The following is a 144,179-nucleotide window of genomic DNA, read 5'->3' on the forward strand; positions in this document are numbered from 1 at the left end:
TCTCCTATGATTTGCACTTGGTCTTTATCATTTGTGAGCATCGAGTCATTCTTCTACATTCTTCATTCGTCTCGCTCTCAAAATTGGTCTTGTCGACAACACTCTCTAGTCATGATTTTGATCGATCTTATCCTATCGCATCAATGTGCGTGCTCAATCCTAATTAGGGTTTTGTCCTCTTATCAATCTTGTCGTTTTGTCATCAATCCTTATCATTTTCAATCTTGTCATTTTGCGATCGATTTGTCATCCGTCATCGTCATGTTCGATCTTGTCATTTTGCGATCGATTTGTCATCGATCGTGGTCATTTTCAACCTTGTCATCTTGCAATCTATTTTGTCATCGATCCTTGTCCTCTTGTCAATTTTGTCATTTTGCGATCGATTTGTCATCGGTCGTTGTTTGTCTCAATTATGTCAATTTGGATCAATTAGTCATTGTTCCTCGTCAATTGGCGCATTTATCAATCAAATCATTTATCACATTGATCATTTATTAATTCAAAATCATGATCGATATCAATTATCTTCAATCAAGACCTAATTGTCATTCTCGCATTGCTAATTCATCTTCTAGGGTTTCATGATTTAATCATTTAACCTTGTGTGTCATTTCTTCCTCTAGGATTAATAAATTATTTATTTATCCTAAGTCTTCTCATCGCAATTAAATGTTTATTTAATTGGCTAATTATTCCTCTTTTTGTGAATTAATTAATAAATGACAAATTATTAATTAAATTACCTAATTCTTAATTCCTAATTTTCCTCTTTTTCTAATTTTCTAATTTCTAATTCATCTAATTTCTATTCCCTCCTATTTCATCTCCTAATTCCATGGGAATGACATTTCAATTTGTCATAATTTGTCATAATTGACAATCAATCAATTTTTGACATAGAAGTTTGTCATAATTTGTCATAAATTATCAGTCAACAAATTTTGCATAGAAAGTGCATAATTTGTCATAATTTGTCATAATTGACATAATTGATTTGCAATTTCCATTTGAATTGAATCATGCTAATCTTTTCTTTTCTCCAATTTTTCTATAAATTGGATGAATTTCTTCAATCTTGGCTAATGAGAATGAGAATAATCAGATCATTGAATTTCTAATCACTTTGTCAAATCACACTTCGAGTACTCTTGCACCAATATCTTATTTACTTGCTTTCATATCATGATCATGCACTAGTAGGTGAGATCCACAACAAAGCTATTTGAAGAAGAAAGAAGAACAATGGAGCTGCATGAAGGAAGCATTTAGATCTACATCTAGTTTGCATAATCTTTAGTTTTAAATGTTTCATTTTTATGTCTCTATTGAGTATGTTAGGATTGATCATGGCAATTTGCTTTTGTGATTGAGCTAATGATTAATGTTTATATTGCTTTGATGATTTCTGATTTCCTAGCTACATTAATTGGTGAACTTGACGTGAACACTAACCATCTAACCCCTTAACTGTGTTTTTGAGTGTTTTTGAGTTGATTTGCAGGCCAAAAAACCCAAAAACAGGGTAGTGCAGGGTTTTCTGGGACATTCTTCGCCTGTGTAAGACAACTTGCACCTATGTTAAGCATTCTGCGCTTATGTTAAAGACATTCTGTGCTTGTGTCATGACTTCTGCGCCTGTGTCATAACTTCTACGCCTATGTAAAGTCCAGAAATAGAGGTAAAAATGCAGTGTTTTACTTGAAAATTTGTTTTGTTTTTGCATTCTGTTTTCTGTTTTTTGGTTTTTGGTACTAATTATCTGTGCAGCATCTTGGCATACGCATGGCAAAGACAACAAATGAAACTACTAACATGTTTTATGCAGAATCGATAGTCAAAGAATAAACACCTCAAACTTATAACTTGGGTTTTGCAGGTTGCCTTCGAGAAACAACTAAACTTGGTGTTTGCAATTAATTTTTAGGGACCTAGTGATTTCTAAATAGGTTGGAATGAACATGTTTTTGCTTTGATTGTTGAGTGTGACATTGGAGTAGGAGAGTATGCTCTCATCCTTCTTAGGGTGATCAGAAATCCAGATCTTCGATACCATGCTCATGTCTTTGATTGTGTGTCACCTTTAGAGGGCCTGCCTTCCCGACCATTTGCTTTTGCAAGCAAGTGATAATCGTGAGAAGGGAATGACCCAAAGTGAGTACGGCTAGAATACCTTGGCATTCTAACTCACTATAAACAAATACCTGATGAGCGAAAGCTTTGAAGGAAGGGTTACATGGGAATTGCAGTTACTTGGGAAGTGATGACCCTTGAACTCTTTCTCATATCAACATCTAAGTAGGGCCTCATGGGTCTAAATCGTGCTTGCGTGAATACATTTTTTTGGTATCTTGGTGGGCTTAATGTCTCAATCACGCTTGCGTGACATCAAGGAGTAACACTTAACAAAAATCCTTACTAAACACCTTGTTTTTAGAGGCCAAAAACCCTTCTAGTTGCTTGAGAAGGACAAGTTCGGATACTTGGAAGAGATACTAAGTTCGCCATGGGGAGATTTCCATGGGGACTAATGCTTGGCTGCCCTGAGAAGTGAGTGTCGTGGAGGGGAGCTCGTGGGGTCAAGCATCTATGTATTCTCCTTGAATCCCATAACAAGTCTACCTCTCAAGTACCTAATGTCCTTGCCTACCATAAGAAATGTGGAAATGAGCATGATTGTCTTGAGTCTATGTTAAAATATCTTGTCTTCTTTACTTGTCAAAAGTTGAATTGCATCTCATTTCAAAAACAAGGCAAATTGATTCAAAACAAGGATAAACATAAGAACATTTCATCCAACAAGGTTCAAAACATCTTCAAACATGGTTGTCAAACATTGTTCAAAGTCTTGTCTCAACATTCATGCCACTTACATTTAGGTTCATCCTAGGTTGCATTTTGCAAAGTTCATTGTCAAGTACCAAGGTTAGGTTTCACCTAAGTCATACTCCTTTGCATATCAATAAGGGTCATCCATTTGCATGTGTCCTCTTGCATTAGAGTAATACCATTGTCATACTTTGCATACCCTAAGTCTCTTCATTAAGTTTAGGTTATTATCATATCATATTAAGGTCATTGTCCCTTTGCATATAGTCTCAAAAACTAGGTTTTGTCATACTTGAGTAATCCAAATCTTTGATAAACCCTAAGTCATTGTTAGGAAGTCTAGACCTTATCAAACCTTTTGTCCTTTTGTCATCAATGTCATTTTGTCAAACCTATCTTAGTATCCAAGCATATAGGGGAGACATTGTCATCTTGTCCTTTTGTCACTTGGCCCTTTTGTCCTTCGAGGTCTAGACATCATTCTAATTTCCTAAGGGTCCCTCTTTTAGAGTTGCATTCATAAGTTTGTCAAAATCTTCAAAAACAATCAAAAAACATAGATTGCATTTTCATCTATTTAAGTTAGCATTTAGTTGCATATCATATATTGTCCTTGAAAAATTCCAAAAATATTGCATTTGCATAAGTGACATGCCTGTTGAGACAAGATCAAAATCTAAAAAGATGGGCGAACCAACGTATCAACCCATGGACAACATAGCAAATTCGCAGTTTCAAACTAGTCAAACAGTGCAAATCAAAGGTTCATCAAATGCATCTTTACCACCATATGGAATGGTTCAACTTGGACCACCTCCATTATATGAACCAGTGTTTGTACCTATGAAACTAGGACATGGGAGTGTTCCACCAACTCTGAGAGGAAGTGCACCTTTCAATTTGAATCAACCACACCTGCAACATGACATTCAAACTCAAACATTGTATGAAGAACAAACCCTCTCACAAGGATTTGGTTCAGATCAAGGCATTCACCAAGAAACGAATCCAAATATCCAACCAGATTCTTCATCCGATTCCGATGCTTCTGATGATGTTGACATGTTCCTTCAAGATCCAAAGATAACAAAAAAGATGGATAAGTTCTTGAACAAGGTCTTTAAGATGTTTCCACAAAAGTATCTTAACATGATGAGTAATGTGACCTCTTCAAGTGACCAAATCAATGTGCAAAAACAACAAAGCGGTGAGTTGTTAAGTTTCTCTCCGCATCCAAATGAAGAAAATGCACAACAAGCAACTTAGCCTACATTGATGAGTAAACGTGCTTCAAAGGCATTGACAGTGACTATTCCTCAAAAGTCACCATTTGAGACAATAAATAATCCATTATTCAACACAACACCTGTGCAACAAGATCAAATGAAGACCGCGCAAATATTGACAACTATCCCTCAACAAGAAGTGGTTCCTTACATGCATAAAATTGGATCGAAATCTAAGATGCAAGAAAGCTTCACGACTAGAATGCCTGATATCACCAATGTCCAAAACAATTCCACGCTGCAACAAATTTCCTATGTCCCGTTAAGTTCAATATATTTGCCAAACACTATTGCAACAAATCCTTCGATAATGGCGACACAAAGAGCTACGGATAGTGGTTTGCACCAACAACAATTGTTGCAACAATTGAGTAATACACAAAAGGTACAATCGAATGTGCAAACAAGCAATGTGCAACAACAACAATTTCGCATTCGACAACAAATTGTAGCACCTTCGGCACCATTACAAGTTAATGCAAACTTGCAACCATCACAATGGATTGGACAAACAACACAGCAAGTTAATGCAAGTGCTATACCCCATCTTAAGGAGAAGCAACGAAAACCACCTAAACAAAGTTTTTTACAAATGATGGGATACACACCGCGACAACAATTGGCACAAAGTCAACAAATTCCAATTCGTCAGCATCAACAACATGTGCCTCAATATGTGCCAAGGCAAACAAGCTATCCTACTTCACAACCGCAATTGGCGCCTGTGCAATATCAACAACATACTCAATTGCAATATCAACCTAGGCTACAAGAAGCACAACAACAAGGTCGATATCAAGGCATAGCACAACCACAACAACAAGAGATGTACCAAGAACATTATATGCCAGAGACACCAAAAATGGCCATTTCAGAGTATCAACAACCGATCGGAAATACGATGTATTGACAAAGAGTACCCACTGGGATTAATGATGGACCTCCAAAATCTGATACAATTGCGCAACAACTTGAGAAGTTGCAACGAAAAGTTGATGTGTTAGAAACTAAAGGAACAAAGAAGTTGTATACAGATCAAGATTTATGTCCTAATCCATTTGACAAGAGTGTATACATGCCTCCATTCCCTAAGCATTTTGAGGCACCTAATTTTGAGAAATATAAAGGGAATGGCAATCCAAAAGATCACATTCGAGCATTTTTCGTGGCATGTACTGAAGTAAGCTATGAAGAGACGTATTTAATGCGATTATTTGCATGAAGTCTTACGGGACAAGCCATGGATTGGTATTCACATCTGCCAGGAAATATAAAGACTTGGTCGGAATTGGCTCAAAAGTTTTTATCTCATTTCGCGTTCAACATCGACAGTGATGTGACCATGTCAGATTTATGCAACACCAAGCAAAAGAAAGGTGAACCATTGGTGACTTTCTTGCAATGATGGTGAAGCTTGTATAGTTGTTCTTCCCTAGATATACCTGAAGAACAACAAGTGAATCTGTTTATCCAAAATTTGGTCCCAGAAATGATGTATGAGCTAAAATTGAAAAGTACCAGTACTATTGAGAAACTCATTAAGAAAGGAATGAGCATTGAAACGGCTCTTGTAGCTAAAGGAATTATCAAGCTCAATAAAGACAGTGACAACACAAATTATTCAGGGGACAGAAACAGATTTTGGTATAAAAATAAGAATGTCACTAATGATGGTGTTGTTGATGCAAGAGCGGTAAATGCAAATCAACCCCCATTCACAATCAAGAAATTGAGTGTTCCTCGTATGTCAACTATGGAACAAAATCAAGCGCCAATGAGCAATGTTACTCAACAACAGCATACTCAACAATATAATCAACAACAAGGCCAACAACAAAACCAACAACGCAAACCCTTCCGATCGCGGGATGGGCCTCCTCGATAATTTACGCCATTGGGAGAGCCTATTGAATCAGTAATGAAACAATTGATACAAGCAAAATTTATTAAGCTACCAGATATCAAGGCAGAACCAGTGGTAAAACCACATTGGTGGAATGATAATGCGTACTGTGAATACCATCGGTCCAAAGGACATAAAACCGCGTCATGTTTTCAATTGAAACATATGATTCAATATTTATTAGAGAAAGGAGTAATTGAGGTAGATCCACCCCATGTGACCTCTAACACTGATCATACTATTTTCAAAAATCCTTTGCTTGATCATGACAAGGGTAAAGCGTCTTCTTCCAACTCTGCCCAAATAGCAAATTATGCGAATACTAGTTATAACAATGTTATCAATTGTTTCAGAGCATCAAATGAGTATGTTTCCACCCTAAGAATAAAGGGACAAGATCCCTCTTGCGCAGTCACCACTCGTCGATCTAAAATAATCCTGAAAGGAGCTCCTGCAGCTCCTTCCAAACCAACTCCCGCAAGCCAGTATAATCTCTTGGATCATCTAGGAAAGACACCTGCACAAATATCAATCCTTGAGTTATTAAAAATGTCCCCCATGCATCGTGCAGTCCTGGATAAAGCTTTAATTGAGTCCACTATCCTGACAGATATTGATGTTGACCAATTTCAAGCCCAGATTGGACTTCTAGCTGTTTCCCAAAATGTCGCATTTTCTGACAATGATATTTCACCTGATAAGCTCCCTCATAACAATCCTTTACACCTTGAAGTCTTTGTCCATAATTGCAAAATCCGATGAGTCTTGATAGATGGCGGAGCAGGTCTTAATATTTGTACCTTGAGAGTGGTCATTGGCCTTGGATATACAGAAAATGACATTGATGCTTCCAAAAGAATAACAATCAAAGCATATGATGATGTTGAGTGCCCATCCAAAGGGATAATTACATTGCCTATTAGAGTCGGTCTAGTGACAGAAAACACTTTCCTGCAGGTCCTAGACCTTGATCTCCCTTATAATATGATCCTTGGTCGTCCATGGATCCATGCAATGAAAGCAGTTCCATCCACCTATCATCAATGTTTAAAATATCCTTACAATGGAACTGAGATAACAATTCTAGGAGATCCTAATCCATTTCAATTTTGTGCTACTCTAAAGGATACCCCTCAGCAGCAAGTCCCAGTCAATAGAGAGGCCAATTCACATAGTTATGTGGATCCTAATGAATTGTTAGATGCTATCAAAGGGAAATTGAAGATACAAGACCAAGGATGTGGAGAATATTCAATGGATCAAACATTCCTCATCAGGAATTTACCAATATCTCCAAAATCATATGGCGAACCACATTTATTGCAAAAGGAGCCTAAGGTCATTATTCAATATCAGCCTCCCACTACATTTACAAGATGGGGTGAACTTGACAAAGAAACTGTAGATGATGATGTCATAGATTGGCTTTATAAAGATCCAACTGAGACCCCATCTGTCAGGTTGCCAGTGGAATGATACGGCAAAGGATTTACTATGCTGCAAAAGAAACGATGTGATGGCTGCAGTGGCTTAGGCCTGAACAACAATGGAAGGTTAGAACCTGTTATACCCAAGAGACGACCTCCAACTTTAGGGTTAGGTTTTGTACCATTGCGAATTGGATCTACATCTACCAAAGTGCCCACGTGTAGAAAAGGGCATGATTCTGACAATGAAATAACACCTGAGGATACCCAACCCGAAACTGATTCCAATGAATGGGAGTGGAGTTCCTTTTCTTCTAGCTCCTATGCCCTGGACAATATCTTCATTGACCCTGATAATTTGCCTATGGAAGACAAACATGAAATAACTCCTCTTCCTAAAACATGTCCTCATGCTTGGATAGAGTCATTCTGGGATCCAAGCTCCGAATCAGATACAAGCAGTTCAGATAGTGACACCACAGATGTTCACATCCTCACCATATCAGCCCTCTCTCTCCTAAAAACCGATGATGACATGCCCCTCATCTATCCCCAGCTTATCCAACATGACCAACAAGAACCACTCACATTGGACTGTTTTCAAAATGACGAAGCAATTGCAGAATTCCTTGGACTATGGGAAGGCATACCACAAGGTGATCATAAGGCAGGATTTGCTATTGACCTGGATTCCACGACATATTTTGGGGAGTCAACTCCCTCTTCCAGTCATCAAAATGAAAAAAGAAAAGAAAAAGTAAAAAATCAAAAGAATAGATCTCTGAGTGAAAACCATAAGGCACTCTCTGATCATACAAAAGTAAAAACAAAAGATGTACCTGCGGGTGAAAACCTCTCTGAGGTACCCAAAGGTGGAAGAGTGGACATACCCCTCTCAAGTCAGGACAAATCAACATTGCTTGTGGAAATGACTAAGGAAATCAATTTAGGTACACCTGACAACCCTAAGGTCATTCATTTTGCTGCTTCTCTATCAAAACAGGAAAAGATAGATTTTGTCAATTTCTTTCTTGAGAAGAAGATCAGCTTTGCATGGTCCTATGCAGATATGCCTGGCCTCGATCCAGAATTAGTCCTTCATCATTTGCCATTGAAAGCCGATGCCAAGCCTGTCAAACAGAAACTTCGAAAGATGCATCCCCAGGTGGCTCTTTTGGTCAAGGTGGAACTAAAAAAATTACTGGATGTGGGCTTCATCAGACCCATTGATTATGCAAACTGGATTTCAAATTTAGTACCAGTTAGCAAAGTAACTGGGGGCATCAGAATCTGCACAGATTTTAGAGATCTCAATAAAGCATGCCCTTAAGATGATTTTCCATTGCCAAACATAGACATCATAGTGGACATGACTGCTGGATATGAGATGCTCTCATTGATGGATGGTTTCTCCGGCTATAACCAAATTCGCATTGCTCCTAAAGATCAGCATAAGATAGCATTCACCTGTGCTTGGGGTACCTACTGTTGGAATGTGATGCCCTTTGGTCTTAAAAATGCAAGCGCAACATATCAAAGAGCGATGACGACAATTTTCCATGATTTCATGCATACTTTGATGGAGGACTATGTTGATGACTTGTTATGCTAATAGGAATTTGGTCAAACAGTTTGCAGCCAACTCCTTATTTCACCGTTTAATGTTTAAACCCCTTATGGCTTCGGAAATGAAATGCTTGTTTGTTTTTATGTCTTTGCATAGATTTGAAATCACATAACATGAACAAGAAGGAAACTACAATAATATGCAAACTGAAGATTGAACTACTGCTGATAAGATGTTATTTTCAGAATCAATAAAATCAAATACATGGCAGATTATCAACTCACTAATTATTCCAGCATTATTGACATAATACTCCAGCAATCATTTTCAATCTTGCTACTACAGTGACATGAATAGTACCCACGTGAATAGTAACCATGTGAATAGTACCCACGTGAATAGTAACTACGTGAATAGTACCTATGTGAATAGTGTTGGGGCAATATTAATTTGTCTTCAATAGGTCCAATATCTTCATAAAATCATCTCCTCAAAATGGCATAAGCATCGGACAAGTAGGGAAGAAGATATGAACAAAACATTAAATCTGCCTATAGCTGGAAATGCACCCAATCTGCCTGATAATGAAGTTGATAGAAATGGATTCCAAAGGCCAAACCCCAAGGGAATGACGTCTAGAATGTCACAAGAGAGGATAGACGTCCTCTAATGCCAAGAACGGATCTGCAACTCACACATACCAATTCTTCTCATATTCAACCTGCTGAATGAAGCCACAAAAGCTTCCTTTTATTCTTTCTCCAAGGGATGAGCCAACTCACTTGAGCAATGTGGGATAAAAGATGTGCAATATAAAACATATTAAAATATTCACTTATGCCTCCCTTGGGTGCCCCTTTGATTTGCACACATCCCCATAAAATAAATATTAAAGTAACACTTTAATATTTTACAATTAAATTAAATGTTACTTTAATAACACTTCAGGCATTAAAATATATTAGCAATTGGACTCTGAATACTGTGAGTGATAGCTCATCGGAAAGCTCTCACCGAGGAGTATCGAATCCCATCACCAAAACTAGCCTCCGTTGTGTCTTGCTAACTTACTAAAAATAGTAAGTATGCCTGAAACCAAGTAAATCAACTCCGTTTTGGCCCAAACTGGAAATGACTAGGCCAAAACACTCTAGGATCCCCTTAAACCCTTCGTTAGCCCTCGGGACCATGTAGAGATAGGCTAACGCACATACACTTGGTCAACTGCTAAAGTGGGGACATTACAGTCTGCCCCCCTTGAAATTGCTTGTCCTCAAGCAATCTCAGTCCAACTTGTTGTATCACCTGCTCATTCTCCCATGTAGCATCTTCCTCCGACAGGTCTCTCCATCTGACCAAATACTCCTTCACTATCCTATTTCTGAGTTTCCTCTCTTTGGTGTCCAGAATAGCCTCAAGTATTAACACAAGCTTCCCCTCCTCATCCAAAGGGGGTAAATCTGCAGAAGGTACTACACTCTGACCAATAGCTTTCTTAAGCCTAGACACATGAAATACATTGTGTACCCAACTGCCCTCTGGAAGCTCAAGCTCATAGGCAACTTTGCCCACTCTGCGAATCACCCTGTAGGGACCATAAAATCTAGGCTTCAGCTTCTCTGCTCTACTCCTCTTGAGCGATGACTACCTATATGGCTGTAGCCTCAAATACACCATGTCCCCCACCTCGAAACAACGCTCTACCCTATGTTGGTCAGCATACAACTTCTGCTGATTTTGAGCCTGCTGTATATTCTCCTTGAGTGCTCTCAGGATATCCTGACTATCCTGCAACAGATCCTTGGCTTTGGGCACTCTGCTGTCCCCCAAAGCCAAATCCATGAAGATTGGTGTTTCATACCCATACAATGCCATAAATGGATTCATCCTGATGGTCATGTGATATGTGGTATTGTAACAATACTCCCCCATGTGTAACCACCTGACCCAAGCTCTCTGCTGCACAGTCACATAGTTCCGTAAATAACCTTCAACCCATTTATTTACTATCTATGTCTACCCATCTGTCTGAGGATGGTAGCTCGTACTAGGTGTAAGATCTGCACCGCACAACTTGAACAACTCCTGCCAAAAGGCGCTCATGAACTTGCTATCCCTGTCACTAACAATAAATCTCGGTAGCCCATGCAACCTAAAAATCTCTTTGAAGAACAAATCTGCCACCTGAGCTGTTGTGTAAGAAGAGGGAATAGCAAAGAAGTGCGCAAACTTCATCAATTTGTCTACCACCACATAAATGCAATCTCTTCCCTGCACTCGAGGTAAACTAGTGATGAAGTCCATAGAAATGCTTTCCCATTTCTTGTTCGGAATGGGCAAGGGCTGTAGTAAACCTGCAGGAAACGTGTGCTCTCCCTTGTTCTGCTGACAAACTGCACACTCCCTGACATACCTCTGAACATCATCCTTGAGCCCCCTCCATGAGAACCGCTCTCGGATCTGCCTGTAGGTCTTGAAGACCCCTGGATGCCCAGCTGTAGGCACATCATGAAATACCCTCAGTATCACCTCTTTCAACTATGATGACGGAATCAAATAAACCCTGTCCTGAAATCTGATCAATTCATCTATCACCTCATAGCGATCATCCTGTATAGTACCTGAAATCAAACCAGAAGCCCAAGTATCTCCAACATACTCTGCTATAATCTTATCCCTCCAATCTCCTGTAATCTCTGCAAGAGCACAAATGTGAGGTCTTTTGGATAAGGCATCAGCTACTACATTCTTCTTCCCTTTGACAAACTCAATGTCAAAGTCATAAGCCTGCAATTTAGTGACCCACTTCTGCTACCTGTCATTCAAGTCTCGCTGGCTCATGAAATACTTTATGATGTTGTGATCCGTCTTGATCACAAACTTCCCTCCAACCAAGTAGGATTGGAATTTGGCCAAGGCATGCATGATGGCCAACATCTCACGATCATAAATAGAATAGCTCCTCTCCACACCTCGGAGCTTCCTACTCTCAAAAGCGATGGGGTGCTTCTCCTACATCAATATTGATCCAATCCCATCACCTGATGCATCACAATGAAGCTCAAAAGGCTTCGTGAAGTCTGGTAGAGCTAGGACTGGACATGAAGACATCACCTGCTTGAAATGCTCAAAACACCTCTATGTTGCCCTTGTCCACATGAAGACCCCCTTCTTAGTAAGATTTGTCAAAGGAGCAACTGTCTGAGAAAACCCCTTAACAAACCTCCTATAAAAACCACATAAGCCAAAGAACCCCTTAAGCCGAGTAAGGTTCGTAGGCGTGGGCCAATCAACAATAACTCTAATCTTTTCAGGATCCATCTGAACTCCCTTTACACTGATAATATGACCAAGGTATCGTCAAAGAAAATCAAAACAAATCTCCTCAAATGCCCCCTGAACACCTGGTTCATGCAACTTTGAAAAGTAGCAGGAGCATTGGTTAGCCCAAATGGCATAACCAAAAACTCGAAATGACCATAGTGACACCGAAAAGTTGTCTTCTCAATGTCCTCTGCCCTTATACTGATCTAATGATACCCTGATCTCAAATCTATCTTTATGAAGAAGCATGCCCCATGTAGCTCATCTATCAGCTCATCTATCCTCAGAATGGGGTACCTGTTCTTAATGGTTTTCTTGTCCAAGGCCCTGTAGTCAATGCACATGTGCATTGTTCCATCCTTCTTCTTAACCAAAACAACTGCTAAAGCAAAAGGGCTTTTGCTTGGCCTAATGTGCCCCATCTCCAGCAACTCCTTGATGGATTTCTCTATCTCATCCTTGTGTTTTTTTTGGATGATGATAGGGCATGATCATAATGGGCTTAGCCCCCTCTTCTAACTCAATGATGTGCTCTATTCCCTTATCTGGAGGAATGCCATGTGGAATATTTCCAAATACCTTGGCATGTCTATCAAGGATGTCCTGCATATCAGGCAGATGACTCTTAACCTGTGGCTTTGGTGATGCTGGCATAATCAAGCACTCCGCTGCCCACTCAACATCATCATGTCTGAACAACCTCTCCATCCTCCTCAAAGAAACTACTCTACAACTGCCATCTGATAATCCTCTGAGTACCATGGTCCTGCCCTCATGCTGGAACCTCATCTCTACTCTCTCCATGTTGAGAGTAAACTCTCTCAACGATGCCATCCAAGTCATCCCTAAGATAACGTCATAATCACCCATGTCCACAACATAGAACTCATCTTGAAGCTCATAACCATCTCCCAGTCTGATGCGAATATTTGTAATCTTCTATGTGCATAGTAACTTGTGACCACTAGCTACCATGACTCAGAATCCTGAATGTTCTTTAGTTTGCCACCCTCTCCTAGCCACTAATTGTGAATCTATGAAATTATGTGTGGCCCCAGTGTCCAGCAAAGCAACCACCTTTTGTCCCTGTATGGTGCCACACACCTTAAAAGTAATTGCCTTTTGAGCACCTGTCAATCTAGCTAGGGACTTCTCATTCCCTGAACCCTCCTCAGTGGCACTGCTCTCACCATCAGACTCTGACTGCTGCTCCTCATCCTTTGACTGTGACTCCTCAGTAGAGAAGTACTCCATCTGGTTGGCCTTAGCCTTCAGAAGACACTTGTGAGATAAATCCCATGGTTCCCTACACTGAAAACATAGTTTTTTCCGCCTCAACTCATTTAGTGTCTCATTGTCTAACCTCTTTGGTTCTTTTTTCTAAGGCTGAGAATCCCTATGTATAGGTTTATTATCCTTATCCTTCTTGAAGTGTGGATCCTTAGGAGTGAACTTACTCCTAGAAGCAGAAGGTGCAAGATCTCTCGCCTTCCGAATGGCATCCTGCAATGTGAGGGGATCATGTCCCTTCACCCAACCATGAAGAGGCTCTAATAATCCATCCACAAATAGTACAATCAACCTCCTCTCCGAAATGTCTGTAACCAATACTGAGAGTCTCTAGAAATCTGAGATGTAACTGTCGATAGGATCCCACTGTCTCAACTGAGCTAACTCCTTGAAATGGAGTTCTGGATCCTTCGTATCAAACCTGTCAATCAACCTCTCAGTGAACTTTGCGTATGTGTCTATCTGATTATGGCCCAATGTGATCATACCATGGTGCCACCACTCGTGTGCACTCCCATCCAAGTGCAATGCAACATACTTAATCGCATCCTCCTCAAGCATGGGATTAAGTTGAAAATAAGTATCTAATTTTTGGACCCATGTCCATGCTGAAGCCTTCCCTGTACCATCATAGTATGGAATAGACAACTTTCCCAACTTCTTCCTTATCTCATAATTTTGTTGTCGGTTTCCTCTCATGGGCATATTCTTGAGTCTAACATCCATATATTCCCTGAATGTCATCTCAGCCTGTAACTCAGGGCTAGAGTCCCTCCAATCATCCATAATCATATCTTGAATCTTTTGATGTGTAGGACCGACATTATTCTGGTCATTCTGTCTCGGAGGAAACTGTGGCATGAGTGGTCTCGTAGTAGAAGAACCTACTCTAACATATGTCATGGTTCCCCTGTTAACCATTGCGTCTCCATTACCTCCATTACCCTGTCCACCTCCCTGATTAGCATTATTACCCTGATTGGTATTATTACCTTGGTTGCCATTATTGCCTTGATCTGCTCTCGTCAAATGTTGTGTAAATGCTATAGCCATCTGCTGCAATGTAGCCTGGAGCTCCCTTTGACCCCTAGCAAGATCACTGAGCATCTCCCTAGTGCTAGGTTCTCCCCTTTCCCCATCTCTGTCACCCATGGCTGGTGCTGAAAAAAGGTCACCCTCTTCTTCAATCTCTGGTGAATTTTGTAGGTTTGTGTTTGACCTGTTTCTCCTCAAGTAATACTGATGTGTTGGATGCATAAAACCCTCACAGGATGGCAGGAAAAACAAGCTCTGATACCACTATAATGGACACCCTAGAATGCCCAAAAACTAAACCAGCCGCTAATAGGAATTTGGTCAAACAGTTTGCAGCCAACTCCTTATTTCACCATTTAATGTTTAAACCCCTTATGGCTTCGGAAATGAAATGCTTGTTTGTTTTTAAGTCTTTGCATAGATTTGAAATCACATAACATGAACAAGAAGGAAACTACAATAATATGCAAACTGAAGATTAAACTACTACTGATAAGATGTTATTTTCATAATCAATAAAATCAAATACATGGCAGATTATCAACTCACTAATTATTCCAGCATTATTGACATAATACTCCAGCAATCATTTTCAATCTTGCTGCTACAGTGACATGAATAGTACCCACGTGAATAGTAACCATGTGAATAGTACCTACGTGAATAGTGACCACGTGAATAGTACCTGCATGAATAGTGTTGCGGCAATATTAATTTGTCTTCAATAGGTCTAATATCTTCATAAAATCATATCCTCAAAATGGCATAAGCATCGGACAAGTAGGGAAGAAGATATGAACAAAACATTAAATCTGCCTATAGCTGGAAATGCACCCAATCTGCCTGATAATGAAGCTGATAGCAATGGATTCCAAAGGCCAAACCCCAAGGGAATGACGTCTAGAATGTCACAAGAGAGGATAGACGTCCTCTAATGCCAAGAACAGATCTGCAACTCACACATACCAATTCTTCTCATATTCAACCTGCTGAATGAAGCCACAAAAGCTTCCTTTTATTCTTTCTCCAAGGGACAACCCAACTCACTTGAGCAATGTGGGATAAAAGATGTGCAATATAAAACATATTAAAATATTCACTTATGTCTCCCTTGGGTGCCCCTTTGATTTGCACACATCCCCATAAAATAAATATTAAAGTAACACTTTAATATTTTACAATTAAATTAAATGTTACTTTAATAACACTTTAGGCATTAAAATATATTAGCAATCGGACTCCGAATAGTGCGAGTGATAGCTCGTCGAAAAGCTCTCGCCGAGGAGTATCAAATCCCATCACCAAAACTAGCCTCTGTTGTGTCTTGCTAACTTACTAAAAATAGTAAGTATGCTTGAAACCAAGTAAATCAACTCTGTTTTGGCCCAAAGTAGAAATGACTAGGCCAAAACACTCTAGGATCCCCTTAAACCCTTCATTAGCCCTCGGGACCATGTAGAGATAGGCTAATGCACATACACTTGGTAAACTGCTAAAGTGGGGACATTACATAATCTTAGCTTTCCATTTCAATTTAAGCTCTTAATCTTATTCACTCTAACCTACCACTTAATCTTCTCCCTTCATCTCTAACTACCCTTCAATCTTATTGGTTCTCTTCTAATTATGTGATCATGGCCATTCATCTTTTAATCTCTTAATCTAAGCTCTTGATTCTCTTGAATATTTATATATAAGAGGTTTCTTCCCTTTCAGTATGCATCCACAATCATTGGCATACTTAAATAATGCCAAAATCTCCATAGATCTTACATCACCACTTCATTGCATCATAGCCTTACATCAACAAACAACCACATTCCGTTCTTTCATGTGACCTCTTGTGCTAGTGCTAAATATCTAAGAGCAAACAACCATAAATCACAAGATCTTGTAAGATAGGATAACAAAGGAGTCAAGCCTATTGTGTGTGTGAAGGCATAGCTTTGTTTATTTCACCTTATTTGCATGCATGATAGGGTACTTCATTGGTGTTGTTGGATAGGTTTTTGGAGGTCTAGACTAGTGGCTAGGTTGTTTAGGGTCTACACATAGTTTCAATTTCTAGCATACACACTTTCAAACCTACACTAGTCCTATTTAACTCAATGTTACTTCTTTCTTCCTTTACTATTAGACCACAAAAATTATCTAATTTTATTTTAAATTTCATTTATTTGGTAACTTTTAAACAAACACATAAAGAGTAGTATAAACAATGTGAGAATATAAATTTTTGACATACTTGAATTCTTCCTACCAAAGATAGGTACTGCTTATTTCAATTGCATACCTTTTTATCAATTTTATCTTAAATCTAGTTTCACATGTCCTTTAAACATGGATTTATAGCACAAGGAATACCCAAGTATCTAACTTGATTGTTAGGACCTCCCTTTTGAAATTTATATTTATAAAACCACCCAGGGGGATGTTATCCCAAATAAGCATTATGAATTTCATCTTAGTTAGTTTTTCCTGAGAGACAACACATAAAAGATTTAATTTTTACATTAGATTATAAAAATTATCTTCTTCAAGCTTAAAGACTAATGCAATGTCATCTGCAAATTAAATGTTTAGGAGTTCCTCATTGTTAGGGAGGGATAGTCCTTCTATGTTGTGGTTCATAGTTGAATCTATTAGGAGATATAGTATAGTGTCTAAGGCAATCACAAGTAGATCAAGGGCAAGAAGACACCTTACCTTATATATCTCCTTAGAGAGAATTATTCAGATAGTGATTAGTTTGCATCCACTTGTGCATGTTCAACATCTTTCATTAAAGTGTTAACCATCTAATAGAAACCATATAGGAACCCAAAGGCTTCAAGAATCATCTTAAGAAAATATCATTCAACTCTATCATATTCCTTTTCAAAGTCAAGCAAGAGCATACTAATATTTTGATTAGAGCATCTCGTCCATTCCATAGCCTCCCAACTAGTTAGGAGGTTCTCCAAAATGTACCTTCCTTTAATGAACCCTATTTGACTGTTATAAATAAAAGAAGGAAGGATATCAAATAATCTTAAGGATAACATCTTTGCAAGTATTTTATATAATAAATTGACTAGAGAAATAGGTCTTCAATTTTTTATTAGACACTTATCTCCTTCTTTAGGTAGTAATTTGACTATAACTTTGTTGATGTTACTAACTAATGAGCCTCTACAAATAGCTTCCTTGTAGACCTATAGAAAATCGTTACTCACCTACTCAATATTCTTCTCATATAATTTTATAGGTAGGCCATTAGCCCTTGAAGATTCATCATTGCTTAGTATATGAATGACCTTAATAACTTCCTCTTTAGAAATCTCTCTACCCAAAATTTTTGCACTCTCGTTAGAGATTATTTCAAATGTTAAGCCTTGGTCAAAGTTTTTAGCATTATGACCTTGCATGTTTTCCCCTTCAAAAGTCAAAAGATCTTTATAAAAGCAGTATAATTGATTTTTTACATCTCCAAGGTCGCTTATGAGATTGTTCTTAGTTCTTGCATTTCCAACCTTTTCTTTCACACCTTTCTCTTTAATATATCTAAAGAAGAATTTCAAGCCTTTATCCCCATTTATTAACCAATTCATATTTTCTTTTACCCTTAAGCCTTGTGTCTTAGTAGCTTATAGGTTCCTCAAAGAGTTTCAAAAAAAGATTAATTACTCATTCAATTCTCTATTTTTAGGATCATTTTGAAATAGGTTCCTCAAAGAGTTTTAAACAAAGATTAATTACTCATTCAATTCTCTATTTTTAGGATCACTTTGTACTTCAAAATTTAGCTTGAGAAGTTTCTCTTGAAGATTGTTTTTAGTCTCCTATCGTTCATGGTTTTATTCTTACCCTATAGTCTTGTAGATAATCGTCAAACTCTTAACATTATCATTCTATTTGTCAATAGCTGAATTATCTTTTAACAATCATAGATATTAATCTAAGAGTAAAAATAGCTTCATTGCAGTCCTCATCTTTTAACAAGTTAGTGTTTAGAAGGAATCTTCCCTCTTTCCTACAATCCTTAAGATTCTAATTAGCTATCAAGATTTCAACCTTGGCATGATGATGATTAGTTAGAGAGCAATGATAAACTCTTACCCTACTACCATCAGTTTTGTCAAAACTGAAAAAGGTCCTTGTTAGCATATAATCTAGCTAATTTGTAGTATATTCTTTTATTCTTTTTTTGGGAATTACACCAAGCAAACCAAATATTTTTATTTTCTCTTTTCAATCCTTCAAGAGGATCAAATAGGTTATATTTATTCCTCATTTAGTACCAAAATTATTGTTCATTTTCTTTCCATTTCATATCTAAACCCTAGTTTTATCCTCACTTTTTTCAATCATATTAAAATCTCCCCCCACAATCCAAGGAATATCTTGAATATTACACATTTATTTCCAAAGTTTAATTCTATTCCCATACTCATCGGGAGCATAGATTAAGCATAGACCAAATTTTTTATTCTCATTTTTAGTAATAATCTATATTTACCTATTGCATAGAGAGGCTCCAAAGGTAGTCACAAATTGAGACCATTTAGTAGAAAGCAAGATGATTGAGCCCCTCCTTGCCATTTCCATGCTTAGTTTAGTATTGGGTAGATTCTTTCCATATTAATTTGAGATTAGTTTTAAAATTGGCAACCTTTACCTCTTGTAATAGACAACACTTTGTGTTTGTCAAGATTTAGGTGTCTCCTCATAAACTATTTCCTATCAAGGGATTCAATTATCCTAAACATTCTAGTAGGTGTAGTTGAAGATCATCAACATTTATCATTTGTGTGTCATCTTTAGTATTCCTTAATATATATGAAAAACAAAATATATAACTAAATTTTTTAAAAAAAATTGAAACTAATTGAAATAAACATGCAGTATGTTGGTTGAAAATTTTGTAAACTTGTGAAATTTACAAAATGGTGATTTCAGACACAGTATGTGAGATTAAATCTCTCTTATTTATAAGGTAAGGCTCCCCCTTTTCGTATCACTCTAACAATCAAAACTCTAATTATTAATCCTATTCTAAGCTTGGGTGTTACACCATCTCGTTCTATTTTTTTATATTTAGATGTTTATCCTTTTCTCTCATTTCAGAAAGGATATTACAATTTAGAGCAATAATAATTTAAACAACTACCAAGTTTCCTCAAAAATAACCTAGGACCATATTATGAAATTTACCAATAAAGAAGCAAAGTTTCTACAAAAGCACAAAGTCTTTTGTTGCTTCCTAGGATGGGAAAATAGCAATGAAGTCCAAAGTCTTCAGTACACTATTATCCTATCAACCTTTTTATGAATAACTTTTGTAACACACTATGAACTCTTTCCAAGATAGCAAAATAAAGCTCAAAATATTTATATTTTTATTGACATACAAATTCATAAACTTTCAGTAAAGTAACAAGATAAAGCTCAAAGTCTTCAAATCATAATTCACCTACAAATTTTACTTTGCAAAATCTGAATTGTAACACAAAGTTTACAAAATTGAATTTACACTACTTTCCAACAATACTTCTACACACTGTTTTTAATCAATCAAATTAGGTTCTATAACAAGAATGACATAAGAACACTCTCAACAAGAAACACAATGAATTCAACTCAAAGTTTGAATGCCAAAGATGCTTTCCCTTTTTGATTGGATTTGCAAAAATTAGAAATGAACTCAAAGTTTCAATTTGCTTTTCACTTCGACAGAGTCTAGTTGCATAAAGTCCAAAAAGATGCATTTACAAAGAGAAACGTCATTTTTACAAAGGAGGGACCGAGAGAAAAACTAGGAACTAACTAAGACTTATTCAAAAGTAAAGTCCTAATTGACTCCGACTTGTACTTTTGTTACATGTAATTACATATTCCTAAGTTACATGTAAGATGTCAAAACAAAACTACAATGTACATATCTAAGAATATCAAAATGATCTAAGTGTTTGGGGACACATTTTATTCTTTCTTCAAGAATTCATCGAACTTTTGAAGAGCACTTTGAATCATCAAGTCCTTGAGTATGTTTAAAAATGGTACAGATTTGGATGATTGCATCTTCAATGCTTGTGTACCCTTTCTTATGTTTCTTCAAAATTGTTCTCAAGTCATCTAGAATAGCTTGAAAGTCTATGAGCTTGTCAATGGAATCCATGGTAAATTCCTTTTCCTCAGTTTTAGGCTGAACTCTTGAGTAATATTATCAACTGGAAGTAACTTATTATCGTCATTAAACAACTTACATGGAAACTCTGAGATCTTGTTTGAGATCTTGAGGCCTTTGTCTACACACTCTTTCTGTGTGTTTTACAAACCTTTGATTAGATTTTATAGGGTGTCCATTTTATACTCCAAGGCCTCGTGTTGTTCAGTGCACATTTTCGTTGTAGGAATAACACCACCTTCTACCAAGATTTCCGATTCAAAGTATCCAAGTTTTAACCATGAATCATAGTCTTTCTCCAAAACTTGAAGCTCTTGTGAAAAGGTTTCCAATGTTTGGTCCAATTCTAATTTCATGTTGTCTAGATTGTCAATCATCTTGTTGGAACAACACAAAATATGAGTACCCTGAGAAAGCATCCTATCAATCCATTTGTCAACAACTCTTCCTCATGCACCTATGTGCTCCACCTTCTTCATTGATTCATTGTTAACTACTGCCTCAACAAGTGTTACCACCTCAGATGATTTAGTGATCTTGATCAATACTTCAATTAACTTTTTTGCACGATGCTTGTAATGATCTTTGGTTTCTCTAAAATGGTCATACCTTTATACCAAAATGTCTAGAGAAGACTGCTTATCATCTTTTGCACCATCGTGACTTTACCTACCAATATCAATTCTCTTCACTATATAATCTTCTGGTGTAACTTCATCTCTGGTTTTATCAAGAGGATGCTTTGCCACTTCTACATATTACATCTTATTCTGGTCTACTCTAATCTGGGACAAAGTTTTGGCTCTCTTGATCATTTTAGGTTTGTGGCAAGTAATTGACTAAAATCAAAGTCATCTGGAGAAACAACTTGTTTCTTCCTCTTTGTTGTAGTAGAATTCAACCATGGAGGTAGACCTGAAGAAAGCATCTATTGAGATGTATCTTGATGCTAGACAACAATGCTAATAATAGTCGGAGCACTAATTTGTACTGCATGAGGAGTAATATTGTTTTGTGTAGAATCATTTGTAATCCTATCCAAATCAAAGATGTCTTTTTGCATGGCTGTTGAAACATCTAATAGACTTGAGAAGGACAACTAAGTATCAAAAACATTCTCGATACTATCATGAGGAGTTTCTCGGATAGACTCACTTGGAGCAGAAGAAGGAATTGTTTGTACATAAACATTGGACAAACTAGGAGCAACAAAAACCATAAGAGTTGAGAGGGAACTCGTAACTATTACCAAGGAAGGTGCAACAATAGTGGCATCAGGAGTTGACTCCATGGGAAGATCTTTTGGTGTAGTATCCTCTTCTATTGTGAGTTTCTCTTCCTCTTGTTGACTTGGTTCATATTCGAGCAAAACTTCTAGTTCATCCACAATAATAGGTTCCTCATACTCTTTTACCTTCTCATTTCCTTTTTTTGAGATTGGTTTGAAACCTTAGGCAAAGAGGACTCACCTATACCTTTACCCTTATCCTTCCCAACAATGAACTTGATTGTGGGAGTCTTCTTGGTAGCCTTAGGTTCTTCTTTGTTTTTGGTCCTTGGCTCAGAGGTCTTCCCAAATGGACCTTGAGGATCTTCCTTCTCTTAACCAGTCTCGAAAGGTTTCAGTTTGATCTCTTTCTTTGCAACCAAATGTTTGTGTTTTCAAGAATAGGTTGAAATCTTTCTTTGATCGACTCTGACTCCTTCTTGGACCATTGGATTGATGGGAGTGGTCAAACAAAAAAATGACTAATTACATAAGAAGGATCTAGAACATCACCTTCTTCTTGCATGTCATCAAGAATGTCAGCTAAGTTGAGAGATCTCAACTAATCAAGGGTAAGCTGGCTATAGTCAAGCTTCCTGATATTTTCTTCTATTTTGCATTCAACCCAAATATCTTCTACCCCGTGAACATGACAATAGGATCTTTTCAACCTATCTTTCATTCCTTTGTAGTCAAAGTCCTCCCTACATTTGAATTTCTTCATGGTAACCCATTGCATTTCAATTTCCATGTTCTTGGCCTTGAAAGAAGTGTTTATGGTATACTTGTCAATAGAGAGTGGAAACTTGAAACCTGCCTCGTGGGCATTCGATTGTTGCACATGGACATATATGATTTGCCTGCATAGTTCCATGAGGACAATCTTATTGCTAGGGTATCGAGAGAGCATATATGGCTAGTGATCATCATAACACCTGTCTTAGATGTATGTGAAAGTGGGAAACTATATGTACACACAACCATACTTGTTGACTACTTTATACACCTCATTTGAGAATCTTTTCTTCAACAAATATTTATTGAACATGCACATGTAAACTGCAAAGAAGGCATCAATGACCCTCCTGAAGTGATGCTTACTTTCCTTCATGGTGAGCCAAGAAAAATATTTATACACAAGTACTTGTTTGCAATCACCGTTTGTAGTTAGGCTCGAAAAATGTCTCATTGAAGCATCTGCATAGACTAAATAAGATGTCATGTAGAGCTTCAAAGTTGTACAAACCTTGGAAAACTGATCACAAATGGTGTCACTAATCTCCTTCCCCCCCGTAGATCTTAGGTTTACTTTTCAATATGGTTTGTATGTACTTGAACATCCATTCTTGAAAGATGTTGGAATTTGGTAAACTTTTGACTCTACTAAGAAGTGTGATAAGATCATCGATTTCTTGCTTAAAGTTGCTCCTATGCAATGATTTAGGCCACCTAATGTAAGTCGCTATGGGCTCTTTTAATCATCATGTATTAATTACTCTCTTACATTCTTCTGTGTTCTTTTTATAACGTTCAATAGCTTTGTCCATCTTTAAGTTTGCATAAGATTCAATATCTGAACACATGAAGATTTTGTCAAAGAATTCCTCTGTAAGCTGAATGGCCACATTTCCATCTAAATCTCACACATTTGTTTGTGGCATCAAAATGAGTTGCTGCTACAAGCACGAACTTAAGATTTTGTGTGGACACAGGAAATGTTGCAACTTTATGGATATTGCTTTTGATGTCTCTCTTCATTTTTGGAGTAGGAGATTCTACTTCAATTCTTTCTAAGAAGTTTGTCATATTGAGATGACCTACTTCAGTATCCTTAATTTCAAACACATTTGAAGCGACCGAGCTTTCTGGATTTGCCTTCAAAGACTTATCATATTTGTACTTCATCCCTTTCTTGCTTGGGGATGGCTTGGTCATGATGAAATGAAAGATACAAAGGAATGTTGTATATGACCTAAGAGTTAGAGAAAATCTCTAATGTGTGTATTAGGAGAGAAAAACTCTCCTTTTACATTGTGTGTGCAAACAAAATAAAACCACAACTTAGATGTAGTTTGGGTTTCAAACCCCAAACTACATATTTGAGTAGTTCACTTGAATTTTAGTTCAGGATTTGAAACCTGAACTACAAGCATAAGTAACAGAAAATGCTTTAAGAAAACATGTAGTCCGGATTTCAAGGCCCAAACTACAAGTATCACATTAGAACAACATATAATAAGTCATAATTCAGACCTTGAAACTTGAACTACAAATTAAACCTTAAACCTTGTAATTTAAGTTTTGACAAAACATATAAAACAAGTTGTAGTTTGGGTTTGATAACACGAAGTACAAGATGTTGTGCTTGTTTTAATGGAAGAGTAAACCAAATACGGCTTGATCCATGAGACCCGAACTACAGGTAGGTCGGGCCTCACAGCCCGAGCTATGGTTTAAAGTCGAAGCAATCAACATCATTGACTTGTAAAGCATTGGAATGTAACAGCGATGCGGGGTTCAAGAGTTTCGCTCCGCTCCACACCATTATATGGTGTTGGACAAGGCAGAACCCTCGACCACCACTATACAATGTGGTGTCCCAAGCAATGAGAAAAGGTAAGACAGGGTTTAATACCCACAAGCTACCAAAACAAGATCTAGAACCAAAATAGAAACGAAAAGTACCTATTACAAGGGCTCTCGACTTGATTTACTCTGAAGACGTAGGCTTGAAAAACTCCAATGAAAAATGAAACAATCAAAGGGAAAAATGCAATCGATTTTATAAAAATCAAAACTGCAATTCAATAAATGCCATACGTGTAGCAATTAAACACATGTATGTCGGGTTACGAAACCGATATGGATGTGTATATCAGGTTTTGTAACCTGATATACATGTGCATAAGTTGAAAAACCTTAACATGTGTAATGTCAGTTGTAAAACCCGATTCAACATAAATATATCATATACAAAGCTAACAACAAATGTAGTTTCGAGTTTGAAAATCTATTCTACATGTATGCTTATACAAAACTTTTTAAAGACACTTGTAGTGTTGGGTCTTAAACCTGAAACTACAAGTGTATTAGAAATTTTAAGATAAGAATAAAACAAAGATTTCAAAATTTAAATAAACAACACAAAAATGACTATGAAGATGCTCAAATTGAGGATAACACAGTAGAGGATTATTGCTATTGTGAGGTTGGAAGACAACCTCACTTGCCATGGCAAATCATTCCAATTTTCTTAGATTTTGAATGTATTGAAAAAACACAACGAAACAAAAAAATGTATTACTATGGCTACTTCCCAATCTCCCCATTGGCAAATCCAAAGTGCTCCATCACTCATTCCTTGTTGCACATTGGTTTTTAAACATGCAACCACATATTGGGGTTTCAAATAATTTAAAAGATACCCTAACAAATGCCATACTAATCCAACATAAGCATAAAATCGTTGTCGACAGGTTGAAGATGCGAAGTTAGCGTGCACTAAATACACATTTGGTGAGCATGTAGTGGTGTGGTAGTGAACAACCAAGTGGAGAACATGCATCCATTGTCGAACCATGCCACACAAATCATGTGATAGATTGTGTTTTTGAGAAATGCATGGTAGAGTAAAAAGAGTGAAAATAACAAGTGAAAGGAGTTTGATGGGCTGTTGACACCTAACAACAATGTGGACAATTAGATGATTTGACTTCCACATCATCTGATGATGTGAACAACTATTCAACATAACCACCACCATCGGCCCCTCTCCCCTATTGCCAAAAAAAAAAAAGAAAAAAAGGTGCATGTATAGCAAATATAAAGTGAAAATGTCACATAAAAGGGTATCATAGGTATTTATCTACCAAGTATATATATAACTTTGAGCTGGCCGTTTCATTTATGTAGATTCCACACATTCTACTGGCCGCCTTATCTTTTGATGACACACAAAAGACTAGCGTAGCTCGTATGAAGTGAAGTCGCTGCCTTTTTGAAGAGTGAGAGAGCAAGAGTTTGGAGTGGCGTGAGGATTGCGAGTTACAGCTGCCTGTTTCATGGGATTTTGGACCCCTATTCTCTCTAATTATTAACAGTAAGAAGTTATCAGCATATTAAAGGTGCGCCTGGACAAAGAGGACTATTTTTTGGAAGTATTTTTTAATAGCAGTGTTATAGGTTTCAGAACAGCAATATTTATAAAACTTCAGATTTTTTAATTATATTGCAAGCATTGTAAACTATGTGTTATTGATGGCATGAGTTTTTGCTGATGTTTATATTATTTCGGGAACATCTATATATTACTTTCAGCCGTATATTTCTTTGTCATAATGCAATTCTTAAATTTGTTACAAACTGTTTGATGAAATGTCCCTGCATTGACCATGAATGCCAACGGTTCGCTCAACTGCTCAATAAACTAGAGATATTGGTTAAACACCGAGATTTAGAAATATTGAAGGATTTGCTTTGATTGCCAACTGTTTGACAAGTCTACAAGAGTAAAAATGAGAAAATTGAGCGATATTTAAATTTTTTTGGTTTTAGTGACGTTACATTGGGCAGGCATCAAGCCATGTTAATGGGAACTGGAATTTCTGAAGGGGTTTAAATTATGCTTGCTTGCATTGGATTATGTTTCTATTCAGGCATGGATGAAGAACATCAGATGGCCATGTAGACTTGATAAACATTGTCAGCCGTAAGGTGACAGAATTGCAGAAAGCCATGTGTGACTGAGATAATTGGAAGATCCTGAGCTTATAACTAGTTGAAGGCTAATTACATTATTCAATTTTTATAATTTTATGAAGCAAAGGCTCTCTACTCAAGAAATAAACACTTCCTGGTTGTGGTTAGATTAGGGCGAATAGAGCTTATCTAAAGTGTGACATCGTTTGCAACATTTTTGTTGTATGGGAAGGAAGAGAGTTTGCTAGGTGTGCTGGATGTAATTATCTTTTGATCAAGATTAACTTCTCAAAGGATATGAGCGTATTGTTTGGTTATCTACTTTTTCCATGCTCAATACTCTATGCCTTTAAGTTTTGCCCATATTTTTTAAGAGTAGAGGAAATTTTGTTTGCTATTACTTAAGTTTCTTTTGTTGAAGGAAGTCAAGTTTGAAGATTTGAGACTCTTCGGGTCTATTTGACAGAGATGCCAGTTGTAATGTGCTTAGTATCGTATGCCTGCAATTCTTTGGCTATTTGTATATTGTAAAGTTATACCTAAAATAAATTTAATGGTCACATACATCCTGGGGAAGGCTCATGCCACCTTGTGAAGAGCTAATTAGATTAATCTTTCCTCATTTTTAGTGAGAATGAGAAATATTTAAACAATATTTTAGACTCTTAGAGTGCAGCAGATTTTTAAAGATGCTTTAGGGTCTTACAGTGTAATGTCCCCTTCTGGGGTATGTCTAATTTTGCCAAAAAGAATGACAAATCCAAAAATACAACTTATTTACAAGAGTATTCTTTCACTAAATTACACAATGGCAATTGAATTTAGGAGAATAATCAATTAATGATTAAACAAAATGATAATGAAGATTTTTATTTGTAAACATACACACTATAGCTTCAACCATATTAGAAACTTGAGGGGAAAACACCATAGCATGCTGGGAGACTATCCACCCCAATTAAGCCGAAGAATGTTGAACAAGTAACCAACTCAATCCGATGCCTTGGCTCACAAGTAACCAACTCAATAGGTGCCCACAAGTAACCAACTCAATGGGTGTCCACCTAATGGGTAGTTCATATTCCCACATTCCTTGTGTTTCCCTTTGCTGTTTCTAATAAGATTGGTTTTTTAAATCAATACACAATTATTTATGAAATAAGTAATTCAAGCAATTCATCTAGCCATATTAGATTCCACATATGACATACCAAATAGCTTAGAAATATGAATATGTAGGTTATGTCTTACTGTTGTAACTGTTGTATATACTCATATATATATATATGAGAATTCCTGATCTTATTCCGCTTATTTTATGATTATCAACTACTTATTTTCTTTTATTCCCATTTTGCAGATCATAATTGTCTTCTATATATATTAAACCAGTTTTTCTTCCCTTATCATTCTATTTCTTATTTCAGATCAGATGCTTATTCCATTTCCATTCAATTGATCATTCCTGGATCTCTTTCCAATTGATTTGTCCTTACTCTTATATCTTCAAGGGGGAGAAGTCACACCTTTTCATTAAGCATATTTCCTTTGCAAGGGATACAATCCTTCGTAACTAATCGCTGCCCTGCTTTACTATTTAATTATCATTTTCTTCCCTTTTTGGAAATGCTGCCTAATCACACTCCTTAAATAATCTCAAGTAGACCGGGTCGGCCTCCCTTTTAAATAACCCTCAGTTGGCCAATTCAAACTAAATGGTGGTGATGCAAATATCTCAATCAGGTTGGCCCCCTTCAAATATTCACTGCTGTTTTATATTCTGGTTGGCCCTTCAAATATTACTATTATTTTATATATTCTGGTCGGCTGTTGAAATATCCTCTGTAATTGTATATTCTGGTCAGCCCTATTTATTTTAATTGCCTGGGTTTGACTGCTATAAAGGCCGTGATCATATACATGGGCAGGGATATGACATACAGTCAGGATTTCTACCCTTTAGTGGCAAAGCTCAATGAATGTACCTAAATGGTTTACTAATCAATTCAACCAGGTCAAAATTTAAACTTCAAGTTCCCTGGAATTCATATGCCTGAGTTGGCCTAGTGGTGGAGAACTTGTGCTCTTGAAAGAGAGGTCACAAGTTCAAATCCCACAAGGGGGTAAGGTATGTACGCCTCGTTTGTAGTGCAGTTAGGTACCTCCCGCAAGGAGTACGAGGTACTCTCATAGGGCTCTAACCCATCTGTAAACCCATACATAGATGGCTGGCATTGTGGACTATAAAAGACCCTTTCCTTTTTCCTTTCCTTTCACCTTCACTGTATCATCATCTGACCTCTGGCAGTGAGTTGTACAAAGAATATGAAAGGATACATAGATGGCTGGCATTGTGGACTATAAAAGACCCTTTCCTTTTTCCTTTCCTTTCACCTTCACTGTATCATCATCTGACCTCTGGCAGTGAGTTGTACGAAGAATATGAAAGGAAACTTATTGGGTCACTAAGCTGATGTTATTGGCAGCTAGATTTCATATCTGCTCAGAGGTGCTTGTGGCTACCCATTTGCTCTATTTTTCCTGTGGGCTTTTACAGCTTCTGATTAAGTGATATTTTTGACCTTTGATAAAAATCAGAAATGTTTTCATGTAGTCTACTTGGATATCTGTTGTACCTGAAGGACAAAGCCAGGCTTTGCACTATTGATGTCTAGATCTAGCAGCAAACACTTTGCGTTAATAATTTATTAGGGTAATTGTCATGAGCCGTACCTAATCCGCTCTATATTGTTGACCTGATTTGTTTAAATTTAATATTATCGACCTTATCTATTTAACAATATCAATCTGATTTGTTTACTGTTCATCAATCTGGTTTATTAATGATTAATAGCATAGTATCGGTCTGATGACTAATAGCATAATATCAATCTTATTTATTAATGATTAATAGCATAGTATTGGTCTGATAATTAATAGCATAATATCGATCTGATTTATTAACGATTAATGGCATAATATCGACCTGATGTATTACATGTTTAATTAGTACACATTTTAATTAATGTCTGTTAAGGAACGGTTTAACCCAAAAGACACATGCATTGGACAAGACCAGTCCTTTAGAAGAGATATGTTTCTTCCTCCCAGCTCTTCATCCGACTCAAATAGGGTTGGGCTCCTAAAGGCTAGGGGATCGAACAGTCCTTGAAGAAGGGAGCATAAAAGGAAAGATCGAATCTGCAATTATCATTAAGACAAGGCGATACTCTGGTATGAGGTTTCTGTGTGTATATCTGATAATACTTTCTGCATACTACTTTTAATAGCAGATTTCTGTTAGGATTATTCAATATAGTATACTGCATGTTATCTCCATTCTGTTCATTTCCGATTCATACTATGTGATTGCTTATGGCTATTTAACATGGGATATGTGATATAATATGATGCTTTATATATATATGTATTCTGTCTGATTATTGTAATTAGCCATGGTTGGGAGATGAAGGATTGCATTAGGGAGAATGGTGTTGGGGTCACCTCTAAGCACACCACCTCATATGTATGGCAGGGTCCACATGAGGCCAAAGGGGGGTGAAGGTGCTCTGCCTTTGTGCTTAGGAGGGCTAGACTTAGGACACCCTATTGAGGAAATTCCCGTCCTCTCCATCATGGTGATAGATGGGATCATGTGAGTAGGAGAAGGTGGCTTGATTGAGGGAGAACGGTTGTTAAGACGCTCTATCAAGTGTGGTAAGATACATTTACAGTTGTTTGTAATTCCAAATTACTTTAAGTTTCATCAATAATTGGTCTTCCTTTACTTCATAGTCATTCTACTTTACTTTATGAATCATAGTTAGTCTTTCTTTACTTTATGGATCATGATCAGTCAATCTTCATTTTATGTTTCATCATAGTTAGTATGTAATTATTAGTCACTTATATGTTTTAATTGGTAGATTAATTTCCTAACTTGTTTGCAGGGTTTTTCTATTAAAGAGATAAAGTTATTCCCTCTCTAACCCACCCTTAATAGCTAAGAATTGTAATCTAGGGTAAACTAGGAAATTTTACAAAAGTGGACATTACAAGTGGTATCAGAGCATTTTCCTGCCAACCTGAGGGAAAACGGTTAATGCAGCTCAGTCAGTGAGCAATTAGGGGCTGTAGAAAAGGAAAAGAGGAAGGCTACCCACCAAAACAACACAAAGGACGCACAAATGGAGTATGAATTGAGGGGTTTCATGGAAAGAAAGAAAGAAACAACCCAAGCATTACTTCAAGCCCTTCAAAACATAAACAATGCTCTTAAGCCAAACCAAAGGCATGAAAGGGAAGATACCCCCAGCCAATCCGAGAACAATCATGGAACTACAATAGGGTCAAACCGAAGCACAAATAGACCCCCCTTCTTAAATGAGGAGGGATCATCAAGGGAAAATAGAGAAATTAACAACCGAACTATGAGGGAACTTGCCACGGAATATGCAGGATTGGACCCTGAGGTGAAAAGAAGTATCCCATTCACAACATATTGTGAGGCTAGAATGAGGAGCATCCATAGGAAAGGAGATAACCAACCTAACCAAAGTGTACAAAATAAAATAGGGAAATTGTCCATCCCAAATTTTGATGGGTTAGGGAAGATTACAGCCCATGCATGGCTGCAAAAACTAGAAACATACCTAACTCTTTGGCCCATGACAGAAAGGGATGCCATCACATTTGCCATTTTACACTTAGAAGGAATGGCACACGATTGGTGGCATCATGGCCTAGTTACCGAAGACCACAAGAATATAAGAACCTATGATGCCTTCAAACAAAAACTTATTGAAAGATTTGATGAAATCCATCCACAAAAACATTTTAAGGAACTCACAAGGATTGGACAAAGGGGGTCTCTTGAGGAATACATCACGGAATTTCAAAGATTAGCTGTTATGGTTCTTGGGATATCCGAAGAAAGGCTCACCTACCTATTCATAGAGGGACTAACAAATACTACCTGAGGGCTAGTGAGTGCTTTGGATCCCTCTACTCTCCAAGAAGCAATCCTTAAGGCTACTCGGTTGGAGGCTGCTCAAACCAAAGGACGAGATCACTCTAAAAAGACAACATCAAAAGATAAGCACTTCCATGACAAGGATGGCCGTAAGAGGGCCTTAATTTCTCATGATGAATGAGAGGAACTAAGGAAGAAGGGTTTATGTTTTAATTGCAAGAAGAAATGGGAGAGAGGTCACAAATGTGAGCAAGGTGGGAGCGAGAAGCAAAAGTTATGCTACATATATAATGAGGAGTGGAGTCCAAGACATGAATGTAAAAGAAAGAACCCAAGAAGGAATAAAACGTGCTTCAAATGTGGAGAAAATTGGGAGCCTGGTCATAATTGTGTAAAAAGGGGCCAAGCTCACCACATAGAAACCACACCTGATGAATATAGGGAGGCCCCTTGTAAAAAGGTAAAATTCAGTGAAGATTAATAGAAGGGTGGAGAAAAGGTGACAACTCTTATAGACAGTGGAGCTACAGATAATTTTATAGATGAGGACTTAGCCACAAGATTGGGATTAGAGGCACAAGACTTCAAGGGATCTAAGGTAGCACTAGTTGATGGATTTACAACTTCATGTACAAAGAGCGTTCCTCAACTTAACATCTCTACAGGAAAATACGAGATCAAGGACAAATTCTATAATGTGAAGGATTGTATTGCAAGGACTCTTTGATGGATCTCCTAGGGTAGTTTCAGCAAAAAAGATGGGGAAAATTCTTAGTCATAACCAAGCAGAGTGGGTGGTCCAATGCTTAATCTTAGACAAGACTACTCCCAAAGGAAAAGTAGTCCATGTGAATATTCAACCATTGCTAAGAAAACACAAAAGGGTTTTTGATAATATCCCTCTAGGTCTACCTCCCGAGAGAGGCTTTGAACATGCCATTGAGTTAGAAGGAGGAACAAAGCTAGTGGTCGCCACACCCTACCACCATCCACACAAATATAAGGAGGAAATCGAAAAAACCATAAAGGGGTTATTAGAGATGGGGCACTTTCAGCCAAGTTGCAGCCCATTTGCTTCATCCGTTGTACTCTCTAAGAAAAAAGATGGCACAATGAGGATGTGCATCGATTATAGGGTACTGAATAAAAAGACAATCAAGAACAGATACCCCATTCCCCGAATTGATGAACTTCATGGAGCAATTTACTTCTCCAAGATAGACTTAAGGTTAGGATATCACGAAATTAGGCTAAGGGAAGAAGATATACCAAATACAACTTTTAGATGCCATTATGGACATTTTGAATTCCTTGTCCTACCATTTGGCTTAACCAGTGCTCCTACCACTTTTCAATCTTGCATGAACCACATTTTTAGGGGGCAGCTAAGGAAGTTCTTACTTACTGGTTTTCTTTGATGACATCTTAATCTATAGTAAAACCTTGGAAGAGCATCTAAAACATATTGATAGAGTGTTAGGAATACTTGAGCAAAATTCCCTATATACCAAATCGTCCAAATGTGAATTCGGTATGTAGGAGATCCTATACTTAGGACACAAAATTAGTGCACAAGGAGTAAGGATAGATGAAGAAAAGATAGAGGCAATCCAAAGTTGGCCAAAGCCCAAAACCCTTACACACCTTCGAGGATTTTTGGGGCTCTGCAGTTATTATAGGAAGTTTGCAAATGATTTCTCAAAACTAATGACACCACTTACTGATCTAACTAAGAAAGGAGCTTTCACATGGAGTGAAGGGGCCCAAGTAGCCTTCGAGAGACTCAAGGAAGTTATGAGTTCCTGCCTTGTACTAGCTATACCGGACTTTCCTCACCCTTTGAGCTATATTGTGACACTTTAGGGGAAGGTATTGGAGCAATATTGATGCAGAATAAACATCCCATAGATTTTGAGAGTAGGAAACTCAAAGACATAGAAAGAACATACTCTGTTTATGATAAGGAAATGTTGGCAATTATGCACGCCTTGGCAAAATTTAGGCAATATTTGATTTTTGGAAGGTTCATTGTGAAAATTGATCACAACAGGTTGAGGTTTTTCCTATGTCAGAAGGACCTAAATGATAGACAGCAAAAGTGGGTAAGTAAGTTGCAAGCATATGACTTTGACATTGAGTATCTGAAGGGCAAGAATAACATTGTGGCAGATGCTTTATCTCGAAGACCCCATCTTAATGCAATAACAACAATATCTACTGATTGGAAAACATCTATACTCACAGAGTATGCTAAAGATACATTCTCGAGTGATCTAATTGAGGGAAAAATACAGGTTGAAAGATATAGGTTTATGGATGACCTCATCCTCTATAAAGATCGAGTATTCATCACGCCAAGGTCAAAGGTAAAAAAGGAGATCTTGAAAAATTATCATGACAATCCCTCAACAGGCCATCAGGGATACTACAAAACCTATAAGCAGATTAGAGAAAGATTCTCGTGGAAGGGTCTTAAAGGGGATGTATTGAAGCATGTAAAGGAATGCATGATATGTCAAAAGAACAAGGATGGACATATATACCCAATGGAATTACTTCAACCTTTGCCTATGCCTAACCAAAAATGGGAAAGCATATTCATGGACTTTATAATAGGGTTGCCCAAAGTACAAGGGAAAAACTGCGTTGGTATGGTGGTTTATCGACTAACAAAATATGCCCACTTCATGGCAATATCCATAGAATTTAGAACACCTCAAGTAGCTGAGGTTTTCTTCAAAGAAGTTTTCAGAGTACATGGTTTTTCCTGAAACATTGTAAGTGATCGAGACAGTCGTTTCTTCAGTCTCTTTTCGCAAGAACTTTTTAGGCTAGCCGGAACAAAGTAAACTCCTAGCACAAGTTACCATCCACAAATAGATGGGCATACTGAAATCGTCAACAAATGGTTGGAAGGATATCTACTGAATTACATTATAGGGCAACAAAATGCATGGACTAAGTGGCTTCACTTAGGAGAATACTACTATAATACCTCTAATCATATGTCTATAGGGATGAGTCCTTTCAAGGCTTTGTATGGATACACAACAACATCCTTTGGAGATTTGATTCACTCTAAAAGTCGAGTTCCAAGAGCTGGAGACTTCATACAAGAAAAATAATGGACATTGTGAATTAGTGTAGGGACAATCTTCTCCAAGCCCAAAATCAGCAGAAGGTATATGCGGACAAAAAGAGAACTGAACAAACATTTGAAGTAGGGGACATGGTCTTTTTAGGACTACAACCATACAAACAATCGTCACTAAAAGTTAGTGGAGCATAAAAGCTTAAACCGTGCTTCTATGAGCCATATAGAGTATTGAGAAGAATCAGGGAAGTGGCTTATGAACTGGAGTTGCCCTCAAACAGTAAAATCCACAATGTATTCTATGCATGGTTGAAAATCTCGGACTCGCCTCGGACTCGGCAAGCCAAAAATTTGGACTCGGACTCGGACTCTTGAAAGACTTGTGAAAGACTCGGCAAAAAAAAAAACTGTAGTTTTACAAAAAAAACATAAAGAAATTAATGCATTTAGAGAACATAAGTGCCATAATTGAAACATTACACATGTCATATGATCTACAAACACGCAATATTTGAAATTTCATCATTCATGGCAGCATATTCAAGTTTTGCAGCATATTCAAGTTTCAAGTTTCAACTCTAAAATGTATAATACTATAATGGCAGGCTGGCAGCATAAGTATATAAATGTTCACAAAATTACATATAATGATATCTCCAAGTCCAACTCCAAATGTGAAAAACAACAATGTGAATGAACAAACCAAAGAGAAGACTACATCTTCCTCTTTGTATTTTTCCTAATATAGCTCAATTTTTCAGGCCTTGAGCTAGAAGTAGTAGCAGTGGCTGTTGTGGTATCTAAATGGTGAGATGATTCTTCTTCAAAGTCAAAGTCCTCATCATCGTCCTCATCTTCCTCCTCATCTTCATCCTCCATTTCATCCAATCTTGCTCCTTCTGCATCTTGTGTTGCTCCTCTCTCTATTTCTGCAATTTCTTCTTCGGTAAGGAGGACATCGTCACCATCATTTTGTTCATTCTTGGTCCAATCACCATATGGATCAATTTCATCCAAGTCAATGGCCTCATGTGAAACACCCTCCACCTGTCTAACTCGAAGGCGAAGGTTGTACCGAACAAATACTAGATCATTGAGCCGCTTTTGTGACAATCTATTTCTCTTCTTTGTGTGAATGCTCTCAAATACACTCCAATTTCGTTCACACCCAGAAGCACTGCATGGCTGAGACAAAACATGGATAGCTATCTTTTGAAGATTAGGCATGCCAACACCATAATTCTCCCACCATAAATCTACAAAAAACATTTAGAAATATTAGAATTGAGAGAAAAATGTAACAATCAAGTTTGTAGGTTTTTTCTTGCACTATTAAACTAAGTTACTAAATTTTTTACCTGGTTGTTGTTTTCCTCTCCTATCAATTGCTAGTTGTGATGAGAAGAGTCTCCCCTCTGCACTTTTGTAGATCTTGAACAATGAACATTTCCAAATTCAGAAATAGATAGTCAAAGTGTCAAACTCAAATTCAATAATGAACATTTCCGAATTCATAAATAAAGATAGAGAAATTGCAAATGTCAAATCTCACCTCCAACTCATCAAGAACCTTGTCTCTCAACTCAGGATCAGGTGTCATCTTATCAATGCATGTAATAACACCTACCATGACCTCCTCATCAGCCCTAAATGAATCAGAGAAGTAGAATTTCGGGTTCAAAAAGTAGGCGAAGGCATGTATCGGTTGGTGGAGTTGGTTTGTCCACCTACAATCAATGATGCGCCAAAGGATTTCACATTTTCTTGTATTTCCACGATAGTAATGTGAAATGGCCTCTTTGGCCCTATCCATGGCCTCATAAATGAAACCCATTGGCATGCCCTCTCCATCCACCATACAAAGAACCCTTACCAAAGGTTCTGTCACCTAAAAAAATGAAAACAAATTTTAAATTAGTACAAAATCAACCCCTAAAAAATAAAATCAGCAAATAGACAAGATTGTATAAACTTTACTTTTGTGTTTGTTACTTACCACAGTCAACTCCTCTCCACTTTTATTGAACCCTTCATCAAAAACAATGCTCACAATCTTCTCTACTTCAGGTCTTTTGGAGTATGCAGACCCCAACCAAGCATTTGACACAAACATCTGCATAAGATGAGGAATGGCACTAAGAATGCTCTGCAAAGTGATGAAGTGGCTAGCAAATCGTGTCACTCCAGGTCGCACAAGGTCCTTGTCATTTGTGTGTTTTCTCATCAAAGCAAGCACCTAAGTATGGTTGTAGATGAATTTGGTGACACTTCTTGCATCTTCAACCACTTTCTTCACCCATCCAATCTTCCCAATGTCCTCTAGCACCAAGTCCAAGCAATGTGCAGCACAAGGACTCCATGTAATCGAAGGATGCCTCTCCATAAGCATTCTACCTGCAGATACATATGCAGTTGCGTTGTCCGTGATAATTTGGACAACATTCTCAACTCCAACTTCTTGAACCACACCATCCAACAGATTACACAAAGTCTTTGCATTTTTTATTTCATTTGAGGCATCAACAGACTTTATAAATACCATTGCACCATTTGAAGCCACCAAGAAGTTGAGAAGAGTCCTATTCCGTCCATTTGTCCATCCATCAGATAAAATGCTGCATCCTTTTCTCTTCCAATACCTTTTCTGATCATCAACCACACCTTGTGTGTTTTGCACAGCTTTCTCTAGCAATGGCCCACTGAAGTCATGACCTGTTGGGGCCTTAAACCCCTTACCCGCAACTGTTACTGCATTAACAAAACCTTCCCAATACACATTGTTTGCTGCATTGAAAGATAGATTATTGTAAAACCAAAAGTTTGAAGCTGCTATCCGTGCTTGTTCATGCTTCTCTTTATTCCATCCTGTACCTTCAAGTGAAGGTTGTGCACCTGGAACATTGCGTGGTACAAAAAAATTAGGGTCTGATCTAACAGGAATGCCACTACCCTCACCCTCATTGTCACCAAAAGATGAAAGTGACTGACAACCCCGAGTGTGACCAATGGGACCCGAAGTGGACAATGTGGGATTCATTGCAGCTGCCATGGCTTCTCTTGTTTTTTGCCTTTCTTCCTTATGCATATCATTCTTAGCAAGAATGGCCTTCATCTCTCTAATAATTTCAGGAGTTGATTTGGGGCATGCCTCCACACCATATCCAGGTATTTGTGTAAGGTGGTATTTTAATCTATTGATTCTACCAGTCATCCATTTTGTACATTCGGTGCAAGTGACCTCCCCTTTTTTGCTTCCTGCAATCCCATATTTCCATGCTTTATCTCTTTGTCTTCTTGACCTTGGGGTTGCCCTTGGAGTTGAACTTGCCATTGCTGATTTAACATGAAAAAAAAAAAATCAGCAGGGTTTTATGGAAAATCAACAAAAAAAATGACAATGAATCATTTGGGAAAAATAGCATTCAAAAACAACAACAAAAAAAGAGGAAATAACTTAGGAAATAAAATAGAATTTTTTTTGGCAGCATATCCCCTTGTTTTTCAAGATTTTTTTGAGTTTCAAAACAATGAAATGATTCAAATGAAAAAAAAAGAAAGAGAAAAAATACTTACCTAGATCTCTCTTGCTGATTTTTTCTTCTTCCCTCTACTCCTTCAAACCCTACAAACCTGCTAAAACCAAACAAAAATAAAAATGAAGTGAAACACAAAAAAAAAAGTCATTTTTAACCCTTTATGGGCGTCTTTTCTAGGCTCGCGAGTCCCTGCGAAAGACTCGCGAGTTCGAGCAAAAGACTCGCGTGAGTCTTTCGCAGGGACTCGCCTGGACTCGCCTCGCAAGTCCTAGGTGAGTTGACTCGCGGCTCCCAAGGACTCGCGAGTCCGTGGCGAGTCCGCGAGTTTTAAAACTATGATTCTACGTGTCTCTCCTTAAAAAGGCATTGGGACAACATGTCATTCCATGCCTGGAATTGCCCCCCCTCGATGATGATGGAAAACTAATCTTGGAACCAGAAATGATACTCAATGTATGGGAAAAAAGGTTTAAGAAATAAAACCATTGAAGAATATTTGGTCAAGTGGAAAGGTCTACCCACTGAGGATGCAACATGGGAAGGTCTTGAAATATTTGATCATCCAAATCTTAAGTTGCTTGAGGAAAAGCAAATTTAGGAAGGGTGGACTATCATGAGCCGTACCTAATCCACTCTATATTGTTGATCTGATTTGTTTAAATTTAATATTATTGACTTGATCTATTTAACCATATCAATTTGATTTGTTTACTATTTATCGATCTAGTTTATTAATGATTAATAGCATAATATCGATCTGATTTTTTAATGATTAATAGCATAATATCGATCTGATGTATTAAATGTTTAATTAGTATACATTTTAATTAATGCCTGTTAAGGAACGGTTTAACCCAAAAGACAGATGCATTGGACAAGACCAGTCCTTTCGAGGAGGCATGTTTCTTCCTCCCAGCTCTTCACCCGACTTAAATAGGGTTAGGCTCCTAAAGGCTAGGGGATCAAACAGTCCTTGAAGAAGGGAGCATAAAAGGAAAGATCGAATCTGCAATTATCATCAAGAGAAGGCGATACTCTGGTATGAGGTTTCTGTGGGTATATATGATAATACTTTTTGCATACTACTATTAATAGCAGATTGCTGTTATGATTATTCAATATAGTATACTGCATGTTATCTCCACTCTGCTCATTCCTGATTCATACTATGTGATTGCTTATGGCTATTTAACATGGGATATGTGATATAATATGATGCTTTATATATATATATGTATTTTGTCTGATTATTGTAATCAACCATGGTTGGGAGATGAAGGGTTGCAATAGGGAGAATGGTGTTGGGGTCACCTCTAAGCACACCACCTCATATGTATGGCATGGTCCACTTGAGGCCAAAGGAGGGCGAAGGTGCTTTGCCTTTGGGCTTAGGAGGGTTAGACTTAGGACACCCTATTGAGGAAATCCTCGTCCTCTCCACCATGGTGATAGATGGGATCATGTGAGTAGGAGAAGGTGGCTTGATTGAGGTAGAACGGTTTTTAAGACGCCCTATCAAGTGTGGCTTGATTGAGGGAGAACGGTTGATTAGACACCCTATCAAGTTACCCATCCTAACTTGCTATGATTGGGATTCATTTAGTTATGACCTATTGATGCAGGAGCATCCTCGGTTCATAGCAATCTTGCATAAACCAAAAACATTTTCTTTTTGTTTTGCTTTATGTCGCAGTTTTAGCTTTTCTTTCTGTGTGTCCTGGTTTTGGTTGACTGGATCCTGTGGAGTTGGATTCTACTTGAAGACTTGATCATCTTTCTTATTTCCAGACCGCATTGCATTTGGATCATTTTCCGAGAAGATATTGCTATTGGTTTCCTTGACAGTTTCCTGTTACTGGTTAGCAGTTCCTTGTTATCGATTACCTGGACCTATTTTGGTGATCTACCGGAACCCCTTCCGAAGCTTGCGGAGCCTTGGGCATTGATTCCAATGTTCCTTGGCGTGTGGCCGACCTTTTCTCGCGATCTACACTTCATCCTTTGGATTTTCTGGAGGAATCTCTTGGTGGAGGCCGACCTTGTTAATTTTACACGTTAGGTCTTTTTCTTCAGGTTTTGATCCCTTTTGGGCTGACCGGATCCTTTGGATCATATATATAATTGTAATTGCGCATTAGAATGTAATGAATCGAAGAATCAAGTAGCGAGACTGTGCATAGAAGATAGATCTTAAGATTCAAGGTCCCGGTTGTGACCTATTTTGTATGTTCTACCAGGCCTGTGAGCCGGTTATGCTGTAACCCGGTTGTTACTGGTTGGTTGTAATCAATTTTCATGAAATAAAACAATCTGTTCTACATTGCCTCCATCATATCTTTGTGTTTCCGTTGTGTTACTCTTGCTGACCAGTCCGGATTGATTTCTTTGAGGTCCCTCCTCACCGGTGACTGCTTCACCTATGATTCTGATCTCTACATTTACAGTTGTTTGTAATTGCAAATTACTTTTAAGTTTCATCAATAATTGGTTTTTCTTTACTTTATAGTCTTTCTACTTTACTTTATGAATCATAGTTAGTCTTTCTTTACTTTATGGATCATGATCAGTCATTCTTTATTTTATATATCATCATAGTTAGTATGTTTGTAATTATTAGTCACTTATATGTTATAATTGGTAGATTAATTTCCTAACTTGTTTGCAGGGTTTTTCTATTAAAGAGATAAAGGTATTCCCTCTCTAACCCACCCTTAATAGCTAAGAATTGTAATCTAGGGTAAACTAGGGCATTTTACAAAAGGGGACATTACAGTAATTAAGGGCAAGGATTTGAAAGTGCTCCATAGAATTAACAATTTTGTCAATACCCCTAAATTAGACAGTATTGACAAGAGATTAGGTTTCATGACTTGCTCATTATGTCTACTTGCAAATATTAAAGGCTTGTCTGCTTGCCTAAAGCATATCAAAAGCATTTCTTGGGTAATTTGACTATTCTTGAGACAAATATGAGCTCAGCATAAGTGCATCATTTACCAGATATGCTAGAACTTTATATCTACATGCTCCCAAAACCTAAAAATGTACTAACCCTAGGACATCATGGCTATGATACTGTGTTATATTTTGGATATAACAAATCTACCTTGGATCTAATGTTTTATGAGCTAATCACAGATTGAGATGAATAAAATCTATTATATATTCAATATAACGAACTAAATTACAAAGATGTGCTGCAGCAAGGAAATCATTCAATATCAAAGCATACAAAGAGGCCATATCAGCATAAAAGGCAATAGTTAAGTTCCAGGTGTGATTGCTGTATATATTTGAAGCTTTATTTGCAACTGAAAGAGGATTATTCATCACATACAGTGCTGTAGCAGTCTGCAATTAAAAAGATGAAGACATGAATGGAAAATAAGGGAATTCTATTTACCAGTTTGGAGGGTACATATAAATACAACAAATCTAGAAGTTTCATTACCAGCTACTCTGCCCACATATAATCATTCAAACCACCTTGGCTTTGCATATTGGGTATTAATACAGGTCAGTGTAATATTTCAGTGCAGTTTCTGTTGTGGCATGCAAGAACTCTGTCATATGATTAATAAGCATATTTGACAATTTCTGAGAGAACGAATATTTAATTTTGTCTCATGCTATTCCATTTTGTTATGGCCACTCATATCATTAGTTATAGCTTGCAATATATAAAAATCAGCAGTCCACTGACTGAGTATTTTCATCAAAGACTTAAAAATATTTCAAAAAAATTAGGGAGGCTTATTGTTGACAGAAAAGGAATAAAGACTGACACAGTTGAAAGAAACCTACTGGACTTAACTACAAAGGGCTTGTGGAGCTTGAGACTGAAAATTCATCTAACAACATTCTCTACTATACTTAAGAAAGTAACTGAATTTACCAGAAGGTAAAGTAATAACATGAAAGTAAATACACAGGACAATTTTTCAACTTTTAAATCAATATTTTCATCACATATCAATATAAATCTTTGCATTGCTTATGAAACATTGAAATAGCTTACAAGTTTTCATCAAAGAAATAAACAATACTCTTTTCCTTTCAAGTACATATATACGTTCAATTAGACGATTGAGTTTACAAATACATAAGATAGAGTTAAAAAACTACTGTCCGAATAACCAGATCTGAATCACAAGCCTTGGTGAGTCATCTGCAGGAGGGAGAGCATCACCTGAGTGCTTTTCCTCCAACCATAGACCATTAGTCCTCCACACACCTTCCTATTGGAAGTGGCCCTACCCTTCGCGAGATTATAGACAAAGGAATTCGTCAAGGAATACCATCTGAGTTCTGGTATGGTGTCCTACATAACCCAATCGACCATACAACTATAGACGTGCTTCTAACTATGTATGACCATCCTGAGCTTCTAACTATGTATGACCATCCTGACTAGACCATGCAAACTGGAACACAAGTAGAGACTATTGCATCACTTTGGCCAAAGTTTCATAAAATGACACTTATAAAGAAGTGTAGTCGAATGTTCACACACCCCCACTCAATTTGGATCACAATAGTCATCCAGCAGATTACAACTTAATTAACTCAATATCAATTCAAAGAGTTGACATGGAACTTCTCATTATGCATTCTCGCATTTTATGGACTCTAGGCTATTGCCAGAACTTCACACGTCTTTATAGAAACACAAGTGTGTTTAAGTATGTCTCATATCATAAGATAGATGTTGATGGAGGATATCGAAAACTACTTCTTGAATCTCAAAAGGCCAACCATAAGCAAAGATCCAAGAGTTAAAAATCCAACATCATGCCAAGAGAACACTTCCTCTAAAATGCATAAAACTGAAATAAACAAAAAAAATATAAAAATGCATTAAAGAGAAGCTTGATTCTATTGTTTTCCTATCTATCAAGATCCTGCGTGATAAAACTTTTGCTCTCAGATTTGCACAATACACGAGGCTATGGAAGAACGCAAATGGTTGATTGATAAGAAAATGATTTGAAAATATAAAAATGGATGTGAAATCTCAAAACAACATTACAACTTCTGAGTTTCAAGAAGTGAGAGAGATTCGAAAGAGAGGGGAAGAATGCATTTATAGATATCTTCATGGGTGATCCTGATGTCGGGATGAATGTGGGATAAAAGGAATGATATGGAGATGTAAGCATTATCTCACATTCATTGAGTGAATGCGATTGGTGAGGATGAAAGGGGATAAATAAGATAGTTTATGAAGTGGTAGAGATTAGGAATAAATAAGAATGAATTTATGATAAAAAGAATTTAATGATTTAAGCAAATGAAATGATTTAATGAATTAAATAGAAGAAGATAGTAATAAATCAATTAAATGGATAATGAAATCCTTTTAATTAATAGAGGAACTAGGATGATCACATGAGGATAATTTCTTATGTGTCTACAATAGCATCTCTTAATTGGTAAAGGAATATGCAATAATATCACCCATCATGTCCTTGTGACTTGGCAAGTATCATTGCAGTTTGCAAAGGTAGAAGACTTACTGTTTTAGCAAAACAACTTCTCCTATGATCCTGTTTGGGCTTGTATTTCAAACTGGTCTCAAAACATGATTTCAGCTTTTAATGTCTAAAAAGACTCTTTTAAATTTTTAGCATTCACACTCTTTTAGAAACCAAAAAGGTTTAAATATGTGAGTTCATCATTGTGAATGGAAATCGGATGAGGAACAACATACTCGCTGCCTTCAAAACAGTCATAAAATCAGACTTCTCATGCATTATCATTCACAATGCACTTAGTAATAAACGTCATAGTATCCATACATTCATATGTGTATATATAGGTACAGACCTATGCACACATATATACATATGGACATATGAAAACTAATCTGATTCTATACTTATAGCAGTATAAGATATAGTTATGACTCGCTCTGATTCAACTGAGTACAACAATAAGTTCATTACTGCTATTCTTTATGGAACTCATTCACTGTTCAAGTCAAGACTATCACAGGAATAAGTCTGTTTTTAAGAGAGAACTACATACTCTTGCATGCATATACATTCACCTGTAATACATGCATAAGCATATATATACAAATAACTACAAATATTGAGTATATTTTAAGTTGCTTTCTCATTTTTAGTAACAGAAATATGAAGGTAAATGGCAAATAATGTACATGCCTAGAAGATTTCAATGCAAGGATGTGGTGATGCTTAATAAGCTGCAACACCTCTTCTCACTATTCTTCCTTTCCTTATTGAACAAGAAGCATAAGTGAAAGATCCCCAAATAGATATAACAGGGAAACAACACTCTTCCTCAAACTTCCAAGATAAATGTATTCAAATCTGAGTTTCTTTAATAGACTAAGCCTTGTTGTTTATGCTTGCTTAATTTTTGCATAAATGACAAACATAATTTGCATTTAAAACATAGCAGAGATACCGCACATAATATTAACTTTAATTTCCAGAATAGAGCAGATTACAAAGAGTAGGTTCTGACCTTTACTTGCAGCGATTGCCAGAAGAACAATAATTGAAGATAGATTAATCAATATAGATACTTATGCCAGCGTTGTAAGTTGCTGAGCATATGTTCATCTCTTGTCTTCGAATACATTTGAGAAAAAGCCTGTATGCAACAATCGCTATTATAAGACTGTCTAGCCTGCATTGTAAGTTGCTGAGCATAAATGCGTGTCTTGTCTTCGAATACACATGAGAAAAAGCCTGTATGCAACAATCGCTATTATAAGACTGTCTAGCCAGCGTTATTCTACTTAGGACCCTTATGAATATAAGTTCCTGCGAACTCCAAATGATCCGCCCAAGAGGGATAAAGCTCACGATTACAGAAGTTGCCATGCTGCAAGGAACTCCTGTCAATATTGTTGACTGTCTCAGGCACAAAGTCTCCCGTTGCAATAGCCACGAGCCACCAGAAATATCAGCTCAATGATTGATCAGAAAAGGCCTGATAATGGACAGGTTCAAAAGAATAGAGCCGCCACTTTAAGATCAATCATGTACATTTTAGTTCACCCTTCTATCACCCTTATATTTAGTGTTATGTCTATTGAATGTTTCATGGCTTCATATTCTATTAACTAGTTAGTATGCTGTCCGGATCAACTCCTTGCTCCCTTTATATAACTGAGTCTAGGGTATAAATACAACACAAAAATTACTTGGGGTTCATAACTTCGGTCTGTGTTCCCCATTTTTCTTGGTAATTCCGTTGTTAGGACCCTGGTTAGGTTATATAAAGGACAGCAAGGATATACTCAAAATTTAAAATCTTAAACTAGATATAAAAGGAGAAAGAAGGATGGAAATGTTCTAGTAATCTGCAGCATTGCCTCCTTGGTGTTTTCCTCGTGAGAGGGGGTTAGGCACTAAAGGGATGGAGAATGGAAAGGGGGACAAATTCCCAAAGAAATCCTTGAAAAGATGTGACCAATAGAAAAGATACTAAATAACTACCATGTGAAATGATAAAAGAGTAATGTAATCCTAAATCAAGCACAACCATGGCCAAAGAAGATAAGAAGATTTTAAGAGGGATTGGAGAGGGGGTACTTGCCTCCACCACAATATAATTTATTTATATTTCTTGGTCACCCCCACAACTGATATGTGGAAGGCAGTTCTTTTGGTGTGGGATTGTTCTCAATGTGTGGTTGAGGGGCATGTGGAGGGGATGCCATCTGCTGCTTTACATTTTTTGTAGCTACATCTAGGTGGCAATGGGTTTCTGTTGGTGATTGTGACTGGGCCAATGTGGCAACGACAGAAGCTTGGAGTAGTAGAAGGCAGGGCTACCTTGTTGAATCTTTTGGCACTAAGCAGCAACCTTTTGGAGTAATGGGTGTTCATTGTGATTGAATGTGCATGTATATCTTGCTTCTTTTAAGAACTATAGGGCACTTTTTAGTACATTGTAGTGGTCTTTATTGATGTGTTTTATATGCACCTTGAACACAGAATAAAATACCAGGGTTATGTATCCTCTCTTGAACAAAGACCTCTCAAATGCTAAGCTTCGTGATCAAATGAGATGACTCCAAGGTTTATACTGTTGTTAGGTCTTGACTTTACATTGTGGATAGACTCAGTGATGTGATGTGATTTGCTGGAATCACAAGGGGACATGTTTTGCTTGAACTCTGCTGGGATGTAGAATCAAAGACAAAAGAGGCAAAGGGTTTAGAAAGACTATGCTACTCCTAAGATCAATGTTGACGATGAATGTTACTTAGATAGACAAATTCCCTCAAATCAAGGTTTGCTTTGCCATGATGACAACAACCACACAAACTTGATGCAATCTTCTAAGGGAATGGAATATTTTCACAGCAAATACATCATTCAAATACCCAATGCTGGTACAACTTGCACAAGTATCCACAATCAAACTTAGCACAATGATTAGGCTCAGGCTAACTATAGCTTACAATCGGCAAACTAAAAAAGTATGCACCAAGGAATTCTTCACAATATCTTCATAAGCATCCACCATACTCAATGAACTCTAATTAATCTTAAGAAGTAACAAGGAACCATGCAAAATGTAGAAACACAACACATACATCCACCATAACTTCGATGAAAGTATTGAGTTGATTTCAACATAACTTGGCAACAATTACAAGCTTCCTTCTCCTACTCTACTCTACTTCTGATTTCTAACTATTAACCTTTACAAATGAGAGAGTTGAGCCTTATATAGAGGTCTCATTACATTTTGAAGGCTCAAATTGATTCTCAAATTAAATGTCAAGGTCTTGTTGACGTGTTTTTTATGACCGCGTCTAACATAGAATAAAGTCACCAACGGTCACCTTATCCTCTCTTGATCAAGATTAGTCCGTATGCTAGGATTGCTTAAAGTTCAAACGGCTAATTCCAAGGTTCCTTCAGTGCGTGGACGTGACTCAGATGTTTGATGGGTTTGCTGATAACCCCAGGGGCCTTACGTGTGTTCAATTGAGGAAAACTTATGCAAGCTCAAGGATTTCTGCCAGGGATGATTTATAATGAAAGCTCTAGTTTTGGATCTTTTGGATTTTTCGAAATATGCGGAAAGTAAATAAGAGTAGGGTAGAGAAGACTATGCTAAGGCTAATCTAATCCTAAGAACAGGAGACGGGATCACTCATGCAAAATCAAACCACGCTTCGTTTCGCCAGCAGAGCACAACTACACGAAGGCGGTGCAATCTTCAAAGGGTGCGTGGAGGTTTTTCAGATCACCAATATGGGCCATCGGATCGAACAATCTTTACTGGTGATCGAAGTTAAGTGTATACACATCAAAAGGCTCAAGCTAACTTTGCATGATATACAACAATCAATTGCACACCAAAAGTATGAGCTCAGATTCCCCAACAAGTACTCCTATCAGATCCGGTTCTTCTAACAACATATAAGAAAATCTAATCTAATTGAAGAGAGCAAGACCATGCAGATTGCCAAAGTAGAACAAGAATACACCATCAAAATCGAACAATGCATTAAGTTGGCTACTTCACAATCCTGATGCAACAATCTCAGATAATCTCTCCCTTTACAAATGAGGGGGGTCACCCCTTTATATAGGCCTTAGGCCATGCAAACCCTAATTAGGGTTTCACCCTAGAAGATTCTCCACTCAAGGTGCAACAAGGTGGGAATCGGCAATTAATGACCCATTATGCCCATATACAATTAATTCAAAGCCTAGAATAGCACCCACTAGTGCATTAAATGCGCCCCATGATGTTGATTATGCTTAGAATATAGCGAACACCCTCATGCAAGGAATAAATGTCCATCATGCTCCAGGTGATAGCGACATGCAAGGAGAATCTGTCATAAAACCATAAATGAGGAGGCTGCATGCAAGAAGATTCCTCATCCGACGACGACATGCATTGACTGGACCCACACTTAGTCAAAATACCTCCAGCAGTAAATATGCCACTACTATTCAACCAAAAGATTCTCGTTCAAAAATGGACGACCATTATCTCGCTCATTTATGGCATATGCAATGAATCTGCTGACGACAGCTTCTAGCTCTTCGATGGAGACACTTGGCACATTTTCAATGTCAAATTCCATCAAGGCAATTTTTTCTTCGCTCTTGGAAAAGCTCTCCCACTCCATCATGACTTCCTGTGTCTTCTTCATTATACTGGAGAATGAAGAAACATTTGCAAAATGCTCTTTGGGGAATGAACCTACGAAGAAGAAATCGTGCAACTGAGATTTCAGGGAGTTCACTATTATTCCACCGTCATTGAGTTTCCTCACGAACAATGCCTCAATTGCACTAATGATTTCCTCCTGCACCCCTCTGATGGACTCTTTCAAAGTAAAGGAGTCCACACTGAATTTATCGAAGGTGTTCTTTCCTGAGCAGGCGACGTAGAACCATCGGGGAAAGTCATAAGCTTCATTTTCCTGAGTCACTTTCCCGCCAACCAGAATTTGCCTTGGAACCTTTGTCAGAGCCCTGAGTTGTGGAATGGTTAAGTCCTGGTAAATGTGTACATCCTCCCATAATCCTTCTGCTGTCTCTAACCTGCTCAAGAGGGCCACGAACTTTGAATGAAGATGAGCTATGTCTTCAATAAATTTTCCTGCTTCGGTATAAACATCCTCTATCCATTCCCTGGAATTTTCTGCCATCACTCTAATAACCTCTGCATCATCAACCACTTCCTTAGGAAGGGAGGAAGGAGGAGTGAATGAAGGACCTTCCTTCCTGAGGGGTCTTTTGAAACTCCAGATATACTTGCATAGGGCTCTATTTTCTACCCTCAACTGCTTACATTTCGCCTTTGATTTCAGCATCTTCTCTTTCACGGCCAAGGAAGATTCTTCAAAGTATCCCATTACTTGACCTGTGGAGGCTTGGCCAAGATCAATCTGTCTGATAACATAATCCTCCTGCTTGATTTCGCTTTTGTCTTTATCTACTGCAGGCCCAACAATGTGTAGGGTCCGGGATCCAGATTCTTCCCTAACAACCTGTTGACGTGTACTTTATACACAATCATACACAGAATAAAATACCAATAGGCATCTTATCCTCTCTTGAGAAAATAGTCTCTAACTGCTGAAGATCTGCAAAAAGGATCAGTTAGGTAGACTCCAAGGTTCTTTTAGTAGGGTCTCTACGTGTGGACAAGCTTTTTTAGTGGTATGATGTGATTTGCTGTTTCCTCCAAGGGGTCTTACGCATTCTAAAGCTCGAAGATTTTACTAAACTAAAAGGAACTTTCAAAAATAGCAAAAGATAGGGTTTAAAGAGGTCTAATCTAGCCTAACCCTATGAATGACTTAGTATGGACGAGATTTGGCAAGACTCAACCAACTTCAATTTTGCCATAAGATAACAACACGATTGAAATTAGTGCGATCTTCTAAGGTAATATAATGGTATTCAATGCATCAAAGATCAAGGACACTACTACGAAGGTACATATCCAAGACACAATGATAATTAAAGATTAAGGACTCAAAGTGTTCTCCAGTCGACCACTCAAGGCGTTCCTACAATCAGCAAGAAGCTAGTGGTTTGGATTACGAATCCTACCAAATATCAAATCTCACACTTAGTCTTTCAAATTAACAAACTACTTCGATTGAGCACGATTCAAGTGTATCAAACAACCATGAAGATAACTCAAGAAATTTGCAACAAAACACCATAACTTCAATATTTTATTGATTTCCAAGTCATCATGTACAACAATTGCTTGAATTTCTCTCTTCAAGACTCAATCTTGCTACAAAATAAAATTGCTTCTAACTCTAATCTCTCTTACATCAACTATTGACTATTATCTGACTATTACTCTATTATCTATTTTTTCAATGAAATGAAAAATGGGGGTATAAATAGCATCCCCAGTTACAATGAAAGGTCTAGATTGAAAGAAAATCAACGGACAAGATCATGACACCTAAACCCTAATTAGGGTTTGTTACAAATGACCTCCTTTTTACTGAACAATATTAAATACATAGCCAAATATTAAATTCGGCACAAAAACCTAGGAGGTATCAACCAATGAGAAATAAGATGTCATGTCATCTGTAACAACCTTTCATCTAGAATCTTATTCCCTTTCCAATTTTCTTTCTTAGCATATGCAATGAATTTTGTCACGATTCCTTCGATTTCTGTGATTGGAATCTCGGGAAGATTCTTGATACTCTCTTCCAAGTGGATGACCTGATCGAATGCATCTAGAAGAGCTGTGTCCCAAGTAGGTTCAAGTTCCTTCGTTCTATCAATCAGGAGCATGGTGGCAAACATCTGATCATACTGCTCATCTGTAACATCTGCGTCCTTGCGAAAGATGATCTTGATTCTATCCTCAAATTCTTGCATATCCACATCTGTCTCGACCTCGATCCCTCTGCCAAGAATGGTACGAAGTACCTCAAATACTCTGTCCTGGATCGGATTGATCACCTCCTCAACTTGACCACATCTAACACTGATGTCCTCGAAGAGAACACTCTTTATATGGAGTAAGGTTGACCACTGAAATAAACTGTGAGAATCACCTTCCAAGATCCTCTCCTGCGCTAAAATTCTTCTGGATGTATGTCTTATTACTTTCAAGACAGGGATGATAACGTCCTTGGTATGGGCAAATGCAGCTACTGTTACCATCAATCTGTGGATTATCTCAAGAACTTGGATAGCCTGACGAATGATCTTCGTCATCCTTGCAACAAACTCTATGGCCACTGTATGGGATCTATCCATCCAACTACATGTACGCTGGACCAGGTTCCTGAATCTTTCTGCTTCATTGATCGATTGAAGGGGCAATCCCTGCACTGGTGATCTAACTGGATCTTGACGTCCCAAAGGTTCATTGATGTGACTGAAATATGTCCTCCATGCACCTCTCTCTCTCTCAAGCTTTCTATTCTTTTCCACTTCTTCTCTAAGCTTGTCCTTCAATGCCTCAAATGTGTCGGTAGCATCATCCATTGTCTGCTCTGCTGTGGATGGTCCTAACTCAATAGTCTGTATATCATAATCCTCTGCTAGGATCTCACCCTCATATTTATCTGCTGCCGGTGTAGCTATCTGCAGTTTTCTAGATCCAGTCTCATCTCGAATCATCTTGGACATCTTTGTAGCCTTCTTCTTCTCTGTTATCACATGTGAACGTCCAACAAGGCTCTCTAAATCAATTGCATTGTCCTCGTCCTCAACTACGATCACCCTAGTCAATCTTTCCTTCAACCAATCTGGGATATTCGATCTTGTCTCTTGAACTTGAATTTCTTTATGTACTATTTCTTCTTGTCTGGGAGGAGATGTTATTTCATTATCTTCTTCTAAATCATAGTCTTGGAGAGATCCATCCGATGAAACATGCTGTGCCTGTCCTTCCTCCTGCCTGTCATTCTGTACCATCGACTCCATGGACTCTTCCACTCGAATTGTTCTATCCTCTGGTCTGGAAGAAGTACCTGGTGTTTGATCTTTGTTGGCTCCTTGCTTTTTCTTGGAATGCTCTTTCTTTTCTGATCTTTCCTTTCTCTTCGAACCTCTCGGATGGAGATTGCCCTCACTGGCACATCGAAGGTTACCTTCACCTGAATTTCTAGGATTAGGATTGCCTTCACTCACACTAGCTCCACCTTCGGCTGGTTTCTCTTCCAAAGTAAAAGACATAGCTATGCCTTGTTCTCGCAACTTCTGATGCTGAACGTCTACCCATCTGCGAGTACAAGACAAAACTGGTGCCATCAAAGCATCTAAATCCACGACCTCGGGCTCATTCCAATCCAACCTTATTGTTTTGCTTTCTCTATCATAGGAAGACTGGATATACCTGCCCTTGTCCTGAGCTTGGTCGGCCACTCTGTAAATCCTGCATTTCCTGATGAAATCCAAAGGCAATCTAGAATGTATCTTTCGTTTCACTTCAAGATCATCTAGGAGGTTCATCATAAAATCTTCAATTTGATGCTCATGTCTAAATCTTCTACCGACCGTCTCCTCTAAATGTCCATGTGGATCAAAACTATTTCTCCAAGCAAAAGATGAAAAAGAATACAAGGCTAACTCCTTCTCTGCGTCATCCATGGCTAAGACATTAGGACATACCTCAACTGAATTACCCAAAATAATAGGTACTTGGACTCCATTCTGATGTCTGTGTCTGAATGCCTTCACATATGCTGCCAACTGCCTTGTTACCTCAAGTAACACAATTCTGTCTGTCGGATACCTCGGCAACATGTATGGTGGTAAAGGACATCCATGCACTCTAATGTAAGTGAACTTGGGAAACTGAATGAACCAAGCACCGTATCTCTTGATGAATTCCTGGGCATCCTGAGATAATCTATTGTGAATCCCTCCTTGCAACGTCCTTGTGATGTTCATCGTGAAAGTATCATTAACTAACTTATAGTTTTTCCCTGGCGGATGATGCAAGTAGGCATAGGATTCACAAGCTCTGACCTCGCCGGGTCCTCTTCCAATCACTCCTCTGTGAGGTAGTCCTGCGTACTCAACACTCCTGATCAAAGCATAGATGATGTATGAACTCATGTGGAAGGACTTAGTAGCCCTGAGTCTCCTCAACTGTACGTCTAAGCAATGGCTAATTATCCTAGCCCAATGTATTGCACCCTTTCCTTGAACAATCACCTGGATGAAGTAAAACATCCACTTCTCAAAATAGAAGGCATGAGGTGCTCCTGTAACTCTGTTGAGCATAGTAATCAAATCTCTGTATTCCTCCTGGAAATCAATCCTGTGCGGTGTGTTCGGTACCTTGCTTAGACGGGGACGACTCTTGAGTAGCCAGTTCTTATTGATTATGCTTAAGCAAGCATCTGGATCATCATCGTACACTGATCTGGCTCCTTCAATGCTCTTGTATATCATGTCCCTGTGCTCTGGAAGATGGAAAGCTTCACTTATAGCTTCCTCTGAAAGGTATGCTAAAGTGTTTCCCTCATTGGACACAATTGTCCTGGACTGTGGATTGTAGTGGCGGGCACACTCGATCATCAACTCGTGGCACTGAATAGCTGGAGGAAAACCGGCCGCCTTGATGATGCCACTTTCTATTATTCTCCGAGCGACAGGTGATGGCTTGCCAATGTAAGGGACCTCTCGAAACTTCTTCGTGCTAAAGTTCCCCAAGTTTGTATCTCCAATGTTGCTCCACTTCGACACGATCTTGGTCTCCACTTCTTCGGTCTTCTGATCTTCTTTCATGAGAGCTGAGCGACTGGTGGATGCTCCCGCCTTTGGGGTCGCCATACCTACACACCATTTCATTATAAGAACTTGATTTTGCAATAAATAACATAGATTAGAGAGATAAAGTTTTTAGGAAACCTCATGATAAGTCTCTAGAGTTATCATTTCCTAAAAACAAAAGATTGAGCAATGAAATTCAAAATTCAAAACTTCAAAACTTAAAATATGACGATGAATGAATAAAGCAATAAAATCAAATCGCCATACCTCAATAGAGAGCTAACTCTAGAATGCAAAAAGACAAAAGATCGCCTAGGCAAAATTGATGTATAAATGATCTTCAAAGTTATCTCCTCAAAAGATCAACTTCGCCACCTTTGGATTGAACGTGATCTTCAAGTTCACCTTTGGCGTGGTCTTCAAATTCGCTCAAATGAAGTATCGCACCACCTTTGATGTAATAGCGCCACCTTGGATTTGAATGGAATTCGCACCCCACACTTCGCACTTCCTTCCTTCTCCTTAATTCGCATGTAGAGGGATAAAAATAATGATGTGAAAACAATAGTTTTTACCCTCCATATATAGCGCTTGCACCTCTCCACGCCCTTAGGCCGACTTGGAGATAAAACAATTTTTTAAAAATGATTTTTAATTAAATAGCAAGGCCGACCTCCATATATGAGCGCTCAAATTCGATTTTTTATTAATTAATTGATGATTAATTAAATGCCTTTCGTTTTAATTTATAAATTTCGATTTTTAAATAAAGGCAAAATAATTAATAAATGATCAACGCCATATTAAATGCTAATTTAAATAGGATTTTCAATTTTATCGAACTTAGCATTTAAGGAAAATTTGAAATGTTTATTTGGCGCCAAAATTATGAAAATGAAAGGGACGTACCTCATCGCCCTGGTCCCTTGGAGAGAGACAGGAGCGATTCATGATTTTTGTCTTGATTCTTGCAACTTCAACGTTCATTTCCTTCCTTTCCATGTTCAATATCGATCATTTTGATGTGTCCTTCGAATTTGATTGCCTTGCATGTGCGCATAAGTGCCTTTGGGTGTTCATCGCCCTGGTCCTTGTCCAAAGGACAGGAGCGATCTCCATGTTTCCACGTTCAATATGCATCTTTGATCCTCGAACTTTCATTGTAGGGCGAATAACTTCATTGCTTGTTTCTTCTATGCTTGTTCCATTTGTTTTCATGAAGTGTTCGGACATTTGAGAGGATCATTGCCCTTGTCCCTTGGAGAGGGACAGGAGCGATCCATGTCTTTCTCTTTAATCTTAGCAACTTTAAACTTCGATCTTTGTGGTGATGTCTTCCAAACGCCGTCTTTTACCTTGTTCATCTTCGCCTTGCCTCAACTTTGAAGGAATATAAGTGTTTTTGATGGGATCGCCTTGGTCCTTGTCCAAAGGACAGGAGCGATATGAGCTCTTTAGCTTGATTAGCAACGTTTGGACGTTCAAAACACTTGCATGTCCTCTTCAAAGAACGCCTTGGACCATGTATAATCTTATGAAGTCTTGACTTAGCACGCATTTGAAGCAAAATAGAGAGTCCAAGGCAAATCGCCCTGGTCCCTTGGAGAGGGACAGGAGCGATATGGTCCCTATGTACATCTTGGTGATCATTTTACGTTCAAAATCTTTGTGTATCACCTTCTAATCATGCCATGGACCTTCTAAGACCTTGCAAACCCTTGATCTTACGTAAACCTTGCATGAAATGGCCAATATATCCAACATCGCCCTGGTCCCTTCCTGAGGGACAGGAGCGAAGTTCATCATTATGTGCTTGTTCTTGTTTTTACCAACTTGCAATCATCTTCATTACGTGAAATGATGTCCTTTCGACCCTCTTGGTTGCTCGAAACTTGTTTGCCTTTTGAAATTTACGCCATTATAGAGATATCGCTCTGGTCCCTTCCTGAGGGACAGGAGCGATCTGGGTCTTAGAGTGTAAATCTCTTCATTGTGATGACCTTTAAGTGCTTGTGCTCGATGAAGATGTCTTGAAATGTTCTTGCCACCCTTCGTCTTGACTTAGATCGATTTCAAACTTAAGTAAAAGGCAATATAACCATTGTATCGCCCTGGTCCCTTGGAGAGGGACAGGAGCGATCCATCTCTTGTGGCCTTCATTTCATTTTGTCAGGTTCAAATTTATATTCAACGGATTCGTCATGCTCTACCCCATTCATCCATGCCTTGATATCGTTTGCAACTTGGCAAGAAAATCAATTGTAATAAAAATCGCTCTGGTCCCTTCCTGAGGGACAGGAGCGAACTGGGCATTTTGGGACCCTTGTGGATGTTTAAAAATCTTCAATTTGTATTCAATGAGTTCATCTCACGCTCTTCCTTGCCTTTGGACGTAAACTTGTCTTGATTTTTGCCTGGATTTTGCCCAATGAAGGACATCGCTCTGGTCCTTGGGAGAGGGACAGGAGCTATAAGGTACTTCGCCCTGGTCCCTCGGAGAGGGACAGGAGCGAACTTTGCATTCTGGACCATTCTCCTTTGTGATAGCACTTCAAATTATATTCATTTGGTAAAGCATCTTCCTTTGGACCTCTTCAAATCATCAAGTCAACGAAATCTTGCAAGGACAAGGCAAAATTTGATTTGTAGCTCCGGTCCTTTACTGAGGGACAGGAGCGATTTTTCTCCTAGAGGTGTTTCGGTGCTCATGAAAATCTTCAATTTATATTCAATGGAAAGATCTCGCCGTTCTCCATCACTTCCAATTTGAAATTCGTCTTGACTCTGCAGGAATAGTGAGATATTTGAAAATGAGCTCCCGTCCTTCACTGAGGGACAGGAGCGATTTTGCTCCTACAGGCCAAAATAACATGATTTTTCACATTTTAACACTTCACAAGGCAAAAACAAATCATTTCCAAAGCCCAGGACCAAAAATCAAAAAGGTCAAAATTTAGTCAAAATATTCAATCGGACAAAAATTCACACTTCACTCTCAACACTTAGACAAATTTAAGCTCTGCATCAACATTCCAATTGAACATTAAACCATTCTGGCGAATTCATTGCATTCAAAATTTGCATCCTAGAAAAGGAAGCTCAAAAGCTCTCAAAAACGATTGGATTTTGGCCTGAAAAGACAAAAATAAAAACCCTAAGGCTTGACCCTAAATCCAGACAACTAACTGACTAACAAAATCCTAAAGAACGAAGCAAAAGGCGAGCAAAGAGGGGGTCCCCATTTGCGATGGGGCGATGTGTGAAATGGTCACAACACAACCTTGGAAAATTTTCGGGGAGCTTTCCTTTCTGCTGGCTGATCCTTCCTTTTCAATAATTCTACCAACTCCCGAGCAGGATCAATTTCTCTTTCTGATTCCCTTGTTAGCCTTCCCACCAACCAATCTGGAACGGGGATGGAGTGACTATGATCCTCTATGTGCTCCTGTTCCTGTGACTCTTCTTCCATTTCACCAAGGATAGCTTCCACGAAGCTATCCTGGCGAGCCTCTTCCTGATGTGGGGGACTTTCTTGCCTTTGACTTCTTGGCCGATGGTGTCCTTGTGAAGCATTAATGCTGAGTATATCTGGTGCCAGAATGTTCTCTAGAAGTGGACCTGTGGTATGTGGAAACATCTCTACCTCCTGCACACTCAAGTAACTTGCTGGTGAATTCTCTCTTTTCGTCCTTGCTTTCTTTTGTGGAGGTTCTTCCTGTTGGACTTCCTGTTGAACCTCCCGTGGCATTTCCTGCTGGATATCCTTCTTCTTTACTGTCCTTGGTCTCTTTTGGGCATTTTTTTCTTTATCCATCTGAACTTCCCTTCCTGCTTGAACCTGCAAAGAGCCTTCGGTTGCCTCACTATGGGAATCTAGACTTCCCATTAGCTGATATGTTAGATGAACATTCCCTTCCACCAACTTCCTTATCTGCCTGTCAATCTAGTGCTTAGTGAATTTCAGCACCGGTCTAGCTAAGATACTCAAATCATCCATCTCGGGCTCTGACCAATCTGGCAACTGAATAGGCTGATTCTTTACTTTCTCAAAATTAGGTTGTATCAAATGTGCATCTTCCTTCGCCTAATCTGGTACCTGATAAATTTCACTTATCCTGATGGTGTCAAGGGGCAATCTGGAATGCATTCTCTTCCGGACCTCAAGGTCGTCCTCAACACCTGCCCAATAATCTTCTAAGTGAAACTTGTGTATGAATTTGGCGCCAACAACCTTTCTGATTTGGCGATAAGGATCATACTGGGCCCTGGATGTATAAAACGACAGGCGATAGAATGCCAATTCCCTTGCTGCACTTTCAGTGGCTTCCAAGCCTGGGCATATTTCCATGAAGTCACCCAAGACAATTGGGAATTCAATTGATTGCTTTTTCTTCTTCTTCTTCTGCAATTGATCATAGGCAGTTAACTGTCTAATGAGCTCCAGCAATACGAGCTTGTTTGATGGATATCTTGGCAATTTGTATGACTGGAATGAGAATCCTTGCGTCCTGATGTAGGTGAATTTAGGAAATTGCAAGAACGCAGCTCCATACTTCTGGACCAAGGCACTTGCTTGCGGCGACACCCTTACGTGCAACTTCTTTTGCATAAGCCGTGTCAAGTACATGGTGAAGGTGTCATTTGCCAACCTGTAAGAATTGACATTGTGAAGATGTAGCTGGGGATAACACTCATGTACTTTCAACTGAGTTGGTCCGCAACCCATAATTCCTCTTGTTGGCAGACCATCAAATCCTCCCCTTCACGCAAGCATATAGAACAGGTAGGAGCTCATGAAAAAGGACTGGGACCTTTTTTCTTTTAAGTTTTTCAACTACTCGTGCAAGTACTGACTGATCAATCTGGCCCAGTCGATTAGCCCATTTGAATTCATGATCTCGCCTATGTAGAAGAACATCCAAGCCTCAAAGTTCACATAACGTGAACACCCCATTATTTTTCTTAGCATCTTTATCAGGTCCACATACTCCTTCTTGAACTCAAAGATAGTGAGAGTTTTTGACATCTTGGAGGCATGCACCCTAGGCTTCAACAACCACTGCTTATTAATCAAATCAGCACACGTGGCAGGACCCGCTTCATATACTGCCTGAGCTCCGTTACTGGTCCTGTATGTCATGGAATAGTGCAAAGGAATTCCGAAAGCCTCACCAATTGACTCCGGAGTCAATGTTGCCAATAGCTTGCCATCAGGCGTTGAGATTGTCTTTCGCTCTAAATTATAATGTGCTGCACATTCCTGGACCAAGTCCGAGCATTGAATAGTAGGAGGAAAACCAACTGCCGCAACAATTCCGCTTTTGACAATTTTGACAGCTGTTGGTGATGGACTGTGCCCTGCTGTCCCGAACATTCTGAACTTGAATGTAGCCAAATTGAATGTGCCTAAATTAGTATCGCTGATTTCTTCCCATCTTGAATTCAGCCGGGAATGGGGAAGGAAACCTTTCATTTCTGCCTTGATCAATGCCTGCCTGGAGAGGGTAGCTGCCTTGCTTGATAACGCCATTTGGGAAGCACCTTGGAGATGATGAAAATAGAGACTAAGTATGACCACCCTTCACTTCTCCAGCTCTTCTTTCTTGAATCCTGCACGTGAGAAATGAAATACCTTTCCAAACTTATATAGAATTCTTTAAAACGTCTTGCTAAGTTAGGAGACATTTAAATTAGCAATTGCATTCATGATGCGTCATACTTTCCCCAATTACTACGCCATGCAAGAGAAACTTCCCATGCGAGTGAGTTTGAATTTAGAAATTTCCTTAAATGCACTAAGTCATGCATCATACTTGGAAGATTCTCTTCGCCAACTCATTGATTTCCACTCTTTCCAATTTTGGAGGGAAATTGAAGGATTTTCTCAGGAATTGCTTGATTCCATTCTAACTTGTCGTCTCCTGCTTTTGAAGGAATTTCCACGTCTCTTTTCTTCATCCCTATTTTTTAGGGATCTTCCTAAAATTTAGGAGCCAGGTTCATTGGATGGAGAATTTCACCACGATTCTGAATCTATAAAATTTTCCACATTCTGTCGAGATTTGGTGTCTAAAAATAGCAAATTCGAAAATTTGCCTGAGGGGATTTTTACCTTTTGATTCCTCCTTGACCCCTTGGTTTTCATGCCTTAGGCAAATTTTCAATTTTCAAGCTTGAGCATGGATTTTCACTGGAGGGGGGATTTCCATCAATTTCATGGATGCTTGAATTTGGTGCCCAACTGGGGAGTAGGGCGGAATTTTGACCAAGTGGTGGGATTCATGATTTTTTTGTCCGTCCATGCACATTGCATTCTGGCGCTTCTCATCACCTTTGGGCGCTATTTCTTCAAGAGGGAGGAATTTCATCATGTCTGAACCTTCCTCCATTACCTCCATTTGGCGCCCTAGCTCATCCCTGGGTGCTATTCTTCATGAGGTGTGGAATTCATACTTTTTTCATTTTCTCCATGGCATGTCCATTTTGGCGCCTTCCATCAGGCTAGGGCGCATTTGTCATTGGGAAGGGAATTTCAACACTTTCATAAATTTCTTGCACCCCCCATTTTGGCGCCCTCCATAAGGCTAGGGCACATTTCACACTTGGCCAAGGATTCTTGCAATTTGTCCATTGTCCATGCATATTCCATTTTGGCGCCCTTGCTTGGCCTTGTGCGGAAATTCCCCTCGAGGAAGGAATTCATTAATTTGTTCGTTGTCCATGGGCACACCATTTTAGTGCCCTCCCTCGTGTCCAGGCGCTATTTCTCTCTTTGGAAGGAATTCCACTCCTTGTCCATCCCTCCTTGGTCCCTTCAATTTAGCGCCCAATTACTTCCTTGGGTGTGATTTTGCCTTGGTCATGGATTCCATTGTTATTCTTTGCTCTCCATGGGATGCTGAGTTTAGTGCCCTCCCTAGCACTAGGGCGCATTTTTTACTTGAGGAGGGAATTACTTCACTTCCAAGGATTTCTTCTATCCCTCAATTTGGCGCCTTTCACCTCTCCTGGGCGCTAAAATGCCTTGGTCATGGATTCTCACACTTGCCATGCTATCCCTGGACATTTGGATTTGGCGCCTTGTTCCGAATTCATGTGTGGACTTGTCCCTGGCATGGAAATTCATCATTCAATCTTCCAGACATAGAACATTTTGTTCCTCTTGTGATTTTGAAGTGTCTTCCTGGACTTGGGTGAATTTCTGAACTTTCTATTTCAGGCATGGGCTTCCAGCACTTAACCATTTTCTTGCTTTCCTTGTCTGCTTTCTGACTTTCCGGAATTAGAAATAGCTGCAACTGTCTGATCTTTGTCACTTTGCCCAAATGGTCCTGTCATAACCAACTTTCCAAAAATAGAAACCTTCAAAGTGTCAACGTTAGACCCCTAGACAGGATACGGGAATGACTTACTATAAATAGAAACTTACTAAAAATAGAATTCACTAAAAATAGTAAGTTTGATTTTTGGCAAAATGACGACATTCGGGGACTCAGAAAAATCCCTAAAAAATAGGAACTTTCTAAAAATAGAAAGTTGCTTTGTTTTGGCTTAAATTTTACTAGGAGGTTCCTTGAAGTGTCCTGATTCCAGTCGTATGTTTAGTTTTCCAAAACCCTGACAGAAGACCCCTAAAATCTAGGACAAAAGGCAGGAACCCTAGAAAAGACAGAACAGGCCCCCTAGACTTCACCAAACTTGCTCAAATGAAAAGCAAACTAACTCCAAATGACCCTCGAACATCTGCAAAGCAGAGCGACTGACGAGACTGCCACCAAAACACACAAAAAACCAAGACCAAACGACTGAAAGGGCCCAAAAGTTAGGGGGTCCCTATCTGGGATGGGGTGATGTGTGATTAGGTCACAATAGGTCTAACAATAAAACACTAATTAGGGTTTGTTACAACAAACTCTTTCTTGACCAATGAAAAAAATTACATTACATAGGACATGTTCAACATTGGATTCTAACCAATAGGAATTGAGGTTAGGTAAGTGTTAGCACAAAATCTTGCACCCTTGCTGAGCTATCAACTCAGCAACCTTGTGAAACATGGAAACAACCCCGAAGTGTGGAACCTTGCGCAAGGGGGTTGAATCTCCGGAGAAGGCCGACTTCCTTCTCAATCCAGGTGCAGGTGTTGAACCAACTCAACACTTCAAAACCAACTCCTAGGCCTATCCTAACAAATTGCAGAGGTAAAGGGAAGAGAGAAATGCTTGAAATAAAAGGAGGTGATGCACCAAGAAGAGATTGTTCCTCTCCCTACCCGAAATGACACAAAAAATCAGCTGAAACACCAAGGAGATGCACAAACTTCAGTTGTATGAGTGACCCCAATGCATGAATGAAGGTTAGAATTCACTGAATGCCAAGAGGGGAGAAGGTTTCCCACAAGTCACACTCAGAAATAAATTTAACACAGCATATATGAGAGAAGAACCACAAAACATACACCTATGATGAAGGTAAGGAAACATACAAAACATACATAAGCTGAAAGTAGGCAAGAATGGTGATTTCAATTAATTATAAGGCCAATGGCCAAACTTACAGTCGCACAAATGCAAGATAAATACAAGAGAAGTAGGAGAGCATTGAATAGCTCAAGCCAGCAAGGAGAGAACCCTTTACAATGAGGCTTAACAACTTTTATATAGAAAAATGGTTACAAGAGTGATCATGACCCCTGTATGTCAGTCTGGGAGTGCAGGGAAGTGCATGCACTTGACTTGTACATGCAAGCAACCTAGCCATACCCACAAAAGGCAATTTTGAGAAGGGTGGATTGACTGACCTTCCAAAGCCAGAGCATGTAAACATGACATAAGTCACCACAACAAGCATGGCCTTGTACCTCCCTTGATGGAAATCTTGCCAAAAACATTAAATGCACCCCTGTGGCTCCACAAAAGAAGGTGCATAAGTCACCAAAGCTGTCGGAGCATTTAAAGCTTTGAGTGTCGATCATGCCATCCGGAAGTGTTGCAAGCCAGAAGTAGTTTGGAAGACTTCGGAGACTTGGGTCGCCAAAGTTGGGGGAACTTCAGAGACCTGGGTCACCGAAGTTGGGAAGACTTAGCAACTTGAGAACTTCGGGGTTCCGGAGTTCCGGGGTAGAAGAACTAGGAACTTGGGAACCTGGGGGTTTCGGAGTTTCGGGGTAGAAGAACTAGGAACTTGAGAACCTGGGGGTTCCGAAGTTCCGGGGTTGAAGAACTTAGGAACTTGGGAACCTGGGGGTTCTAGAGTTCCCTGGTAGAAGAACTAGGAACTTGGGAATCTGGGGGTTCCGAAGTTTCGGGGTTGAAGACTTAGGAACTTGGGAACCTGGGGGTTCCGGAGTTCCGGGGTAGAAGAACTAGGAACTTGGGAACCTGGGGGTTCCTGAGTTCCAGGGTTGAAGAACTAGGAACTTGGGAACCTGGGGGTTCTGGAGTTCCGGGGTTGAAGACTTAGGAACTTGGGAACCTAGGGGTTCTGGAGTTCCAGGGTAGAAGAACTAGGAACTTGGGAACCTGGGGGTTTCGAGGTTGAAGACTTAGGAACTTCCTTCTGACAAGACAACACTTCACACTTCATAATTCCATTGCTTTTCTCCTTGATCAACTGGGGCAGTGCTGGTCCATGGAACATATCTCTGATCGGTTCTCACTGATGGATCAAGGGTGTCATAAAATGACAACAGTAAGATAAACAATATTTGATCAAGTGACATGTGTCACTTGCTCCACTCTTGGATGCATTAGGTTCAATGTATCTGGATGTGTTGACCTCGGTTGACGAATGAAGGTGAGTTGTTGCCACCTCATCTTACACCTTGTAGATCATCACAAGGAAGTGTTGATACCTTGAGCAATATCTCTTGATACCCAACATTTCCAATTGCTTCATGATGGATGTGATGATAGTGGGAGATATTCCCAAATTGCATCATCTTATCTGATTTGGTCACTTTCACCTATCCTTCTTCATACTTGGGAATTCACCATATGATGTGTCTCACCTTTCAACCTTGGAATCCTTCACCTTGATTGCTCTTGACCTTGATCCTTGTATTGATGTAGGGATATCTCCATGGTGTACTAGCCTTGGCTCTTGAATTTCCAAGATAATTGTGAAATTTCCTCCTCTTCATTGCTCTATCTTGATGTTGTGAGTGCTTTGCATTCACCTTCATTTTATACTTTCTTCATCTTAACCTCTTATCCGTTGCAATCACCTTGAATGTATGGATCTTGTCCCTAACATTCCCTCTTCTTGTATGACTTGATCTCTTGGACTTGTTGTGAAGTTTTCTCCTTGTTATCTCCTTGAAGTACTTCATTGTATGACTTGCTTTGCCTCATGCGGTGGAGTCCTTAATCTTGAAAGTCTTTGTCAACATTGAATCCTCTTCTATCCGCTCCTTGCATGACCTTGTTGTTGAGTCCATCATCCTTGAATCGCCTCTTATGCATCTCCTTTGGAGTTCTTGAGCTTTTCCTTACAAATGTTGACCTCTCCTTTTGATGGAGTCTTCATTTCATGCTCCATGCACCTCATTGCCTGCATTAAACTTGGAAAAACATAAGAGAGAAACCTTGATTTATGATGGTGAACAATACCAAAGTAAGCAAAATGAAAAATAATCCATAAATTCACTTCATGAAACCCTTCAAAATCTGGAAATGACACTTTTCACTAGAAAAACTGAAGTTTCAGGTCTCATTCAGAAAATCAGGAATAAATTCATATCACATCAATGATTCGCTTTAATTTGGGCCTAAAGGAAGGAGGAACAGATTGTTGGGACGTTTTCACACATCGTCCCATTGCAAATGGGGACCCCCACTTTTTCACTGTCTAGGTTAGTTGTCTTAGCTTAGCCATTGGTAGTTGTCAAGTCTTTGCTATTAGCCTTTTACATGTAGTTGCTCAGGAGCTGATCAAGTCCCTCTCTTTAGGATGAAGTGAGGTACAACACTTCATTTGCCCCCCAAAGCTTCTGCCTTTCCCAGTACTACTAGTGGATGCCCAAGCCTGATCACTTCTCTCCCTTCTCCCGTCATTCCATCTTTCCTTCCACATCCCTCATACCTTCATCCTCCATATCCCTCATGTCTCTCTCTCCACCTCACCTTCGTAACCTCCCTTCCCCAAACCTCATACCTTCCATTCAGCCTACCCATTCATTACCCCTTATACCTCCCAACTTTCATCTACCATACCTTCGAATCCACCTACCTACCCTCCATTCCCTATATTTTCTAACCTATACCTCACACTCCTAAGCTTACCTATCCTAACCCACAACTCATACCCTTTACCCCCCTATTCCCCTAAGCTTACCTTCTATCCCATCCCATTCCATCCCATCTCCTACATTACCCACACTCCCTTACCACCCTACCCCCTACCCCTATCCTATCCTAACCCTCATTTCATAGCCTCAACCTCACACCCCTAAGCATCCCATCCTATACCATCTCCTACATTACCCACACCCCCTTACCCTTTCACTACCCCTTATACCTCCCACATCCTCCATCCACCTTACCCCACGGTATGTCCTACCCTTCCCTACATCCCCTACATCCATATCCCTTATGTCTCCCTTTCCCCCAACATCCTCTACTTCCCTTTCACCTGTGGCCTTTCTTTATCACATTTCTTTATCCATCCTTGCCACATCATTGCTTGGGCCCCACCAAACTCAAAGATAGAAAAAAAAATAAATTAGTTTTTAAGGCATTTTAAAGAAAAAAGACAACATCCACCTCACCATTTCCTTGCGAGGTGTGGAGTTAATGATAAGGAAGCTGGCCCTTGAAATAAAAGACGTGTCCCTTAAACAAAACATTTTGGATTTAAATTCAAATAAAGTAAATCAAAGCAAATCCAAAATCAGATTATAAAACAGCAGGTGGTCCTGTTACAGCAGCTAGGAAAGGTCCAAACAATTATTTCACATAAGGTGCAGGTTCAAGTCAGACTCAAAATCTGAATTTCCAGCAGGAGTGAGCTGTGTGCAAAAGCCATCACTCTCTTCTGTCAATCTTAAGTGATGACAGGCAGAGATAGGTGCATACTTATTACAAATCAGAATCATATTTAGAACAAGACGTTGAAGGAGATCAAGTTTCCAGCAAATTGATAGCAGAATTAAGGTAATTCAATGGTGAATTTGTTCAGGGAGGCCTACCTGGCATAAGGCAATTCAAATCATTCCAAAGCAGGACAAGTATTGAGTAAGGGAGAGGCCAATCAAGGATGAGGTTCTTGGAGGAAACGATAGGGCATTCATGCCCAGATTTGAGCACTTTGTTTCATCATTTTTTGACTGTTGCAACATTTCTATAATTTCCAAGGTCTGATTGAACAATCAAGATGCTAATGACTCGATAGAGGGCAACTGTGGATGAGAAACAACTGGATTACTTACAAATCTGAGTGGATTTCATTATCAACACCATCAGTTCCAGATTTTCAAACATCATGGAAAGCGTCAGAGAAACAATTGTTATGAATTGTTTATATGATGAAATTTGTTTTACAACCTCCTTTTGAAGAGTGATTTCATAAAAAGTTATTTTAAATGCAAGATTATGAACTAATGTTTTCACTGTCACAATTTTGTTCTTGCATTCACAATCATGATTCATAAGTGTTTCTCAACAATGCAATGAAAACTAGCTCAACCGCTTGGAGGTCTTCACAAGGCAAGTGATCAAAATCTGATCAAGGATAAAATACAAATGAACACAAAATTGCCGATCTGTCTTGGTGAAGAAGGGCAATTATCACTTGATCAAAGGGATAAGCTAATACAAATCAAGCCAAAAACACCGATTTTCTTTATGAACAAGAAAGCACCGATTTGCTAAGAATCAAGGGGACAAGGAAAAGTTGATCAAACCTTGTGCAAATGATTCTCCAAGTGCCGCTACTACAAAGTCAAATTTGGGCGATTTCAAATGAGAGAGAGTTTTCAAATCATCATTTCTTTTAAGCAAATGAAGGCAAGATCACCGATTCTCCATGAGGGAATTGATGCTAGAGGATACAGGTGTGATGTTGGACAATTCTTTGTCTTGTGCAAACAAAGTTCAAAAATCCGATCTGTTTGATGAATGAAGGCAAGTGAACTTAATCTTTCAACATGATCAAAGTACGAATGAAGCTCCAATCACCGATTTGAAAGTAAGGGTTTTGACCATAAAAAAATAAGTGTCATTTCACCTATAATTGATCAACTACAAATGAAGGGTAAAAAGCCGCTCAAGGTGTCAACTACAAATGAAGGGTAAAAAGCCGCTCAAGTTGTCAACTACAAATGAAAGCAAAAACCCCACTCAAGCTTGTTCACTATGAATGCAAGGCAAAATTCTGCCTATGTTTTGTGCTACAAATCAAGGTCTAAATCCCGCCTATGTCGTGCGACAAATGAAAGAGAAATGACCGATTGGGTTGATGAATTTCACAAAGACAAAGCCATGATGCAATTGAAGAGGAAATCACCAAAATCTTTATGCAAAATTAGTGATAACAAAATCAAGTTCAAGTTAGTGCAAATGGAGGATAGAATGCCGACTTGCTGGAAGCATATAGTGGTACAAATAAAAATGAAAATACTGCCCATGTTGAGAGTATGCAATTGAAGAACAAAACACCAATCTGTTATCAATATTTGATCACATGGATGAACTAGTACAAATGAGGCTTAGAAAGCTGATTTGATCAATTGCAAAAAGGATAAAAAACTGATCAATTCCATCATCTACTACAAATGGAGCTCTTCATGCTGATTTGCTTATGCAAATAGATGATTGTAATGTCCCCTTCTCACTGATGACCTTCCAGTGGTCCATTAGCCTATTCTTGAGACCCGTAGGCTAGGTGGAATGAAGAATGAGGGGTCCAGCATTGATGAAACGAGGACTTACTATTTTTAGTAAGTTAGGGAATGGCCATTCTGGTGTTACTGTCCTACTGAGCTCTCCATGTTTTGCCTCTGGACGCGATGATCATTAGTTCTCGACTTACTGTTTTTAGTAAGTGGCAGTGTGGCACAATTCTATTTTTGGCAGTAGACAGGGTTCTGATTCTGCAGCAATTCTGTGGTCGTCCTAGCTCAGTTTCATCCTAGTTGTGTTAATAATCAGTACGGGAGTCATATGTGACATAATTAAATATTATTTCCTTATCCTAAGGTTTAATATTTAATTAATCTTATTATTTGCGACTGATTTATTAAAATTGGGATTAATGCATATTTTATCCTAAGTGTTTGGCGAAACTCGTGTACTATGGGATGGCGAAATATTTTAGAGGAATATTATGTTATATTGCATCTCCATTATTTGCCAAGTAATTAACGTGGGTCCCTTCCCTTTTGTGTGAGGTTTGACTTATGAAAAGTGGCGCTCCACTTGGGTGAAATGAAATGCAAATGAAGGAGTGGCGTTTGGAGGAATTTGCATTTGGTTTTGGTTGTTGAAGAGTTATAAATAAGAGCCTTGGGCTCTCATTTGAGACATCTTTGAAAATTGCATTGTTATGCTGCCGGTTTGGCTATTGAAAATCTGAGCTTCGAAGTATGGCTTCCTAGCTAAGTCTCAGTTTCGTACTTGCAAGATAGTACCTAGCTGTGTCCTTGTATTCCCAGTGCTGTGGATGAATGAGTTGCAGATTGTGGAGTGTTCTATGTGGGATTTAAGTGTTTTCTGGTTGTTGGTCGCGGGACTGCTGAAAGTATATTTTGCTCTCACCTCTTAACCAGGCGACTCCATCATTCTGGGTACCGGCTCATCCTTCCTTCCCAGCCATGGCGATATATTGTGTAAGTTTTTAGCAAGTTTAATTCACCAATGATTTTTCTAGACAAAATCGAACTTCCTAGGTCTAGCGTTGGGTTTTGTGCTTGCATTGGGATGCGTGCCAAATAATTGTTGGGTTGTTTGGGTTGTGGTTTTGATTGGTTGCTGTTGTGAGTGAATTACGGTGGGTTTGGGATTGGTTTGAGCAAATTGGATGAAAAATGAGGGAGTTATGAGCATTTGGGTGTTTCCATGGGCTGTTGTTTTGTACTTTTAGCTTGCAGATTGATTGTAACAGAAAATTATATTCTTGCTGTAGAAATCTGCATTACTCTCCTTTCATCTCTAATTTTGTAAGATTGTTCAGTAGTACTAATCAATCATTCTTGCTGACCTTATTTTGTAATTCCCATTGCATAAGTGGAAGAGGCTGGCTTAGCCGCTTTCTTACTTTGAAATTCAGTTTATGTACTCAGTCCTCCCACTGAATAAGTGGTCGAGTGATAAGTTTAATGCAACTGTCCTCCCGCTGAAATATGCGGTAGAGTGATAGTTTCATGTAATGTCCTCCCGCTGAAATATGCGGTAGAGTGATTGAATTTCAGTTCCTTGTCATTTCCCCTTGGCCAGTTTACCGCCAAGAGTTTGGTTTCTACCTTGCTGGATAAGCAAAAGGGGCTGGCTTGCCACCCAGGCATTATAATTTCAGTTTAATTATTGTTGCTAACGATCCCCAGAACACCGTATGCTCTCACCCTCCCAGACTGGGCTCTCGGTGAACAAAAGGTGGAAGGGTTCCCTTTCAGTAGTTTGGATTATTTCTCTAACCTTAACGGGTTGTGGTGATTGCTTGTATCTCTTATTGTTAAAAATTCAAATTTTTTTTTACTGGGATATTACAATGATAGCAAAACTAGGATCAGCAAGTACAAATGAACCTTGAAATGCCGATAAGATGTTAATGCAAATGCAGATCAAAATGCCGATCAGGCTTCCTTGTGCAAACCAAAGGGTGATGACCAACTAAGTTGTCAAGTGCAGATGACATGCTAAAGGCCGGTTTGATTAATTGGAAAAGAGCAACTTAAGTTTGATCTATCAAATCAACTACTACAAATCAAGCCATTAAAGCTGATTGGTCTTGATAGGGTGAGATAATCGAAATTTGATCAAGTAAACTTGTCAATGCAAATGGACATGAAACTGCTGCTTAGCAAGCTGATAACAAAATGATCAAAAGCTGATCAATTCAACCAGATCATACAAATGAACCTTGAAAATCCGATCGGATTACTTGCAATAGGCAAATCGTTCAAAACATCAGGTACGAATCAAGCTTAAAATGCTGATTCATCTTGACAGGTTAAGACAATTAAAACTTGATCGGTCAAATCACTACATATAAATGAGGATGCAAATACTGATCAAGGCCTTATGGTGCGAATGCAAATACTAATCAAGGTCTTCTGGTGCGAATGAAGAAGAGATAGCCGATTGTCTTAATGAATTTCACAAATACAAGTGATCATCAAACAATCAAAATTGCCAACACCGAAATGCAAATGAAGTTTTAAGACTGCCGATGTGGAGATACAAGTGGCATAAAGAATATCGATTAGTTGTTGCAAAAGAAAATCAAAATGCCGATTAGGTAGAATCAATACAAAGGAGGGTGTAAATGCCACCAAATTCCTGGTGCAAATGAACAAAAAATCCACCGATTGCAAAAAAAAATCTTGAAGATGAAATTCTCAACTACAAATGGAAGCCCAATTGCCGACCCCCCCTTTTCGCATCAAACAAACATTTCATTCATAAAATTCAAGTTGGCCTAAAGGGGATTAAGGTGAAGAGTGGCGACTCTTGGACATGCAGAGCCTATATGAAGGAGGTGTTTCACATCATTTGAACATCATTCAATAAGTGATTCTGATTAGACTTAGATCAGACTTTAATCCGAACTAAGATATCATTTGATCAGACGAATCAAAGCACATAAGAGGTGAAAGATAGTTAAAATTAAGTGTGAATTATATATATTTTTGATGCCTTCTTGTTTGTTTTGCAGGTGACAACAAGAGGAGCATAATACATTCAAAACTTTCATTGCATCATAGCGACATGAAGAAGTTTAGTTGATCAAGACAAGTTCAAAGACCTTCAAGATATCATCTCAACACTAGGAGGTCAGGGACCTTGGAGCATGAAGGAAAGATAACTTACATGATGAGAGAATGTTTTTGCAATATTGAATTCCCTTTGGGAATCCAAGAATCAAAGTCAGTACATTGAGGAGCTAAATCTAACCAGGTGCATCATTCATCAGGTGTATCATGAATAAGGGAAGATCAATCAGGATCATCATACAGTTACATCAAACATGATCAAAGAAGCAGATAATTTTAGAAAAGTTAATCAAAGTTGCTTAACTATAATGGTGCCCATCATCCTTACATTGAGCAAACTGAATAATGTTGAGAATCAAGAGATATTGCTCAATACTCCTTTGTGTTGATCTATCAAGTCTACAAGTGCAAATTGAGGTGGCATCCTAGTCATCATTCCACCAATCAGAGGGGTTCCACATCAGCGTGTCTAGATGCAATGCACCTGACTCATTCAAAGAAGGCACAAACTTTGAGCTACCTACCCTCATTTTCTATTGGTTCACATTCAATATTGAACCTAAAATGTAATTTTCTCATTGGCCAGAGGGAGTTGTTTTGACAAACCCTAATTAGGGTTTTTTATCATGTGATCTCGACCATTGATTGTGAATCAATTTGAGCCATTCATTGTAAAGAGCTATCTTTATAAGGCTCAGTTTTCTCATATGTAAAGGGGTTAATAGCAAGTTAACAATAGTAGAGTAATAGAAGATAGATAGTAGCCAGACAATTAGGAAGTAGAAGTTAGATTAGGAGAACGCAAAGATTGTTGCCAAAATCTTGTTGTAAAGAACATATGATTTCATTGAAGCTATGGTGAATTAATGTGTCATTTCAACAAGTTGCATGGTCTCTACTTCTCAATTCATTTGCTTTCATGTCAATTAGATGAATGATAGGAATTGTGAATGATTAATGGTGAAATTCATTTATCCATACCACTAGCAATTTGCTGATTGTAAGTTTGCCTTGTGTGGTCAACTGGAATCCTTAAATGAGCTTAACTTCAATTGCTATTCGTACCTTGATATGCATCACCTTGATGGTATCCTTCTTGTTGATAGTGATTTGAACATCACTTGTTTTCCTTAGAAGATCACATCAAGCTTTGCAAAGTTGTTGCTTTGTATGCCAAAGCAAGGCTTAGTGAAGTTTGACCTAAGATTGTTCATTGTTCTCAAATTCTTTTGCTATTTTATTTTCAAGCAAGTAGTTAGAATCTAAGTTCTAATAACATCCAAATGTTCAACATTCAAGTATTCAATGTAAGTCCCCTTGGATTAACAACAATCACATCAACCATTGAGCTTATCCACTAGTCAAGACCTGCTAGTAGAAACCTTGGAGTTGTCTCATTTGATCGTGAAGCATAGCATTTGAGAGACTTTATTCAAGAGAGGATAAGATACCTTGGTATTTTATTTTGTGTTTGAAGTGCATAAAACACACATCAACACAGATGTCTCTAAAATCACACGAAATTAGTTAGGTGTAATTACCAATTCACCCTCAAATATTGATTGTCAAACTTGCAGTGATTGTTGATGATCAAATTCAGATTCAATGCTGGCAGGGTATGATTGAAATTCTCTCCTTGAACTCAATTTAAGGGTTGGCAGATTTGTTATGATGTTGATTAAATTCCCCTTGAGTACTTGATGAAATTCGCTCCCTTTACTACTGAAGGAAGTTGCCTTAATGATTGAAATAGTTCGCTTGAATGTTTGAGGCTATGTTGTTATGCAATTTTAATTTTAGTTCTGCACTTGATTGCTTGTGACTTGAATTGATTACGATTTGGTGAGTAAATGAAATGCTCACCCCTTCATATAGGCGCTCAAACATGAGTCACACCCTTTGGCCTTTCGATTCCCAAAGCAGGCCGACCTTTCAATTTGCAATTTAAAGTTAAATTTGAAACACTTTTGTCTTCATGGAGGGCCGACTTACTTTGGTCTTGAATCAACACATCCCACTTTATTAAGAATATGCCTCACTTGTCTCATGAAAGTCGTGGATTTAATCATGTTATGGACAAATTTTTCATCTCACCTCAAAGTCATGGATTTCTCCAAGTTGTGGATTTGAGCAAAGCATGTATTTCTTGCACTCAAGGAAAATTTTGCTATTTCATCACTTTTTTGTAGATTTTACCTTCTCATGGCAAAATGCTCATCATGATTTTTCGTGGATTTTGAAGGTGTAAGAAAAAAATTTGATCTTTGATTACCTTGTCATGGATTTTCTTCCTTCATTGATTCAAACTTGCTATTAACTCCACAATTTCGTGGATTTTAGGAGTACAAGTGGGTTTGCTCTTCACCTTCTCGGCATGGATAATTCCTTAGTAAAGTCATGGATTTTGCCATATCAAGGACAAATTGAGCATATTACCTCAAGGTTGTGGATTTCTTTACTTTGTGGATTTTGTTAAGGATAATCATTGCCTTCCAGATTCTTCAACCTTATGGACAAATGTTGATCTTCACCCAAGTCATGGATAAAGTTGATCATTTCAGTTCTTCCTTGTTTTAATCATTAAAAGCACTTTCTTTGCAAATTTTGAAGATTCAGGGATAAATTTGATTAGTGCAACTTTCACTCAACATCACCCTCAAGACCTCCAAGTCGTGGATTTTGCTTGGGTGTGGATAATAGGAGGTCGTGGTTATTGTGGACTCCTGGATAAATTCAATCTCACCTTTTCAATTCATCAATTTCGCTAAGTGAAGGATACAATTGTTGCAAGGCTGACTTGATGTTAACTCCCCTTGTCATAGCCATTCTAAGCATTAAAGTTACCAAACTTATGTATTTCGCCCAACCCTTGAAAGATTGATCATCTCACCAATTCACTAAAGTCCTGGATTTGGGCAACTCATGGACAAATTCATCATGTCATCTCTAAGTCATGGATTTTGGAAGGTTAAGGATATAGATTGATCACTCCACCTCTCATATGACTTGAGCATTGAGCCTTCCAAGTTGTTGATTTGAGTAAGCTATGAACAAAGTTCTTTGCCTCACCTCAAGGTTATGGATTTCACCCAGTCGTGGATTTGATGAGGTCATGGATCTCTCCACTTCATGGAATTTTTAGTTTCATCCACACTTTGCCTGATCATGATGTCGAGTTTCCCTTTGGTGAGGGTTTTACCCTTGAATTTCCTTTCGGAAATCCAAGGAAAACAACTGGTACTTGTTGGTGTCTGTTTTATCATCTACCAAACATTAGGATAGGATACCCGAAGGCATTCTATCCCCTCTTGAAAAATCACTATTGATTCCAAGGTCTATATGTGCGAACAAGCGACTTTAGTGGAATAGCTTCTTGGGTAGTGTATGCTGAAAATCTCAAGGGGGACTTACGTTTAACAACTGTCTTGAACTGCTGGACTTAGATGGATTTAGCAATTTTAGGCTCTTTTTTTTTTTTTTTTCTGATTTTCAGGGGATTTAGACTTTCAAAAGAAAAGGAAAAAGGGACAGGGTTTAGGAAGGCTAATCTAATCCTATGAACTTTAGAGACAGTATCAACTGGATGCTCTCGAGAAACCAAACCTTGCTTCGCCACACTAGGGACAACTACACAAAGCCGGTGCAATCTTCAATGGATTGTGCTTATGATTAAGATGTTGGGATGCACAGAGGATGGGCTCAGACTAACTTTGCATGGTAAAATGGAAATCATCCATTTACCAAAAGTATGAGCGGAGATACACCATCAATTGACACATCAAATCCTTCATTCAAATTAACAACAATGAAAGCAATTCTAGATTAATTTTAACTAAGTGTTGAGGAAATTGAAACCATGCAAATCATTCAAACAATAGGGATTACAGAGCAGCGCACATGCAATATGTTATCTGAAAATGACCTTACACAACAATACATCAAAAACCTCACCCCCTCCAAATGAGAGGAGGCAACCTTATATAGTTTTTCAAAAATGAATGAATGGCTGAGATTAAACAATGATCAAGGGCCAAGATTGAAAGTCATAAACCCTAATTAGGGTTTCCCAAAACACCATCAGTTTGAGTGAATAAGAAAGTGACACATGGCACAACTGCTAATCTCACTGGGGTGAGCGCCTACTTTCCTCCTTTGTAGATTCGATGTACTTGGACACAATGAGCTTGACCTCCTCATGGTGACATTTGGCATACTACCAATCTGGAAGTCGATGATGTCCACATCATCGGTACAGGTGGTGAGGATGCTCTCCCACTCAACCGCTTGGGCAAGAAAATTTTCATCGATGAAGAGAAAATTTGCAATTTTCGAGAGATTGCCTTTGTCAATCATCCCTGAATCCTTGAAGAAGCTAGATTGGATCTTGGCTCTCAGGTTTTCTGCCTGCAAATGTTTCTCCCTTATGCTTTCCTTCTTCCAGATCTCTGACGCCACATGGAATACCTTGCCCAGGATCTCTCTAACACTTTCCTCTGTCTCAAAGCATTTGGTCTCGGATTTCTTCAGAACTTCAATCCGAGTGACCAAGGCATAGTACCATGTGCTGAAGTTGTACCTGTCTCCGGCCTGTATGATACTTGCATCTGCTAGGCTTCTTTTCGACAAGCCTTAGATAACCTTTAGATGTGGGAGTATTTCATCCTGAATTTCCTCCACATCCTCCCAATTAGTGGCTAGATCCTGGATACGATTGACAAGTGAAGAAGTTGACTCATGTGCTGACACTAAATTCTCTACCAGTATATTTGCACATGCTGAGGCATCTGAAATCCATTCCTTAGCCTATGTGAATGTTCCCTTCATATCCTCATAATCCTTCATTGATCCCTGCTGAAGAGGCTGTGGCAGAATAACCGCGATTTCATGGTTGAGCGGTTTGGTAAGATGGAGAACATACTTTCTCCACCGCTGGTTCTCTTCTTCAACCTTCTTCCTCTTTTCTTTCTCCTAGGCTAGACTTGTCTTCAAAGCATTGCAAGAGTCGTCAAAATACTGGACCTCTTGGTCTTGGGTGGGCTTGCCCAACTCTATGGTATTGATCTCGTAGTCATCTGCAGCGACATTGTCCCTAGTCTTTCCTTCTTTGGGCACCGCTATCTGAATTAGAGAAAACTTTTTGGCGGGCTTGGGTGGTTTAGTTATAGTGGGCTCATTCACCTTCTCCAGAAACTCTGCAGTGACCTCTTCGGAACAGGCCTCCTTGGGGACCTTGGCCTTTATTCTTTCCCTTAGCCAATCCGGGATAGTTGACTGCTCTATAGTATTCCAGTCAAACTCATCATCTGCCTCTCCTGGGTTTGCTGGTATGCCATCCAAGAAGACTGTAGGTGCTTCAGCTTGCTCTCTGTCTGGACTTTGGACGACCTCTTCCACTACTTCCCTAACCGGATGAAAAGGCATTCTCACTTCATCATCAATCATGCAGATGTTCATCTCTTGCTCCCCAATTGTATTCTGATCGGGCACAATGGAAGCGACACTCAGGATGGAGACTCCCTTCTTTCACCTACAACCCTTTTCCCTGTGACCTTTGTGGAGCTTCCAACCAACTCCTTCCTCTTTCGAGACCCAACACTTTCTAGATTTCGGGCATCACCGACAGAGGTACAAGGATTGATGGACAAAGTATCATCTACTCCCATCAATTCGTAGGTCAAAGTCACACCTTTGGCCTTTAACTGCCTTGTCTTTTTAGACGTCCACCACCTCGAATACTCAACCACCGATCTCATGAGGTTGGCTAGATCTGACTTCTCCCCCTCTGTCCAATCTATTAAAACTAGGGGTTCATTTTTCATCTTTTCAAAGCTTGGCTGCTAAAGTTCTAAGCTTTCCTCCACTTGATCGGCAACTCTGAATACCTTTGTTGCTCTCACCATAAAGGAATTCTTGACTAGAATCTCTTCCTGATCTCAAAGCTATCGGCTGCATTAGCCTAGTAATCTTTTAGGTCCGGTCTGTGCTCAAATGTTGCTCCTTTGACCTTCTTTATCCTGTGGAATGGATCGAAATTCCTTCTTGCCTTGTATTGATAGAGGGGATACCAGGCTAGCTCCTTCTCAGCGGTCGCAACAGCTTGTGATGACGGACATGTTTCTAGCCCATTGCCAATTGTAAGTGAGGACGTTCCTACCTTCTTTTGCTTATCCCTTTGAATCACTATATACTCCTCCAATTGTCTTACAACCTCGAGCAACACCACTCGGTTGGTAGGGTAAGCTGGAAGCTTGTATGGAGGTCCGAAGAATCCCTGAATTCGGAGGTAAGTGAACTTTGGATATTGGATGTACCAATATTCGAACTGACTGATGAAGTCCATAGACTCTTGAGAGAGTCTCTGGTGCAGCCCACCTTGCAATGTTCGAGTGATGTGCATAAGTAAAGTATCATTCACTCTTTTGAAATGGAATTTCTCTTCCATGTGGAGCTGGGGATAGCAATCATACACTGGAAACTGGTTCTCCTTGTTCCCTACTTCTCTTCTACAAGTGAGACCTTTGTATCTGTAGGTCCTGGCCAAGGAATAAAACAGGTAGGAACTCATGAAGAAAGTCCTATTCATCTCTAGGTTCCTCAGCTGGCTGTCTAGGTTGTCGCTGATCATCCTAGCCCAGTCTATCATTTTTACTCCATTGATTATTTCATTAATGAAGTAATACATCAAGGGTTCGAATGGAGCTCCTTGAGGGTTTCCCATTATTCTATTGAGCAAGACGATCATGTCTCCAATGTCTTCCTTGAAGTATGCTCACACTAGGCTCTTTCTTTGAAGTTTGGAGGCACCCTTCCTTGGCTTATCTATCCAGGAATGGTTAACTATGGCATCATATTCCTCTAGGTGGTCCTGATACAGACCGTCAGCTTCGTCCTTTGTCATATACACTGTGTTGTGATACTCTGGGATCCTGAAGGCCTCTCTGATGGCCTCATCATTGATGTTCGCCAGTACCCTTCCGTCAGGTGCAACAATGTCTTTACTGATGGGGTTGTAATGCTTGGCACACTCGACTACTAGCTCATTGCATTGCATGGTGGGGAGGGAGCCAGCAGCATGCACGATGCCACTCTTCATCATCTTTCACGCAATGATGGTAGGCACGAGGTTGTCCAGACCAAACATTGGCTTCTTAAATTCCCTTAGATTGATGTGTCCGAGGTTGGTGTCGTTGACGTTTTTCCATTTTGAAGTCATCCTCGACTTCGGAGGAGCATCTTTATCCACTTGAAATTTCATAATGTCTAGGACTTGCAGACAAACAATGAAATTTTAAGTTAGAAAATAATTTGCAAAATTTTGAAAAAAAGCAACGGGGCTGCGAAATGGCCAAGTGTTGGAAAATTTCATCTTATACTGGGCCATAAAAAAAACTCGAATTTTCTTTTGAAAAACCTTTCAATCTCAAGGACTGAGTGTCATAACTTTGAAAACTTTCTTACTTAGCCAAAAAAAATGATTTTCTTTCTCCAAAATTTTCGAAAAATCATTTATTAAATTCTGGAAAATATTCAGAAAAAATCCATAAATCTGCATCATGAATATGGTTTCACCTTCGAATGGGTAGAAGTAGGGCTAGAATTCTCTCAAAAACACTAAGAAAATTCAGAAAAGGTCAAATAATTCTTCCTCGTACTAGTTGTCTTTCTCCAAAAATCTGTGAAACTTTTACCAAAAAAGTTATCTAACTTCCAGCAATATCAAAAACTTTCTCCAGATGATCCTCAAACTGAAATACTTTACTAAGCTTCTCCTTAGTAACTTCGAACTTGTTGGTGTAGAAATGAAGTTTGGAATGAAGTATTTGTAAATAAGGTTAAATCCTCAATTAGAAACACTTAAAATCTTCCAACTCATACTTCTAATTTTAACTTCATTCTTTAGGAAAGTGTTGTCACGTTTCCAAGTTTTAAGAAAATATCTTAAAAAAACTTTCCATTTTGATTATATTTACCAATCTTCCAATATTCTCTCTCAAAAAAAACCTTCCATTTTGGATTTAAGTTCAAAAATCTTTAATAATCCTCAAATATTTTCTCAAAAAAAACTTTCCATTTTGGTTATAGGTTCGAAAATATTCAATAATCCTCCAATACTTCCCAATTTGAAAACTTTCTATTTTGGATTTAAGTTTAAAATCTTGAAAGATTTTCATGACATCACTTGCATTCTTGTTGATTTTTGTTTGACTTTCATGTGTAGGCGGACTTTTGGTGGCTTATCTTGATCTTCTTCAACTTTGGCGGACTTCCCTTACCTCTCCATGGCATGGCGGACTTTTGGAGGCTCTTCTCAAGACATGGCGGACTTTGGTGTCACCTCCACCAAGGCGGACTTTGAAGGCTCCAATATGTTTGGAGGGCAGAGTTTAGACTTGGCTTCTATCCATCTTGAGCGGACTTCTAAGGCCTCTCCTCATGGGTGGACTTTGGAGACTCTTCCTACCTTGTTGCTTGCCAAGGCGGACTTCTAGATAACCTTTCATCAAGACTTGGAGGCCTAGGGCGGACTTTTCATATGGCTCTTCTTCCATGTCTTAGCATCTTGGGCGGAGTTTGAGGACTTCTCCAAAATGGGCGGACTTTAGAGGTGGCACCAAGGAACTAGGATAGGGCGGAGTTTTAGGTGTTGGCCACCAAGGCTTCTCCAAAGCATGGCGGAGTTTTGATACCCCCTTTCCTTGGTTTTCTTGACCTATGGCGGCCTTTAGAGACTCCTCTACATGGCGGGCTTTAGGTTATACCCCTTCATGGCGGACTTCTAGACCTCTCCTCATGGGTTCTTCCTTGGCTATCCTCCTTCCTTGGGCGGACTTCTAGAGGGTCTCATGGATAGGGTCGAGTTTAGACAAGGCTCCCACATGGCGGACTTTGGAGGGCATTCCTTCATGGCGGACTTTGGAGTGTTGGCCTTCAACATGGTAGGATAGGGTGGAGTTTCAAGACCTTTCCCAAGGCATGGCCAAGGTATGGCGGACTTCCTTGATGTGACCCCAAGGCATAGGGCGGAGTTTGTTGATGACTCTTTCACCTTCACACACCTTCCTTCTAAGGCGAACTTTTGTTGAGGCTTCCATATGGTGGACTTTCCACACCTATCATGACATTCAACCTTATCATTTAGCCATACTTAGACAAAATTTTGGAAAATTTCAAAATTTCACATTTTAACCAAAATTAACCAGATTAACTTGAAATTTGAAATCCATATTTAGGCAAACCATTTGAAGTGATACAACCCCTAAAATGTAGGGAACTAGCTTTTTAGGTCAAAACTTGGAATTTTTGGGTCTTGGTCGAAGCTGGTCAGTGGTGCTAATGCAAATCCTAGACTCCCATCCCGAAAAAGCAAAAAGCAGACATCCCTAAAAAATAGGGAAAAATTTCTAAAAATAGCCATACCGGGGATTGGGTTGAAAATGCCAAAAACAAAACTTCCTAAAAAATAGGAAAAAGCAAAAAAGCAAACTTTCTAAAAATAGAAAGTTGTTCGAATTTGTCCAAATCAATTGCGATCTTCGTCCTCCGGCCTATCTAAGCACTCTGGTGGTGTTTGTGTTCTGGAATCACATGACTTGCAAAAACTAACTTTCAATCGTCAGGGCCTGAACTGCTCAATTCTGGGCAAGGCTTGGTAGAACTGAAGCGGAAGGTCATAGGATACTAACAAAAATCCTAGGAAGCAGGAGAAGAGAGGGTCCCCATTTGCAATGGGCCGATGTGTGGAAAAGGTCACAATAGTACTCCACTTATATTTCTTTCCATCTATTTCTCATCCTCACTTATGATCTCTTTGACATCCATTCTTCATCCGCTTAGTCTAGATCGGTTCTTACCTCATCACTTGGTAATATTGAGACCTTAGCAACTTTGATAATTCTTGACCCTTTCAACAACTTTGCATTTTGACAGCTTCCCAATCAATCCTAGGTCTTGACATTTTGATCATGATTTTGAACTTAAACCAAGACCTTCTAGCTTGATCTCACCTATTTGACTCAAAATTCTCCTTACCCTTGACTGACACAACACAACCTTCTCATGAGCAGAGACTAAGACTATGAAATTATTGCCAAGCTAAGCAAACTAACAAAACAACCCACCTAAAAAGCGAAAAGTAGGGGTCTCCATTTGCAATGGGACGATGTGTGAAAATGTCACAACAGTCTCCATGGTAGAATTGTTGTTTATATGCATAACTGTTTTTAATCCTTTTTTGTATTGCTGTGTCTAAAAATCTTCACTTCTTCTAAAACAGGTCAGGACCCCAGTAGATTCCCTTGTTTCATCAATTAAAAACACTATGAAAAAGGTTATTTGAAAGTAACTCATGAAGTTTTAGTATTGTTCTTGTTGATGGTAGTGTGTCCATAAGAAACTATAGTTTCTGCATTGTATGCTGTTTTAATATTATTGTCTGTTGAGGTTAGAGTACATGCAAAGGTTTTTTCAGAAAACTTACCGGTGTAGGAGGTTAATATTTGAGTCTAGCTTCAATTATCTGGGGATTGGGTTAAAACACAGCTATTGTAAATTAATTTAGTACTTTCCATCTATCATCTGGGGGTTGGATTAATAATAACTCATGAAGTTTTAGTAATAACTCATGAAGTTTTAGTATTGTTCTTGTTGATGGTAGTGTGTCCATAAGAAACTATAGTTTCTGCATTGTATGCTGTTTTAATATTATTGTCTGTTGAGGTTAGAGTACATGCAAAGGTTTTTTTAGAAAACTTACCGGTGTAGGAGGTTAATATTTGAGTCTAGCTTCAATTATCTGGGGATTGGGTTAAAACACAGCTATTGTAAATTAATTTAGTACTTTCCATCTATCATCTGGGGGTTGGATTAATATTTTTCATTTGATTAATTTCTTTCATACTTTTCTGGGAAACTGAGATCCCATTAAACTGTTCACATTTGTAATTGAGGGAAGACACCTCTATAAACTTAAATTTATTGCAGAGACCAGTTATATGACAGTATCTCATATTCTCATATCTTAATTATGTTTTTGATTACGTGAAAAACAGGTTTTGAAGGGGCCCCGAAACCCTTTACAGCAAATTCTAGATTATGTTATATGATATATCTTAATTATGTTATTTCACATTCTAGAAATTCTATATACCTACTTTTTGTGTGTTTTGATTTATATTATTAATGAATGGGGTTTTGCCAGCTTAGAATTGATGATTTCTTTTTATAACTATTACAATTTTTTTATGATTCATCTTTAATTTGAGTGTAACAGAAGAAAAAAACTCAATATATGGAGGATATAAGAGCAAGCGAGGTAGCTGGGTTTTGTGTGGGAGGATTGCTTCTTGTTGTGGCACTGGCTGTACCTAAAGTAGATTCCTTCATCGCAAATTCCCAACGCAGGTCTGTCTGTCTGTCCGTCTGTCTCTGTCTCTGTCTCTCTCTCTCACACACACACACACTCAATTCACTCATTCATATAACACATATATATGGGCATGTCGATGAATAATGCAAGATATAAAGATTTGCATTTTGAGTATTCTATTTAAATTTCGAGGGAAGTGAAGAGGCTAAAAAATGTGGGAAAGCATGATGGATGAGATGAATGAATAGCTTTATTCTGTAGCAGAAAAAGGGTGTCAAATTACATCAATCACCTCCCTGTTTTCTTTTTACAAAGGCTTAGATTCAGTTCTTGACAACATTGGCATCATTAAACATATATTTGCCATATCTGACCCTAGAAACTTAATCAGATCTAATCTTATTTTTATTTGACCGCATTTCCTAGTTGAATACATACACTTTAAAAGACGACAGTGGCATAAAGAGGGCAATAAAGAAAAATTGATCTGATTTGATATATTATGTTTGTTAGAATCTATGCACAGTTATCTTATTTTGGTATCAATTAAAGTTCCCCTTCTTATGGTCGTAGCATTCTCCTTTTAAGCAGGCTAGTATAGGGTTTGTTCCATTCTAATGTCAATGATTATTCATTATCTTTCTAACATTTTAGGCTTATCATATATGCATTCAAGATAAGTATTTCAGGTCCTATATTGCTGCAAATACAAGGTATTTTTTTTGGAAACTGATAGATGTAGATCTCTACTAGTTTTATGAATTTATGATAGTTGATCAAGAAGGATTTTTTTTGAAAATTTTGCATTTTGTTATTAGATTTCAACATGGGACATTGTTCAAGATCTACTGTGTTTATGTTCAATAAACTTATACTAATGTTTGAAGTTGAAATCGCTGTTGAAGAAAAACACATGGTACTGCAAATAAATCCTTAGTTTATAACTTTATACACCCAACACTTGTAAGAAACGTGATTGCCTTTTGGAAAATCTATTTCTTTAATGTCCCTTTCGGCTTTTTTTTAAACATTTTCCAAAGGCTTCCGCATGCTTGGCAATTTCATTCACAATAATATCGTCAATTTCTTTAACCTTAAATTCCAAATCTTTTTCCATTTCTTTAGGAATTTATGTATGATTTTTTACAGAATACAGACATCTTGTCATGAATCTACCTTGCTTTCTAACGAAGTCAAGGAAGATTTATTGACAAATACTCAGAATTTTGTCAAAGATCAGTATAGGGTCAGAGGCATATAAATATGGCCAAAGACTTCTTTGAAAATAGACTTGACAAGGCTTATGGCAAGATTGAAATTTGAATGGTACTGCATCTTCACACAGGCTTTCACAAGGATTTCTGTGAGCAGAATCTCATTTTATCAAGCCATCAACAAAGATCCATTAGAATAGAATACCCTCCACAGCACCAATTTATGTGTTTCAATGCACATGCTCTGGTATATGTATCAGATGTGGTTAGAGTTCAGGGTTAAATTAAGGGGATTTCTTATTAAGATGCAGTTACCCAGTAAAATGCACTTTATAGATGACAGCTTTGATATTTGATCTGTCTTAAGAGTATGTTGGTGACATGACGATTTCTTTGGACATCTATGTTGGAGCATTTGGAATGATAGTTGGTGAGGAAAACCAAGTGCATTTCTTATTGGGGAAGGCAACTCTCCTAAAGGGCTCATAAAAAATTTATAAAGCCATTTGAAATCATATGGTTCTTGAGCATCCACTTTGGTGTTGATATATCTATTTGGAGATGGTTAATAAACAACTATGAAAAGAAGATTGGACTCTTCAATTAGCAGTAAAGTATAATGATTGTACACATAATGGCAAGTTTGTTACTTTTTAATGTCTTTTTCCCTCTTGCTTAATATACCAAAGACTAGAAACAATGCTGTGACATTTTTTCAGAACAAATGAGGGGGAAAGGTGAAACTTGGGAAATTTGTACTCTACCAATGGATAGAGGTCTAGTTGTCAATGATGTTAGAACCCAAGTATGCAATTCTTAAAGAAGAATTGATAGTTAAAGCCATGGTTGAAGAAGCTCTATGGAATAATCTAATTTGATATTTAGTAACAGCTCACCACAATAAGCAATTACAAAGCCATTTCAAAATATGCAAATTACTAGAAATTCTAAGACATTCAAGCTATTAGGGTTGACATGGCTCAAGATACTAAGAACTGCTTAGAAAATGATAATAGATCATCTTCACTAGGATTTTGAGGGTTCACAAATTGCATTATATCTGGCATCAATTCCTATTTGGAATTTCTCTTCTCCATTCCATGAGACCATCTTGGTCTTTTACCCTATTATGTTGGAAAATGATTGGAAGAACCCAAAGATGCAATTATTTTAGGAGAATAGATATTTGGAGTTGTGGTTGAAGAAGCTCCATGAAAAAATCTGATTTGACATTTGGTAACAACCCATAACACTAAGCAATTACATATCATATAAAATATCCAATTAATTGGAAATTCCAATGCATTCAAGCTATTCAGATGAGCACCTCAAGATACTATGGATTGCTTGGTAGATGAAAACAACTATGAGGTAGTTTAGAAATTTTCTTCTCCATGAGACCATCTTGGCCTTTACCCTATCATGTTGGGATAACATTTTTACTTCTTGCGCAATTGTTGGAATAACGATGATTATACTTATAGATGATTATTGGAGTCTTGTATGCATGTGTCTGCTATTAAATTCAAGATGTATCCTACAATTGTCTTTCCAACTCACTTCATTTAGAAACCTTCAACTCCATGTACATAAACATAATATTTTTTTTTAACATTGTGTCTTTGAACATGTGGCATTGCATGATACTCTTGAATGCATTCTAAAATAGTTTATCAACACGTCTTTTGTCAAGGGACCTATTGACACTTTGCATCTCTCATCATTGATATATCACATGATTAGAATGGGCTTGACTAGAGCTATCATGTCATATTACATGATCTAGGTGCTCTTAACATGGCTTAGGTTCCTTTATTCCTTGGCCTTGATGCCTATTGACATCTTGATAATATGATGTGACTTGTAAGGCATTACATGATCCAAAAGCTTTGGCAATTAGGAAAGAGATTAGAGGGTAGAAATTTCAAAATGATGAATTATTTTCATGTTTCCTTCCAAATGCTTTGAGGTGCTTGTGTGCTAAGTGGGTCTCCATGCCTTGTAATTATTACCAACAAATGTGAGGAAAATGTCATTAGTGTAAATGACTACTAATGGAGCTCATCTTGATATGACTTGAAAACGCACAAGGTCAAGTGTAATAAAACTTAATCCTTATCATGGTAACATGCTTTTTCTTAACCTCAATGTCCTTTTGTCCTTACTAGATCCATGCAAGTATTGCAATACATTGACCAATACAATAAAAATCATGCAAGCTGGAGAGTTAGAGATATAACATTCTCATTTACTTCCATATTGCTATATTTCTTGTCTTGTATATTGTTATATTTATGTCATTGTAAATTTTCATACTTATTGCTATTAAAATTAGGTGTGACATTCACCTAGCAAGCCTTAGGTCTTGTAACCGTAATTTAATCATGTAGACGATAAATAATTTCCAATCTTTGGACCTCATGGAATGGGGCCAAGTTGGACGATGCTCATGTGAGGGAAGAGATATATTTATTTTGTAGGAGACTTGGGATGTGTGAAAAAGGTATGTAATATGGAGACTATGAAAAAATGATCAAGATTGCAAGTTGTAAGCATATCTTTCATATTTGATGCTATGACAAAACAATCAATGTTCTCATGGAGCACCTAATATTAGGATCTTGGTCAATTTGATTGTTGTGATCACATTTATGACATTTATGATGTGTGAGAGATGTAAGAGGAGTTACATACTACGTTGAGATGCTTGACCATGACTATGACCATGACCATGACCATGACCATGACCATAGGGGCATTGGATTTTGACCATGGCTTATGGTTTCAATTAGTAATTTTGGATGCCACTTGATGGTTTCTTGTTTCCAATTTTCCTATATATTTGATTCATGGGATATTAGATTGTATGGTTCTTTGTAGGAACTCTTATGCAATTGGTTTACCATTAAAGGGACGAGTGGATTATATTATTGTAATTATTTTTTGAGGATAATACAAGCTTGGGTCTCTTTGGGGGCGGAGTTTTTTCTTGCAAGGGTTTTTCAATAGGTATTTAGCATAATATTAGTTCGTTGATTTGTTATATTAATTCTCCATTATTTTATTGATACAAGTTTATTAGCTTTGTCACATCATAATCAGATTAAAATTCTTTATTGTTCATTGTTTTCTTTGTCTTGTTTACCTTGTATTTGGTATAAGAGGTTTGGTTGGATTGTAAAAGGGAACACTTTTCTTGCAGTGTCATTAGGTTTTTTTTGTAGTTGCACTAGGAGCATTTTTTTCAGTGGTTTTGCAAATTTGAGTGTGGTTAGAAGAGCCATGACAAGCACATCAGAATAAAAGATTGAAAAGTTTAATGGCTCCAGTCACGAGTTATGAAAATTGAAAATCAAAGATTCTTGGTAGAGAGAAATGAAAGGAGAGTTGTGACATAGAAGGATACGATTGTGGCTATGTTTGATGCGAGAAAAAAGATAAACAAAAAGAATTAAGGGACAATAATTGTCTCTTGGATTTAATTCCTTTGTATATCTTTGAGGAGACTATTGTATATAGTCTACGGAGGAGGATTGATGAGATTTATCAAAAAAAATTTTTAGTACAGATTTATTTAAAAACAAATTTTTATTCCTTAAAGATGAAGGAAGGAGATTATAGCTGAGCATTTAAAATGCATTAACCTTACTTTGAGCTAGTGAGGAGAATACATGTATTTTATTTTAGTGTGAAAAGGTTTGTTATTTATTAAGGGTCAAACAGGTAATGAAGGGACTTGAAACCCTATTTACAAAAAGCTGCCATCAACAAATAATCAGGGAAAAGACAGCCAACCCACAACCAAAAAGAAGCAAACCAACGAGCTAAACAAGAACTAGTTCAGGCTTTCCAAAGCCTTTCTTGCTTTAGTTTCAAGTTGTGAAGCATTCCTTGAGAGCTTTTTCAAGTCCTTTAGGTTTTGGTTTGATTGTTCAACAAAGCTTTTGAGGTGAGCATGTGTACAGGTACAAGGTCCTTTGTCATCCTCAGGGAAAATTTGTTTGCCCTTATCCAAAGCCTCTAATCTACAAATTGCATCTTGGCTTCATGCATTTCTCGAATTTCTCAGTCATGACCTTCATGCTGTCTTAACTTGCTCTTGACAACTTTGTAGTTGAAGTTAACTAAAGTAATTAGATGATCATTGATTTTCTTGTAATAAGTTTCCAGACGGGTAATCCTGCCCTCATAGTCCTCTTTCATATGCTCAACATCCTTGACCACCTTCTGAAGCAAGGCAACAACATTTTTTCCTTCCTTTTCAGTCCACAAGTCACCTTCAGACAGGATTTTTTCAATTTTGTTTTGTAGAGATCGAATTTTAATATTCATATCGTTCAACTCATTGAAGAAATTTTGAAATACTTGTGCATTCTGAAAGTGTCCATCGCTGTGTTCCTAGCCACCCCTATAGATCATTAGGGCTCTCTTTATCAAAGTTTAGGAACGAAGAATCTTTCTCCAAGTCTCTAGGAAAAGGAGGTCTTCCTTCTCTGTTTGTAATAGGAAGGGAATCTCTCAAACACCTCTGGCTATCATGTTCACTATTTCAAGAAATAGAGTGAATAGGGGAAGTTTTTTTTTTTCTTTCTTCTTTCCAGTCTTCTTTCTTTTTTCCTCTTGATACGCAAAATCAAGATCATCTTCATCCCTTGTTTTCCATCTGTCCTCTTCAGAATAGAGGCTATTTGAGTTCTCTTCCTTTGACTCAGAGTTGTTATCATAACTTTCTAAAATGGGGGGGTGATCTTAGACTTCTCATTAGACAACTTAAAATATTCCATAATCAATAGAATTAATCCTTCATGCAAGATAGGGTTCTTAGTGTTCTTCCTATGGTCTCTAATACCCATTCTCAATTAGGAAAGGAGATAGAAAATAAAGGCAATTCATCTTTATGCCTAAAGTGGTTAAGAAGAGCAAAATGATGCTCATAAACAACAGAGTAATGACCCTCTAGGGTAAATAATTGAATGGGTACCTTGAGAAGCGCTGCCCATAGGGGTTTGAGGGAGTTCATCTTGTATCCTCCGTTGGACTGCTTCACTAGGGGCTTACCCTCTTTTCTTTTTGTTAAATTCTGCACCTCCACATCAGAGGACTTGTTGTTCTTGATTTTTGAATTTCCAAAAATTGACAACCCTTGCAAATTTTTTATTTAAAATTTGTAGTTCCTTTCTCTAAGACACGTTTTATGAGGTTCAAAAGTCGTATTTGTTTGTGTCTAATCATCAGTGGGTGTGTTTGTCATCGTTGTCCAAGTTTTGGTTGATTTTTGCTTTCATTTTCCTAGCTTTTTGTGCAATTTCAGGTTTTGAGTTCCTCATTGCAAGTAGGAACTTTTTGATGTCACTGCAAGTGTGGAGGCAAAACAATGGCTATCACATAGCTAGGTACTCAAGCTAAGACACAAGTTTCCATTGAGCAGCTATCCAAATTCCATTCTTTTGACTCATTTATCTATTGATCCGAGGACACGTGACTCGAAATGTGACTGCAAAGTATATGCACTAAGAATATCTAGGAACAAGTCTATCCTACTTTTAAGCAATTGAAAATGATTAAACAATCATTTACAGAAAATGAAATTACTTGAAATCAGTACTCTAAAGATAGTATTAATTTCTGCTAACTAATTACCAATTTCTTCAACTTGTACAAAAATAGCTATTCTGCCCCGTTGTGGTTGTAGGAATAGTCACAGTTACAGACTATGGCTGCAGGAATAGACAACGAGCACGCAAATGAAACAAAATTAAGTAACTTGAAGAATAAAATATGTAAAAGACAACCATACAGATCCCTCACCAAGTGGCCCCCCTTGGATGAGTCTCTTGAGATGAGAACTACAACATAAATTAACTGATTAAGCCCACAACCATATCAGAATGCTATATTGACTCATAAAATAGATACTTTCTTTATTCAGAAATCATCTAGACAACATAACATTACTCAATATATGATCAAGAACTAACACACATAGGAATGTGTAAAGGATTTATTATAACATTCATCCTTGCAACAAATCCCATAACATTCGCTTCACTCCCCACTATCTAGGTGGAAGCTTTATTTAAAACTCATAAAATCTAGGAAAGCTAAGATAATCAGGACTCTTGTCCTTCTTTGAACATTTGTATGTTTTCCCTAAATCATCTCTAACATCATGACAACTAACAATATTCATTAATGGATCAGGATTAGTCTACATACTCCTTAATGAGAAGGGACAATAGTGACCAAGTCGACAACAAATCTTTGAATTCTTATTGCCTTGCTGTCCATCCTTTGTCCACATTACCCTGTTGCTATAAATGAGGCCTTGTTCGTTCATAAAGATTGTTCCATGCAGCTGCCACACAAAGGTTAGAGCAAGCGTTCTATCCACACATCATGATCATTCATTTTGAACACATTCACTTGTCACACATAAAAATAGTAAATACTTATGATTGCATTTATAAAGTTCATGGTTCTGACAGAATAAAGGTTTCAACTTTAGGTAATAAGACTTATCAAAACAAGCATATAAGGTCGGTTAAAGTATGTTCATAAAGTCCATCATCAAAATATAAGTGTCTTAAAGATAGCAAAATGTCTATAAAAGAAGCATAAAACTATGGCTCATAATGCCCCCCAACTGAAGGTTTTGCTAGTCCACCAGCAGATGTTTCCTCGACAGAGGTCTTTTGATTTTCTTTCTAGGTCAGTAGCTTGAAGTCAGTAGCAGAAGTCTCCCCTCGTGTTTTAGCAATAGGGCTCCAATAGAACCCCTGGTCCTTTCTGAGATTCTCTCATCTGTCCGGTTCTTGTTCCACATCATAATACTACAATTCCTCCCAGTAAGGAATAGGCCACCATAACATAGGTGGTTGAAAGATCAAGGGAATCCATTTTTCTTAATGTGTCTACCCCAAGTGTATATAGGTGGCTGCTCACCTGAGTGTTGCATGATAGTTTCTTAAAGAATGCGGCTCTACTCTTTTTAGGTCCTCAAGGAATCCATTCTATCTTCGAGCCAGATGTTCATACATTGTTCTTGTAGATGTTTCTACCATTTGTTCATATTTAGTGTGAACTTCTTCTCTTAGTGATAAAATCCTTCTTTTGACCCCTGGATCAGAAGTAAGCCGGTTCCATCTATAATAGATTTCATCTGGGTCCCCTACTTCAGCCCTCAATGGTAATGGAACAATTTGCACCATATCCATGTATTCTCTAGCATGTTCACCCCTAACATTCTCATTCTGAATATAGGACATAAATGCCCTAAGATGAACATCTCCAATAGAAAGGAGTGTATTCCACTGAGGAGTGTATGGAATAGCATAATTGTGAAGATAGAATTCACAAAGTAAGTTCTTTTGCTTATGAGGAGAGGTATTATAGGCATTGACAAACTCATCGGGAGTCATGAATGATGAATTCAGTCTAGACAACTCCCTACCTATCTTGTAAGAAAGATGTAATTCCTTCAAATAAAGAGAATATACCCTTGGAGGAGGCCTACATTCTATTACCTGAGGTAACATAGTAGCTAAGTTATCTGTCCTATCCTCCAACTTGTTTATTTCTACATCTTCCTCCTGCAGTTTTCTTTCTAAGGCATCTTTTTCTCTTTTCCATTCTTCCTCATTTTCTAATAATTGCAATAATTCAAGAGCAATTGATCCCCAAGAAAAAGGTGGTGGAACATGCACACTTACCCTAACCTTTGTTTGTCGTTCTTCTTGATCCACTTTCCCAGCAGCCTCGACGAGATTTGCTAACCTAGATGCAACAGTTCTTTCATTATTAGTCTTGTCTTGATTGGCTTGCTGAGGTCTAGAAGTTTGTCGTCAGTGTTTAGATTGATTTCTCCAAAATGTACCGACACTTCCTCTTCTTCTTCTTCTGCTTCTTTTTCTTCTTCTTCTGTTTCTTTTTCTTCTTCTTTTGTATTAGTCCGAACCATGTTTTGATTTACATGCTCTGTTTCATTCAATGTTTCTCCTCCCAATTCTTCACCTTCTCATGTATCCTTGTTCACCACTTCTTCTGAGAATTCTTCTGAATGAGACATTTCATATTCTTGCTCTTGTTTTTTTTGTTCTTCCTCATTAGAATCTGAGCTTGGAATTTCAATTCTCTCCCTTGCAGTTGCTTTTCCTTTAAATTTCTTTTTCAGCCTATGACTATTTCTTGTAGGCTTCTTTCCTAATAAAGGTCTCTCCATTTCTTTCCTTTTCCGGCTAGATGAACCATCTTTTGCTGCAGGGTCTTCTATTTTTTGAGTTTTTGTAGAGGTTTTAGGTTCCTTTCCTTTTTGCTTTTTAGAAGGTTTTTCCTTTTTCTTCTTCTAAACCCTAGTTCCTTGGACTGATTTTTCATTCTTCTTACCCTTGAATGAGGGTTTCTGCTCTTTAGGAATTTTCTGAGCAACTTTTGGAGTGGCATCTTCATCCTCACTAGAAGAATTTTCACTGTGAATTTCAGTAGGTCTAGAGGATGAAGCTTCTGCAACTTTTCCAGAGCTGAGAATTTGCCTTAGTGGACGGGCTTTACTTATAGCTAGAATATCCACCGACTGCATCCCAGGGTTGATTTCTACTAGGGTTTGCTCAATCAACAATTGGATTAAGCAATGGTGGGACACAAAGTGAAGGTTGCCTTTTTGTACCTGAGCTGCCATCTGCTTAAGTATATTATAAAGGAAATTCAGAACTTTCATTCGCCTACCATGCCTTAAATGACACAACAATTTGAAATGAATAGAGTGCAATTGAGATTGTCTTCCCTCACAAGTAATGTACTTAATAATATAGGCTACCCTATGAGCCCAAAGAGGTGGAAAATACAACTTGTTAGTTCCTTGCTTAGTGACCTCCAAGGGAGGGTCACCGTGCTCTGTGAATTGTGCTCTAGCAAACCTAGCATCTTTACTTTATGAAAATGGTTCACCGTACCTAGGCAAACCATAAACCTGAGCAATACGCTCCTCTGTAACAAGAATCCTCAATCCCTTCACCACAACCATATCACAAGAATAATTATGGTGGCAGAAGTGAAATGAAAGGCAAAAAAGCGAAATGATATGGAGATGACGTGGAATGAAACAAAGAAAGAAACTCCAGGTAGACATGGAGTATTTATTATGATTTGGGACGCTTGGCATCAAGTAGATGGTGGATCCGGATGATCACCATCAGTGGTTGCAGGAAGAGTCGGAAGTGGTTGACACTGTTTAAGAAACTCCTCCTTGGTGCTTGGTTTGTGATACAAGCGGAGTCTATGGCCATTAACAAGTAGTTTGAACCTTGCATTGTCAATAGTTGCCATCTTGACTGTGCCATTGTCAAACACTTGTTCAATTTCATAAGGACCTAGCCACCATGTTTGTAATTTCCCCAAATTATCCTTGAACCTAGAATCATACAATAAAGCCCAGTCCCCAACATGAAAATTTTAGATTTGATATATTTGTCATGCCACTTCATGCAGTGTTGTTGGACTAAAAGTGTATTCTACAATGCTGATTTTCTCAATTCATCCAACTGATTGAGATGCAGTATTCTTTCTTGTTGTGCCTCTGACAAATGCATACCCAATTCTACTGCTCTACGCAGAGTTTTATGCTCAAATTTGATGGGCATTACAACATGTTTACTATAAATCAGCTCAAACAGTGTAAACCTTGTTGTTGTTTTCTAGGATGTCTGGTAGGCCCAGACTGCTTCCGGAAGGCGATTTGCCCAATCTCTCTTATGTAGTGCAACTGTTTTTGTGAGGATGGCCTCAATTACTCTATTAGTCACTTCAGCTTGACCATTGGCATGCGGATGATAGGGTGTAGACTTTTTATGTCTGATATTCTACTCTTCTATCATAGCAACGATCATGTTAGATGTGAATTGTGCACCTTGATTTGTGACAAGTTCTCTAGGTGCCCCATATCTGGTAAATATTTCCTCATACAAGAACTCTGCAACCTTGTTGTCTTTGGCATGTTTCATTGCTTTGACTTCAACCCATTTGCTTAGGTAGTCAGTATAGACTAGGATGTAGGATTTTCCATTAGATGGAGGATCAATTGGACCAATGAAGTCCATACCCTATTTATCAAATGGGGTAACAACTACCTATGGATGCAGGGGCATCTCATCTGACCTTGTTGAGTGTCCCATCCTCTGGCATCTATCACATTTCCTAGTATAGTTAGCTGCATCCTTATGTAGGGTAGGCCAATAATACCCTGTGTTAAGTATATTGATTGATGTTCTTTTGGCCGCAAAATGACCGCCACAAGATTCATCATGGCATGCATGGAGGATGTCAAATGTTTCATTTTCTCTAATGCATCTTCTCATAACATTGTCTGGTCCAGTATAGAACAAACATCCATAGCTCTTTTCAATCAAAATTCTCTTATCCTTTGGGGAGAAGAAGTTAGGCACCTTTCCCGTAACTAAATAATTAGCTATATCTGCATACCATGGTATGTGCACTGTGATAGCAAACAAATGTTGATTCGGAAAAGAGTCATCTATTATAGGCCCATCAGGCTGGTGTGTAAGTCTAGATAAGAAATCAGCAACAACTTATGCCTTTCTTGGCTTATCAATGATGGTAATATCAAACTCTTGCATTAAGAGGAGCCATCTTGCTAGCCTTCTTGAAACAACTGGTTTGTTCATAAGGTATCTTATTGTTGTATTATCAGTATAAACAAAGACTTGGTATCCTATAATGTAATGTCTGAACTTATTGAGAGCATATATGATTGCTAACATCTCCTTTTTTGTTACAATGTAATTGAGTTTAAGTCCCTATAGATTTTTGCTGATGAAATACACTGCATTTTCTATGGCTCCTTTTTTTTGAGCAAGAACTGCTCCTGCTGCATGGTCAGAGGCATCAATGTATATATAGAAGGGTAGGTTCCACTTAGGTCCTTGTAGGACTGGTGCTTGTGTGAGTACTGTTTTGAGTTCTTGAAATGCTTTGTCACAAAATGGTGTCCATTGAAAGTCGACATCCTTCAACAAAAGTCCATACAAAGGGCTTGCAAGGGTACTAATTTTTTAGATAAATCTCCTATAGTAACCAGCATGCCCTAAGAAACTACGCACATCTTTTTGCTTGGTAGGGACTGGAAGAGTTTGGATTACCTCAATTTTAGCAAGGTCCACTTGAATTCCTTTGGCTGAGATGTAATGTCCCAAGACTACTCCTTGCATCATAAGAAAACATTTCTCACTATTGAGGGATAGATTATGATCTTGGTATCTCTGTAGTACCTTGGATAGATTATCGAGTGCTTCTTGAAATTCATTACCATATGTGGTGAAATCATCCATATAAATCTCCATACAATTGTGTGAAATGTCTATAAAAATACTTAGAACTGCTCTTTGAAATGTTGCTGGAGCATTACATAACCCAAATGGGAGGACATAGTAAGCATAGGTTCCCCAGGGACAAGTGAAAGTTGTTTTGTCTAGGTCCTTCGGTACAATTTGAATCTGATGATAACCACTAAATCCATCAAGAAATGAGAAATATTTCTTACCTGCCAGAGAGTCGAGTACCCGATCAATGAAAGGTAGTGGAAAGTGATCCTTTTTGGTACTTTTTTCAATTCTTTGTAATCCACACATACTCTCCTTTTTTGTAATGTCCCCACTTTGAAATAAAATTTAATAATAAATGATAATAATAAAATTAAAACATTAAAAATTAAATTAAAATATAAAATAATATAATTAAATACGATTCATAAAAAAATAATGAAGTTAATGAAAAGTCAAAAGACATGAAAGGAAAAGTTGTGACTCCCTGAACAATGAGATATAAAAGGGAGAAGAAAACCTCATTTGAGAGGGGGGGATAATTTGGAAATGAGAAGTGCAGATATGATTTAAACAATAAGTGCAGATTTGATTATGAAAGGCCGTGTCCCCTTCAAAGGGTAGAAATAATGAAGAGTTGCACTCTTTCAAAGGGTGCTAATGGTGAAAGGGTATGTCTCTTGCCAAAGGGCATACATGATGAAGAGGTGTGACCTCTCCCTCAAATTGAGAAATATAAAGGGAAGGAATCAAAAGCATCTAGTGACATCACCATTGATCTGATCAGATCAGATTAGAATTGTTATCAAGTTACAGGCAGTAACATTTGTGTTCTTGGTGGTATGCATGGGGATGTGCTTAATATGTATGCTTTGTATATGAAGCCTGATAAAGTTGTTATGCAGAATCTAGTAATAATATTGTTATAAACTGCAATATGTATGACAATCATACTTAATTTCATATATATTTATAATACATGAGAAGTTAGTGTACTTATAGTCTAAATCATGTTATTACTGTCAATATTTAAGATGGGGATGAGATGTTCCAAAGAGGGGTAGTCTAAATCCAAGCAATAGGTTAAGTCCCAAGATAGGGTGGGGATTAGCGACCCATAAGCTTTGAGGGTATAGAACCAAGATAGGTAAGGGCTTGGATCTGTAAACTTTGAGGGAACCTATTGTAGTTGGTCTCTAAGCGCTTTGGTAACGTACATAAATCCTTCTCCCTTAAAACTGAAGTAGTAATAGGGTCTGATATCTATATTAATAATGATATTAATCATCTAATGAGGAAAATAGATAAGCACTTGTTAATAACTAATTGAAAAATATCAATCAATTTTAATATGTTGAAATAGATCAGGTAGGGGACATTAAATTTTTCCATTCTTTTTAGGAACAATTACCAATGGTAAGACCCATTGACTATCTGAGATGGGGTAGATGAATCCCGCTTCCAATAGCTTTTGTAATTATGTCTTGACAATTTCTCTAAGGACTGGATTAACTCTTCTCTGAGGTTGTCTAATTGGTTTAGTGTTCTCTTGAATGTAAATTCTTTGAGTACAAAGCTTAGGATCTAAGCCTACCATATTAGTGTAGTCCGAAGCAAATGCAGATTTCTTTTCTTGCAACAATTCTCTCAATGACTACTACCGTTGTGTTGAAAGTTGATTGTTGATAATGAGTTGACTTCTAGGTACCACTTCAATTTGTTTGGTCATTTCTCTCATTGACGCTTCATTCACACTAGGTAGCTTGAGTTCATGAGGTAACAAGGTGTGAAGAAATGCTGGAGTAAGCAAATCAGATGTTTGTAATAGCTCTTTTAGAGAGCATTCAAAATTACCAACATCTTTTGTTGGAGCTCCTTGTGTACATGTATTGTTCAATACTTGTGTCAAGAGATGATCTTCATCATAGAAGTGGAGAATAGGGCCTCTATCAATCATCATAAGTTTTACCATGGATTTGGCATCTTCTTTAGATTCATCTCCCAAATCAGGCTAGATGAAGTTTTCTGATTCTTCTTGAGGTTGAGCAGGTGGAAAGAGTGTCAATTTTTTTTGTACTATCTCCATTTGAAATAGTCATGTCCCCAGATCTGCAACCAATATAAGCATTCGTAGTGGCCAACCAGGGCCTTCCCAAGATAACTGGATATCCCCCCAAAGTAGTCTTAGGAGATAGAATCAGATACTCCCAAGACCCAAGAGTTACCACAATGCCTTCTATCATACCATCTGGTTTAATTGTAGAACTATAAGCTAGTTAGAGAACTGTATGAGTAGGCCTTATATGGGCCAAATTTAGATTTTGCATAATCTCCTTGGTCATTACATTAATAGCAACTCCTAGGTCTATGAGAGCATTTTGAATCATGACTCCATTTGTTATAATTGCAACAACTGGGCTACCAGGGTCTGAGTACTTAGGCATGATCACTTTTCCCAACATAATGTCAGCTAGTTTACCCATGACATGAACTGTTGTAGGGTCTTTTTCTTCCGTCCATGTTTCTTTAAACAAGCTTCCCTATTAGCTTTTCTATATATAGGTATATCCTTAATGGCTTGGAAAAGAGGAATTTTTATGGAGACTTGCTTGAGCTGATCCAAGAAATCAAATGTTGGCTCAAGAACAGATTTTGGTGGAGCCAATCTTTGAGGGAATGGAGGGTCTGGATCCTTAGGTTCTTTAGGTGACAAGGCTGGTGTAGATTCAACTATTTCTTCCTCCTCATTGGTTAACTCTGTGATTACTGAAGTAGTTGGTGATTGTAAAGTTTTTCTTGACCTTAGATGAGCATTACTAATATTAACTAAGTAGGCATGATATTGGTTAAACTTTGCTGAATACATAGGTTGCTGCTGTGGTTTATTGTTAGGATTAGGTGCAGGTTGTGTAGGAAGTTGAGTAGGTCTTGGCGGCACATTTGTAGATGGCATAATAGCTGGCTGAGTGGTGGGAGGTGGACTAACCCGATTAGGCCATTGTTGTCCTCTCCAAGGCCATTGTTGGGGCCAGGTGGCTTCCAATTTCCTTGAGGTGGCTGCCATTGAGCTTGAGGTCCATATCAAGAATTAGATTGGTAGTTCCATTGCGGGTTCACATAATTGCCAATATTAAGAGGATACTGGTTTTTCCTTTGATTATTAGATGCATATGAATATGGACCATTAAAAGATAAAGGATCAGGTGGCATACCTTGTCTTGGAACCCATTGCTTTCTTTGTGTCACAAAGAAAATTTGTCCTTCATCATCCTCAATTTGATGAAAGTCTAGTTGATACACTTTGTTGTCAATGCTGGCCAATTTTTTACATCTACACTCTTTTTTCTTTTGTCTGCAATGTGGACAAAATTTAGACAACATTGCTTCTGCAACTTCTTGTTTCTGTTTGGTTTGAAGAGTGTCAATTTGTGTGGCCATATTGTTGATGATATCTTGCTGAAAATCTTTGAGCAGATTGGTCAACTCCATTCTTGAGATCCCAGAGTTAGGTTTGCTACCTGATGATATGTACTTGGATCCTCTGGGTTTCCTTAATTCAGCTCTTGAATAATTCTGGCAAAGTAATTCTATGTCACTCCATGTAGCTTGAGTAATATCACCTCTAGCCATGAGATTAAGAGAATCTATACACTCTTCATTCTGTGAATCTTCACTCAACTGATTATGTTGGTATTTCTTCAACCTAAAGAGGAACCTTCCTACATAATCTTCCAGGGACTCATCATCTTTTTGATGCATCTTGAAAATGTCATCTCCCCTCATATCACTTCCCTTGCAATAATCCTTGTATTTCTTGAGGAATTTTTCTTTCATGTTGTCTTAGTCAGTGACAAAATCTTCTCCTAAATACATGAACCAACAAAGAGAAGAATCCTTCAAGGTGGATGGAAACAACTTGAGGCGGTGTCCATCTGTAGTGTAATCATAGCTTCTGCATAGGACATCAAATTCAAAAAGAAAGGTATTTGGGTCTTTTGTAACATGGCCATAAAAGTGAGGAAGAGTAGAAGGAGGGATGTTTTTCAGATTGACATTGGCTCCTTGTGGAGGAATAGGAAACTTGAAGGTTAGATTAGGTGGTGGAGGTGGATTATTTCCACCACCATCCCTACTAGCCATATTGCCTTGGTAAATGACTAATGCAACAGTTGGATCTTCTTCAGGTGGTGGTTCTGGTGGAGGAATGAAGTTGTCTAGGCTGTTATTATCTAGGTCTGCAAAGAGTTGTACGAAATGGTCAAGCTCTGGCTCAATAGTATTTATAGATGGATCTTCGTCAAAGTAATCCATATTAGGAAGGAATCTCCCGAGGGGATCTCTTCTTGTTCTATGCATACAGATTTTGAAAGGTTAACATCTATACTGCATCAATAACATAAATAACTTATACTATATTGAGGATAAAATGCTGCTAATATACTGTTTTGACAAATGAAATCCTATTGTTCCCAGAAACTCTCAGTTTGTCGCCATCCCCGACAATGATGCCAAAAATGTGGAGGCAAAACAATGGTTATCACACAACTAGGTACTCAAGCTAGAGACACAAGTTTCCATTGAGCAGCTATCCGAACGCCATTCTTTTGACTCATTTATCTATCAATCTGAGGATGTGTGACTTGAATTGGGACTGCAAAGTATATGCACTAAGAATATCTAGGAACAAGTCTATCGTACTTTTAGGCAATTGAAAATGATTAAACAACCATTTACAGAAAAGGAAATTGCTTGAAATCACAACTCTAAAGATAGTATTAATTTTTGCTAACAAAATATCAATTTCCTCAACTTGTACAGAAATAGCTATTCTGCCCCACCGTGGTTGTAGGAATAGTCACAGAGTTACAGACTGTGGCTGCAGGAGCGAACAACGAGCAAGCAAATGAAACAAAATTAAGTAACTTGAAGAATAAAATACGTAAAAGACAACCATACAGAATCCTCACCAAGTGGCCCCCCTTGGATGAGTCTCCTGAGATGAGAACTACAACATAAATTAACTATTTAAGCCCACAACCATATCCAAACGCTATATTGACTTAGAAAATAGTTACTTTCTTTATTCAGAAATCAACTGGACAACATAACATTACTCAGTATATGATCAAGAACTAACACACACGGGAATGCGTAAAGGATTTAAAACATTCATCCTTAACAACAAATCCCATAACATTCGCTCCACTCCCCACTATCTGGGTGGAAGCTTTATTTAAAACTCATAAATTCTAGGAAATCTAAGATAATCAGGACAATTGTCCTTCTTTGAACATTTGTAGATTTTCCCTAAATCCTCTCTAACATCCTTCATGACAACTAACAATCTTTATTAACGGATCAGGTTTAGTCTACAAACTACTTAATGAGCAAGGATAGTAGTGACCAAGTCCACAATAGATCTTTGAATTCTTCTTGCCTTGCTGTCCTTCCTTTGTCTGTGTTACCTTGTTGCTATAAATGAGACCCTGTTCCTTCATAAACATTGTTCCATGCAGCTGCCACACAAAGGTTAGAGCAAGCGTTCTATCCACACATCACGATCATTCATTTTGAACACATTCACTAGTCACACATAAAAATAGTAAATACTTATGATTGCATTTATAAAGTTCATGGTTCTGTCAGAATAAAGGTTTCAACTATAGGTAATAAGACTTATCAAAACAAGCATATAAGGTCGGTTAAAGCATGTTCATAAAGTCCATCATCAAAATATAAGAGTCTTAAAGATATCAAAATGTCTATCAAAGAAGCATAAAACTATGGTTCATCAGCAAGTAGGAACTTTTTGATGTCATTGCAAGTAGGAACTTTTTGCTCAAACTACAAGTTAACTTTACTTGTAGTCAGGTCTAGGAACCCGATTACAAGTTACTTGCAGTAGGGTCTTAGAAACCTGATTGCAAGTCTTTCTATTGCCATTATATTATTGCTTGCAATCGGGTCTTAGAAACCCGATTGTAGGCATGTAACCCGGTTTCCTTCATTGCAAGTATTCCTTCCAAGTTCGTTGCTTGCATTTTTTGAATGCAAGTTTGTGTCTACCTTCCAAACGTTTCACACTTGCAATCGGGTTTGAAAACTCCGATTGTGCATTGGTGCCTTTTGTGCAAGCATGTTTTTCAAATTTGCTGCCTTTATATTTCCCTTCCACTTGCAATCAAGGTTTCAAGGCTCGATTGCAAACCCATATTGCATAAGTGTTTTGAAGTGTATCCCCTTGCAAAGACCCAATTGCAAGCTTATATTCACCTTGCAGTCTTGTTTCATGTCTCAATGAATGAACAAACAATAAGCAAATGCCATTGCTGTCATTGATGACAATAATGATGTAGAATGAAAAGAGTTCGCCGTGATATGCATAGAGAAGGTCAAAATATCATGAACTATGAAGCAGAAAACAGTGGCCAAGTCAAGTCCTATCTAAAATCAGGGATAATAGTTCTAGTCTCACCATTGGGAATATTTTCTTTTCTTTACTAAATGTGGAGGTCAATGCTATGGTAAGAGAGAACTTGACAAATGAAGGAGTAATGCAACAGAGGAATGCATTGTTATGATGCATTATAGCAGCGCTTTGTGGTAAAAAGTAGTGATTTTCATTACCATAGTGACCAACAAAGAATGTTAATTATCTTCAAGTTTAGTGGTTGATCTTCTTGAGCTCATTGTCATTACCATTCATGGTCAAATGATGCAAGTTGATGGTCCTGGACAAATACCTTCACCGATCTTGAACACTTCAAGTACCAGCTTCTTGTAGCAGCATGAAGACCTCTTAGACAAAGGATGATGTAAATAGAGTCGTGTCTTGGACACTTAGATTAGTTTCAATTATGCAATTGTAACTTCCCTTTGACAATTACATGTAATGTCAAAAATTGTAATTGCAAGTAGTCACATTACTTGCAATGCATTCTTGTAACTTGTAATTACATGTAAACAAATTACAAGCTGGTTAGCAATAGGACTGCAATTTAGAATAAGTCATAGTTGGTTGTGGAAAAGTCTTCGTTAGTTAGAATTGTTCCACTTTTTTCTCTTAGCTCCTCACCTATATATACAAGAGGGTGCTCTTATGTAATTTGGATCTTTTTAGCAAGCAAGAAAACTTTGTAGAAATTTACAGTGATAAAGACTTTGCGTTTTATATTTGTAAATTGAATTCTCAAGCAATATAAAGAAAGAATTTGAGTTTCAGACTTTGTGTTGAAGCCTTGTTCATTTATCTGTTGTGTACTTATGTCACAGTGATATACTTGTATGTATGTATTTGAGATTCTGGTGAAGTTGTTGAAAAGAGCTTTAACTTGATTTCTTGCAGACTTTATGCTACAAATAGTGAGGGTTAAATTAGTATATTCAAGTGTTTATAATAGAGAGTGATCACAAGATTTTGTGTTTTTAGTTATTCTTAGTTATATTACTTCAGAAGTGCATCATATCAACAGACTTTGAGTTGTTGTAAGTTGCACATTGTTGTCATATTAATCATTCTAGAAGGTAGATAGGATAGTAGGAAAGTAAAGACTTTGAACTTTTGTTTCTACATTCCCATCCTGAGGGAAGTGACGGAAGACTTTGGGCTTTCACGGAAACTTCACTTCCTTTTGTATAAGCATCTTTGTATTTGTTAAAGTTTCTTAAGTTGTATATATTTTCCTAATTGCGGTTTCTTTTCTAAAAAGAGAAAAAAATATCATATTTTCTGAAAAAAGAGAAAAGGATGTTGTCCCACCCAAGTTAGATTAGTGTTATAGTTAATTTGTAAAAGTAGAAAAGGGGGAGCCTTCCCTTAGAATTAGGAGAGTTTTTAACTCACGTTGTGGTTGAAAGCACAATTTTGCATGCCTCCCTAGGTGTACAAAATTTTCAACCAATTGGACTTTTGGTCCTTGAAAAACTTCTTGCCTTCCATGGAGAGCCCAATGACATTTGCAATAAGCTCCTCTGTTATATCAAATTTCTGGCCAAACACCTGTACTTGCCCATCCTTCTAACTTTGAACAAACATTCTTGAGAGATTGTGGTCAAAACGATGGAGTCGTTCCATATCGGGTGAAACCCTACCTTTGTACAAAATATGCCATATTGTGGTATTTTTCTTCATCTTCTCACATGTGAGCAACCCTAATTTGTTCTTGTCATCTCCCATGGCTGAATTCTCTGCCTCCATTGAGCTTCCCACCCCACTAATAGCCTGAAAACTATCTAGATGCACAACATTGTTCTCAACTTCACCAGATTGGTCTCTCACAATACCCATAAAGTTTATGACAATAATAAGGTGTAAAATCAGTAAAAGCTCACACATCATCATTAAAAGTAAAGCTTGTTGGCCGAGTGTGCTTCCAGTCACAGGCTATTAGATCTTTGGTTTGAGTTGGCAAGATATCACCCCCTTGCCACTCCAGTTTAGGATTGCTATAGACACCAATACTGGCAAGGGAGTCAACAACACCATTTCAAAGGTGTTTATAATAGCTATAGAATCCTCTACTCGACTCTCAATAGTCCAACTAGGTCTTTGCAACTTTTAAAGGCATTTTATTATGTTATTGGAGTCTCCTTCAATCCATACCTATTTGCAATTCAATTTCTAGGCAAGAAATAAACCATGGTAGGCAACAACTGCTTCAGCTAGGTGATTTGTCTGGCTTCCCAAGGGGAGCACCACTATTGAAATAAACCTACCATTTTCATCTCTTAGCACTCCCCCACAACCAGCCATACCAAGATTTCCTTTTGCCGCCCCATCAAAGTTAACCTTAACCCAACTAGGCACAGGGGTTTGCCACACAATGTTATCTTTGGGTGCTTTAACTTTCTTGAGGGGGATTGAAATATCCACTTAGAGCTGCCATTTGCAAGCCACTTGCAAATCATAAGTTTGTTGAGGTTTAATAGAGTTTTGAGAACTCGGTCGGGGGCCAACAAAGGTTTTGAAATCTTAGAGATCTCAACTTTAATAAATTGATTACCCTAATGAAAGGGATCGACAAAAACCAAGGCAACACAATTATAGTTTTAGAGCCTCTTCATTATTCATCTTCTGATTAGTTCCAAAATGACATGGTTCATGACATTAAGTAATCAAATCAGTTCTTGTTTTCATCACTTCCATTTTACAATTGTGAAATTTTTAAAGCTATAGATATAATATTATTATAGTCCATGAAAATTCTGAAAAAGTGGAAGCTTTTCAATTCAATGTTGCTTACCATATTTCATGATCCTTGATCAAAGGAGGAAATTGATGAATGGTTACAAATGTGGAGCTTCTTAAATGATAACTTTGTTCATAAAATAAGACCACGTAATAATAACCATTACCTTGTTGGCGTTAGGTGAAAAAATGTTGTAGCATTTCCAACCCACAAATTAATTAATTAAATGTAAAACCTTTTATAATCCTATAGTTCTACATGATTGATATCCACGATTGGATTAAACCCAAACCGTAATCTCTATTTAGGTAATTTGACATCTTTGCTAATTCAACCACCCTCCTAAGTTAGTGCCTCATTTCATGACCCTCTTGAATGCCATTTAAATATTTTGTGCAAAGACATTATCATGTGGATGAAGAATGAAGATTGATTTTCTAATCTTGTTCAACTTCAAATCTTCCCCAATGTAAGGCTTATCATAGGAACACTAAATAACATTAATCCCACTATTTTTTCTTAATTCAGGGCCTTTGATGATTTAAAAACATTTAGTAATGTTTGTTGAGGTAAAAGTGTCAATCTCCTTGAAACGAGTGGGGGTCAAGCTTTATCATTCAAGATCTCACAATATCAACTAGAGATTTTTTTAGATTAAAGGAGAGTCCTTTCACTTTTTTTTCACAATAACTTGTTCTTCAAAACCTTAGTTGGGTTTTTGTTTTCCTAATAAACATGACAATCATATGCAATCCTCAAAGCCTATTACTAAGAATATTGAGAATTCCAAAATTCTAAGTAGTGTTGTGTCATGAAGACACTTGAAGATGTAAGAATGCGATCACCCTTTATGTAAGCTCACCAAGAAAAAGTGATTAGGTTTTATTTGAGCAATACATTAAGGAGAGAAATTATTCCATCCCATTCAAACTCCATAGTGGTTTCAATAATTGAGTAAAAGTTTTTGATTAAAGGTCAAATAGGTTTTGAGGGGACCTAAAACCCCATACAATAGGTTTTGAGGGGACCTAGAACCCCATAGAATAGGTTTTGAAGGGAATCAAAACCTAGAACAAGAGAGAAATGTTGCCAATGCATGATCATCAAACAACTGACAACCCACACACAATAGATTAGAAGAAACAACAATATTAAAACATGTGCAAAAGAAGGAAGGCCAAAACCTCCTAACAACTCATCTTAAAGTGAACAATAATATTGAGTTTTATACTGGCTCCCAAAACCAACAATAAGCATCACTTCCTTCCAAATTCTCCACCTCAATAGGAGAGGGAGGAAAGAATATATGAAAATAGGCCTCATCAACACATCAACAACCCTATAGCCAAGACCTTGAAACAAAGCAACAATAGCCCCTTTGTAGCAACACCGAACCTCTTCCACCCAAATACTCTCCACCTCAATAGGAGAGGCATCCACCTTGATAGGACAAGTAAGAGAGGAAACTGGCTGAAAAATACTCAAGCCTTTAGCCCAGCCCACATGAAAGATCTCGACCTCCATATGGAGCACTCCACCTCAATAGAAGACACATGAGAGACAAAAAAGACCCTCAACTGAGAATAACCAAGATCATAACAGATGGCCCTCTCAACATCACCAAAAACAAACTTTTCTTCCACAATAGTAGAAGGGACCCTTAACTTGAAACACCAAAAAGCCACCAAATGAGCACTGAGATGCATAGGGGTGGCACACACAACTCCCCCCACCACAAACCTGCAAAAACATGGCACCACAAGGGAAACGACAACCCCAGATCTGTCTACAACCATCCCAAAGGGAGCATGATCCACCACAAAGAGAGCAGACCCAACAAACACTGACCATATCTCCAAACGAGAAGGATCACCAAGAATGGCACATAGAGCCCCAAGAAGAAACATAGAGCTAAAAACCCCCAAAAAGGCCTCCAATGAGACAACCACAACATGAGTAGTCAAGGCCACCACAAAAGAGAAGGCCAAAATAGAGTAACTAGACGCACCGACTAGAGCACGAGGTAGAATGAGAAGACACCCCACACAGAGAGCTCTAGGTGAAGGCCAAGGGGAAAACCCCCTTGGAAATAGAGGGCACCAAGAAACATAAGAAGCAAAAAGTCCCCCCACACGGGCAAAGGGAATAGATCTAGGGCAAGAAAAACCTCAATCTTACCCACAACTACCTCCACAAAGAAGACAAAGGAGATCAGGGCGAGAACACTCCACATAGAGAGGAAGGCATAAGGTGACCGTTTCGCATAAAGACCATTGAAACACTCAGGACTAGCGACTAATCTCCCAACCGAGCCCCAAGGAGACGAAACTGTAGAGAGAAGGGACCTTGGAACTGCATCCTCAACATCATTCGCATCCTCATTGTCATCTGCAGACTCCTCTTCGTTTGAAACCCCATTGATCTTGTTGCTCAATGTCCGCTCACAAATCAATATCCTTCTTTAATACTTGAGTAAATGTGATTAATATGTTAATGTAAGAGTTGTAGATATCCCCTTTCGTGAGGTCACTATATTTGAGTGCCCTCTTTGAATATTTTCCATTGTGCTCTTTGAGTGGGGTTATGTTTTTGATTAAGCAAGCAGGGAAGGGCCTTGATCCCATACGAGTTTAGCACAAAACAACCACTAGAACAAATAGCTAGCAACAACTACCAACCATTAGACATACATAATAAAAAACAAATAAGATATAACAGAGTATTTAAACCAACCATTACCACTAAAAAGTCATTAACTAACCTCCCTAACATAAAGATGGCACACATGCCAGAAATTAACAATAACATTAGTCTTAATTTTATTATTATAAACATAAGGAAACCTATAGCTAATAGGAACCATAAAGGCGAGCAAACTAGAGAAAACAACCTATTCTTTACGGTCTTCAATAAAACCCCAGTTTTGTTCCAGAATGTAGATGTTTTTCTTCCAATCATCAACAACTAGGTCACAATCTTCAATATCTTTCCCTTTCTTTTCAGCTTGCCTTGGCCAAAGATCACACTAAACATCACATTTCTCATTATTCCATTCGTGATCAAGGCAAGGGAATTCACTGCTTTAATCAAGTACTTTTTATTAGCCCCAAGGCTTTCCACAGTAGATTCCGTGGGGTCATGTTGCGAGGACACTTGAATATATAAATCTATGTGAGCCCCCTTTATATAAATCCACTTGAAAGAGTGATTAAGTTCAAGATGGCTTAAGCAATACATTGAGAGAACTTGTCCCATCCCTCTCAACTTCGTAAGTGGACTCAATACTTGGGCGATATTAATATGCCAATGGAAGAGTTGCAAAGTTCCCTCCCACAAGGTCAAAATGTTTTGGTCTCATCTAAGAATCCCTTCCACTATATTGGTCTTAGGGGAAAGGAAAAAGGTACTACCTCTTCTAGCTTTCCATGAGGAATTTTTTACAATGGTGGTCCCATTATTATGCACTAACTTAAAGAATGTAGGTCTCTAAAATTGGAGAAAGTTGATCTCAAGCAAATGTCCACTAAATGAGTAGTTTTAGACTCATGTGGAAACAACATCAAAGCTCATAAGAACACTCCTCCTCTAAATTCATATCTTTAACAAAATAAACAACATGAGAAACATCTTTGGCAAAGGATTTCGTCTTCTCAACAAATGGTTTTAAATTCTTGGAAGGAAAGTTGGTCAATTTATAACTAAATTGGTCTTCCCAACAAGGGTTGTAATCCTCACAAAGGGAGATGGCTAAGTTAGAGAATACCTTTGTTTATCATGGATCAAAGTGAAACCACTTCTTTATGGAATTTTTTAGTTTCAAGTCATCCTATCCATCCTATCCATCCTAATGAAGAATAGTAGGATTTTAGTCTCCATTCTTAACAAAAAAAAATATTGATAGAACTTATAAAACATTCTTTTTTATTTTATGTTAACAATTAAATCTAAAGGAGTTCAAAATTTTTAATTGTACATTGATGATAATATGTTCCCATCTTTATTATTCCTTTTTTAAGCTTGACATTTAATATTGGAATTTATAACCAATTGTTCTTAGTAAAGTATATTTGCATGAATAAAAGAGTTTCCTTTTCAAAGGGATAGTTTAAATGATGTCTTCTTTTATTTTTGAAAGATCAAATTACTAATATTGAATATCAAATAAATAAAATGCATGCTTATCAACATCTAGTTGTTGTTCACTTGTATTTTTTTGTATGCTTAATCATTAAGATATTTAATCTCGTGTGGAGGTATTGCATAGTTAATTCCTTTTCCCATTGCAAACTTATCGATTGTTATTTGTCTATCTAGTTCTCTTGGCATATGTGAAAGATGTGGCGGTTTGAAGGTAGTTTCTTGCTCGAAATGCAAAGGATTAGGTAAAGTAAACACAAGAATGTTTAGCCTTAATAACAAGGTTGCTTCTAAGCTAGGAGCTGGAAAGGAGGATTCCTTTGCACCATGTCAAAATTGTGGAGCTAAAGGATGTTTTAATTGTCCCAAGTGTTCTAGATGTTGATTAAGATCATTATTTGTACATGGGAACTTATTAAATAACCAAAACCATGCCAATTAATTTTTTCTCTTCAATGGAGGATTAAGTTCAGAGACATTTAGATCACATGAAATGTATTAAACAACATGTCTATTGTTCTTGAGCATGACTAAAATGTGCAATTATAGTTAGCTATGGTGTATAGTTGTTATTTCTACAATTGAAAATAGGCTATGAATTAATGCTTGTATGATCATGATAGAGATCATTTTCTTCTCAACCAACTCTTAGGTCATAAAGGATGCTTGAAATGTTTAGTTTTTGATTTGGTTTATATGTCCTAAGGTAATTTCATTTTTCAAGTAGTCACTTATAAGCCATGTAGTGGAAAACAAATAATCAACCGTTTTCTAATAAAATTGAACTAATCACTCTATCAATGTCAAGCACAATGAATAGTTTTCTTACCAAATAAAAAATTGTCCTATTTTTTTAACTAATGTTTATGAAATTTTAATTTATATGTTATCTCCTTAATTAAGTCTAATGTGATTGGTTCTCATATTATTTTATTAAAAAATAATATTATATGTTAAAATAATTTTTAATAACACTTGTGTAGCTTGGGTTGCCTTAATGTTGTTAAGACAAACTTTTGAATAAAATTATTGATTTTGTTGTTGCCTATGTTATGAGGTTATACATCATTATAGAGTAAAAAATTATATACTCTGCCTTTTCACCTTATATCATGTAATCATTTTAATGCCTATTCAGATAGTTATGGTTTAGGTCACACATTTCATCAAATTCTAGGTCTAAAACCACTCACTAATGTGTCATCCAAGCCAAAGAAGGGTCCCTTTGTTATTACACACCCATTCCTTGCATCTTGCAAATCCATGTTGACAAGAATCCATCATGGGTGCACTTGTAACCTTTGACATTAGTGTGCTTGAGCTAGTGCCGATTGCTTAACTTCAACCTTACAATTCTCTTACCTTTTGCCCTTTATACATTTTTGCAACAACTCCTTTACTAGTCAAGCCTTATAAGAACACATTAGGGCCTCCATTTGAATCTCTCTTGGCATTTTTTAATTCCTGGATGATCTCTTAACTTTCTACTAAGCTTTTATAGGTCCACACAAAGTCCTTGATTACTTCATTGTTGAATGTCTACATTTCCCTCTCCTCCATAACTAAGACCACATTCTGCAGCTTCTTGTTCCTCCTCAATGGAACATCCTTGAGCTTCATCTCCTTATCTCTTTCATTACACAAGCACAAGCACACACACCAATGGACCTTTCTAGGGTTTTCCTACACTTTTGTTGCACTCACCATCAATCACATTGGCACTTTAGGGCATCATACACTCCATATTTGTTTTGGCTACTTGTTGAGGATGGAAGACACCATTCCAAGGGAATGAATAGTGTCCCAAGAAAATTTCACCTTTTTTCTTTCCCCATATAACTTATGCAAATGATCTCTCATCACAAAAGGACCGATCCTAGAGTTTGTAAGTGCTAAGGATTCAGAAAAAATAGGTGAGTATTCTCACAAAATTGTAGAACCGTACGGTGTTGAAAATGTTATCATTTGATGTCAAGGGTATATAGACAATTGGAAATCGTCATTGTTGTCGAAAGTATACAAACAATTAGATAGATTGTCATTTATGTCAAAGAGTTCATAGAGCAAAGATTGATAGACAAAGTAATTGCCATCATCATTATTAATGTCAATTGAGATTGACATCAAAGGAGAATTATTATCATTTAGATTTAATGAGACCACCCATGCATATAATTAAACCCAAGCGGTTAACAATTAGACATGTGGATAATTTAGCTTTACTCAAAACACATAAATTTAATATCTCTTGATATAATTTTACATTTAGATGATTGAAGCTTTAATGGTCCCACACATGTCTAAAGAATTGTTGAAAGGAATCTTTGCCCATTATAGTTTACAATGATTATGTTTTAATTATATTTAACAAGGCAAATATTAATATGATTGATCACCAAAGCAATACCAAAGCCAACAATAGTATATCTAGTATATTTTGTGAAGAGAAGAAGCAGCAATAATAATGAATCATGTAAAAGAGCATTTATTAAAGACAAATGTGAAATCCAGCAACGATGTAAGCTATATCAGTTAGAATAGGAGCAACAAATTAGAAGGTGGCGATGCGATTTAAACAACAATTCATAGAGAAACAATTTCTAAAGTGTAGTGATTCAACCATATAAGAAAAAAGCAGATAAGACTAAAAAAAACAAATAAAACAAAAAAGGTTAAAGGCAGCAATTATTAATCTAAGGTAACGATTTCATTAGTGAAGGTAGCGATAAAGTAAGCGAGTGATTAATAGACATAAAACATCTAAAGGCAATAAATTCTTCAAAGACAGTGATGAAAATTTATTTAAGGGCTGTGACTATGAAAAACATTGATTTATAAAGATTGTCAGTATTCAAAGAGATGCCCTTGTTCATGGAGGGAGGCACAAAGATATCAAAGAGAAAAAGACAGATTTTGTTATAAGTATTCATACACCAACAGATTTGTGTGAGAAGGAGAAGGCTGATCAAAGGCAGATTTTGTGAATATTAATAATAGATCTTAAGGGAAGATTATAGTGGAATTTTGATCAAATTTATAAGAAGAAGAGTCAAGACTTATTTATGTGAGGATCATAATCTATTGTAGAGATAAAATACCAGAAGAAAGAGTGTATGTGTTGAGCAAATTTGTATGAAGATAATATAAGGGGCAGTTTTGAATGTGAAGGAAAAGTGAGAAGATTATCATATGCAGATTTATGTGAAGAAAATGTAGAAGAAAGATATACTGAAGAGATTTATGTAAGATATAGGAAATTGAGAATCTTATAAAGGAAAAAAAGCAACATATAAGGTACTTTGTTTTGGAAGTTGACGCTTCTTAAAGGAGATATTGGTGTCTCTTGCTAAGTTGGTGCTTAGCAAAGAGGGGGTTGTTGCTTATGAACTAAGAGAATTAGTCTCTTGTTGGTTGGTGCTTACAAATTGTAAGATAAAGTTTTTGTATACGCAATATTTTGTTGTGGTTTTCTCTTGCAAGGGTTTCTACGTAAATTTGGTGTTCACCTTGTGTTTGAATAATTGTTGCATCTGATTTTGTTGTTATTGTGCAAATGATATGCTTATGGTATTAAGTTTGAAAAAGTAAGGATTTTTGTCATACTAATTCACCTCCCTTCTTAGTATAATTGTGTTCTCATCATATGATGCAAGGACACGAGTGCCTATTTGTGGTCAAAATGACACCCCAAGGGTAAGAGTGCAACTTTCTAGGTTGACCACACAAGTTGAAGGGTTAGACATCCAACACAACACTTTTATAGCCTAAGTCACCATCACAACCTTTAAGGTCATAAGCATGCCTATACAATTCCTAATGTGACTATTGGGTTAAGACTATTTTATACACAAACCACTTCTTCCAGTTCAATATAGTACTTGAGCACTCACCAACCTTATTTCAATCTTCTAAAACCATCAAACTCCAAATATGATTCTTCTAACTCATCTCTATGCATTTCCTAGCATAAGTTCCCTTTTTAAGCCAATTTTTATTTTTCTTAGTGTTAAGTTTGAATTGTATATCATTTTAATATGGTTTTGTAAGGAAAAGGAAATCATATTAGCATGTGTATATAATACATTAGAAAGTGAAATAAATATATACCTAAAAACTTAAAACATTTTTATTTTCATTTCCTTTTGGTGAACTTGATGCTTGTACACTCCAACCTTTTGGTCAATAATTTAACAAATATTTCTCTCAAAGCAATAAACTAAAACACCAAACTTAGGAAAACACCTTCTATCTCACTTTTTTATTTATTTTGTGTATATTCATTCTCTGACTTTTCTCCTTTCTTTTCATCCCAACCTTTTCTCTTTGTCTTTTGTGCATTCTACCCTCTTATAACATCTCATCTTTTCTTTATTTTCCTTGCCCCCTCTTCTTGGCCTTCACAACCTCGTTGTCATAGCCCCCACTTAAACCCTAATATTAGAGGAAGCTAACACATTTCCACCTTCTGATGACTATTTTGTATTGAACACCAAATAGGATTGAGAGGGAGGTGAATCAGTCCAAAACTTCAAATTCAATTATTAATAAACATGAACTCATTTAGTAATAGAACATTAACCATTGGCAAACAAGCATCAAACATCAACACATGTGCACATGAACACCAAATTTATGTGGAAAACCCAAACAAGGAAAAGCCATAGCGAGAATCTAACTCACAATATGGATAACAATTTCTACAACATTTTAGGCTTACTGCCAAGGGGCACCAACACTTGAAAGACTTGCAGAACTAAGGTTCACAACCTTAGGCAAGATACAAAGAGGAATTGCATAACTGAAGAACACTTCTTTAGGACAAGATACAAACTGTTAACGAAAGACTCACTATCAGTCAACAACAAATGAAATAGTTGAATTGAAATTGAGAAACATTCTCATGATTTGGTGCTTTGGAAGCTATCTTTCTTATTTGAGTTGCTGTTGTTAAGTGTTTTTGAGTGTTAGCGTGTTAATAGATGAAGATTTGAATAAGTGGTGTTGGTACAACTATTGTGGATGGTTCTAACATGCTTGCTGGTGTTTCCTAATCATGTCCTATTTGTTTTGGTGGTCCGCATTGATCCTTGTATGAGTTATTGAAGATCGTCTAGGTCCAGTGATATTCTTCTTGTTATGCGGTATTTTTGGTGATGTAACGTGTTGTGGTTGATCTTGGCAAGATTGCCGGTGGTGGTGTGTGTTTGAGGAGTTGATTTAGGTCCATGCTATGTTGTCTATGACATTGTATTGGTCCGGTGGTTGATTTATGTATCGTGTGATGTAATTTTGTAATTAGGTTTTAAGGGTTTGGCCGACCTTATAGTCAAGGTTGATGATTTGTATAAATGGGTGTAATATTAATGTAATTTGATGATGGTTGTTGACTCTACATTATCAGAGAGTGGTGCATGTGCGATTAAGTGAATTCATCTTTCGACATGGTGTGTTGAGCAGAGATTGGTGAAGGGCAGACATTTGAGCTTAATCGAAATTGTCATCAGGCATTAGCAGATGCTATTTTTGTAGTTCATCTTTTTCGGATTGTAGTCTGAATTTCTTTGTAAGGTAGTGAATCTTCCCTGAGGGTTGTAGCCTTTTGGGTCATTATAATTTGAGTAGTGAACTTTAGGTAGTGTGCTTGAATGCATGTGCATTCCCCATTGTAATATTTACACATACTACTGCAGAGTATCATCTTATTGTGGGCAGGTTCCCACCGTGGTTTTTTCCTTAACCGGGTTTTCCACATCAAAAATATTATTGTTGTTATCTTTCTTTTTGCTCAAGTTGATCAGATATGAGATTGTGCTTAATTTGTTTAATCCGGTGAAAACTGATTCACCACCCCTCTCAGTTTTCCTTCTTTGTTGTTGCCACAAGTTGTATCAGAGCTAGATCCTTTGGAAGAAGCTTAATCGCTTGAGACGATCCAGGATGGCAACCTATGTGTTCAAGAAGGAGAGTCCTAGATTTGATGGAAATAATTATATTGTTTGGAAGGACCAGATGGAAGTTCATTTGAAGTGTCTTGGAGAAGATTATTGGAAGATTACAAAGAATGTCTACAATTTTCCTCCAAATGGACCAGTTACTGCCAATGAAATCAAGGAAGCTGAACATAACATAAGGGCTAAGGAAGTTTTGCTGAGTGCTTTGACCGATTCAAAGATGACTAATGTGATGGGTTTGAAGACTACACATGAGATATGGAAAAAGATGGAGGTCATGTATGAAGGAGATGCACAAGTTAAAGTTACTAAGTTGTAGAGTTTGTAGGGAAATTATGAGACATTGAAGATGGGAGAAGATGAGAACATAACTTCCTTTATGGCTAAAGTGAATGAACTTGTTATGAACATTAGATGTGCCGGTGGAACTCTTGAAGAAGATGAGATTGTTGCTAAAATACTAAGATCCTTGCCTTTTGCTTACAAAGCTAAAGTTGTTGCTATTGATGAGATCCGGAGTGTGACTACTGTTACTAGAGATATGTTTGTTGGCAAGCTTGTTGGATTTGAGTTGAGTGAATTTGGAAAATCTCATGGTAAATCTAAGATTGCATTTAAAGCCTCTATATTTGGGAAATAGCTGTATGATCCAAGAGAGAGAGTTCATCTAGGGTTTCAAGATATGAAAGAGAGGTGAGAGAAATGGAAGAGTAGGAGAGAGAGTTGGATGAGCTTGAAGCACTTATTGCTCGGAGATTGCCTAAGGGAGCCGATAAGTATGATGGAAAGTTACCTTTGAAATGTTTCTCTTGTAATAAGATAGGACATTTTGCTTCTAGGTGTCCTGAAAGAATGTCTAGGCACGATAAGCATGATAAATTTGAAAGACATGATAAGCATGATAGATATGAGAAGCAGGGTAAGTATGACAAGCCTTATAAGCCCTACCAAAAGTACATAAATTAGAAGAGATTCTATTATGCTGTTGATGAAGGTGTGACAAACGAGGAATTGGATAATGAGAATTCAGGAGATGAATTTGTATTTATTGCTATCAAGGAAGATGATCTGATACCAGTGAATCCTATAAGGTGCATTGTTGAGGAGAAAGCTTTGGCTGCTAAGATTGAAGAGAAAGATGAATGGGTAATTGACAACGCTTGTTCACATCATATGACAGGTCATAAAAGTAATTTTGTGAATATGGAAAGGTATGATAGTAGTATAGTAATATTTGGAGATGATAAAGCTTGTGTGATTCGTGGTAGAGGTTATATATCTTTTGATGGTAAGAATAATACTGATGATGTCTTGTATGTTTAAGGTTTAAAGCATATTCTTTTGAGTGGTTGATAGATGGTTGACAAGGGGTATGATTTGGAATTCAAGAATGGTAAATGCAAGATTATGAATGCCTCTGGTATAGAGATTGCAATAGGGACTAAAACTAAAGGTAATATCTTTCACTTGAATGCCAGTGAGAAAATTTGTTTGATTTCTCAGATAGATGAAAGTTGGTTGTGGCATAAGAGGATGTGTCATGTTAATTTTGACTGCATGATAAGGATAAGTTCTACTCAAACTATTAGATATTTGCCTAAGATTGTGAAGCCCTCTAATCTGGTATGTAAGGAATGTCAATTGGGAAAGAAAACAAGTACATCATTTAAGAGTAGGTTGTATACATCTAATAGTATATTGGATCTTGTGCATATGAATTTGTGTGGTCCTACAAGAGTGAGAAGCATGCAGGGTGACATGTATTTCATGTTGCTGATTGATGACTACTTTAGAATGATGTGGGTGACCTTTGTAAGGGAGAAATCAGTAGCATTGGAGAAATTCAAGATATTCGAAGAAAAGGTGGAGATTGAGACTGGATTGAAGCTGAAATGTCTGAGATCCGACAGAGGAGTAGAATTCATGTCTGGTGAGTTTGATAAATTTTGTGAGAGGAATGGAATAAGAAGATAGTTATCTGCTCCTAGAACTCCTCAACAGAATGGAGTTTTTGAAAGGAAGAACAAAACAATCTTGGATGTTGCTAGAATGATGCTGATTGAAGGAAATGTTGCGCAAACCTTTAGGAAGGAAGCTGTTAGTACCGATGTTTACACATTCAACCGGGTGCATATAACAAGTGATTCCGGTAAGACTCCTTATGAGCTGTGGTTTGGTCATTTTCCTATAGTTAGATATTTTAGAGTGTTTGGAATTAAATTTTATATCAAAAGAGATGAGGATACATGAAAGTTTAATGCAAGATGTGATGAAGGAATCTTCTTGGGATATTCTACTAAGAGAAAGGCGTACTTGTGCTACAATAAGAGGTTGAAGAAGATAGTGGAAAGTACAAATGTTAAGGTTGATGAATGTCATGGGAAGCAGATCAGAGCATGCGGATATGAGATTGATGATCAAGATATTGTTTCAAAGCCTGCACAAATTGAGATCCTGAAGCAGAGTAATCCGATAGAGACAACTAATCTGGATATTGTTGCTGCCAGTGAAGAAGTTCAAGAGCCTAAGAATCAGAGCAATCCGAAGACTCTGAGGTGTTTGAAATTGAATCATTCTGAGAATCAAATTACTGGTGATAAGAATAAAGGTGTGATGACTAGAAGAAGACTTGCTGATGAAGAGATATGCCTAATTTCTAAGATTGAGCCTAAAAATATTGCTGAAGCATGTAAGGATGAGAATTTGATAAAAGCTATGGAGGAAGAGTTGAATCAGATTGAGAAGAACAACACATGGGAGCTTGTTCAGAGACCTAAAGACAAGAATGTGATTGGTACTAAGTGGGTGTTCCGGTATAAACTGAATGAAGTCGGTGAAGTGGTGAGAAATAAAGCAAGATTGGTATGTAAGGGATGCTCTCAGAAGGAAAGTATTGATTATGAAAAACTTTTTCTCCTGTAGATATAATTGAAGCTGTTAGATTGTTGCTTGCATATGTTGATTACAAGAATTTTAAGGTATATCAAATGGATGTCAAGTCAACCTTTTTGAATGGTGATCTTGAGGAGGAAGTCTACATTGAGCAACTAGAAGGATTTTCACTATTAGATGAAGGAGATATGGTATGGAGATTGAAGAAGGCATTGTATGGACTGAAGCAAGCCCTAGAGCCTGGTATGCTAGATTAGATAAGTATTTGATGAAGTTGGGATTTTGTAAAGGTACCACTGACAGTAATTTATACTTTAAGGTTGAGAATGATAACATTTTGATTGTTGAAATATTTGTGGATGATATTATTTTTGGCGGTGATGATTATTAGAGTATGAAGTTTGTTGATGATATGCAAAAGGAATTTGAGATGTCTATGATAGGAGAGATGAAATTCTTCTTAGGTTTGCAAATTAATCAGATCGGTAAAGGTATTTTCATTTCTCAATCTAAGTATGTGCAAGAATTGTTGAAATTTTTTGGGTTAGCCGATTCTAAACCTGTTGGAACTCCTATGGTGACTGGATGCAAGTTGTCTAAGCAAGATGAATCTCAGAAATTTAATCAGACTTTGTATAGATGTATGGTTGGTGGACTATTGTACTTGACTCAGACTAGACCAGATATTATGTATGTTGTATGTCTTTATGCTAGATTTCACGCTGATCCTAAAGAGACTCATGTTACTGTTGTGAAGACGATTTTTCATATATTTGAAGGGAACTATTGACTACGGATTGTCGTATCCGAAGAATGATGATTTCATGCTATGTGCCTATACTGATGCTGATTTGGGAGGTGATATAGATGATGAAAGAGAACTACCATTGGAGCTTTCTATTTGGGGAATAAGTTGGTTTCATGGGCAAGTAAGAAAAAAGATGCTATATCTCTATCTACTGTTGAAGCTAAATATATTGCTGCTGCTAGCAATTGTACTCAAGTAGTTTGGATGAAACAAACGTTGAAAGATATTAGAGTTGTGTATGATGAGCCTACTATTATCTATTGTGATAATTCAAGTGCTATTAATATTTCCAAGAATCCGATACTGCACTCTAAAACAAAGCATATATCAATTAAGTATCATTTCTTGAGGGGGAAAGTTAGTGATGGGGAAGTTAAACTGGAGTATGTATGTACAAAGGATTAGACTGGAGATATTTTTACTAAGCCTTTGCCTACAGATACATTTGTATTTGAGAGACAAGTTAAGGGTCTCCACCCCTCCTGATGAGAACTAAGTGCATGGAGATGCATCAATCACGTGGACTTAGAGTCTTATCTTCTTATCCGGGTTGTTGAGTTGGTGTTGTTACTTAGCCGGAGTAGTCAGTGTGTTGTTCAGAGTTGTGAGTGTATTCTAAGGGTAAAATATTGTGAGTGTATTCTAAGGGTGCGAGATTGTCTTTCTTAGTGGGAGTGAAGCTTGATCTGTTTGTCTTTGGCATTGATGCCAAAGGGGGAGAGAAGCATGTGAAAAATTGCCTTATCTTTGGTGCCTTGTGTGCATGATCTTAGGGGGAGTTTGTTGGAATCTGCTGGTGTGGATTTATTTCTTCGCATTGATTGTTTTTCACATTCATATGTTTCCATCAGTGCAAGGGGGAGATTGTTGGATATTACTGCTGCTAGGATATGTTGTTGTCATTGATGTCAACATATTCCCGTGTTTTGGTGATTTAGTTATTGTTGAGAATTGATTTGGATTTGTGGTTCAGTGTCTCTACTTCATTCTTTATTGATTCCATGATGCTATGTGATGATTTGACAGAGTTGAGGATTCCGGTATGGAGACTGATTTTTAGTGTTCAATGTTGCAGTGTTCTGGTGATTGATCCGTTGTATGCTCATATCTTGTGTTGTGGATTTGAGAGAGTGTTTGGGATGTTCGTGTGTATCTTCATTTCAGATGGTTCATGATTTGGTGCTCTGAAAGCTATCTTTCTTATCCGAGTTGCTGCTATTAAGTGTTCTTGAGTGTTAGCGTGTTGATTGATGAAGATTTGAATAAGTGGTGTTGGTGCAACTATTGTGGATGGTTCTAACGTGCTTGTTGGTGTTTCCTAATCATGTCCTGTTTGTTTTGGTGATCCACATTGATCCTTGCGCGAGTTATTGAAGATCTTCTGGGTCTGATGATATTCTTCGTGTTATGCATTATTTTTGGTGATGTAATGTGTTGCAGTTGATCTTGGCAAGATTTCTGATGGTGGTGTGTGTTTGAGGAGTTGATTTAGGTCCATGCTATGTTTTTTATGACATTGTATTGGTCCGGTGGTTGATTTGTGTATCGTGTGATGTAATTTTGTAATTAGTTGTTAAGGGTTTGGCCGACCTTGTAGTCAAGGTTGATGGTTTGTATAAATGGGTGTAATATTCATGTAATTTGGTGATGGTTATTGAGTTTGCATTATCAGAGAGTGGTGTATCAAGTGAATTCATCTTTTGGTGTGGTGTGTTGAACAAAGATTGGTGAAGGACAAACATTTGAGCTTAATCAAAACTATCATCAAGCATTAGCAGATGTTATTTTTGCAGTTCATATTTTCTAGATTGTAGTCTGAATTTCTTTGTACGGTAGTGAACCTTCCCTGAAGGTTGTAGCTTTCTAGGTCACTGTAATTTATGCAGTGAGCTCTAGGTAGTGTGCCTGAATGCATGTGCATTCCCGATTGTAATATTTACACATACTATTACAAAGTATCATCTTATTGTGGGTGGTTTCGACCGTGGTTTTTCCCTTAACCGGGTTTTCTACGTCAAAAGTATTGGTGTTATGTGTATTGATATTATTGATATTATCTTTCTTTTTGCTGCAATTGATCAGTTGAGATTGTGCTTAATTTGTTTAATCCAGTGAAAATTGATTCACCCCCCTCTCAATTTTCCTTCTTTGTTGTTGCCAACAAAGGTTGCCTCTTGGTCCAATCAACTTTTTCTCAAATTTTTGGGGAAATAAGATATTATGAATCTAAAGGGAATCCCAAAAGGATGTGGAGATTCGAGGTGTCTAGATATGCGAAATCGGGCCTTGAAGGTCGAAATAGGACATAATTAGGGTTTTTTGTGAATTATGTTGGAAAAAATAGTGTCTCAACCTTACATTTACATGAGGTTACTATTTATAGTAAGTTTTCATTTCAAAATGAAATGGTGCGAAATTCTTCCCGAAGATTTTGGTTGGCTAGATAAGTATTTTGGTAAAGTTATGTTGCAAGATCAGAACTAGTTTTGAAGATATTATTTTTTTTCATTTTGGAGGGGTGCAATGAAAGGTTTGAATTTAATTTTGAGTACTTTAGTGGCCCCGAAACATATTAAAAAATGGGCATAAGTGGCTACGTGGCTTACGAGGCAATAGAGCACTTCACGAGCTTTTTGGCACTTCAAACGGTTTGTCAATGGGACACGATTCTCAAGTTATGGCCTCCAGAAGTTTGTGCTCCTGAAATAGGAAATATAAAATGTATCGAACACATAAATGAGCTGTAAAAGGGAGGGACACATGTTGATGTGTCTTCTAACACGTCATATGTCATCTAGAAGGGAGATAAGGTCGACTACACCTTATTGGGTGGATTTAGCCCATGGTTTTATAATACCGTTTGACAGTTTTTTATATTATATCTCCTATATATGAGGTGCATGAGATAGAGGTTGTGTGAAAGATTCTTATGGCGATTGAGTTACCTCTGAGTCTTTGATTAGTGGTACTCTTGCAAAGAGCTTGCTCTGCAAGTATATTGTAATATGTTATTGATTGGTGAATAATATATTGAGCTACTTTTGGAGTGGGGTTTTTTTTCCCGAAAAGGTTTTCCCCACTTAAATCACTATGTTACGGTGTTGTGGTATGCATGATATTTTGATTATTTCTGTAACTGTTGTAACAATCTGTAAATTTCTTTGCATTACCTTCCTCTCAAGGTTAGTGTAGGAAGTTGTTTTGCTACTTAACTTCCTTACAAGTGGTATCAGAGCTTGATCACCTTTGGTTTCAGTTGTTGGTTGTTGGGTTTTTTGAACTAATCTAGATTTGAGTGGGAGCTTGTGCAGAAGACACTTTTTGACCTTGTTGCAGGAATTTTCAGATGGCAAGTTCGTCAGGGAGAATAGAGGTGGAAAAATTTAATGGTAGTAATTTTGAGATATGTAAGTTGAAGATGGAAGATCTGCTAATAGATCGAGATCTATGAGATGTTGTTGATGTGAATGTCTCAAGATCTGCAGATCTTATTGCGTCTATTCAGTATGATGTTATGGACCGAAAAGCTAAGGGTCTAATCAGATTGTGCATGGAAGACTGTTCTGATCAATGTCCGTGAAGAGAAAACGGCAAAGAAGTTATGAACTAAGCTTGGTGAGATGTATCAAGCCAAATCTTTATTAAACCAGGTTTTCGTGAGGAATAAATTATATTCCTTGAAAATGGAAGAGGTTGGACGAATTGTAGATCACCTGGAAGCATTTAATATGTTGGTGTTAAGATGGATGAAGAGGATAAATGCCATATCTTGCTTTGTTCTTTGCTTGATTCATGGGATTCTTTTGTTATGGCCTATTGTTTTGAAGTCTCAAGATGTGGAGGGTGCCCTACGTGATGAAGAGATGCGAAGGAAGGTATCCATTAGTTTGAAGGAAGCCCTAACTATTCGTGGAAGACCTAAGGAAAAAGGCAAGAAGAATGAGAAGTGCAATAAGTCCAAATCCAAAGGGAGATCCAAATCTCCTAGACAGTCCAAAGTCATATGTTGGAATTGCGGTAAACCAGTTCACATCCATAAGGAATGCAAAGAAGAAAAGAAGAAGAAAAAGAAAAAGTTCAATTTTGATTCCGAGTCCAAGAAGGAAGATGGTGATGCATTCATTGTAGCTTTGGTTACTCATGGAGGTAATGATGCATGGTTAATTGACTCAAATGCATCTTTTCATATGACTTCCAATAAAGATTGGTTTTCTAAATATGAATAATTTAATGGAGGCAAGGTGTACTTGGGTGATGATTTACATCTAGACATTGTTGGTCGAGGTAAAGTTAGAATCAGGTTTCCTAATGGTAGAATAAAAAGGATTAGCGATGTGTTGCATATCCCTCGTTTAAAACAAAATTTATTATCTATGAGAAAATTGATAGATGTGGGTGTGTAGGTAGTCTTTTATGATGCAAGATGTAAGATGATTAAAGGTGCTATGGTGATTGCTAGAGGTGTCAAGTTCGGCACTTTGTATAAGCTAGAGGCATACACTGTTGAGTGTAATAGCACTTCTGTAAAAAGTAAATCTGTGGATACTTCGTCAAAAGATTTAAGGGTTTCACCTTCAACAGATGGACATGGCTTTTGGGTACCTAAGGGTGCTCTTTCTTCTAAAGAAAAGTTACTTGCAGAGAAGACTATGTTATGGCACCAAAGACTTGGCCACATTGGAGAAAAGGGTCTGAGGACCTTGAAAAAATAAAAAACCTTGTTGAAGGTTTGAATGATTGTAACATTGACTTTGATTTCTATGAGCATTGCATTTATGGAAAACAAAACCCCGTTACTCGAGTTTGTTGGCAATTTGGAGGAATTGATATGTGTTGCATTGATGTTTTGTCATTGATGGCAACACCGGTTGTTTTGGTTGAATACCGGTTTTTGATTAGTTCTGGTAGAGTGGTTGATTATGATATTGATCCGATATGCTTTGGTTTGTGGAATTGGTTTGGATTTGTCATTCATGCTATTCAGATATGTATCATGATCAGTTGGTTCGTAATTTGATGACTCAGGAGCTATCATTTGTTCTAGTAAGTCTTTTGGTCACCAGTAAGGGTTTTACTGGCAGAGCTTTGTTGAAGATCTTTTGATGCATGTGATAAGTGGTGTTGGTGCGGCTTCTAGATGGGTTTCAGGATGTTGTTGGTTATCTTGTTCATGTTCCAGTTCATTGGTGGTGTTGGATTTGGTTTATGGTGACCTATTTTGGGTCTGGTGCTATCTAGGTTATGGATCGGTTTTCGTAACGTGTTGGAGGATGTTCTTGATGCATTATCAGTGAGATTTAATGATTGGTTTACATTGTTTTCAGCCTAAGCCGACTTGGTTGATCATTGGATTATGGGTTTATGTTATGAACTTATCATACTATCTTTTAGGTGGCTGACCTAATTGTTTAGGTCTCGGGTTGCTATAAATATGATGTAAGATCTCTTTGTAGATCATGAATGGGAATATGGGTTGATAGAAAAAGGTTATAGAATGATCTGTGTGCGAATAATGTTGTAATCATATGCAGAAGGTTTGGTCGATCATAGGTGATGAAATTGGGTTTGTAAGAGAGGTTTAAGGCCTTTGACATTGAGCTTAACCGGAGTTGTACTCAAGCATAGGAGATGCTACACTTGCAGTTCACTCTTCTTTCCAGATTGTAGTCCAATGTTTATGTAGTCAGTGAGGCTCCTTTTTGTGATGAGCAGTAGGCTGTTGGCCTTCCTGCATGTGCATGCCGCTCATATTGTAATCACATACTTGTTGAATAAGTATTATCTGATTGTGGGTAGGCTTCCCACCGTGGTTTTTCCCTTTACTGGGTTTTCCATGTACAAATCTTGTTGTCATGTGTCATGGATGGATGGTAACTGTTCTGTGATTTATGTTTATGTTTAAATGCTTTATCAGTCATTCTGGTATTTGGTTTATGCATTCCGGTATTAAGTTTATGTGTTCCAGTATTAAGGTTTTAAATGCTTAAATTTCTATGATCCGATGACAACTGATTCACCCCCCCTCTCAATTGTCCTCTGGTTATCTAAGTTGTCTAACAAAGTTCTCATAAATCTTGTGGTGTTTTGGATCTTATTCATTTTGATGTGTTTGGGGTCCTATAGATGTTCCTTAAATTGGAAAATCCACATGTTATGTTTCATTTATTGATGATTTTAGTAGGACATGGGTATACTTTCTAAAGAGTAAATCTGAAGTTTTTAGTGGTTTTAAAGAATTTAAAGCAATGGTTGAGTTGCAGACTAGAAAGAAAATTAAATGTTTGAGGACTGATAATGGCAGTGAATTTTGCTCTAATGATTTTGATAGATCTATAAAGACTATGGTATTAATAGACAGAAGACAAATTTGTATTCTCCACAACAGAATGGAGTTGCAGAAAGAATGAATAGGACACTGATGGAGAAGGCTAGGAGTATGCTGAGTGGTGCTCGTTTAGAACAAAAGTTTTAGGCTGAAGCTATTGCCACTGCTTGCTACCTGATTAACAGGTCTTCTACATCAATTCTTGTTGATAAAACTCCTATGGAAGCATTGTCTGGTCACAATCCTTCATTGAGATATCTTAGAGTTTTTGGTTGTGAGACATATGCACATGTGCCAAAGGAGAAGCGAACAAAGTTGGAGAACAAGGTTGTGAAATGTATCTTCATCGGTTACAATTATGATGTGAAAAGATACAAGCTTTGGGACCCTATTGCACAAAAGGTAATTCATAGTAGAAGTGTTATTTTTAGAGAAATTAAGTCTCCTTCTGTTACATTGCAGCCATAACAAACTAAATAGAAAGATGTGATTCAATTCCCTTCTACACCTGAAAGAGTCGAATCAAGACCTCTTGATAGACAAGAAATTGAGGATAGCTCATCTAGATCTGAATCTTCAGAAGAGGAGGTAGAACCTCCAACTCAACTTGTTCAAAGGTATTGACCTGATGATTGGATATGCATTTTTGCTTTGAATACTAATATGGATGAACCTAGATTTGTAGAAGAGGCATTATGTATGAATGCTGCAAAATCCTATAAGATTGCTATGGAAGAAGAAATGGTATCTTTGAAAAAGAATAATACATGAGATTTTGTACCATTTCCTGAAGGACGAAAGCCTATTGGTTGCAAACGGGCGTTCAAGAAAAAGATTGGTTCAGATGGAAGCATTGAGAAGTATAAAGCAAGGTTGGTAGAAAAAGGCTACTCTCATGTTGAGGGTGTTTATTATGTTTTCTCCTATTGCAAAAATGACATCCATTAGATTTTTGCTTTCTGTTGCTGTGGCTTATGATTTAGAGGTTGAACAAATGGATGTAAAGACTGCTTTTCTTCATAGTGATTTGGAGGAGGATATTTATATGACACAACTGGAGTACTATGTGGTGAAAGGTAAAAGTAATTTGGTATGTAAATTGAAGAAATCTTTGTATGGCCTCAAACAGAGTCCTAGGATATGGTACCAGAAATTTGATACATATGTGTTGAGTCTGAGAGTGTTCTAAATTAGATCACTGTGTTTATTATAAATCTAATGGTGATCATTTCCTATACATTGCATTATATGTTGATATGTTATTCATTCGTAAAGAGAAATGTATGATTTCAGAACTAAAGTCTCAGCTCGCTGCTAAATTTGAAATGAAAGATCTTGGTTTAACAAAGCACATTCTTGGGATGTAAATTATAAGAGATAGTGTGAACAACAAGCTATGGTTAGGCCAGAGTAAGTATATGAATTCATTTTTGCAGAGGTTCAACATGCAGGATTGTAGAGCATTATGTGTTCCTTTTGCTATTGGAACGAAATTATCTGCTTCAAATTGTCCTACATCCCCATCAGAGATGGAATACATGAGCATAGTGCCTTACCAAAGTGCAGTTGGAAGTTTGATGTATGCTATGGTTTGTACCAGACCAGACAATGCCCAAGCAGTGGGAGTTCTTTCCAAATATATGTCTAATTCTGGTAGAGTTCATTGGGATACAATCAAAAGTGTCTTTAGATATTTGAAGGGTACCTCAGAGTATTATTTGTGTTATCATGGTAATTTGGTTGGAGACATGACTTCCCTTTTTATTCATGGTTATGTGGATTCAGACTGAGAAGGTGATATTGATAGCAAAAGATCCACCAGTGCTTATTTATTTACTTTATTTGGTGGTACAATTAGTTGAATGAGTAAGCAACAGGCTGTGGTTGCTTTGTCCACTATTGAAGTAGAGTATATGGAAGCTACTCATGCTTGTAAAGAAGTCATTTGTCTTAAGATATTGTGTTCAAATATTGGAATAAAACAAGGTGCAGTGATAGTTTATTACGACAGTCAGAGTGTGATCTGCCTAGCTAAGAACCCGACATTTCATGTCCAGACCAAACATATTGATGTTCAGTATCATTTTGTCAAAGACATGGTCGAAGATGGTAGGGTGAAACTGGTTAAGGTAGAAAATTTGATGAATGTTGCAGATGCTTTAACTAAGGTTGTGAGCATAGAGAAGTTCAGAGGATGTTCGAAGTCTATGGGCCTCATGGCCCCTAGCAATTGATTTATCGTGTTGATACTCCCTTTGCTCTTACAAGGTGTTTGACAAGTGGGAGAATGTTGGAAAAAAAGTTGTCTCAACCTTGCATTTACATGAGGTTACTATTTATAGTAAGTTTTCGTTTCATTACGAAATGGTGTGAGATTGTACTCAAAGCTTTTAGTTGGCTAGATAAACATTTCGGTAAATTTACGTTGTAAGATCACAACTAGTTTTGAAGATATTAAATTTTCTGTTTTGGAGGGGTGCATTGAAAGGGTTAAATTTAATTTTGAGGACTTTAGAGACCCCGAAACATCTTAAAAAGTGGGTGTAAGCAGCATAGCGTATTACGAGGCAATAGAGCACTTCACGAGCTTTTCGACGCTTCAAACGGTTTGTTAATAGGACACCCGATTCTCAGGTTATGGCCTCCAGAAGTTTTTACTCTTGAAATAGGAAATATAAAATGTATCAGACACATAAATGAGCTGTAAAAGGGAGGGACACATGTTGATGTGTGTTTTAACACACCATAGGACATCTAGAAGGGAGATAAGATCGCCTACACTTTATTGGGTGGATTTAGCCCATGGTTTTGTAATACTGTTTGATGGTTGCTTGTATTGTATCTCCTATATATGAAGTGCATGAGATAGAAGTTGTGTGAAAGAGTCTTATGGCGATTGAGTTACCTCTGAGTCTCTGATTAGTGGTGTATATGGTGAAAATGGATAACAATAATAACAATATTGAAAGGCTAAATGAATTCAACCACAAAACCTTAGCCTGACAATCAACAAAGATCCACCATAACATATGAAGATTACCTAAGACAATGCAAATCACATGAAATCACAAAGATTATACCATCACATGTCCAATAGGGTTTTGATCTCCATTCTTCCTATCTCCATTGATCTTGCTTGATATATTTGCTCTCAGATTTTATGTGCACAAGAGCTCAACAAAGAACGGAATGTGGTTGCAAGTAGGATTGTAGTGTAGTCAATTGATCAAGTAGTTAGGGTTTGATAATGAAGGAAGCATCTCCTTATATAGAAGACACTATATGAAATGAAGGGATACGATTGAGAGGTGTAAAAGGAGGCCGGCTATGATTAGAGGGTAGGTAAAAGAAATAATAAAATAATGAGAGGGGTAGGTAGTGTATGAATTAAGAGATGAATGACATGTGTCATGAGTAGAAAAGGTTAACGAATTAATTAAATAAATAAAGATTTATTTAATTAATAGAAGAAGTGGGATAATTAAATAAATAAGATATTTATTTAATTTAGGGAAAGGATAATTTAAATAAATAAATGTATTTATTTAAATGAGAAATAAGGCTAGAAGAGGATAAATGAATTAATTAAATAAATAAAGATTTATTTAATTAATAGAAGAATTAGGCTTAGATAATTAAATAAATAAAATATTTATTTAATTAGACATGACAATTTTAGGTGTCTATATTTTGCCCCTCTTTGAGACAATGCGGCTTGTCGCGTTGTTTCAAAGAAGATAAGATGAACTGATACAGAGTTGCCCCAGAATGGAAATGATATGCGCCCTCGAGAGATTGGATGAAAATGTCTGAAAAGATTGCAGACAATCTCTCGATAAGAAAGAAAGGCTAGAATGGACTGACCGGATAAAGTGACAAAGTCACGGGATAACGAAGACTGACTCGGGAAACGAAGGCGAGGGCTAGGAGTAGTCTATAAGATAGACCACGGGGGAAAATATATCCTCATTGTCATCCACACGTCCACAAGAGCATATTGCAGAGAGAGAATAGAGCAGGAGCAGTCAATAGCGATGGCTTTCACTCACAGATTCGACCGCGTTCACCGATTTCAGAGGCCAGCAGAGGCACAAGAGCCGGTAAGTACCACCAAACCTCCTCGTACTTTGACGCATTTAATTTTGTCATTAATGCATGTCGAATAGGGTAATAAATGCGCTTAGACTAGGGTCCAAAAAGTGTCAAAAAAACGTTTAGGTGCATTTGCGTTGGTGCCAGGCGCATCTGTGTTCGCTAGGCGCGTCTGTATTTGTGTCAGGCGCGTTTATGTCTGGACCCGCGTCTGTGTCAAATGCGGCCGCGTCTGTGCTATTCAGGTGCGTTTGTCCCAAGAAGACATGTTTATGTCAAATAGGCGCGTCTATGCAGAGCATAGGCACGTTTGTGTCAGGCAGGCGAGTCTGTGTTTTTCAGGCGCGTCTATGCAGTCTTTGAGCGCGTTTATGTAATGTAAGCATGTTTGTGTTTGAAAAGTATGAATTTGCATCTTCTAGGTCAAATCGGCAGTTCTGTGATGAACATACGCTGTCGATTGGATAAGCTGCTGAGAGGATGCACTCAAGCAGGTCCTCTAGGAAGACTAGGATAGATCAAGGCACTTTGTGATGAACAGTGAGTACCAAGATAGAGTACTTTGTGATGAACAGGGCGTACTAAAATATGAGCAGCATTTTGTGATGAACAGTGAGTGCAAATGTGAGTAACACTTTGTGATGAACAGTGAGTGTCACACACGTAGTACTTTGTGATGAACAGGGAGTACCACTAGGATAAATAGCAACACTTTGTGATGAACAGTGAGTGTCACTAGGGTAGATAGCCATATGCATTTAGATAAAAAGTAGCATTTTGTGATGAACAGTGAATGCCACTATGACTGACATGAGTGATTTGCTTGACTACAGGAGTATTTGCCTATGTTGGAGTCACGGGAGAGATTCCCATCGACTCAGAGGTTGCGACCTGAGTTGTCGCTCGAGGACAGAGCTGCCATTGAGGAGATGGGTTTGAGACATGTGCTGTATGTGTCTGAGTTTCGGGTGAACATGGGATTGCTGACTACGCTAGCGGAGAGATGGCACTCTGAGACGTGCACGTTTCATCTACCGATGGGTGAGATGACAGTCACCCTGGAGGATGTATACAGGATTCTGCGGGTACCGATCGATGGGGAGCTGATCCCATACGATGGAGATGGAGACAAGGAGGCATTGAGACGGGTATTTCAGGACACTGGATTGGAGATGAGGGCAGGACACGTGGCATGGGACACCATGACAGCCACAGGGTTAGCATTGCCGATAGTGATCGGAGGAGCTATCAGTGGGTTCCTATGTCCAGATAGGGCTACACGGGGATTGGCTGTGGGTTGGGGGGGAGCACTGGAGACGCTGATGACACAGCATACCAGATATGCCTGGGGACCGTGTGTGCTGGCACACTTGTACTACGAGCTGCATCAGTTTGTTTATCATGGATCAGTGGGATTGGGCTGCAGAGTGACATTGCTGCAGGTATGGGCCTACGAGCATCTGCCGGTTACCTGACCAATACACTTCAGGGGCAGAGGTTATGGATGCAGCTTTGTACATTTGTATGACATGATTACATCACAACCGTGGATTGGCAGGCTAGAGTACTGGCGGCGAGTGATTGATGACATTGATGAGGTCATATGGAGACCATATCTGGGCTGCGAGCAGTGGGAGGATGACGCAGTTGAGCTACCATACATCTTTCAGAGCAGGTACTTGATTGGGCGGATGCCCTATGTGCTAGAGAGGCAGCTGGTAGACAGGATTGGCCGACAGTTTGGTCGGATTCAGAGGATGCCACGGGGCTCAGGCATGTATGCCCGCACAGTGAGAGATCAGGCACAGTTTGGGCCGCTACTGTCATATGATCAGGCAGTGACTCAGCTGGTGGAGATGATACCTCTGCCTTGGGACATGTGGCCTGAGATCGAGGACGCCGGGATGGATGCAGAGTATACAGCATATTGGGCAGAGCATCCATTCCCCCGATTGACAGATCTAGGAGAGGCACTGGAGGGAGATGGTGGGGGAGATGATGATGATGGTGGAGGTGATGGGGGTCGAGGTCGACAGAGGAGGAGGGGAGTAGTTGGAGAGAGAAGGGTTGCACCTCAGAGGGAGGGTGGTGAGGAGAGACAGGCTCGGGTGGTGAGGGGTCGCGGTGGATTGCCTTTACAGGTGCCGGCAGCACAGGGTCCCAGGCAGGTGCAGATACAGGGACAGGGATAGAGACAGGTACCAGTACAGGCACAGGGGTAGGTACAGGGGCAAGCACCCGCAAAGGAGGAGCCACAGGCAGGGGCAGAGGCAGAGGGGATTGACCCAGTGGAGGCTGAGCTGCTGGATCTAAGGGAGATCTACTAGGGCCAGGCAGATGAGATTCAGGATCTGGAGAGGGAGAGGGATCGGCTCAGGACTAGGCTCAGGGATACTGAGCGAGAGCGGGATCAGGCTATCCAGCGCTACACAGAGGCTGAGATAGCACTGAGGGCTGGGAGGCAGGCAGCAGAGGACACAGGGGCCGGATATGCCTATGTCCTGCGAGCAGGAGAGGAGATAGCCTACTGGAGGGACCTCTACTATGGTGCAGTGCCAGCAGATCAGCGAGTGAGGAGCTTCCATAGACCGTCGCGTACAGCGACAGCTACGGGAGAGAGCCGGAGGAGATAGGCATCGAGTGGTGGGGTCATGGGTCCTCCACCACCACCAGATAGAGGAGACATGAGGGATGATCCTGGAGCAGGTCCTTCAGAGGCTCAGATTCCATCGAGGCCAAGCGGCTCCGAGGGAGGGAGTTCATCATAGCCTTAGAGGGCTCCCTATGTATCAGTTTTGTACCATTTTTTAATTGTAGACACCTGCGGGTGATTGTAGCCATATGATTTTGACATCATTGTATCATGACACTTTTATATATATATGAGATGATTCATCTTTGCGGCAACTATATGCATGTGTACCTATGTGATGAGATGTTCTTATGTGATGTTTGTGATATGGATGCAAATATGTATATGATGTAATGCAGTATTTTTGTTCTTTTATGTTTTAAAATGTTATGCATGATGCAATAGTAAATGTATGTAATGCAGATGAATATGACAATGCAAATGTAAATTGTGGTAACAGGTGTTGTGTGCAGGATGTGATACAGTTTGTAATATCTATCTGTATGTATGAGATGCTTATATGTGGTAATGCAGATGCAACTACATGAAATGCAAATGTTTTTGGTGTGTCATTATACTCAGTCATGCGATAGCAGGCTACGCGGACTCGAAAAGGACGATGGAAGTCAATCAAGAGAGGGGATGGAAGATAGAAGATATGAAAGTGGAAGAGCTTCTTGTGCGTTATCATCATTGAGCTTTATTATGGCAAAATAGGTTATGACAATCGAGGCATATGTTCGACCCAAAAAGTCATTGTACCTGTTTTCATGGAGATAAGACAGTCACAAACAAGGAATGCCTTAGTTCACACTAGACTCACAGTGTCCTCATATCCTTGGACAAGTCATACCATTACTAAGAGACAATCCACAGACAGCAAATACAAATAGGTGACGATACCCCATCCTCGCCTTTCTAGTCAAAGACATCCTGGAGATAGAATCTCTAGTCAAAGACATCCCGGAAAAGCTAAAAGACATGTCACCAAAAAAAGATGAAATCAAAAGAAAACCAAGACTCGACACCAACATCCACCGTAGTCCTCAAGTTTAGTGTCTCTTGTCACCTGTATAAGTCTTATTTGATTGTGGTCACAATGTTTACTTTCACAGAAAGGATAGATAGCACTAAACCATAATGTTGTCTGAGTCTGTTGAAAGATTTGATTTGTTGAAGCCTATTGTTTTTGCTATCCCATCTGAAACTGACTGAATCCATGAAACTGATACTTTATTGCGGAGAAGATGAAACTTTATTGCGGATCTGTGATACAAATGTTGCTTTATTGCAGATTGTGGAAAGATAGACTGAAGGAACCTGGAAGAAACTGTACTCCTCGAAACACGTGATGTTCTCAGTTCCACACCCATTACTAGACGTAGGATTTTTCCTTAGCTACAGATAGGATCTGATTTATTATGGATGGAAAGGGATGAAAATGAATGTTTATTATAAATGGCTAACCAATCTTGGGTAGATCAATAACAAGCCATGATGGGAATGGGCAAGTTTATTATGGATGAATAGGTTGTGAGTGTGTGCAAAGTGAAAGGATGAAAGAGAATCCTGAAAGAGGGAGGAGCAATGTCTCTACGCATGGCGCTGGTGACTCAGTTTTCATCATGGTACTTGCCCAGGGCACCACCGAAGTGGTTTTCGCCATTGGACGAAATTATTTCTCTTTACTTTTTTCGATCTTTCAATGTTTTTTGTGTCACAAGGCGCCTGTTTGCCAGGTTTTCACCAAGTAACGATTTTTTTGTTTTATAATTTTTTTGTATTTTTGAATTAGGATACTCTGAAGAGCTATGTGTAGAACCTACGAAGGTGCATGCTGTTGATAGGATCCTCCAAAGGTTCACCTTCTGTAGTTGAGAGCTGATATGCACCAGATCCATATGCTGCTGTAATAATGTGGGGACCAAGCCAGTTTGGTTCAAACTTGCCTTTCTTCTCTCTGTCTTGTTGATTTTTAGGATTTTCTCTGAGGACTAAGTCACCTACCTCAAATGTGCGAGGCTTGACCTTGTGATTGTAGCTGCGACTCATTCGTTGTTGGTAAGCCTTGAGATGACTATAAGCAGTTTGTCTTCGTTCATCCAATAGTTCCAGCTCTTGTAAGCGAGAGACCCTGTAGTCTTCATCACTGATGATGTTTTGCAAAGAGACCCGTAAAGAGGGTAACTCGACATCGATAGGCAAGATGGCTTCAGAACCATAGACTAGTGAATAGGGTGTAGCTCCTGTAGGTGTACGGACGCTTGTGCGGTAGGCCCAAAGTGCAGGATTAAGTTGAATATGCCAATTATGACCAGCATCATCGACTGTCTTCTTTAGGATTTTAAGGATTGTTTTGTTAGACGCCTCAGCTTGGCCATTACCTTGGGGGTAATATGGTGTGGAGAAACGATGGGAGATATGGAAACGGTCACAGAGTTCGCGAACATCTTGATTTTTGAAGGGACGCCCGTTATCAGTGATAATGAAAACGGGAATACCGTATCGGCAAATGATATAGTTAAGGATAAATGTAGCAGTCTGTTTTCCAGTAACCTGTGTGAGAGGCACGACTTCAATCCATTTTGTAAAATACTCTGTGGCAGTGATAATGAATTTATGACCATTGGAAGAAGGAGGGTGAATCTTGCCTATGAGATCGAGTCCCCATTGACAAAAGGGCCAAGGAGACGCAAGCGGTTGAAGTTCTTGTGCTGGCGCATGTATGAGGTCTCCATGAATTTGACATTGCTTACATTTCTTGACAAACTGATATGAGTCTTTCTCCATATTGGGCCAGTAATATCCAGTCCTGATGAGTTTCTTGGCCAAGGTAGGACCACTAGCATGTGGACCACATATCCCTTCATGCACTTCCCGTAACGCAATCTGAGCTTCGTCGCTTTCTAAACATCTAAGAAGAGTGCCATCTAGACCTCACCGGTATAGGATATCAGCTAAAATGACATATCGAGAGGATTGGCGAATAAAAGTGCGATGTTGGTTATTTGATAGATCAGAAGGTAAAGTATTGTCACGTAGGTATGTGAAAATGGAACCATATAACTGGGATTTGGGACCGACAACGCATATCATCTCAGTAGGCATTATCTCATATGAAGGGACCAAAAGGTTATCCACCAAGAACTCATAGCAGGTCTTGTTTGGAGGTAAATCGATCAATGAAGCAATTGTAGCCATGGCATCTGCGGCTCGATTCTGCTCTCTTGGTATCTGCTCAAAGTCTATCTTTGTGAAATGTTGTTTCAGACCATCCACCATTTGTTTATAAGACATTAACTTTTCATCTTTTGTTTGATAATCACCAGTTGCTTGATGGATAACAAGTTGGGAGTCCCCAAAAACACGAAGTTCCTGGATCTTCCATTGAACTGCAATTCGTAATCCTATTGTTAATGCCTCATATTCCGCTATATTGTTAGTGCAAGGAAATGATAAGCGGTATGATTTTGGTATAGAATCCCCTTGAGGAGTTATAAAGAAGATGCCAGCTCCTGCCCCATGCTATGTATATGAGCCGTCAAAGTATAGTTGCCATGGCTTTGCATGTGACATTGTCAAAATGGATTCATCTGGAAATTCTGAACTTAGAGGAACATCATCTATCATGGGAGCATCTGCTAATTGATCTGCGATGGCTTGTCCTTTTATTGCTTTTCTGTCCACATACTCGATGTCGAATTCACTCAGTATCATTACCCATTTGGCCAGTCGTCCAGTAAGCGTTGCCTTATTGAGAAGGTATTTCAACGGATCTATCCTTGCAACTAACTTTGTTTTATGAGTAAGCATATAATGTCGTAATTTCTGTGAAGCAAAGACCACAGCAAGACATGCGCGCTCAATTGGTGTGTAGTTTAGCTCGTATCCCACCAATGTGCGACTGATATAGTATACTGCTTTTTCCTTGCCTTCAGCGATTTGTTGCGCTAAGAGTGCCCCCAGTGCTGTTGGAGTAGCTGATATGTATAGTAACAGTGGTTGATCTGGAACTGGTGGCATCAGAACTGGCGGATTTAGAAGATAATCTTTGAGCGTCTGGAAAGCCTGTTGACAGTTGCCATCCCATTTGAATTTGATGTTTTTATGTAGCAGGTACTGAAAAGGATTACACTTATCTACCAGTTGTGCTATGAATCTTCGGATGGACTGGAGTTTGCCCTGTAAGGATCGACGTTGACTGATATTTCTTGGTGGTTGCATTTCCAAGATAGCTTTGACTTTTGCTGGATCCGCTTCAATTCCTCTTTTGGATACAATGAATCCTAGGAGCTTCCCGGAGGTTACTCCAAGGACACATTTCTTAGGGTTTAATCTTACTTTGTATTTTTCCAACTGATCAAAGGCAACTGAAAGTATGTCCAAATGTGTATTTCTGTCTATTGATTTGACCAAGAGATCATCAACATAATCTTCCACAGTTATATGCATGAGATCATGAAAGATAGTAGTCATGGCTCTTTGATATGTAGCACCTGCATTTTTTAGCCTGAAAGGCATGACATTCCAGCAGAAAGTTCCCCACGGACAAGTAAATGTTGTTTTATGTTGATCCTCAGGTGCGATTCTTATCTGATTATAGCCAGAGAATCCATCCATTAATGATAGCATTTCATGACCTGCTGTGAGATCAACAATCAAGTCAATGTTTGGTAATGGGAAGTCATCCTTTGGACAAACCTTGTTGATGTCTCTGAAATCTGTGCAAATTCTGATGCTGCGATCTGGTTTACTGACAGGTACCAAGTTAGAGATCCATTCAGGATAATCAATTGGACGTATGAATTCGACATCGAGTAATTTCTCAAGTTCTGTTTTGACTAGTAATGCCACTTGTGGATGCATTTTTCTTAATTTCTGTTTTACTGGTTTTGCCCCCGGTTTGACTGTCAGATGATGCATTACCAAATCCAGATCCAATCCAGGCATATCAGCGTATGACCAAGTGAAGTTGATTTGTTGCTCTTTGAAGAAATTTATGAATTTTGACCTTTCAGACTCTGTCAGTGATTGAGCTAGGAATATGTTGTGTGGAACCTCTTCTGTACCGATGTTTGTTTTGATAGTCTCCTCTACCAACATGGATGATTTTTCCTCATATGATGCTGGGAGAATATCGAGCCTTCCATCTTCGGGTGCCTCAGAGAGGTTTTCACCCTCAGATACGTCCTTTCTTTTTACTTTTTTGGGGTCAGATAGCACCACAATGTGGTTTTCGCCATAAGACCCTTGATTTGTTCTTATTTTCACATTTTTGCGACTGGAAGGTCTGACACCCTCACCAAAATATGCCACGCTATTGAGTTCTATGGTGTATCCCGCTTTATAGTCTCCAGGGGGAAGATCATCTTGTATGCCTAGATAATCAATAAAAGCTTCATCATTTTGGAATGTATCCAACTGTGCAGGTCCTTCATGATCCCAGTCAATGAGTTGGTGGTGAACAAGGGGAAGGCCGTTAATGTCTTCAAAGTTAGTGGGGCTAAGAGTGAAGATGTGGTTATATTCGAGTATGTCAAGGTAATTATCGAGGTCATCGATGGCACTCTCCTCATCAGTCTCGATCACGAGCGAATCCAAATTATCATCACTAGTAGCGCATTCCAGAACAGGTGTTCTCATCCTATGTGATTTCAACCTAGAACCTTGAGACAAGGACTGTGTAAACTCCTCATGGGTTGTTTCTTGACCAACTTTGAATTTGTTATAAAAATCCTCCTCTTCTGTGGGTTCACCTGGCTCTCTGAATGTCTCGGTGAGCTCGTAGTCATTGGAAGACTTGTCGGAACCCCATTCCCATTCGTTGGAATCTGTGGAATAGCAATTCTCTTGTTGAATTTTGGCAGCTTTGATTTGTAAGGCTTCTTCTGTCCTTTGGGTGTGGACCTTGGAAGTTAAGAAACTAAGTCCTTTCGAGCGTTCCTTCTTGAGAGTCAATTCAGGTTGCAAAGGTTCAATGATGCCTTCCTTTCGTAACCCCAGAGGGCTTTTTCCATCATACCCGAATTTTTGTAGAATTTTGAAGCCTTTGCCATATTTCTCACATGGTAGATTGACGTGATCTTGTGTTTCCTCTTCATTATCTCTGAAAAGCATTTGGTATAAACCTTCCTCTTCTAGTTCACCCCATCTTTGAAAGATAGTAGGGTCCCATTTGAGCGTCATGATGGATATTTGCTTGTTAGGATGTGGTCTTCCATATTCTTTTGGGGAACTCATGACTTGTCTTAAGTACATGGTCTGATTGAAAGCATATTCCCCCATGCCTTTGTCTTGAAACTTGCCTCTAAGCTCACCTTGTTTGGATGTTGAAGGTTTTAATGACTCAGGATCAATGTATGCCGACGAAAGAACAACCTCCCGATTACTAGGAATGATGGTCTCAGTCTTTGATTTCAGGTTATTGCAATATATGAATGGATTAGGATCACCGTTAACTATTACTTCCACTCCATTATGAGGAAATTTAATGCATTGGTGATATGTGGATGGGACTGCCCTCATTTCATAAATCCAAGGACGTCCTAGCAATATGTTATAAGTGAGATTTAAATCTAGGACTTGACAGACCACATCCTTTGTAACTGGCCCAACTCTGAGAGGTAAGATGATTGTACCCTTGGATGAACGCTCTTCATCATCATATGCCTTAATGGTGATCTTGTTTGTAGAATTCACAGCTTTATCAGAATATCCCAATTGTGTGATAGTGCTTAATGTGCAAATGTTTAGACCTGCTCCTCCATCTATCAGGACTCGTTTTATTCGATGTTTGTGTATGAAGGCTTCAATGTGTAAGGGTGCATTATGCGGCTGACTTACAGAGGCATCATCAGCTTCCATGAAAGTAAGTGAATGCGAAATGGAAAGGTATCCCACCATGGCTTGAAACTGGTCCACGTTTAGATCAGTAGGAACAGCAGTATCTCTCAAGATTTTGTCAAGAATGGCTTTATGTGCGGGAGATATGCGTAATAGTTCAAGGATTGAAATGAGCACGGGTGTCTTCCCTAAATGTTCTACAAGGTCATATTCAGGTTTGGTTGATGAAGATGCTGTGTTTTTAGTTGGAGCACCTTGCAAAGTGATTTTACCTTGACGAGTTGTAACATGACATTCAGAGGTAGGTTCGGAAGAAGATCCAACACCTCTTAAGACAATCTTGGGTCTCTGGGTAGAATTCTCAGACACTTTGTCTTTAATGATAATGGTAGAGACATAATTGTCCATTGAAATGTGATTAATAGTTGAATCATAATTGTAAGATGCTCTGGTATAGTTGGTTTGATCCTCTGTGCCTTTAGCTTTTCCCTTGTCATGTTTTGGGAATGGTTCCTTAAACATCTCATGTTCTTGATTGGATGAATGTCCCTCAATTTCAATATCACCTCTATCAATGAGATCTTGTATGATGTTCTTCAATCGATGACAATTTCCTGTCTTATGACCCTTGCTCTTATGAAATTCACAATACTCATCATCATTCCACCAATTTGGTTTAACCTTTGGTTCATATGGAGGAAAATCTGGAACTGTGATTACCTTGTTTGCCACAAGCTTCTTGAAAACTGACTCAAGTGGTTCTCCCAATGGAGTGTATTTCCTTCGTGATCTGGAAGTTGTTTGAGTATTCACTTGATTGTTGGTAGAACTTGATCCAGAAAAAATGAATTTGGGTCGCACTGTGTTGGCATCAACAACATCATCATTGACTGTGTTCTTGTTTTTATTCCAAAATCTTGGCTTGTCTTTTCCTTTAAAGTCATCTTTGTTTTCCTTGAATATCTTAATGACTCCTTGTTCAATTAGGACCTTTTCTGTCGCTAAGCCTTTTTCAATAACGTCCTTGAAGGTGGACAAACAAGCTTTCCTTAGATCATAGCCAATGTCTTTGTTAACACTTTGTGTGAACATTTCTACCATTTGTTTTTGTGGAATTTTACAAGAGCATCTGCTGGCTAGATTTCTCCATCTTTGTAAGAATGATGCAAAAGACTCTCCCTCTTTTTGCTTAGTATTGCACAAAGTAGTGACTGATATGTCTGTCTCTATGTTGTAGGAGAAATGTTGAATAAATGCCTCTGCTAAGTCACCCCATGACTTAATTCCAGGTGGAAGTTGGGAGAACCATTCCATAGCTTGATCACCTAAGCTTTGTGGGAATAATCTCATCAAATATGTCTCTTCTGCTGCTACCTCAATGCAAGCTGTGAAAAATTGTCTTATGTGTGCCTTAGGATCCCCTTTTGCTCTATACTTATCAAATTTAGGCATCACAAAGTGTGTAGGAAAAGGAGGCATTGGAATGCTCTTGTCAAATGGATAAGGACATATGTCTCTCATTGTGTATGTTGGCTTCGGTGTATTTATGTCCTCCATTTTCTTTTGTAAGTCCCTGATTTGTTGCTCTAAATTGCTTTTAGGTGGAGATCGACTTCTTGGACCATATCCTATGTTTGAGGTACCCATTGGAGGAGGTGCATGTTGCATGTATGGATGATATTGATCATACACATGTTCATATGGAGGAGGTCTATAATGATGTTGCGTATATGGACCACTTGGTATAGATTCATGTTGAGGAACACCATATCTATTTTGTGCATGTATACCATATTCTACAGGAATGTCATGTTCCATTGTGTTGCCCCCAAATTTGACATGAGGTTTCCTTGTGTCCAAATTTTGAGCATGCCTTGGAATATCCCATTGCTTTGGTGGTTGATCCTTAGCATTGGTATGTGATTGAGCATATTTTTCTCCATAAGACTTCTATAATGGTCTGCGAAGGTGAGTATCATATGTTTGACCATGTGTATGTGGGACCTCTGGTTTTTGAAGCAAAGCTGATGGTGATTCAGGTACCATATGTGGTCCTCTACTTCCTCCACTATTAGGTCTCCTTTGATCCATATTTGAGTGAGGTTGTTGCAAAGGTCTATGTTCCATTATTTGAGACATGTCAAAATCATGAGGTATCTTGGCTCCACTTTGTGCCATCATTTGTAAGAAGTATTGTTTATCCCTCCTCATTATTTCCTCAACCAATCGATTGAAATGGGGATTCATAATGGATTCTTCCACATCTGCTGAATGTACTGAAAAGTTGTCCACATTGTCATTGTGTATAGCATTGTTGTTTATAGTGTCCATGTTCTCAACATTTGGATTGTTTCTATAGACATCCATGTCAGGTAATGTAGTATGATCAGAATTGAAAAAGATCTCATTGTCATACTCATAAGAACTCATGTTTGCAGACTCTTGAGCCTCTTTAGTTTTTCTCCTAGATTTTTTGAAGACGGGTTTCAACCATGAACTAGGTATTGACCAAGATGTGAGAGACTAGATGAAAAATGGAAAGAGTATGGAAGACCAAGAGTTGGATGGAATGTAAATGAATCTGAAGTGTACTTGCAATGTCCAAAGTGTAAGACCCAGTATGTATGTAGTAGAGTAGGTATGACTTCCAAAGAGAGGATAGTTTCTCTTGATGAGGTAAGTTGACCTTGACTCCAAGTAAGACCAAATGAGACCCAAAGGTAAGAAACCTTGATGAGGGACCACTTAGCAAAGTGTTGTTGTATGTAGTGTGTTGACAAAGTATGATGAGGACAAGCAAGTGACCTTTTGACTCAATTTTAGACAAATGTGAATGTAAAGTGAGATGTGAAGCAATGATGGACTTTGTGAGACCCAAAGACAGGTTGAATGCTAGATGAAACCCTGGAGAAATGACCTAGGAAGCTCAAGAATTCCGAAACTGACTGTGTTTGTTTGCTGGACTGTAACAGTTTTTCAATTCTGGACACAGACGTGCCTGTATACTTCACAGACACGTTTTCCCGACACAGGCACTGCTCTATTTAACACAGACGCGCTTCTGAGATTTTTTTGTTTATGTTTACTGGACTGTAACAGTTTTTCAATTCTGGACACAGACGTGCCTGTATACTTCACAGATGCGATTTCCCGACACAGGCGCTGCTCTGTTTAACACAGACGGGCTTCTGAGATTTGCCAAATGCAATGTTGACTGTTGGAACACAGACGCGATTCTGTCCTTTACAGACGCGGCTAGACAACACAGACGCTATTATGCCCGACACAGACGCGTTTCTGCAAATTTTGTGCAATTTTTTCAATCTGTGAAGTTGTTTTGTTGTGACCCAATTTGACTGTTTTGCGTGACAAGAGGACACAGTGTTGATGAAGACCCAATGTTTGCAAGTGTTTAGACTCAAAATGACTCAAAGAAAAGTGTGTTGTTTGATGTAAAAATGTTTTGCATACACTTGAAGACACAAAAGACACAATGTTTTGCTGTTTGGTCTTGAATGTTTTGAATGTTTAACATAAGTCAAACACAATTCTTATGGTTGGCCAAGACAATAGTTGTTGATCCCACATGGGGTTTTACCCCCGAGGCTACGCTATTCAGAGCGGATACTTAGATACTTGACCTCACTGGCTCCACCCTCAGCACTCACTTCTCGGGTCAGCCAAGCATCAGTCCCCACGAAAACTCTCCGTGGCGAACTTTGTATCTCTACTAAGAACCGTATGTGTGTGGGTCGCTACCAGAGGTTCGACCTCCTACCCCAACAACTAGAAGGATTTGGGCCGCTAAAACAAAATGGTGCTAGTAAGGACATCCGCTCGTGTGGCCATACATGCGGCACTTTCAGCTCTGTAAATACAGAAGGCTCCCAACTGGTAGGGGTTACGCCCTACAACTGATCAAATAAATTTGATCAAACGGGTTTATGGGGAGACATAGTGTAGGTATGAACTAATCAGCACACGTTATTCATATTTTTCACCATGAATACATTTGATTATAGTGGTTCGGATGAGGTGGGTTTTCCTCGCTACCACTTGGGTCGTCCTCTTCTCACCAGTAGTCCTAATGACCACACGGGAAGACAGACCCTCTAAAGATTAAACAAAAAGAGCCTATTGCTCAAGACACAAAAGACAATGATTCAATTTTAGTGCACCAATGGAAGTGTTTGCTAGTCTATGAAAACAAGGCACACAATAAAAATCCAAAAACCCTTGCCAAAGACCTGCACCAAAGATTTGTTAGTAGTTTGGGTTGTTTGAAATAATCACCCCTTCCTGCAAGCACACAAGTTAGGTAAATTTTTAAAACCCAAAAGACTTTGTGAAAATAGGGGCCTTCAACCAAATGATTTTGCTTCCAAGACAAGCTGCACCAAATTTGTTAGCTAGATCTGAAAATGTTAGTCCAAAGATAAACCAGATCTGAAACCCTAAATGCAGAATCCGAAAACTGAATCAATGAAAAATTTCAAAATTTTGAAACAGGTGATACACAGACGCAATTACCCCTGACACAGACACGACTCCGAGACACAAACGCGGTTCTGTGAGACACAAACGCGGTTCTATGAGACACAGACGCGGATAAAAACCACATACGCGCTTCCCCGACACAGACGCGGATAAAAATGACACAGACGCATTTCCGTACCACAGACGCGCCTTTCGGAAACCTGCAAAATAAAATTTTGTCGATGACACGGACGCGCTTCAAGATGTCGCAGACGCGCCAGAAAATAAAAAACGCGATCCGAAAGTATGCAGACGTGAAAATGTCGAAAATGTTGTCGGAAATGCCTGATCTGCAACTTCAAACACAAAATCTACAACAAAAGGTTAAATGCAAAAGGGACAAGAGTCCCACCGGGCGTGCCAAAATGTATATGGTGAAAATGGATAACAATAATAACAATATTGAAAGGCTAAATGAATTCAACCACAAACCCCTAGCCTAACAATCAACAAAGATCCACCATAACATATGAAGATTACCTAAGACAATGCAAATCACATGAAATCACAAAGATTATACCATCACATGTCCAATAGGGTTTTGATCTCCATTCTTCCTATCTCCATTGATCTTGCTTGATATATTTGCTCTCAGATTTTATGTGCACAAGAGCTCAACAAAGAACGGAATGTGGTTGCAAGTAGGATCGTAGTGTAGTCAATTGATCAAGTAGTTAGAGTTTGATAATGAAGGAAGCATCTCCTTATATAGAAGACACTATATGAAATGGAGGGATAAAATTGAGAGGTGTAAAAGGAGGCCGGCTATGATTAGAGGGTAGGTAAAAGAAATAATAAAATAATGAGAGGGGTAGGTAGTGTATGAATTAAGAGATGAATGACATGTGTCATGGGTAGAAAAGGTTAATGAATTAATTAAATAAATAAAGATTTATTTAATTAATAGAAGAAGTGGGATAATTAAATAAATAAGATATTTATTTAATTTAGGGAAAGGATAATTTAAATAAATAAATGTATTTATTTAAATGAGAAATAAGGCTAGAAGAGGATAAATGAATTAATTAAATAAATAAAGATTTATTTAATTAATAGAAGAATTAGGCTTAGATAATTAAATAAATAAAATATTTATTTAATTAGACATGACAATTTTAGGTGTGTACAAGTGGTACTCCTGCGAAGAGATTTCTCTGCAAGTATATTGTAATCTATTATTGATTACTGAATAATATATTGAGCTGCTTTTAGAGTGTGGGGTTTTTCTCTCGAAAGGGTATTCCCCATGTAAATCACTGTGTTATTGTGTTGTGGTATGCATGATAGTTTGATTATTTCTGCTAAGTTTTTGTAACTGCTGTAACGATCTTTAATTTTTTTTGCATTACCTTCCTCTCACGGTTAGTGTAGGAAGTTGTTTCGTTACTTAACTTCTTTACAAATTAATTAATTGGAGAAATAAAATAAAAAGGGGCACACTTAGGGTTAAGGGTCCAATATTATGATGTGTAGAGTGATGAAAGAAGACTTTAGATTTATTAATTTAATTAATTAAATGCGTAAGGGGAATTTAAAATGCAAGATGCAAACACACTAAGGCGAGTGCTAACTAAGCGTGGAATTGTACCACCTGATTAAGGGTGTACAATTTACGACGCTACAGTAGATTATAACAATAAACTCATACCGCTCGCATTATGCATGTGGCTTTGACCTCACCTTCGCAGCCACAGATCCTGTGTCCAATTTTCACATCTCCCGCACACCCTGCGTTACAATGGACACACACAAAATTGGAGACATGTCAGTTCAGAAAAACCCCAACGAGATTTAAAAAAAATATACATATATTTCATACAATTTACATACCTCGACTGGATGCACAACTCCCTCGCTCTATGATTCAACAAGACAATCTTGATTTTCTCAAATTATTCTCACTGCAGCTCTCATACAAAAGAATTTTGAAAAATTTCAAACTACCGGATTATTGATTCTTTTTATTTGTCTTGCCTAAAATTTCAAAAAAATTTGGGGCTTTTTTAAACATGTGTAGCCTTGCCCGTGACAGCGAGAGCGATCGACAAAATGTTAGTTGCGTACAAGTTTTTCTGTCAATAACAAAATGACAACATGCCTCCACGTCATCAAACGACAACATGCCTCCACATCATCGGTGGGTCCCAGAACATCGGTCTCATGGCATCATGGCATTGCATGCGATATCATGGAGAAGCATAAGGATTTGGAGCCAGAATAACTGCAAACCAAAAACCATCTACTATTTTGCACAATTAATATAAACAAGGATGCCATTAAGTACTATTTCTCCAACCACCTAGAAGACTTCAAAACCAGGC

At 38.2% G+C, this 144,179-nt stretch overlaps 1 protein-coding gene across 3 annotated transcripts; it reads left to right on the forward strand.

The window, feature by feature from the left end:
* Positions 1–25,983: 25,983 nt before the first annotated feature.
* Positions 25,984–108,331, forward strand: LOC131079601 (uncharacterized). Of its 3 annotated transcripts, none has more exons than XM_059211279.1 (4): positions 25,984–26,218; positions 30,328–30,509; positions 81,815–81,945; positions 107,957–108,331. In XM_059211279.1, exons 3-4 carry the CDS (start codon positions 81,833–81,835, stop codon positions 108,162–108,164), a joined length of 321 nt encoding a protein of 106 aa, XP_059067262.1. In that variant the 5' UTR covers positions 25,984–26,218; positions 30,328–30,509; positions 81,815–81,832; the 3' UTR covers positions 108,165–108,331. The 3 variants fall into 3 exon arrangements, with proteins under 3 accessions (XP_059067262.1, XP_059067263.1, XP_059067261.1); XM_059211280.1 differs by lacking the exon at positions 30,328–30,509 and adding an exon at positions 41,598–41,910; XM_059211278.1 differs by lacking the exon at positions 30,328–30,509 and having other exon boundaries at positions 25,987–26,218.
* The last annotated feature ends 35,848 nt before the right edge of the window (positions 108,332–144,179 follow it).

The sequence above is a fragment of the Cryptomeria japonica genome, chromosome 9, assembly GCF_030272615.1.
Source record: "Cryptomeria japonica chromosome 9, Sugi_1.0, whole genome shotgun sequence".
NCBI classification, from domain to species: Eukaryota; Viridiplantae; Streptophyta; class Pinopsida; order Cupressales; family Cupressaceae; genus Cryptomeria; species Cryptomeria japonica.

What these genes read in the sequence shown, in the direction of transcription:
- LOC131079601 (XM_059211279.1), top strand. Translation starts at nt 81,833, where the DNA reads ATGGAGGATATAAGAGCAAGCGAGGTAGCTGGGTTTTGTGTGGGAGGA. An exon ending in ATCGCAAATTCCCAACGCAG is followed by an intron (nt 81,946 to 107,956) that starts GTCTGTCTGTCT and finishes TTGTCTATCTAG; the next exon opens with TTCTCTTGGCATATGTGAAA.